We start from the raw sequence: 144,179 nt of genomic DNA, 5'->3' as shown, positions 1-144,179 counted from the left end.
GTTTGGGGTTGGGAGCCATGGGGCATAGTGTTTGGTTGGCGGTGAGGGACAGGGGGCATAGTTTTTGGTTGGGGGTGGGGGCCATGGGGCATAGTGTTTGGTTGGCGGTGAGAGACAGGGGGCATAGTGTTTGCTTGGGGGGTGAGGGACAGGGGGCATAGTGTTTGGTTGGAGGTGGGAGCCATGGGGCATAGTGTTTGGTTGGGGGTTAGGGGGGTGAGGGGGCCATGGGGCCATGGGGCATAGTGTTTGGTTGGGGGTGAGGGGGCCATGGAGCATAGTGTTTGGTTGGCGGTGAGGGACAGGGGGCATAGTGTTTGGTTGGGGGTGAGGGGGCCATGGGGCATAGTGTTTGGTCGGGGGTGAGGGGGCCATGGGGCATAGTGTTTGGTTGGGGGTGAGGGGGTCATGGGGCATAGTGTTTGGTTGGGGGTGATGGACAGGGGGCATAGTGTTTGCTTGGGGGGTGAGGGATAGGGGGCATAGTGTTTGGTTGGGGGTGGGGGCCATGGGGCATAGTGTTTGGTTGGGGTGGGAGCCATGGGGCATAGTGTTTGGTTGGCGGTGAGGGACAGGGGGCATAGTGTTTGGTTGGGGGTGAGGGGGCCATGGGGCATAGTGTTTGGTTGGGGGTGAGGGGGCCATGGGGCATAGTGTTTGGTTGGGGGTGAGGGGGCCATGGGGCATAGTGTTTGGTTGGGGGTGATGGACAGGGGGCATAGTGTTTGCTTGGGGGGTGAGGGATAGGGGGCATAGTGTTTGGTTGGGGGTGGGGGCCATGGGGCATAGTGTTTGGTTGGGCTGGGAGCCATGGGGCATAGTGTTTGGTTGGGGGTGAGGGGCCCATGGGGCATAGTGTTTGGTTGGGGGTGAGGGGGCCATGGGGCATAGTGTTTGGTTGGGGGTGAGGGGGCCATGGGGCATAGTGTTTGGTTGGGGATGGGAGCCATGGGGCATAGTGTTTGGTTGGGGGTGAGGGGACCATGGGGCATAGTGTTTGGTTGGGGATGGGAGCCATGGGGCATAGTGTTGCACTCCAAGAGTGAACTCAATAATAAAGCTAAAACAGGCACAGTTAGGAGATCTACATCCTTTGCTTTTTTGAGGAAACCTGACTCAAAGAAGGCCATACTCCTCTTGGGTAACCCAAACAGCAAACTATAGCAGTCCAAAATAACGGAATGTCCAATCAAGGGTCAATAAAATATATATAATTTAATTAAACAGACGATATACAACAACTAAATCGAAATAAATGATAGCAATGGAAAATGTGTAGTACAAAATGTAAGTTTGAAATGCAATAAAAATCGTTACCCCTCAAAAACATATCTTTTTCCATGTGTTTAATACAAATTGGGGGTTGAAAAAGCCTCCTGACATGTCCCGCCTACCGCCCCGCCCACTTTTACTTTTCGGCCCACTATAGCCCTCATGTAAGGTACTTTCGGCCCTCTGTCAAAATCAGTTGTGCACCCCTGGTCTAATATATGGTTGCACTGTGGAACTGGTCCTGGTCCCCTGTGTTGGAACATATATGTTTGGCAATACAGTCTCTGCGGTTTTATTCTTCAGATCCTCCTGTATTTTTCTTGCTTTGGCTATGAACGGCCATACTGCGTCTACTATTAGTTGTGCTTGTGAGTTGTCTCAGGGGTGTTTATCATTATAATTTCTGTTGGTTTTGCCTCCAATTCTTCTTGTCTTTTCACTATGTCTGTTTTGGAGTTTCTTATGGCAAGCAATCTCTTATTTTCTACTGTTTTGGCTTGTGGTTCTGCAGTCATTGACACTAGGCCTGCTTTGTGTGCATTCAGTGTTTGCATTCGTGTGGTTGTCAGTAACCTTTCTTCATTCATTCCTTGCTGACCCTGTCTCTGGCTTTTCTGTTTGTTTGTTACCACAAGTGGGTGTGTATCATTGCTAATCACATCCATTTCAAGTTCATTCACTCCACCATCAGATCTTTTAGGGAATGGAATGACTATGTAAGGTCTGGGTGCTTTTGTGGGATTCATGCGTGCATTATTACGTGGGTGCACTGGAATTGGAATGCTTTGTGCTCCAATAAAAAATGCAGTTCTGATTGTTATTGACAGTAAAACAATGATGAATATGATACCTAAATACATTATGCCTCTGTATGTCAGGCGGCAGCATTTACTTACAGAGAAGCGTGGTCATCTCTCCCCCTGCGGGAGGACCAGATTGCTGCTCTGGGTCCCCATCTCGATCATTCACCAAATGTCAATGTTTAATTGGTTTCCTTTACACAATATTGTCTTTCGAACTCTGTGGTTAAGGGTCTCAGGTGTTCCACAAGTGTCCCCACTCTTGCCGGTGATGGATTGTCTCTTATTTCAGGATACAATTTATTTGCTAGACTATGGGAAAAATCAAATCAACTAACACCTCAGTAAGTCTTTTACTGTGCATGTTCAAAGTAAGTAAGATTCCGGTCCACTCCTCGGATTTGTTTCAGTCCTGAGGACATATTGTACGCTGGTCAGTATGAAGAAATAGGGACAAAATAACAACAAATGCAATAAGTGAAGTCCTTGACATTGCTTCCTTGATCTGTCCCTCGGCGGAAGGCTTTTAGAATCTCCTCAGATAGTTCTGTTGATGGTTCGAGAGCTCTATCTGTACCACGATTCCATGCAAGAGCATTCCCATCTGTGCAACATTAGCTGGATCTCTGATGAATGTGAGGACGTCATCATCGATCGGTCTCCCCACTAGCTCTGGAACATCAGTGACAAAACGAAAAAGGACATTGTGAGCTAACCTGCTGTCTTCTAGTGACAGGGACATCCGTCCTGTCTTGCTGAATTTTTCAGGATTGCATGCTTTCTCTTTAATCAAAACAATGTCTGCACTGTCCGGTCGCATGGAGCGTGACTAGGATCATTATTTTATTTAAAAGTTGCCTTAAATGTTCTGTATTTGCTGGATCTCGAAGAAACGTGGGTGTGTCTGTTGTTCTTCTGACAAGAGTTGAACAATCTTCGATTATACGAAAGAACAATGTGTTAATAAACTCATTTATTTCCGTCTGTGTTTGGGACATTTGGTTCCTTCTCACTGTACTCAGGAAGTAGGAGAAATTGTTCGGCAATGACATTAAGTAGTCTTCTTACTATCTTTTCGTTTTCAAGATCTTGAGAAAGTCAGTGACATTGGTGAGTCTCCCTACCAATGACTGGTATGATCTTAGCACTAGATCAAAATAGGTGACCACATCCTTGGCGATGTCGCTACGGCGGGACACCATAAGTGATTCCGAATAGGGTCTCGGTGTGGAATGAGTCGGGATACTTATCCTTTCCTTTAACAAGCCATTGAGCTTCTCACAGATCCCATTACCTTGCAGATGATACGCTGACAAGAACTTGTGCTTTATACCAAGCAGCAAGCTAATCTGTTCAAAAATTGCATTAACGAAGTGAGGGCCATTATCTGATGACTTCGCACACACCCCACCTGGGGAACACCTCTCTCACTAAAAATGTGGCCGCACAAGTAGAGTCTGGGTGTGTACATGGACCTGCCTCAATCCATCGAGAGAACAATTACACTACAACAATTAAGTATCTGTAACCATTACATACTTGAATCATGTCGACGTAACCAACATGCAAGTGTTGAAAAGGTCCATTTGGCCTTGGGATGACTCCTCTCATTACTTTTAATGTTTGCCCAGCCGTGAATTGCTGGAAGATTATACGGTTCACTATAAAGAATGCAAAGTGCTCAGCTAAATTCGGTATGAACCAGTCTTCAGCGAGCGTTGCTGCTAAATTCTCTTTTGTCATATGTGCTGGATAGTGTAATTGTTCCAGTGCTATTTTTAATAGAGCTACAGGCATTACTGGTTTACCAGTGCTGTCTTGTTGCCACAAGCTGTCAGAGGGGTTTAAAGAAAACCCTCAACATCTCCAAATATTCTTCTCTTCCTGTGGTGCTTCCCCTTGGAGTTTCATTAGCTGTGTTTGCCCCAAATGACTGTAACTTTCAGGTGCAGTTCGTGTAACCATCATTTGCTCGTTGGCATGGCTAACTTCCACTTCCATGATCGTTTCACTTTTGGATGCCATACGCTTGGCTTTCGTGTCTGCTGTTCGATTTCCGTGTGAGATAATATCTGTCCCCCTCGTGTGGGCGGTGCATTTCACGACTGCTATGCCCACTAGGAGCTGTAGTGCCTTGATCAGCCTGTCCAATAAGGCTGCATGCTGCACTGGAGTGCCGTCCGCTCGGAGGTAGCCCCTCCTTTTCCAGCGCACTAAGCCTGCGTGCACTGTTGACATCACATAGGCAGAGTCACTGTACACCGTTATTTCCTGGTCTGCGTGACTCTCAATGGCGAGTATCAACACCAATAATTCTGCAGCCTCAGCCTATGCTGAATAGTAAGATGGTATTTGCGCACTAATAAGCCGTCGAAATTCTCCATTTGCTGTGTGCTTCACCACAGAAACGCCAGTATATCTATGTCCGTCACTTTGATCGGTCCTCAAAGACCCGTCAATGAAGACGATCTCACCTTCTGCCAAGGCATTTTCTTTCACCCAGGGGATTTCATCATAGAATTCTTCATAGTTCGCACAGTCATGTATTGGCTCTCCTTCATTGACTGGCTCGGCTATGAACATAGCTGGGTTCACTATCTTGCATCGGACTACCTTAATCGATGAATTTGATATGATCACTTCATAAGCCGAAGCTCTCTGAGATGTCAATTTGCCCTTTGGTTTCTCTAGAATGGCAAATAGTGAGTGCCCGACGTACAATGTCATGGAGCATCCCATCACAATGGTTGTAGCCTTCTCTATGGTGAACGCTGTGGCAGCTAAACTTTGTTCGCAAGGAAAATTACCTCTCATTACTGGGTCCAAATTCCCACTGTAGTATGTCAGGGGCTTTTACTCCAACGTGTTTCTCTGTGTGAATACTGCTGTCATAACGCTGCCATTCGTGTGTGAGAACAGGTAAAATTCCTCTGCATAATTGGGGATCCCTAGAACTGCTGCTGTGCAAATAGCTCTTTTGAGTTCAGCAAACCCTTTTTCCATGGTCTCAGACAATTCAATCTTTTCTTTTGTCACTTGGGCCTTCTTTAGGGCCTGAAGTAAAGGCTTAGTGTAAGAGCTATAGTCGAAGACCCATGCCTTAACGTAGTTGCATAGGCCTAGAAAGCTCTGCATCTGTTTTATCGTGTGTGGCTTAGCCGTGTTCAGTATGGCTTCAGCCCTTTCTGGGGTCACTTTCTTTCCTTCATGTGAGATCAGCTGGCATATGTACAGCACTTCATGTTGACAATATTGTAACTTTTCCTTGTCAACCTTATAACCTTTCTCAGCCAGTATAGTCAACAGCTGAACAGAATCGTACCTGCATTGCTCTTCCGTGGTGCTGCAAATTAAGATGTCATCCACGTATTGCAGGACAACACTTTTTAGTGCAATATTGCTCAAGTCCATCTGCAGGTCTCTGTTAAAAATAGATGGAGACTCACAATACCCCTGGGGCAGACTCATGCTTTTCAGACGCATCTGTCTAAATGTAAATTACATCAGATCTTGTGAGTCACGGAGCAATGGGATTGAGAAAATGCATTTTTCAAGTCAATCACCATGAAATATTTTGCCTCAACGGGTATACTACATTGAATTGTAGAAGGGTTAGGGACTAGAGGGAACTCAGCCTCAACAATATCATTTATGAGCCTTAGATCTTGAATTAGCCTCCATGACCCTCCCTTTGATTTTTTGATCGGATAAACCGCGGTATTGCATGACGACTCTGACGTCACTAAGATGCCCTGCTCCATCATACCCAAAATTGTCTTAAAAATTCCTTCATCTGCCTCTCTGGACATGGGATAATGTCGTGCTCTTGGGAGAATTGCTCCTGGTTTCAGTTTAATTTTTACTTCTCCCATGCCTACGTCATAGTGGCCTGTGGTCCACACTGAGGCAGGCACCTGGGCCATGTCGTCATCAAAATATTCAAGACGGTTTCATGCCAACATCATTCTCTGAGGTACTTCTCTTGTGATAATTTTTAACCAAAAGGTGAGACTCACTTCCACCATTGTCTCTCCGATATCTGCTGTTCTTCCAACAGATCGTTCTCGGTGACGTCTGTCAATCGATATCCTTCTTCAATGGCAATTACTGCGCACCATTGTCAGCCTTCGTCATCATAACCGTCAATCAAGGCCACCCTCCCTTGTACTGCAGCTGTGTGTATAATCAAGGGAAATACTTGTCCCTTTTCCTCATCCATCAGTATTCTTAGCCTGAATAGGAATTCATCAGGGGTTCTCATGATTCTGTCTGCAAGGCCTGGCAATCCTGCTATAAGCACACGCATACCATATGCAAATATTTCTGGCTCTAATGGTATAGCCCTCATGGCTGTGTGTCCTGCCTACGCTCTAATCATTTCGCGTACATTTGAATAGTGCATTCCTGGAGTTGAACATATTATGCCCTCCTCCGTGAACGAGATTGTCATGTTTAACTTTGTCATTAAATCTGGACCCAAAATGTTTACTGGGGTCTGACGTGAATATAGTAAAGGCACATTCATTTCAGATTCTCCTATGGAGAATGGAAGTGCATTTGTGACTGGAAAACGACTTGGAGCACCTATAAAACTCTGATTATTTATGGCCTCGCCGGACAAGGAAAACTTGCCTTCACGTATGCACGAGCGTGTTGCACCCGTGTCAACTAGGAAGGAATATTCTTTATCCCCTATAAGGACATCCACCCTAGGTTCCCTGTGAGGGTCTGGTGTCACTGATAGGATAGAACACATCAGGGTTCCCAGTGAGCTGTCCTAGTCCATATACAAATTTGGCCCACTGTGTGCTGGTGAATTTCCACCATTCCCATTGTTACTTCCCATTCCAGGGTTCAGGGTTTGCCCTGTGCTCATCGTCTGCAATAGTTGCAACGGTGCCTGCTGGGATTGTCCCTGTGGAAAATTCCACATGCTTTGCGGTTGCACACCTTGTTGCGCTCCTGGTGCTTGTTGTTGCACTGTGTGATTCTGTGCACCACCCTGCTGTAGAACTGCAGGTGGATTTGCCATGCCTACTCCTGTCCCTTGGCTGTTCTGCATCATACCTTGGTTTCTGCATGTGCGAGCTAAGTGCCCTGTCATTCCACACAACCAACATACTGGCGGTGGTCGGATCATTTGCCCATTTGACATATCTTGATTACCATTTTGCATATTTTGAAAACCTCCTTGATTATTTTGGAAACCTCCCTGATTACTCTGCCATCCTCTTCCCCTAAATCCTCTTCCCCTGGGGTAAAACCCCATATTGCCCTGATTATTCTGTTGTGGATTAGTCACCTGCTGCATGCTCGATTCAGCTGTGCTAGTTATCATGGCTCCCTTAAGAGCATATTTTGACAATTTCTTCTGCACCAATTTCGCTTCCTCACCCTTACGTGCAGCTTCCTTTTTGCAATTCTTTTCTTGCAGTAATCTGCAATACTGTGCGATGGTCAGCTGTATTTCAGCCCAAGGCTTGGCCTCAATTCCGACCAAATTCTTGAGCTGTTTCTGTACCGGCTGCGGCTGCCCTTGGCAGAATATATGGTAGAACACAGGTATAGATTTAGTCCAAGATTCATGGGTCTCGAGTACCCATGCATCTTGAAAATTCTGTATGATTAACAGATCCTCAGATTCCTTCATTTTTCGTGTCATTATAGCTCCCATATCGGAGGTATCTGGGTATAGCACTCGTAGCGCTTTCCATACTGCGGCTCTACAATTGTTAAATGGAGCTCTGTCATGCACGGTATTATTTGTGGTTACCCCAGGGTAGCCTGCTCGTGCCCACAGATCGTCTGCTCTCTCACCGAGTATGGCAATTAGGAGACCTTTGATATCCCCTAACGTGTTCCCTCCTGTCATTTTTTCTAACTCATGTATCCACTTTCTGGCTGCCGATGTCAGCATTGGAAGCTTGTTTTTCAAATTTTCCCCTATAGCTAACGTGTTCCCTCCTGTCATTTTTTCTAACTCATGTATCCACTTTCCGGCTCCTGATGTCAGCATTGGAAGCTTGTTTTTCAAATTTTCTCGATCCATGTGTGGCCATGGAATATATTGTGGTCTTACTCCCCCTTTCTCGAGTAACGGAAATTGGGATGCATAGCCCTCTCTCTCTTCTCTCATTGTTCTCCTGTCTATTGCCGGGGTAATATTCCCGCATTGTCATCTGCCTGGTAGGGACCGAAGTCTGTCCACGTAGGGCGGTGAAGACACCCCCCTCTGACCGTGACATACTTCTTCATGTCGGTCAGACTGTGTGGCTGATTCTGATGCTCTTGGTGCAGACTTACTAGTGTCTGACCATCTTATTCCTTTCTCTCTTGGGAGTTGTATTTCACTCCGTCTCTCTTCCTCATTTTCCTTGTGCGCCTCTTTTTCTGATTCGGACATTGTCCCCAATTCGTGCAACTTCTTGTATCCTCTTGTTTCATACTTATTTCTATTCTAGCCAGGGTTAGTTCCCTATTCCCACTACTTCGGGTGACATCCTCAGTGTCTTAGAGCTGAGTGCTCTCCAGGCGCTCGTCTTTCCCCTCCCCTTGGGTGTTTGTTCTAACCCCATTTCATCATATATTCTATCAATCGTTTCTCCGATGCTTCTGGTGTCGAAGTAATCTTCCATAATTGCCCTAGACGTGCCTGGTACTGAATCGTATGCAGGAAAGAATTCCCAATCTACTACTGGATCTGGTTTTTAACCTTTCTCCCCAGATATTCCGACTGCGTGCTCTCTGTCTTCGCTTACGTTCTACATCGTCATCAAATTCCCTGTGTTTCCTCGCCGCTTTTCTGACTCTATCTTCTTCCTTTTTCTTTTCATTTCTACGTTCATCTGCCCTTCAAATTTCCTCATCTCTTTGTCTCTTTATTCTTTTCTCACGTATCCTTTGCTCTTCCTCTAACCTCTGCTGCGTCTGTCTGTCTTGATCATTGGCTGCTCTTGGGTAGCGATCGATTCTGGATTTCTTGCTCTTCGTGACATAGCTTTTCTCGCCTTTGTCTGTCTTTCTTATTTTTTCATCTCTTAGCTCCTTCTCTTTCCCTTTTCTCTGTACATCATCTATCCTCTCCTTTTGTTTCGCGTCATCAATGCCTTTGCCATCAAGTTTCAATAAAATTTGTACTTCCATCCATTCATTTTTTGCGAATGCTATCTCATCAGTTCTGTCTTCGTTTCCCTTCCATCTCTTCCCTTCTCTCTCTTTGTCGAGAGATGCGCTTGTCTGTGCTTGATCCCTTCTTTCGTCATCGCATCTCCCCTTGTCCCATGGGACTGTGGAGGTAATATCCTTATCCTTATCTTTCCCTTGATTTTCGTCACTACTTTGCGTAGGTGACTCGCATGCAGGGTTGCCATACCCCGTGGCTGCTTTAAGCTCCCTCAGCTGGTATAGTCCCTCGTCTTTACTTTCTTCAACGTTCATTTCGGACGGGGCGGGTGGCCTGGTAGGCATCTCACCCCTCTCTGTGCATATATTAAATATCCAATCTATTGGCGGCTCCTCTTCCTTTCCCTGTTCATACATTTTCCAAAGTTCTAGAACAGCGAGGCGTATGTCTAATTTTTTGCCCGAATATGTGGCATGAAAAAATGTCATCATATGTTGCAAGACAGCTTTAGATAAGGACCCACTCTGTGGCCATGGCATAAACATCTTGTGGGCAGTTCCTTTAACCCATACTATACTGTATTTCTTCAGTTTGCGTGCGCATTTTCGGCAACTGTTTGCATAAGTGTGTCAATGGAGTTATATCCTTCATGCTCAAATCTGTTCCCTTTCCTCTTATATAACACTTGTCAACACTTTCGCGTGGCTTAAACAGTTCCAACAATATGAGTGAGCACCAAACACTGCAAGTTCCAATCCCGAATTTTCACAAACTTTTATACCTTCTATTTTACTCAAAAAACATCAATTCATATGCGATATCTTAGCTATTAAATCACGTAAAATTTAAATCAGTTTTCTCAAGGAAATGTTTTGATGTATGATGTCACAACAAAAAACATGTAAGACAGATGCTTAACAGACTAGACGAACACCAGCTGGTCACAGGTATCTCTGCCTCTAATCATTACCCCTTCATGGAGTCTAAACGTACCCCTTTCACGACGTCTTTAACCGTTGTGGTAGTCTAATTATTCCCCTTTTAGCTGGGACTCTGGGTACATGTTTCTTCTAGCCGCTTTTATTAAAAGCATAGAATAAGGCGAATCCTCTCCCTTCTCGGATGTCTTCCCCGGTATCCTCTCTCTTCATGGGTGTCCTCCCCGGTAACCTTTTTTTACTGAATTATTCTCGAGTCATTATTCCCTTATGTATATATATATATATATATATATATACATTCTTCTCTACTTCCAACTATATTTTGTTTTTTCCCACCCCTGTCTGTTACCTTTTCCATTTACTTGTTCTAAGGCATGCACATTTTGTGAAAACATTCAATCTTTTTCACTCAGCGTTCGTATGGTTCCTCTCTTGACGCTCGGGATCACCGCCTTTGTTACCGCCTTCTTTGGATTTTCACCCACTCTTACACTACCACTGTCTACGGGGAGCTTCACGGTCTACTCAGCCAAATGGCAAAGGACTTGTGATATTGCCCAAGACCTAGAGTTACTTTATGTCGACGGTCAATGGGTGTCTTATTCTAATCAATAATCAATAATCGATAAACCATGAATTTCTGCTACCAAGTGTACTCCGGAGGACCCCGGCCCGCCCATATAGTCGAGGTTTGCTCCGGAAGTAGTTTTAGACAAGAAAGCTGCACCCTTGAGATGGATGGGGGTGCAGATGTATTACTCCAACACCAATCAATAAGGACAACTAAATGGTTTGGCAAAGGGAGTCCGTTTAATGACAAGTACAAAAAATGGGGAGTCATGGAAATCAGCAGTGATGCGATCGTCCTTCTCACTTCAACTCCAATGAACTTCATAAAAATCATAGTATTTATACTGATAAATCTTCATAATTGAGTATAGCACTCAAAAGTTAATATGCAATTCTATTGGTTAGGAAAAGGTAACTTTAATATAGGTACTATATCTGTATATGGTAACTGAGTGAGGGGATTGGGTAAACACTGTCAGTTGGGCATCTAAGCCCTTCCTTCAAAGATGACTACTGTAGACGTCACTAAAAGTATGACGTCCCATTGGTTCTACTAACTATAGGACCCTAGATTATTTGGTCCATCCATTGTGATTGGGTTGGCACCAACCTCATGCATAAATTTCCCCTTTGCTTAGCAGCACACAGAATGGTCGGCCAGGTGCAGGGTGCCCCCCAGTTACCCAGCCTTTCTCCAATTAAGGTTACAATCAATCATCGCTTCAGCAACTATGTGTCAATTATTTTACTGTGGTTGGCCTCGAAACTGCATTTTCTGTCTGGAAAAGTTCTGATATCTCTTCCTGGGCGGATGCCAAGCGTAGGTGTGAGCCTGTGCTTCTCCTCGCTTGGCTGGTCACGTGCTTTCCACACCGTGAATTTGTCTAGTTTCTTATTCAGCTTGCCACCTGCCTACGCCTCCTTATCTTGACCTTTCAGAGGCAGGATATTCTGTTCTTAAGTTTCAATTATATGTAGCTACTGTTCGTTCCTTCTATTGGTATGACCTTCGCTCTCCTGGCATGAGTTGCATCTACCAAGTTTCGATTGAGCCATCTCTTCTCGTTTTACTAGAATATGAACTTCTGCTCATTCGCCCTTTAGTAACCTGGGTTGATTCTACTTCGTTTGCGAAGTGGAATTACACTTATAATACTGTGCTTCGTTTTGAGGTAGATCACGTATAATGGCACGTGCCACACTATTCTTCTACTTAGCATTGCAAGCCGCATTGTTTCCTTAGCTTATTTGCGATTCCAAGCATATGTACAGGTGTTAGCTGGTTGAATATCTTCATCCTGTTTACAGCTTAAGCTTCTTTGTATTTCAACATCATTCTCCCCTTTTAGGTTCACAATACCCTTATTCATGGCGTTTCGTCTCTGGGTGTCATTCTCGGGTTGTCATTTCTTCTTCTTGTACGTCAGTCCGGGTCCTCGTGACCTCATCATTCATCTTCCATTAAGACCTTTTTGGTTTCTTCCGGGACTGTACTTAGGCAATCTTCATTTCGTCTCATTTGCTGGTAAGGTTTCCTTAATGGATACCTTACCATGGTTTTCTTGGTATCAGTACTTCAATAGGTGTTGCTCTTCTGATAGAGCCCTACTGCGACTCTCCGCTGATTTATCTGCTTATCATACGTCATATATTTGGGTGTGAATGTTCCTGGTGCTTCAAAATGGGCGACTGGAGTGCTTCATTTGGGACCTCCTCTATAGCCCTATACTCAGCGAACGCAGTGACACGCTCAGCTCTAGGCTTTACTCTTCCAGATAGCGGATATGACACACACACATGGGCAGGGACACCATGTTACTTTATACATATAAGGCCCAAGCAAAATGGGAAAGGAAGAAGCACCAACAGACTTGCCTGTGCATCGAGGCCTGAGGGGCTGGGCGGGGGGATGAATAGGAGAGCAAAGGAGTCCTGAGCAGAGCAAAGGAGTCCTGAGCAGAGCAGTAGCAGGAAAGAGACAGCCGGGGCCCAACTAAGCAGAACTTGTGAACCCCAGAAGGAGCTGTTTCATTTGAAGCACATTCTGCTCTAAACGTGAGTGAAGGGTGGGGGCTTGCTGAGTGCATTTAGACTGATGTTGTGTAGTAAAGTGTAGCATAGCTTCATGAGACATCAAGGTTGCACATGCTTTTAAACTAAAACCACCACTTGTTCTATTATTTATCGATTCAAACATGCTCTTTGCCAACATAGAAATCTTGTTCATAGGTGTGATGTTATGTTATATTGTATCTGCATTTACTTTAGCTTTTTAAATGAAAATAAAAGCCCTCAGAAGATAGGGGGTCATAATAAATACATTAACATGATAATTTCTGTGCCAAGTGTATATTTCAGAGTAATGTGTCAGAGTGGTATCTCTTTGAGTATAAGAACTTAACAATTCCCGGCTGTATATGTTTAATCATGTTGGTAAGCACACAAACCTAGGCAGACCTGTCTTTTAGCGCTGAGACACAGCCTAGGGTAAATGTCAACATGAAATACTCATACTCATAGGCAATCAAGTCAAGTCTATCCAGCTCTTTCTCCACTCTCTCACTCAATATAAACGGAATGCTCCTGGCTTTGTGTGTTCTAGACACTGCTCCTGTCTTCTTGGCAGGAAATACTCCTTTTCCATTTTCTCTTTTTATGCTTGATTTGGGCCATACAAATAAAACCGTCTCTTTCAGTCATGGGTCAAGTCGGATCTTGAGTGAAGCTTGGTCTCTCCAACCCAACACTTCTACATCTTTACTTTCAATGTAAACCTTTATTTTGGTCAATGCGTTGAAAAGTCAGAGTATGTGAATTCTTGTGACTTCAAATCCTCCAGGATTTCTTATATCTGCCTTAAGTAGATTTGCTTTGATACCTTTCTTACTTAGTTTGTCCCACTTGCTTTTTGAAATTATCGTCTAAGTAGAACATCTATCCACCATCATCTCGACCCGCATGCCTTATATTTGTATGATATGGCTCAGACATCGCAGCTCTGGATTTTCTTTCTGCTTATTATCCTAACTCCTTCTTCTGAAGATTCATCTTCTTAGATCATTGCAATCTTCTTCTTTCTGCACACCACAGCAAAATGTCCTCGAATGTCACAGATTGTACACTTGAGACCTTATGCAGGACATTGTTTAGAATGTGCATAATGCTGACTCTTCCACATCTGAAACATCTGTTTTTCTCTCCACTTGTGTGCCAGTTCCTTCTGATGCTACGTTCTTCATTCAAGATATGACTTTTATCTTTCTTTGAATCTTTTTCTTTCACACTTCTCTGACAATATTGACCTTCACACTATTATTCATGGTACCTTAACGCTCAGTCTTTGTTTGTAAAACTGCTTTCTTCTTGTCTTTGATTTCCTTTGAATATAACTGTGTGAATTCAATTTGTTCAACAATCACTATTGTCTCTGCTAGAGTGGGACCTGCGCACACCCATAGTCTCTTTTGTACAAGGGAGTTGTTCGTATGAATAATTATTTGATCTCTGATCAACTCTCCTGTCGTTATACGCAACCCAAACTTGCATGAGAGCAATAACGACTTTACTGCAGACACGTATTCTTCAGTAGACTCATCCATTTTCTGAATCCTGGAATAAAAATCGAACATGTTTATAGCTACATTATCTTACAGTTTTCACGTAGTTCCCTCAGTATTCTCTCCATTCTGACCTGGGGAACTGCAGGTGCCCCCGGATTGGGCAGCTCGTGGGTGTACTGTGATGCCCTGCATGATGCTGGCAATCCACTTTCTCTTCTTTCCTTTAGCACCAGGATGCCCCTGGGCCAAGGTTGCACTTATGAAATACTATAACATAACTTTACTTTATTGCTGCCAGATGTGTCAATGATTTGTTTTTACAACAGTCCATGTCAATATCGTTTGCATCATTTCATTTTTTAAAGAAGACTGCATCAATATTCTTCACTTTGTTTAAATGTTGCCATGACTATGTTTTCTATGTAGTCCTTCCAATCTTCCCGTTGCTTTACGTATGAGGGTCCTTTCCTCTAACACAGGTATGCCTACGAGCGCACCTGGGACTGTTTGTCTAGAACGTCTAACGGTCCTTATACTGTTCTTTAAACACCTTTACTACTTTCGTATTTCTACTTTTCATATCTTTTCAGTCATTAAAGACCTTACTTTTGTGATCCAGCTCCGCTCACCGTTCACTCCATTTCTCTGTGTGTGTTGACTTTCCTCTGTGTGCCAACTTCTCCACCATGTGAGTCAGTTGCCGGTGTCCCTTGTCGCCAAAATGTGGTATCTGGTTGTCAATCAAGAGCCATGAGAATAAAGGCATGCATGCCAACATTCAAACACACCTGAGAGGGAGATTTCATCAGAGAAATCGTGAGATGTACATTTTCCAATTGGAATACTTTCGGGTGAGAAATATTTTAGGCAGGAGAACATGAAAAATAGCAATATTTTTCACTGACAAGTCAGGAGTCTCCCGCCTAAATCTGAAGGGTTGGCAAGTAGGCAAAGTTATGTTTCAGTTCACTTATTCATTAAATGCAGTCACCGGTATGAAGAGGTCTGCTACCTGGTTTCCGTTCATACCTTCAACCTTTCCTCTCTTTCTACATTCTACCCCTCAAGTATAACCATTCCATTGGTGGTCCATTGGAATTTATTTATTTATTTGAACATTTGTAAAGCGCTCACAACCCATAGGCATCTAGGCGCTGGAACTTAAGACAATGGTTACAATTTTGTACTTCGTCAATACAGTTACAGCTTGGATGAAACATATATTCATTATTTACTCAGAGGCAGATAAACACATCAGTTACAGAAAAAAAGCTGATATACATAATATTAATCATAATATTGGGAGAGGTCTTAGCCATAGCCTATGAAGCTGACAGACTTAGTGCCTATTGTTGGGAATCTAGGCTGAATATTCAGGTTTTTCGACTTTTCCAGAAGGACCATAAGGCTGTATCATTTCTCAATTGTTTGGGGCGGGTGTTCCGCAGTTTAGCTGCTATTACAGGGAAACTCGAACCACCTGCTTTCTGTCTTCTGTATCTTGGAGTCACAATGAGATTGGTGTATGAAGAACATGTTGGTATATTGGACTGGGTTTTGGTGATCTGGTTGCTAAAGTAGGCTGGTGCGTTATTAGTGAGACATTTGTGTGTGAGAGTGAGGATTTTAAATTTTATCCTATCTTGGACTGGGAGCCAATGGATGTTTCGTCTGGTTGATGAGATGTGTTCATGCTTAGGTATATTCAGTGCAGCTCTGATGGCGTTGTTTTGTACTATTTGAAGTTTTTTGTATGTTTCTGTTGCTGTTACCCGCAAAGAGCGAGTTACAATTATCTATTCTAGAGAGGATCAGGGCTCTGGCTAAGGTAATGCTATTGCCCGTTGAAAGGAAGGGGCTACTAGCTCTTATTGGTTTGATGTATAGGCTGCAGATGAACAATGGCATTGACCAGTCTATTTAGGGTTTATTTCATTTGTGACAGTGATGGTGCTGCCATCAATGTTGAATGACTTGTATTGTTGATGGAGATTGCTTAACTTAGATTTATTTCCGATTAGAATTAGCTCGGTCTTGTCGTCATTGAGACATAATACATTTTGAGCTATCCAGGCCTGGATTGCGAGATAGATTTTATTGAGATGTTTTGTATCGGTGTCATAGCAGCCTGTGATGGGTATAAGTATTTGAGTATCATCCGCATAGTTTGTATAGGTGATACCCATTCTGTCAAGTTTGTCAAATAAAAGTTTGTGAAGGCATTATACACGGTAGGTGACACACAGAAGCCTTGCGTTATGCCACATGCCACCTGGACAGGGGGGGGCCGCTGAAGTGTCAGAGAAGACTCTCATGGTCCGGTTAGAGAGAAAGGATTCGATCCATTTGATGGCTTAAGGGGGGAAATGGACAGCAGGTTCTAAGTGTTGGCACAGGATTTTGTGATTGACCAAATCAAAGGCTGCAGAGAGGTCTAATAAAAGGAGGATACAAGGGTCTCCTTCGTCCTTGAATTGGTGCATTTGTGTTTTTAAATCCAGGACAGCCGTTTCTGTTCTGTGACCAGGTCTGAACCCAGATTGTCTCAGTCCAAAAAGCTTGTTAGGTTCCAAGAATTTCTGGATCTGCAGATAGGCTGCACGGTCGAGAATTTTTAATAGAAATAGAACTGTGGTGTTGGATTGGAAGGTTATGGGGATGTTGGGGTCCAATGTCTTTTTCTGTAATAGTGCTAGTACCCAGGCTTCTTTTAAGTCATTGGGTACTGTATTGGTGGCAAAAGAACTATTGATGAGGCTGGTTATGAAGGGTGCTAATTCGTTGGGGCATTCTTTTATCAAGGTTGCAGGACATGTGTCACCGTTGCATCTCAAAGGTTTTAGACTTTTAATGATATTGATGGTTTCTAGTGTGGACACAGGCATGAAGGTAAATTTCCTGGTCTTGTGTAGTTCTGTAGCGGGGGATATGGTTGGCTTGGTAGGGTCAAGGTTGAGTTTTTTTATTTTTTAGTTCCATTTTGTTTTGTAATAGAGAACATTTGTCTGCTAGGGCATTTTGTACATTAGAGCATGAGGGGGCTGGTGATTCCAGCTCACAGAGAATGGCCAATAATTCTCTGAAATTTGATTGGGCATTCTGGATCCTTTGGTTGTAAACTTTGCTTTTGGCTTTAAGGATTGCTGCCTTGTAGTTGTTGGATATTGTCTGGAAGAGGGCTTTGTTGTCAGGTGTTGGTGACTTTGCCCAATTACTTTTGGCAGACCTTTTGGTCGCACGCAGGGTTTGGAGGTCAGGGGTGAACCATGGGTTGATATGTGCTATAGGTTTTGCTTTTTTAGCCTTCACAGGGGCTACTTGTTCAATGGCCGCAATCATGGCTTTGTTATATTGACTGACCAGTGATGACGGGTTGTCATCCGGGTAGATCGTATCCAGTATGAGTGGTAGCATGTTGTCGCAATTAATCTTTTTCAGGCTTCTAGATGGTGCCATGGATGCTGGAGGTGTGTGTTTTAAGATTTTAGTAGTTAGGGTAGTCGAAACAATTATAGTGTTGTGGTCTGACCAGGGAGCCGAGGTGTTAGAAAGGATGTCAGAAAGTGTAAACCTTTGAGCTTTCATAGAATTGGCCAGGCGGCCTGCAGGGAAATCAAGAGGATCATTCATGCCAAGGTTGAAATCCTCTAAGATGATGGCTTTAGAGTGAGGTTTCATACTATAGGCCAGAAGAGAGGTGATGTCATCTTCAAAAGAGGAGGCAGGACCTGGAGTCCTATAGACAATATGGAGGCTGAGGGTGCAAGTATGTGTGAGTGATATTTTTAAGGTAATGACTTCACCGTAATTGAATGGGAGTTCAGCTGAAATTCTTATGTCAAGGGTGTTTTTGGCTATTAGGGCGACTCCACCTCCTTTAGCTGTTGTTCTATCTTTCCTGTAGATGGAGTAACCCTCTGGGATAGATAAGGATAAGTGGGGGCTTGAGTCTGTGTGGGGCCAAGTTTCTGTGACTGCTATAATGTCTAAATTATTAGTTTTGATTACTTCTGCGATGCCCAGGGCATGGGCTGTGATTGATCTGGCATTAATAAGGGCATGTAGGACCTCATCGATGTTAGCTAATTCCTTGGTATGTGAACTAGCATTCTTTGGGCATTTTGATCCATCGTCTGAAGTAGGTGGCATTTGCTTTGTTGGAACGTTATAACACATACCACTGTGCTGTTCCACCTGGAGCGTTCCAAGTGCCAGGTGGAGTTACCAATAAACGATCACAGACCCAAATAACCGGACAGACTCAAAGAATATGGCAAAATACTACTTTATTATCAGCTCAAATAAAGTTGGTGAATAAACAAATCGCAGCTCATTCTCATCTACATTTCGATTACAGAAAGGCTTTATACCTCGATATACGTCAGCTATGACGTCATCCTACGTGGCAAACAGAAAAAAACCTAGCAAAACGAGGGATTGGTTAAGGGAACATAAATAGCTATACTTTATTTAGTAACATAATTGGTTGCTCCCTATCAGGTAGGCATGCCTTGAACTACCTCTTACGTATAATTCAGATTAATAGCAGAATAACAACAACGGATTGGCTTCTGCAAAAATGGCCCTCATTACAAGTTTGCCGGACTGGCAAACTATGAGTTGTGCTCGCGGGTGCCTTTCTACCCGCCAGCACAGCATGCTGCATGCATCAGCACCATTCACGAATGGTGCCGGTGCATGTGGCTTCCCCATTCCCATTGAGCCATATGTGGTTCAAATAGGAATGGGGAACTCTTTTTTCTGGCACCCTGGAATGGGCAATTACCGGGTCTGCGGGATTGTAATACCCCGGTAATTGCCCATTCCAGGGTGCTGGGAAAAATAATGACTCTGGCGGCAGCTGTGTCTGTTTTACAGGCACGGCTTTCCGCCAGGGTCGTAATGAGGCCCAATGTATGGTACACTGCTATATAGGCCCTCATGATTGGTTGGCATTCTCTGCCAACCTTAGACATTCGGCTCATTAACAGCACGTAAGCAAAATGAAATCCAGGTGTGGGGAACAACATCAGATCAGATCACTGCCCACTTGGTGAATTAGCCTAGCATCTCTCATCAATTTGGGTCTAAGCCCAGGCTGCTTCTCTGTAGTTGACCTTGCTGACTGTTCTCTTCCTTGGGGATGTTAACAGAGTGTAGGTACATTGTTATCTTCAGTTTGAGCTCCATGAATAGGCCTTGTTTTAGTGTGTTGCACCGCGTGTGAGGAGAGCACGATTCTGTCAATTTTCTACCTTTTATTAAGCGCTATTTAATTCAATTAAGATGGATGCTATTACTCCTCAATACTTGGCATGTGCAAATGTTTTCTCCTTTACTTATATATGTCATGCGTATGTAGCTTATCCTCCTTGACTCCCCTTATGTCTTGCAGTTGGCTCTTGATGTGGCATCCTTGATCCCAAGCCAAACAGATATTATTTGTTCTTTGTACAAAGCTGTTTTTCTAGTGCCTGTCTGCTCTGCAGTTCTGGTCTCTCCATTCAAGGCGTATTGCTTATTTATACAGAGTCGACGTCCATCTTTCCATCATGGCTGCTTTTATCCTGCAGCAAGCTTCTATATGTCTCATCTGCCTTGCGTTTCTGCATATATACATTTTCTGATTTACCTCTTACTTAACTTCTTAGGGTATATGATTTCTTTGCATTTGCATACATGTTTTTCTTATCACTTCAGTTACATATTCATTCTTTAAGTATTCGTATATCATTTCAGTGTGTCCTAGTGTCTTCTTTTCATGACGTTACTTTACTCTGGTCTGATTTTACTTATAACTCTTCTATGTTCAGTGGTGTATGCAGACATTTGTCTACCATGTCAATGTGAGGGTACATTTGTTACGGTTGTCTGAGTGCATAATGTCCTTCATATTTTCGATGTGGGATTGGGATGATATCTGGTGTCTCACACAGTGCTCTCTTGCTGTTCTTCCATTATGACAAAGATGAGCGGGTGGGCACTAGAGATGGTGTGTACATCTGCCTCTCTACATTCCCCCTCTAGGCGAGCCTTCGACCACCTCCTCAATCTTCATGCTTTGGTTTCTTCAGAATCCATATATTTGTCACCCCCCTCAGCTCACCTGCATTTTTTATGTGCTTATCCACACTCCAGGTCATATGGCAACACTCCGCAGTTGGCTGACAGAACACCCAACCTCCTACATCTTATTATCCTTAAGGTAATAAAACATTGGTGCCAGAAGACTTCCTTTCAGATACTCATGGGTCTTGCTTTCAGTCTGTATGTGCTTGCCAGTCTCGGCATTCACATTGATTATTATCTTCTTCCCAATAGTTAGCGTTCTTTGCTGTCGTCTTGCATTGTCCTATGATTTTTCTTACAAGACAGAATCCTAGCATTACTAACACTGGTATTGCCCCAAGCAGTTTAAAAGCATTCGCCAACCAGGTTGGTACCCACGAAAACATGGACGAGAACCAGTCATCTTCTTCAGTCTTGTCTACTTATTCCTCCATCTTCGTATGCAGGGTCGACAGCATAGTTATTGCCTGTGTCAGGGTTCCATTTTCTCAATAATGGGCAGGTTTGTGTGTGCAACAGGAAGGCCCAATCTTGGTGCACACGCCGCCTTCCAGTGCTGTACATGAGTCCAACATATGTTCTGAAGGGTCATGAATCTGATAGCCCTCAATTCTTCTCAAATCGCATTTAAACTCAGCTGGAATGTCACCATAGCCTACTATTGAATTTGCTGAGAAATATTTTTCTTTCTTCAGCTGAAGGAGGTTAAGCAAAGGCTTCTTTCTCTTGTGTGAATCCATCTTTGGAAAGTCTTCAATATGGAGATCACTTTGGGAAATCACCAATAGAGGAACATGTATGACCACTAGAGAGCATGTTCCTACCCAATGTTTAGTTTAGGCAGCTGCATATAAGCTCTGGATCCACAGGCCCAATAATGGTCCATTAGCACAGCAGTTTCACCATTAATTTCCTGGAAAGTCAATTATCTGCTTGTATTCCTTGTTTTCTCCAACTTTAGTCAAACCCTTATTCCTGAAGCACACTGTGTCATTCGACATCATCAGTATGGATACATGTTCTGCTTTATTTTGACCCCTGTTAATAACTTTGCATACTTGGCTCAAGACTTCAAACATTCATCATTCACTATTTACACTACCTGCACTGGTGCTGTCATCAATAAGTATGCACTATAGGCTAACATTCCGTCTTCCCATCCTGGGCTGGCTGCTACTTGTCCATATACTAATAACTGAGATCTTTCCGAGCATACTGGTAATCCTGGTGTTTCCCATGCGTCTGCACAACCCAGTCTCTTTTGTTTGACAATCCTTATCTGATCTCTAGTCATACCGCTGAGGGAATACATGAGCATTCTACTTAAACATGCTGGTTCTTTTTCCATTTGCTGCATTTTTATGTATTCATCTTCCTATGGCAATGTCTTGTTCGACCTTCATTTTAGGGTTGCCCATTTTCCTTCAAATTGTCCCCTTGTTGTACATGCTGCTAGATGGCTGAGGCACTTTGCAGCATGCATAGGTATTTCTCTTGCAATACATGTTCTGGCTGTGATCATGGCATAAGGGACGAGAGAACACACGTAGCAGCTTTCATCTGACGTTCTCCTCCCCCCTCCTTCATGTGCTGATACCACAAGTTATTCTTTAAATGGGCTGAATTATTAAGATATGTATTTATATCCTCGTGATATTCTCCAGCATCTTTCTTGAGTTGGGTAATTTGTTTACAGATATCAGGGAAAATACTATTTGTACTTTCGCTAGGGGTAACAGGAGATGTCTCTTTGCTCAATACTTCACCTGCATTGTTAATCATTATTTGACAAAATGCCACGATAATAAGGAAGAAAAGACATATCATTGCACAAAATGAGGCTACAAGAAGTATTTCAAAGAAACTTATCAATTTTGCTGGCATTGACTCTCTTATACCCTGGAAAACTACCATTCTTTAATTAGGCGTGTCATTTTTGTCACGCTTATAAATCACAATTTTTCAAATCAGAAATTGTAAAATGATTGCAATGATGATCCTGAAAATAATAGGACTCTTTTTAAGATTTCCAAAAATGTTTATAACATCAATATTTTGTATTACTAAAGGTGGGTAAGACAGCAGTATGTAAGTGAAAACAGCATACAAGAATGTGTTCAATGTTATTGTTATAGGTAACAAAGTGTCATGTTCTCTTCTTCTTTGTATTTGATCACCAGCAAATTGTCTCTTGTGCCTATCAAGAATAGTTCTGGAACTGCTGCGAAAGTTATTTGTTCTTTCCCCTTAGACTTGGGAATTTCTTTAATGTTCAAAGTGTCTTTATTTTGATAAGTCTTGATTTTGGCTCTTGGTAGCTGATCTCGTCATCATCCCTTTGACTTCTTCTCTTGCTTCACCATCAGCGGGTACAGGAGGGGACAGGGTCTCTCCTTCATATGGCTTTATGTTATTGTAGCCATGCTCTTCTTCCGACAAGTATTACTGCAGTGGGAGTGACCCCCTCTACTAGTTACGGTACTTCCAAGTGGGGCTTGTTCCAGCTACTTATGAAACTTTTACAAGCACTTTGTCCACTGGATACAAACTAGGCTGGTTTAGCAAGGCACTAGGATCAACTTTTTGGCTGTCTTCTTCAATGTTCTTTGACCCTTCCCTCCGATTTTTGATCTGTTTAGAAATAAAAGCAACGCTAGCGGACATATTTGTCAAATAATCATGCTCCTCCCCTAATGTTTTTGCTACACTGTGGGAATCAGTTTCTATTTGAGTGGGATGAGCAATGAGCTATAAGTACTCTCATGCGGTGTCCAGTCACCAACTGATGGGGAGTCAAGTGGTGATTTGAGCCAGGCTGATTTCTAAGTGCAAATAATGCAAGTGGTATGCAATTAAGCCATCCCTTCTTCAAAGTTATCTTGATCTTTGCTATCCTTTCTTTAAGGAGTCAATTTAATCTCTTGCATATACCATTCGCCTGCGGGTGATAGCAGATGAAAACGTATGCTTTATACCTAATAAAAGAGTGAACTGTTCAAATAGCTCATTTACAAAATGCATCCCTTTATCAGACCGCAAGACTTAGTACACACCCCATCTAGGAAACACTGCACATACGAGAAACTTGTCGGCACATGTGGTGTTGGGGTGTGTACATGGACCTGTCTCAATACATCTGGAAAAGGGGCACACTACTAACAAATACCTTTAACAGTTGCATGTTTGTAACATATCCACATAACCTATATGTAGATGCAGAAAAGGACCAGTAGATCTATGGATTGCTCCTCTCACTGTTCTCAAAGTCTACCCTGCTGTGAACTTCTGGTCTGGCATACAATGCAGTTCACGATAAACTGTGCCACGTGCTCTAATACATTTGGTGAGAATCAGTCATCTGCAAATGTGGCAGCAAGACTCACTCTAGTTATGTGCGCGTGGTACTAAAGCTGCTCCAGTGCCACCTTCAATAATGCTAGAGGCATAACTGTGGTTCCACTGCTATCCTGTCTCTATAGCCTCAGTCGGGGACAAAGAACACCCCTGTCTCTTCCATAAGTCCTGCTCTTCTTGAGGTGCTCGACCTTGTAACTCAATTATCTGTACAATGGATAACATAATAACACCTTCCTTTTCCATCACACATCTTCCGACATTTGCTTAACATTTTCTACTTCAAATCAGAAATGTTTGGGAAGTATGCTGCCCTTTTGGCTTCAACATCTGCGGCTTTGTTACTGTGAGAAATCATGTCTGTCCTCTTAGTATGGGTTGCGCACTTCATCACTGCGATAGCCAGTGGGAGCTTTAGTGCCTTAGTGAGTTTACCCAATAGAGACGCATGTTGCACTGGTGTTCCGTCTGTGCGGAGGAAGCCCCTCCTTTTCCAGCGTGAGAATCCTGTGTGTACGGTTTGTTAAATAAAAAAATAATAATACTTCTATTTTACTTTGAATAATCTCAAGAAACCACGAAGCACTAGGACTGAGTGTTGATTTTAAAAATGCTCAGAGAGAGTGGCTTATTTTAACAGCTGCTGCTTTACTCAGTGTGGTGTAAAGACACCATCCGAGCCCTCTCTCTCGTCTCTGCTCCCCGTCCATTCATAAAGGGGGTATATATACAATTTACAACATAGATTACATTACAACAGCCATTGCCTTAGTGCTAAAATTGAACCTGCAGCCTGAGTCTTACATTTCCTTCTATAGCTGCTCCTGGCTAATTTACGTAGGTGCTCTCAATGCAGGCTCAACACCTGTGACCTAGCAAGGACAATCTGTGTTTTTGCAGGCTAAGGCTATTTAAAACATATTTACAGTTAACTGTTTCAGAAGAGAATTTATTTTAAACACTTGTAAAGCCTACAATTTTAATAAATATTGCTAACAGGTTGACGTCAAATAGGCAGAGTCAGAGTACACTGTCACTTCCTCATCCTTATAAGCACCACTAATTCTGCAGCCTGTGCTGAACAATGTGAAGGTAGTCTCGCACTTGTCGCTACTTCAAATTCAACACTTCTGTTTAGCTTCACTACTGCCATTACTGTGTGCCTTTCTCCTGTCATTTGTTCAATTGATTATTTAGGCAAAATGACCCTTGGAGGGGGGCCTTACCAGCCGGGTAATGCCCCCGGGGCTCGGTTAAAGCCCTCGCTTCGCTCAGGCTTCTAACTATGGCCCCGGGGCATTACCCGACCGCTGATGCCCCCCCTCCAAGGCTCATATTGCCTAAATAATCAATTCAGGGAAGCGTCATCAATCGCTGCCCATTACCAAAACACAATTTCTTAACCAATTTAAAAAGCAATTATGCTCTTTTTATTCCTTCGTTTATAGTCCTGTCAATTCTTGCTGTCCTGCTGTTCTATTATTAACATTCGAAGAATCTTCTTTTATTTCTTATTTTTTCTCAACTTGTATCCCTCTCTGATTGAAATAAATCACTTGATTATAGAATCCGATAACCAGCTGGATTATTACTATCATTTTTTGCCTCCTAGTTTAAACACGATAACAGTTTTACACTGACATATTTATAACCCCGAACAAATGTGCACTTTTTATTTTCTGCGATCACCTTCCAGTACTTTCTCTAGAAAACGTATCTCATCTCAAGTTTACCCCATTTTGGAGTTTGGCACACATTCTTCATCTCGGTCTTGCCTCAGGAATCCCTAAAATGACCCCACTCAGAGTTTAATGCATGCCCTTCCACCCCCTGAGATCCAGGAATCAATGTATCTCTCTCTTAACCCAAATCTCTTAACCCAAATCCCGTTACTTTATATATTTACACTCCCCTTTATTTACCACTTTCTTTTTTTTACTTCAATTTTTATTGGCATGTTGCATAACTTTTAACAATGACAATTGGTACAGCCCTCTTACTGAACACGGCACCTTCAACTTTTTCCCCCTCCTTACCCTCCCCCTTCCTTCCCCCCTCCCATCATCAAGTCTAATAAATTGAGGATTCCAGGGCCTCGTAAAGTTAGGACTCGCCTTTAGGAGATATGTTGCTTAGTGTTCACTGTCATCTCTCTGGTGCTTTGGTCTTTGCGTAGTGGTGTTTTTCAGGCAGTCACTTAACTAGTTTACCCTTTGCTGGGTTAACACTCCCCTCCCTCTTGTAGTTCCCTCCTTCCTTCCCTCTCTACCCTGGCCCCCCCGCAGCCTCCCCCCTTTTCTCTTTCGGTCCTATAATAGTTCCCAGGCTTTAATGTACTTCCCATCCCCATGATTGCCTCACCCCCTCCCAGGCTGTTCGGAACGGACCCTGATCATCGTTGACCACTGCCGTAAATTTGTCCATAAGAAACATTTGTTTTAGTTTGTTCTGTCACTCCTTTTTGCTTTTTGCTTGGGTTTACCAGGCTTTTCCATATTTGTGCCAAGGCAACCCTCCCATCATTAGCATCATTTCCCACATCCTGGGGGTACCTATACACATCAGAATCCCTTGGTGGGAGGTCTAGCAGGACAGTTAGTGGGTCATGTGCAAGTAGTTCCCCTGTGACCTCTTCCATCCTTCCCCTCATGTCCACCCAGTATCTTTGTAACTGTGGACAGTGCCACCACATGTGACCCCTTGTACCCACCTGGCCACATCCCCTCTGGCACATCAGTGAGACCCCCGCAAACATCTTTTACAATCTTAGCGTGTCTTGTGCCATCCCTGTAATACTTTTAGATTGTGTTCCGTGTCTGCCGTGAATAGGTTTCCATGGAAGGCTATTTTAGTGACCTTCTTCCATACCTCCTCAGTTAGGACCTCCCCCGCCAGTTCATTCCAATAGTGATGGAACACTCTCCTTTCTGCGAGGTCGTTAGTGTTCAGTATTTTATACAGTTTAGACACCATGCCTCTCCTAGAGACTGTTGAATCTAATGCTTTCTCGAAAGGGGTTAACGTTCTCGCTAGATTTTGCTCCCATTTTTGGTCACATAGAATGCCCTTCAGCCAGAGATATTCAAATATGGAATTCATTCCAGGGCCCAGGGCCTCTACCACATCCTCACATGGCAAAAAATCGCCATCCCTGAACAGTTGGCTCACCCTCTCCATGCCTTTGTCTGACCAGTACAGCGTGTTTCTGAATCCCATCAATTTCCCAGCCTGATTACCGGGCCCCACAGGCATACCAATGGGGAGGGCCATATTGTGAGGTGGTAGGTATGTTTCCCCTTCCTCCGAATAGACCAGAGTACCCCAAGGGTCAGGTGGTGTAACAGTCTACTCGGGATGGTTTTACGCGGTGCCCATAGAAGGTCCCGCACTTAGAGAGGATGTGTGTCCATATCCTCCAGGTAGGTCCAATGTGTATTTTTACCGTCTTTCATGTGCTCGAGGAGTACCTGCAAGTGGGCTGCCCAGAAATAGAGGCAAAAGTCAAGTAAACCAAAGCCACCTTCCTCCCTCGGGAGAGTAAAGGTTGTTCTCCTAGTCCTCAGAGTGTTCCCCTAAGAGATAAAGGCTTGGACTGCTTTCTGAAGCTCACTAAAGATCTGGTCTTGGACCCTTGAGGGGAGGGACGTGAAGAAATAGAGAAGTCTCGGCAGGATTTTCATCTTCACCGCTGTCATGTGTCCATACCACGACAGGATCATGTTGGCCCATCGCTTTATATCCTTCTTGACCTCCGCCACTATGGGGCATAGTTGGCCGATGTAGTTTTCCTGAGGTCCCCAGTAAAAAGGGGTCTAGTGTTGGGTCCTAGGTCCTGATAGGGAGCAGCATGGATTTTGATTTATACATTTTTAGCCCCGAGAATTTCCCAAAGGTTTCTATTAAAGAGAGAAGGGGGAGAGGGGTTGATTGGTGAGGCCGCACCAGGTATCCCAGGATATCGTCTGCAAATAGCGAGAGCTTGAATTCCACATCGCCCCTCTCTATACCCCTAATACCGGGTGTATTCTTACGGCTATGGCAAAGCGTTCCATTGCAAAGGCATATATTAATGGGGAAAGGGGGCACTCCTGTCTTGTACCCCTCAAGAGATTAAATGGGGCCGAGAGCTCTCCATTCACCTGGACCTTTGCTGTGGGGGCCCAATACATAGCTGCTATCCACTGTCTCATATGTTCTCTAAATCTCATCTTTCGGATGAGTAGCATCATGTATCGCCATTCGACTCTGTCAAAAGCTTTCTCTGAATCTATTAAGAGCAAGCTTGCATCGAGATCCGACATTTGTGCGTAGTTGATTACATCTATTGTCTTCTGGATATCATCCAAGCCTTGTTACCCCCTTATGAGCCCTACCTGATCCACATGGACTAATGATGGCACAATTCCCTCCATCCTTTTACCGATTACCTTCGCCAGTATTTTAACATCCGTATTTAGTAATGCGATAAGTCTGTAGTAGGAACATTCAGTGTGGTCTTTCCTTTCCTTAGGAATTACCACTATGATTGCCCCCATCATTGTTTGGGGTAGGATGTCACCCTTCAGGACCGCGTTGAGTACCTTAGCAAGGTGGGGAGCTAATGCGGAGTGGAACATCTTATAATATCTTATAAAATTTCACATAAAAACCATCTTCCCCTGGAGAGGTGCCTTCTTTTATTCCCTTGATAGCCAGAACTATCTCTTCCCCCGTTATCGGGGTTTCTAAATTCTAGGCTACTACTCTCTCTGGTTTAGGACCCGGTATTGATTTAAGGAAGTCCTCTACCTGCGCATCCTCATCTTCAATTTCCGACTCATATAATTTCTCGTAGTACCTCCGAAAGGCTATTCCCATGCTCGTGGTATCATAACTCAGCTTCCACGTCGCTGTTTTCGTAGCTCTCACCATCTTACTTTTCTGGGCTTCCCTAAGTATCCACGCTAGAATTTTATCTGCTCGGTCCCCCTTTTCAAAATATTTTTGTTTAAGCAGCTGCAGACTCCTCTCCATTTTATTTAACAGACGTTCTTTCAGCTGCATCCTATATTGCTCAAGGGCTATCACCTGGTCAGGAGAGATGTGACATTCCAGGGGATGGCCCGGTTGTAGTTCTGCTATTTTCTCACGTAGGGTTTTTTCCTGTGCCCCCTTTTCCCTTTTTTTCTGGGCATCCGTTTTAATGAGGACCCCCCGTATCATTGCTTTAAATGCGTCCCACAAGGTGTGCGGGTTAACCTCCCCATTATCGTTCAAGGTGAAATACTACACTATATTCTCTAGGACCATTTCTGCTGTCACCTTGTCCTTAAGCAAGGCATTGTTAAACCTCCATCTCCCCTTTCTTTGTCAGTCCCACCCCCCCAATACGTTAATTCTCACCAGGTTATGATCGTACCAGGGAACCAGGTCTACCCTGTGGTCTGTTACATATGGGAGCAGGGAGTTATCTATCAGGATGTACTCGATTCTGGAAAAAGACTTGTGTATCTTTGAATAGTATGTAAATGGCAGGTCACCCGTGATCGTGTTCGGGAGCATGTCCTCTAGGTCCAACTGCTGGTTAACCCTGCAGAAGATTTGTGAGGTGGGGTCAGCGGGTAACTGGGGTGCATAGGGCATTATCTTCTTTCTATTTCTCGAGGGATCCAGGACCATATTGAAGTCCTCTCCCACCAACAAAGTACCATATGTGAAGAGTCAGAGCTTGTCCCTCACCTTCTCCCAAAATTGTACCTGGGCTTTGTTTGGCCAGTACATTTGTACATTTGCAGTCTCACAAACAATTGATAGCGAATTGGTCTTTCATTGATATTGTTTAGTTTTGATAAAGATATTTGGGTGCTGCTTGGTGGTGACCAGTAACACTCAGACTGCCGAGTGTGACACAATTAGTATAAAGCAAAAGTTTCTGGTCACCTTCTAGCGCACCTAAAGTTAAAACTAGCTAAAGGTTAAATGATGTCCCAAAAGTCCTATTCGTTTTATCATGAGGTTTAATTCCAAAGTGATCCTCCAAATGTTATTCTTAAATAATAGTGCCCTCAACACGTCTTTCACCAAATCTATTGCCTGTAGACCACCGCCAGGATCAATGGGGTTCCCTGGAGTGAGCCCTTGGCGAATAGGTATCGTCCTCTGGGTCTTTGAGTGTGGCCTCTATTTTGAAATCTATGTCCCTCGCTAGCAAGATTGCCACTCCTCTCTTTTTGGATTTGTGCGAGGCGTGTAAGACCTCCCCTATCGCTCCCCCTGTTAAATTAGGTTCTTTTTTTCTAGCCCAATGTGTCTCCTGCAGAAAGAGAAAGTCCAATCTCACCCTTCGAAACTCTCTACATATTAGGGATCTCTTAGTGGTGGTGTTCAACCCTCTGACATTCAGTGAGCCCAATTCCAGCACAGGAAACTGATCACCCATTATTGTGGTCACTGTTTCTTTTATTCGTTTTCCCCAGTGCGCCAGCCTGTCCTGTTTCCCATTGCCGTCGGTCCTCCTGAGAGCGACTTCGATTACCCGGAATCCTCTGTAAACGGTTGGGTCAGGCCCACCCTCTCCGCTTCCTCTCCTTCCGAAAGCCTCCCTGAATGGAGATGAAACTCCTCCCTCCCCCCCCAGCCACCCTCCTCCGTGCAGAGCCTGCCCCCAACTGCCCTCCCTTCCTACCTACAACTCTGTCAACCGTAACTCTCCCTTTCCCCCTCCGCCCTTGCCCGGCATCCAGCCAGTTAGTTCGACCATTCCTGGTGCTTGGTCGGACCACCAACGGGCTCACCCAAACTGGATCACCCTTACTTGCTTTTGTTGTGGAGTGTTGTCATGTCTTATTCCCGTTTCCCGGATCCCCTGTCCAGGCCCAGTCCTGATTCCCCTCATCCTTCAGGGCTCCCTCGTCCTCTTTCCCTTTTCCGGGGGGAGTGTTCAGTTTTTACATTTTTCTTGATCCTGGGATTTTCCTCCTGTCTCTCAGCCTCTCTAGTCCGCTTGCTCCTGCTGCCACTTCCTCTGTGGGCCTCCTCTGTGCGTCTGGGTCCTCTATGTAGTCTTGGATCGCTCCTTTAATGTCCTCCTCCATGATCAGTGTTGTTCTCTGCCCCATGTATTCAAATGACAGGGAGAATGTGTACCTCCATCTGTATCTTACCCCGTTTTCCCTCAGGCATTCGGTCAGGGGACGACATAGTCTCTGTTTTGCCAGTGTATACGCTGAGAGGTCTTGGAAGATTGTTATCCTTGCATTGTTGTATGCGATGTCCCAAGCTCTTCTGGCTTCCTCTAGCACCTTGTTTTTTTTCTGTGTAATAGTGAAAGCGGGCCAAGATGGAACGCGGGGTGCTCTATATATCATGGGTTCTGTAGTTGCTTTGTTCCCAAAGAGGAGGCAGATCACTTCTCTCACGACTCTACATATGTCTCTTTCTGTCTCCCCTTCCACTTCAGGGACACCAACAAATCGGAGGTTATTCTTCCTCTCCCTGTTCTCAAAATCATCTATTTACCGGGCTCTTTCCTCATCCCTCTTCTCTATAGCTGCCAGCCTCATGTCCGTCTGTGTTTCCTGGATGGTGGACCTCAAATTAATTGGTCTCGAGCAGGAGCAGCATGTTTTCTACTTTGTCCACCCTTTGGTCCATTTTCTCCAGTTTTTGGGCAATGTCTGACCACATGTCCCTTATTTCCTGCAACACTGAGGCAAAGCCTTTTTCCATCACTGAGGCGGTTTTCATTGTGTCCTTGGGCCGGTCCATCTCTCCTCCTTGGTCCAGACTGACCTGGCTCTTTGTTGCTTCTTGGAATTGGTATTCTTGCAGGGCTTTCTTCCAGCTCATGTGGTCTACCTGTGTGCTGTGGAAGCGCGATGGTCACTGCCCAAGTGGTTCTATCATGCTCTTCCTAGGCTCAGTGTTGGTTGCATTAGAAAATGTTTACTGATTTCAGTCTTTGGGGTATTTATTCCTCAGGTTGCTAGCTCTTTTAATGGGGCCTCCCTGGGCGGACACACGCCCCGGACGTGGTCTCGGGGGCCTCCACCCAGTGTGGGCTATCGCTTCTTGGGCCCCTTCTTTGCTTGGGCCTGGAGATTTGGGTTTGGCTTCCCTTTCCAAATCGGGGTCGCCGCCTGCGTTCCTCTGGCCTCCCTGGCCACCCGTGGAATTGTCCTCCCATGGTGACGTTAAGTTTGCTGAGGGTGCGTTATGTGTGCCGGTACTCATCGAGGGCAGGAGGGCTGCCCCCCCGGAAGGTTGCCACTGTGTGCTGGTGGGCCCGCTTGTTATAGGTTGCTTTGCTGGACTAGTCTTCTACTGAGAGCTAGATCTGTCTTAGTGAGGCGGGCCCACACCCCTACTTCGGCACCCGGAGGCCTACTCCTTGTGTGAGGGCGATAGGAGTCATTCCAGGTGCAGTTTCGTGTGTTCAAACTCCTGGTCTCTTCTGACACCTCACTGGCTCCTGTGTGGTGCTTGCAGGCTGAGAACGGGATCGTCCGTTCTCCCCTCTGACATGGGCTCTCGCCGCCTGGGGACCTCCACCTCCGGCTTTCCCTGCACGTCAGGGACATAAAACTATAGATTTCTCATGCAAACCTTTGGTGGGCACACACCCCAGAGCCGGGTCCGGGGGCCACCACCAAGTGCTGTCCCGGGGTCGGAGGCTTCCTGCCTCTGTTGATTCCTTTTGGGTCTTCAGTCTGTTCGTCAGGAAGCTTCTTCCTCAGTGGCCAGGGTCTTCGTTCCTATTTGCCACGTCGGTTCTCCTTCCCAGCGGTTGGCGGGGTGTCTAGGGTGGCTATGGGATACGGGTGAACCCTCTCGCTCCCTCGGTTGCTGTCCCTGTTTTAGGGGCGTCGGCTCGTCCTGCTGTCGCTTGCCCTTGGAGGGTCTCCTTTTGAGTCCTCTTGATCTCCCCTTGTGTGAGGTCTGTCCTGGGGAGGTAACCCCAGTGGCAGAATTGGGGTACTGTGGGCCCCTTTAGTTTGTCCTGCCTGGGCGGGCACCCGCCCCAAACCTATGTCCGGGGGCCACCACCCAAGCCAATCCGGGGTTTAAGAGGTCCCTCGTCAGGGCAGGACCTCACAGAGCCCTGTGAGAGATCCAGGGCCCCTACCCCCAGTTTGGTCTCTCGTCCTGGTCAATTTCATGTTAGAAGAGCCTCCCCCCTTTTTGGCCCTATTCCGTGGTACATGTATGTCCTCGTGGGGTGCGTTGGGGTCTGCTAATGTCCCCAGCAGTGTCGTCTTGCACTCTGTGAATCTGGGGCTTGTGGCATCCCCCGAGGGCCCTCTCCCCCGAGGGCAGGGGGGTGTGGCGGTGGGGAGCGCGTCCCCCCTGTGGGTATGTGAGCAGCCTTTGTGTCTCCCTTGTGGGCCAGGGACTGCAGGTGCACTTTCAGGTGCAGTAATTTCATTGGCCTCCCTCTTTTGGTCTTCTCTCTGGGGTGGGGCGGTGTCTCTCCATAGCTTTCCTCCCTTCGTGAGTCGCCTCGGTCCCTCTTGTCTAACTTCCACACTTAGCAGGTGGGGGAGACCCACTTTCTCTTATTGTGTCTGTTTGCGGTGAAGAAGCAGCGCTGCTCCGCAATACGCAGTGCTTTTCCCTGGCTCTGGGCGCCGATATTGGGTGGTTGGATGCCCATGATCTGCCCTCTGGCCTAGGGCTTCTGGTCCTTCCCGGTGGGCTACCTGCACCCCTGTTCTCCCCAAGAGGGACCTACTCCTTCTTGTTCTGTGGGGGGGTTCCCTCGGGGGTTCTCACCCTGACTGCACTACTTCCTCCTGCAAAGCCTTCAGTGGAAGCATGTGTGCCATGAGCTCACCACTTTGGTTTGCTAACAGCCCCGTGGGCTGCCAAGGATCTACTGCTCCTCCTCTTCCCAGGCAGCGTCTCCCTTCCAGCTTTAGCTGAATTCGTTCCTCACGCAGCCTCCCGCCTTGTCATACACGGGGATGGAGAAGGCCCGTTCTCAGGTGTATGGGGGTCTTTGTTCTTGGGATTTTCTACCCACGTGTGCCGTCCCTCGTGTCCAACCAAGTGTCTGTTCTCTATACTCCCCGGGAGGGGGGCGTTTTGGGGGTGGCTCAGGTCTCTTTTCGCCAGGCCCGGCGGGTACTCAGCGTTCAGGCAGCCATGTGCTGTACGCCCCCTGGTGGCCTTCTATTTGCCACTTTCAATGCTCTACTTGCAAACGTTGCTCAACTAGAGTCCCTCAGTATCATCTCTTCACCAATCGACCACTTCGCCTCTATCCACGCGGCACATGCAGGGGCCGGACAGGAATTTCGTCAAAGGGGCATCTGCCGACCTATTGTTCTTCACACATGTGTCTTTTCTCCGCTCTCCACAGGAAACTGCAATCATCTGGCTAATGGTGGAAAACGTCAGAAATCCAAGAGTGTGGATCTGGGCCCAGGGGACTGGATCAGAACCATCGCACTGCTACCAAAATGTGCAGTCACACCTGGAGCGTTCCAAGTGCCTGATGAAATTACAATAAACCATCTCAGACCCAAATAGCCAGGCAGACTCAAAGAATATGGCAAAATACTACTTTCAGCTCAAATAAAGTAGGGAAAATTGGTGAACAAACAGATTGCAGCTCACTCACTGTCATCCTATGTGACAAATAGTAAAAACACAGCGAAAGGAGGGATTGGTTAAGGGAACATATATACCTATACTTTATTTAAAAGTTAGTAGCATAATTGGCTGCTTCCTATCAGTTAGGCCGACTTGAACTATGTCTTACTACGCATAATACAGATTAATAGCAGAATAACAGAAACAGATTGGCTTCTGCAACAATGTATGGTACACTGCTACATAGGCCCTCATGATTGGTTGGCATTCTCTACCAACCTGGGAAATTCTGCTTGTTAGCAGCACGTAAGCAAAACTAAACTCAGGTCTGGAGAACAACGTCAGACCACTGCCAACTTGGTCAATTAGCCTATCATCTCTCATCAGTTAGGCCCTAAGCCAAGGCTTCTTCTCTTTAGTTGACCTTGCTGACTGTTCTCTTCCTTGGGACCTTTAAGGGAGTGTAAGTACATCTCCATCTTCAGTTGGAGCTTCATGAATATGCCTTGTTTTCGGGTCTTGCACCACATGTGAGGAGACCACAATTTTGTCCATTTCGACTTTTTATTTAGTACTATTGAATTCAATTAAGCTGGGTGCCGTTACTCCTCTTGGCCACTGGAGGCTTGGTAGCTTCGTCTTGCATATGCTTTCTGCATCTTTAATTGTTTATTATTTTGCATTTGCAAATGTTTTCTCCACTACTTAATCTAAGAGAAATATGTCATGCGCATTTAGCTTATCCTCTTTGACTCCCTTTGTGTCTTGCAGTTGCCTCTTGATGTGGCATCCTTGATCACAAGCCAACAGATTTTTTTTGCTCTGCGCACAAAGCTGTTTTTCCAGTGCCTTTCAGCTCTGCGTTACTGGTCTCTCCCTTCAAGGCTTCTTGCTTATTATTTATACAGAGTCGACGTCCATCTTTCCATCATGGCCACTTTTCTGGTGTTATATTTTCTCCTAGGCGCTTTAAGGTGAGACGAGCCCTATTGAACTATAATAGACCAGGGGGTGCCCTGAATGTCCCCAAAAAATCATAATATTGTATGCAATTTAGACATTTACACACAGTGCGCGTAACTAAGCTAATGCCATTTTTGTAAATATTAGTAAAGATAGATATGCAGTGGGTAGTGCGTTACACACAGGCCGTGAGCCTGAAGGGAAATGTGGATAGGCCCAAGCGCTGATGAGAAAGGACTACGCCGCCGACTTCCACAAAAACCCTTCTTTGTTTTAAGATTGTTGCCATTATGTTTGTTCTAAAAAGAATGTGCACTGCAAGGCCGCAAGACAGAACTGGGCGCCTTGGTGTACGTGTTATCACAAACCGACCGGAGCAGGCCTCCAACCCACACCTAGCTCACTACAAGTTATAGCCCCTACAACTGCCCCAGTTCCGAGGCCTCTGAATTCCAAATATACCAGTTGAGCACAGACCACCGACCATAAACCAATGAAGCATAAAAATCTGAGAGCGTGTTCATCCCACCTTTATTTTATAATGACATGGTTTATAGTGCGAGGTACAGACAGGGATGAATTACAGTCCAAAAGCGAGGGTGTAAGTCTTGGAAGCTGATGACGCGATCGGAAATGAGTGAAGTATGCTTGGGTTGGTGTGACCTTAAGACTCCTCCTGTGCCAGTCTTCGAGCCTGCCAGCTGTACTGTATAATGATAGAGTAGCATTGTATACAAATGTAGCTAATTGCTTTTTCGGCCTTGCTTCCTTGGAGACGATGAGCCCAGCAGAACCCACGTGGTGGAAGACGGACGGACTAGGCTGGGATGTCATGATGCCTACCTCCAAGGAGCCAGGTCCGACCCAGCAACCCCAGAGGCAGGCATCATTTCCCTCAGGGGAGTGCCAGCGGGCCCAAGCTGGGGCCCTTTGGATGCAGTCCTGGCGCCTTAGGCGCCAGGCTCATGTTGGACCTCTGTCCTGGCGCCTTAGGCGCCAGGCTCATAAAGCTAGACATGTGTTCAAGTGTTTTAATGTGCACTTACCTGATGCAGACCACCCTGCCACATCCAGGCCCTCTTGAGGCCTGAATAGGAACTAGTTTACCTGTGGGACTACTTTCCACCCGGGTGTGGTCGGGGAAGGATACATACCTGATCGGAGGAAGGATACACACTTGGAACTTCTTCCAAAGCTATTTAAACCACACCCGATCAACAACTCACGCTTCGCGTTGTTCTGCTCCTCGCAGCTCGACGCTCACCGTGTCAGCTCCTGCATCTGGACTTCAGCCACGCCTGTCAGCATCCTGGGTCACCTGCAAAGGGAGACAAGAGACCTACTAGCTAATCTGCACCACGGACACATCACCGATGATCCTGAAAGGGAAGACATCATTTTTAAAAGCATTTCGTTACGAACGGTGCAGCGCTGCATTTCACTCACCTTTCCTGGGTTCCTCCATCTTCAGCAGCGATCATCCGGATACACAGCCACTTCCCAGAGCCTAGAGAAAAAGACAAGAATAAGAGGTGAGAGAAGGAAGGGAATAGGAAAAGCTCAGTTTCCTTCTAAGACTTACCTGTTGGGTCATTCCCATTTCATTTCGGGTCTTGCTGCTTCCAAGCATTTTCCGGACCCCGGCCCCTATGGGGAAAAAAGACAAAGACATTAGATGAGCGAATGCAAAAACATTACCTGAGCGCTCATCTAGGACTTACCAGATCTTTACTGGAACTGCACGTTTCACTTCGGGTCGGCGCCATATCTCCGGCATTCCGAACCCCGGCCCCTATGGGGAAAAGACATCAACATTAGCGCTTTGTTGCAAGAAGTCTCCAAAGGAACCTTCATTCATCACCTGAAAAAAGACAATGAACATTATTATTTAAAGCTTGAACTTTTGAACTTGCAACAGAACTTTTACAGCACCTTACCAGTATCATCAAGCTTACCTGAACTCCCATCCAACCTCAATCCAGTGAAGTAACTGGGTTCTACGCGCCCCTGCGTCAGAAGCAGGATGGAGAGCTCGTCCTTTCAGACCCTAAGGTGAGACTTCACGGGGAATCGTGGAAAGGTATTGTGGAGGGTTGGAAGAGAGTGGGAGGCTTGAGCATAACTCAGTCAGTAGGTAATACTCCCTTTTCATGCACAGGGGAATATTCCTGCGAGCCGGAGAAGCCAGAGTAGAGGGCCCTTCCTGTCCATCTTCAGAATCCTGAGCTTCACCATTGAAGAAGCATCAGCACTCGAAGCCAGACCTGCGCCTCCGTGGGAATCAGGTGAGCGTTACAGAACGCAAAGCCAACCCACAATTTCCCACCCGGGCGCTATGGAGACTTCCGAGACTGACCAGCTGGCCCAGCTTTTGGGGGAATTACGGGCAGAGGTGCACTCAGCCCGCCAGGAGACTAACGCTCTCAAAAGAGAACTGATCTTATCTAAGGAAAGAACTGATGACCTAGCCAAAAGGTTATTACAGGCCCAGGCAGGGCACACTCCTTTACCTAATTCCGGAGACATTTCCACATCAATGGGTTTGAGTAACCCGGTACAAATTAATCTACCTGGACACATGCCTTTGGCCCCGCCTGAATGTTTTGCGGGGGTTCCCAAGAAATATGCCGTCTTTATGAACCAATGTCGTTTACACTTTCTATGCAGACCCGGAGCCTTCCCTAACGACCAGACCAAGGTAACCTTTATACTATCTTACCTCAGTGGCAGTGCTGCCGATTGGTCTATTCCATTGGTAAATCAGGATGATCCCATTCTCCAGAATTTTCAGGACTTCCAGGCCAGCATGGAAAGATTGTTCGCTCGACACTCTCAAGGACAGGCCCTTGATAACGAACTGCTATCCTTACGACAAGGTAATCAGGATCTTCTGTCCTACATAGCCACCTTTAACAGACTGGTTGTGGAAACTGGATGGCCAGAAAGCAAAAGGATCACATTGTTTCATCGAGGCCTGCGCGGAGAGCTTAAGGATGTTCTAGCTCAGATAGTAAACCCACCCCAGGTCTGCGCAGACTACATTGAGTTGGTGGTTCAACTTGATCACAGACTTCAAAATAGAAAAGCAGATCGGTTCAAGTATGAAAACCGAGCACCGATCAAAACCCACGCTACCTCCAAGAGTACCGACATATCTGAACCTATGCAAATCGGTGGTGTTAAAGGACCATTAACGCAGAAAGAACGAGAGAGAAGGCGGCAAATGCAACTTTGTCTGTATTGCGGGACTTCCGGTCACTTTCTTCGAAATTGTCCAGTTAAACCACTTAAGAAGGTGGTTGGAGCTACTGATAACGAATTAGTGACACATGATTCGGGAAACGACCTAGCCCGGCAAGCGTAGGGGTCCACTTGCCGAGCTTGAAAACTAACTCTTTGACCTCGCATTTCGTCATGCCAATGGTGCTCGTGGACCCAAAACAGCCTCAGCAGTTGCATGCTATAAAAGCATACATCGACAGTGGAGCTATTGGAAATTACATAGACCGTGAATTGGCTTCCAGGATTAAGCTTCCTCTCCGCCCGAAAGTAACCCAAGATGTCATTACTACAGTAGATGGAACCGAAATAGCCTCAGGGCCTGTAACGCATTCCACTGTTGAAGTGACACTGGTGGGTCAGGATGGACATCGGGAAGCAATCGTGTTTGATGTGATCAAGGCCCCACAATTTCAAGTAATTCTTGGAATTCCTTGGTTAGAAACACATAATCCCAGAATTGACTGGCGAGCAAAGAAGATAAGTTTTCCTGATTGTGAACCAACTTGTTATCCAAGAAATCCAGCTACGGGTCTAGCCACAGCAACTTCCACCCCTGAACAGCTACCGTCAGAATACCAAGAATTCCAAGACGTTTTTCAGAAAGAACAGGCTAACACGTTACCTCCACATCGGTCTTATGATTGCCAGATCGATCTGGTACCCAATGCTCAACTACCTTGTAGTAGGATTTATGCTCTTACGGAACCTGAGAACCTGCATTTGCGTCAGTATTTAGATCAGTACCTAGCCAATGGTTTTATTCGCCCGTCCAAGTCTCCTGTCTCTTCAGCTCTGTTCTTTGTGCCAAAAAAAGAAGGCGACCTTAGAACGTGTATAGACTATCGCGCCCTAAATCAAATAACGATTAAGAATCGTTATCCTCTGCCCTTGATCCCTGAGCTTATCGACCAGGTGAAAGACGCTTGTGTGTACACCAAGTTAGTCTCTGAGGAGCTTATCACCTGGTGCGCATAAAAGAAGGCGACGAATGGAAGACTGAATTCCGCACCAAATTTGGGCTCTTCGAATATCAGGTGATGCCCTTCGGTTTGTGTAATGCACCTGCCGCATTTCAGTACTTTATGAATGATGTTCTTCGGGAACTTATCGATGTCTGTGTCATTGTTTACATTGACGACATCCTGGTGTACTCTTTTTCAGAATCTGATCACAGAAAACATGTTAGGGCAGTTCTTGAGAAACTGCGCCAGCACAGACTATTTGCAAAACTCGAAAAATGCGTTTTTCATACCACAGAAGTTGAGTTTCTCGGATTCATCCTGACACCTCAAGGAGTCCGAATGGACTCGCGAAAGGTGGACGCCATCCTCAAATGGCCATCTCCAAGCTCGGTGAAGGGAGTTCAGAGCATGCTCGGCTTTGCCAATTTCTATCGAAGATTCATCCCGGAATTTTCCCGAACAGTCCAACCCATCACCGCTCTCCTAAAGAAAAACAAACGCTTCGAATGGACTCTTGAGGCCGAACAAGCCTTCCAGGACCTGAAAACCAAATTCACCTTTGCACCTGTATTGAAGCACCCGCACCCAGATCTCCCGTACATAGTGGAAACCGAATCTTCCAGTTCGGCCATGGGAGCTGTCCTGTCGCAAAGAGACCCAAAAACTAACCAACTACACCTAGTGGCCTTTTGGTCCAGAAAATGTTCTCCTCCGAAATCAACTACGCAATTACCGATAAAGAGTTACTGGCCATCAAATCTGCTTTCAAGGCTTGGCGTCACTACCTTCTCGGGGCAAGACACACCATCACCGTAATTACGGACCACAGAAACTTACAGCATTTAAAGACGGCCAAAGCTCAATCTTCACGACAACTCCGATGGGCTCTATTCTTTGCGGAATTTGATTTTGTAATTACCTATCACCCTGGCTGCAAGAATGGAAAAGCAGACGCCTTCCGGATTGGCATGGAAGAACCTAATTCGAGCTTAGAACCAGTGCCCATCATACCTGAGCAAAGAATCTTAGGCTTAACTTCATTGCAATCTATTGAGGATATCCAAACGCAAGTAAAACAACTTCTAGACTCTTCAACCTTACTGGAATGGAGTCAAAAGGGTCCTCATTACACCGTTAAGGATGACTTACCCTACTTCCAGGAGCGGTTGTTTCTGCCAAGTAAAGAATTGCAAGAACTTGTTATTGCCCATCATCATGAATCTTTAATGGAAGGACACCCTGGTATCGCTAAAACGGAGGAAAAAATCAAACGCCACTTCTGGTGGCCTTCTTGGAGAAAAGACATAAAGTCTTTTGTACTGTCTTGTGAAATTTGCGCCCAAAACAAGGCTCAAAAGAAAAGGCCAGCCGGCCTACTTCAACCCTTGGATATTCCACCGGCACCATGGCACACCCTGTCAATGGACTTTATAACAGATCTGCCTCCTTGTGCTGGTTACAACACAATCCTTGTAATTGTGGACCTATTCTCCAAAATGGCCCACTTTATCCCTTTAAGGGGTTTGCCTTCAGCTTCCACCTTGGCCAAGGAATTCCTGGAGAATATAGTTTGCATACATGGTTTCCCTTCCATTTTAGTCTCGGATCGTGGAAGTCAATTTATCTCACATTCTTGGAAGAAGTGTTGCCAACTAGCACAAATAGATGTGCGGTTATCCACCAGCCACCACCCCCAGACCGACGGACAAACCGAGAGAACCAATGAGACTCTCGAGCAATATCTTCGGTGCATGTTACACCATTCCGAGTTAAATTGGAAAGACATCCTTTGGATCGCAGAATATGCATACAACAATTCAGTGCATTCTGGAACCGGACAAACCCCCTTTTATACTTTGTATGGTCACCATCCTCGGACCTCTGACCTAGATCCACCTCTGACCCTGGAAATGCCCGCAGTAAATCACCTGCATTCCACAATAACCCGAGCCTTCAAAGAAGCTGCAACTCATTTACAGCAAGCCAAGAAAAAGTATAAAGAAAACGCTGATTTGCACCGAAGTAAAACTCCTCCTTACCAAGTAGGAGACCAGGTATGGCTAGCAACTAAACATTTACCCCTCAAGGGCCCGCGAACCTTCAATCCCAGATTCATAGGACCTTATCCCATCAAAGCTATAATCAACCCAGTGGCCTTTAAACTGGATCTACCGTCCAACATGCGTATTCATCCAGTTTTTCATGCATCACTTTTGAAGCCAGTACAACCAGGAACCCGATTGTCCAAGCCTCCAGATCCAGTTCAAATTGAAGGGGAATTAGAATTCGAAGTTAAAGACATTTTAGACTCCAAGGTGGTAAAGTCGAAAATCTTCTATCTTGTTGACTGGAAGGGATATGGACCTCAGGAGAGATCGTGGGAGCCTAGTAACCATGTCCACGCACCTCGATTAGTACAAAGGTTTCACCGGAGATTTCCGAACAAGCCCAAACCCCCGGAGGGAAGAACCTTGGGAGGGGCCTTGAGGGGCGGTACTGTCATGATGCCTACCTCCAAGGAGTCAGGTCCGACCCAGCAACCCCAGAGGCAGGCATCATTTCCCCCAGGGGAGTGACAGCGGGCCCAAGCTGGGGCCCTTTGGACGCAGTCCTGGCGCCTTAGGCGCCAGCCTCATGTTGGACCTCTGTCCTGGCGCCTTAGGCGCCAGGCTCATAAAGCTAGACATGTGTTCAAGTGTTTTAATGTGCACTTACCTGATGCAGACCATGCTGCCACATCCAGGCCCTCTTGAGGCCTGAATAGGAACTACTTACCTTTGGGACTACTTTCCACCCGGGTGTGGTCGGGGAAGGATACATACCTGATCGGAGGAAGGATACACACTTGGAACTTCTTCCAAAGCTATTTAAACCACACCCAATCAGCAACTCACGCTTTGCGTTGTTCTGCTCCTCGCAGCTGGACGCTCACCGTGTCAGCTCCTGCATCTGGACTTCAGCCACGCCTGTCAGCATCCTGGGTCACCTGCAAAGGGAGACAAGAGACCTACCAGCTAATCTGCACCACAGAGACATCACCGACGATCCTGAAAGGGAAGACATCATTTTTAAAAGCATTTCGTTACGATCGCTGCAGCGCTGCATTTCACTCACCTTTCCTGGGTTCCTCCATCTTCAGCAGCGATCATCCGGATACACAGCCACTTCCCAGAGCCTAGAGAAAAAGACAAGAATAAGAGGTGAGAGAAGGAAGGGAATAGGAAAAGCTCAGTTTCCTTCTAAGACCTACCTGTTGGATCATTCCCATTTCATTTCGGGTCTTGCTGCTTCCAAGCATTTTCCGGACCCCGGCCCCTATGGGGAAAAAAGACAAAGACATTAGATGAGCGAATGCAAAAACATTACCTGAGCGCTCATCTAGGACTTACCAGATCTTTAATGGAACTGCACGTTTCACTTCGGGTCGGCGCCATATCTCCGGCATTCCGAACCCCGGCCCCTATGGGGAAAAGACATCAACATTAGCGCTTTGTTGCAAGAAGTCTCCAAAGGAACCTTCATTCATCACCTGAAAAAAGACAGTGAACATTATTATCATTATTATTTAAAGCTTGAACTTTTGAACTTGCAACAGAACTTTTACAGCACCTTACCAGTATCATCAAGCTTACCTGAACTCCCATCCAACCTCAATCCAGTGAAGTAACTGGGTTCAACGCGCCCCTGCGTCAGAAGCAGGATGGAGAGCTCGTCCTTTCAGACCCTAAGGTGAGACTTCACGGGGAATCGTGGAAGGGTATCGTGGAGGGTTGGAAGAGAGTGGGAGGCTTGAGCATAACTCAGTCAGTAGGTAATACTCCCTTTTCACGCGCAGGGGAATATTCCTGCGAGCCGGAGAAGCCAGAGTAGAGGGCCCTTCCTGTCCATCTTCAGAGTCCTGCGCTTCACCATTGAAGAAGAATCAGCACTCGAAGCCAGACTTGCGCCTCCGTGGGAATCAGGTGAGCTTTACATGGGATCAATGACCTGGCATCCTCTATGGAGCAGTCTGACCATGTTTAGGGTCGCACCAACCAGACACACAGGTTCTCACTGTATACAATGACATCACCTATGATGCTGTGTCTCCTCATAAGCTTCTGTTTGTACTCTTTCTGTCAGAACGTTCTGTGGCAGTCAAGTCTTTGTTGGAGCTTTTCCTTTTTGTATGGAAATAAACACTTGTTATACTTGCAAGAGTTTCTTGGGCCTTTTTCCCTAGTGGGTTGTATTTTTTCTGGTGTGAGCATTTAGGGGCATGCCTTCATTTCGTGACCCCAACATGATCCCAGTTCCCGCTTGCCTGCGGTGGCTTCCAGCCCACTTCTGTGGAGGGGCCACAACCATCTACAGCAGCCAGTCCTGAAAAACACGTATTCTAGAATGGTTTTATAGAAGCCATCTTTGCAGAATTCCTTACTGCTCGTTTGAGCGGGCGCAGCTCTGAGGAGAGTGCAGGCTGGTATTGGGACCCCGTGATGGAGGAGGTTGGGTGAACACGCGCATGTCAGTATACCATTGCAAGTGATAACAAGTAGGGGACAGGTGTATGGGAAAGTGTGAAGGTTGTGAGCACGTGGAGTACAGGGTAATGGATGAGGAGTGGTTGTAGTCTGCTGTGTTTGCATTATTATTGAATTTTTTAAGGACATCATGGAAAGGATAACAGCCTCCCCAAGTGGGGGGAAAAGGTGGAACAACTTATATTGTGTAACAGAGGAAAAAGGAAACAAGTGGGAGCCCCGCATAATTATTGGGCTTGGGAATATTAGCTGTTTTTATTTTAACTTGTTATTTTAGCTTGTTTTGTTTGTGTTTTTACTGTGTAGGGTGGAGGCTCGAGGAGGGGCGATGTGTAAATAGTAGTGTGTTTTGAGTGTGTGGAGTGTGAGAAGAAAAAGGGGGAGAAGGTATGTTTTGTTTTTTTGACAGGGAGGAGAGAATGGAGGACTCACTTTTTTGACGGGCGGTGGCAGCGTGCTCGATGTAAATCAAAGGCGTAAAGGCAGTAAGGCGTAAGAGCCATTATAACGGGAGGAGAAACACTCGAGTATATATATAAGGCTCTGCCATTATATCATGACAGAATTGAGAAGTATCACAAGCAATCGGTGGTGGAGACAAGAGGGGTGGATGCCCCGCTCATGGCCATAGCAGGGCTCCCATAATAAGAGCATTTTAGAACACACGTCCATATTTCTGACAGCCAAATATAAGGGGAAACAGTTGCACGAGAGGATAGAAATATTAGAACTCTGGAAAATGTTCTAAGATGCTGAAGATTCTGGGGAAGGAGGAGTGCAAAATGATAGCTGGGGTGACTGTCCAGTAAAGGAGGGTGGGGCACCAGAAGAACGCGGGTGAATATATCTATTGACAACCCACCCCGCAGTGGGTTATACCAACCCGATTTATGAGTCCACCACGGCGACAGCGCCACTACCCCCATATGTATCCCCTCCGGATGTCCCAGTGCATGCTGATGTCAATAAAAGAGTCCTAGAAGTGGCACTGGCACAAACAGAATTGACTAGATTGCGGGAAGCAATGAGTGAAGTGAAGACAGACAAACCGGCAGAACAAGGATTAGAAGGGTGGAAAACAGGAGACTTTTTGTTCAGAATAGATAGCACAGCCATAAAGAATGTGTATATAGAGAAGGACGGAGAAGGGGGTGTGCAAGCAGACAGCTTAGGCTATGAGCAATTAAGGTCTTGCAGGGACAGAGAGTAAGGCGTGTGGGTTCGGGAATGATGAGGAAGAGGAGGCAGAGCAAGCACCTGAACAAACTCCCCAGATGGAAAGTTTGTGGGATGGTAGGTTAAGGAGCAGATTTGGGCCGATGGCAGTAGCAAGGAATAAAGGAAGTGGAAAAACGATTGACGGGTGTAGGGTGAAGATGCAGAGGTCCCTTATATATAAAGGGCCCAGCAGGCCGCAATATGTACCATGATGCAGTATGTACCATGGCCGCAGATGGATACAAATAATTTGATAAAGGTGCTCCAGCCCCACACGGCGGGTGTGGGCAAGTGAATCTACACATTTGAAAAACAGATAGCCGGGGTACCCCTAGTGGTCGACGACATGAAAAGCTTATTGGTAATATCTGTTGGCGACCACACTGGGGAGATGTGGGTAAAAGCAGGATACCTGGGAGTGAATTTGGGGAATGATGCACATGATGGAGCATTGCTCAACAAGATTCGGGCACAGGTATGGGACGCGCTGTGGCAAGTGTTCCCTGACACACTTGACCTACAATCGATAATGCAATGCACTATGGGCGATGATGAAGACTCCTCTCAGTTTATTCTTAAAGTCCAGGAGATATGGAGAGCAGAGACGGGTGACTTGTGGGACCGATCAATACCCTTTTCTACTTTATTGTTAAAAAGGGTCAGCCAAAAGAGGCGCAAAAAGCACTAGACAAAATCGTGGGCATTGTGGCAAAGGGGTGGGCCGAAATACAGAGCATAATAATACACCATTGTAAGAGGATAAAAGAGCGTGATAAGGAAACAGCCCAGAGGTGGCAAGCAGAGGAAGTGAAACTAGTACAAAACAAATGAGCTAAAATTGTTATAGAGGCGTCAGTGACCACGCCAGTGCAGAGGGAGATGTCAGGAAAAGCCCAAGACTTTGCAAATGCGAGAAAAGCTGCAGTTTGGATGGAAGGAGGGCAAGGACAGTGGGGTGGGGGTCCAAAGTACCCTGGCCCACAGTGGCAACAAGGAAGACAGCAGCGAGGAAGAGGTGGGTTCCCAGGACCAAAAGGAGGGGGTTTTAGAGGAATGGGGCCAACACAATGTTGGAACTGTGGGAAGTGGGGGCCTTTTTCAAGAGAATGTAGGAGCAGACCAGGGATGAGGCATAACTATGGCCTATCCCCCCAGCTGCCCCCACAAGGACCGATGCCCAGAATGACTTCTATACCCTACCAGGTACACAAGGCCTAGACCCAGTTACCCCGGCAGATACTTGGTCCACCAGCACAACAGCATCAGACAGTAGAACAGCACACACCTCATCACACCTTCCAGCAGGGAAGTGACACAGCCCCGTTCAATGGAGCACCAAATGGTACTGTCAACCCCTTTCGATGCGCAGCTGTGGTTGGTGGGAAACATCTTTTTGTTTCCCAGGACAAGCACATATCCTGACTAGGATAGCCCACAGAGAAATCTTGTGTGTCCGGTCCTGTCAATGACCCTCAACCCTGAAGAGGAACCCTTGGTGAAGGCAGGGATAGGAAACAAGCAATTTCCTTTTTTGATTGATTCTGGTACAGCGCAATTATGCATCAGTGAGGGGGACTTCCCACTATCAGGCAAAACTCTTGACACGCAGGGCTTCTCTGGGCTATTTCTACGGTTCTGTACACTAAAGAGCTAGATGTAAAGGTGGTGGGAAGGTGGTGCATGCTCCCTTATTGTATTCTGAAAGCTCTCCTGCCCACCTGTTGGGCTGGGACCTACTCAGCAAGTTGAACATGAAGATCTCATTCACAGATCACAGCATTTCTTTTCACAATGCCAGGAATGTGCGCAATAAGAGCAATCACAGACATGTTTATAAACAGAATAACAGTACTGGTGGAGGCGGTACCACAAATTGGCAACCGGTACCGCAAATTGGCAACTGTTGGAGTGCCAACAGATTTGATCTTTCGTCCTGTGGTGTCCCCAAAGTTGGTGGCAGGCACAATACTGTCCCTGGGTTGTTGGCATCATCGAAGAGAGTAGTTGTACTGGGCACACTGGGTTTGAGTGGCACACAGTACTTTGCATTAACCCCACTGTACCCCACTGTACCTCTGAAGGAGGCCACTGTACCTTTGAAGAAGGTGACAGATGCAGAATTGTTTGAAAATAATGAAGGTGATGGGGATACTAGAGATTTGTATCCCCTGCAAAATTATTATGTAGTATCGAAAAGTGCAATGCCCCCTTCTGGCCATTGTGGCCCCACCCCCCTTCATTAAAGCAGACTTAATGCATGTACCTTGGGGGTCATGGACCACCAATCCACACAATGTCAGGCTTTTACAGGAAGTGACCCCAGTACACAGAACACAAAATGTCGGGGTGGTGCCATCCCGGGTGAAGCAGCACCCACTAGAGCAGAGGAGGGAATTAGGCACAAAATACAGATCAAGGTATGCCCTCCACATCCCTGTGTAACACAACTATCTACCCTATCAAAAAATCTACAGGGGGCATTTGGAGGATGATCCAGGATTTATGCACCCTAAAGGATGTGGTACAGAAGGAATTTCCTGGGTCCCTAACCATGCCACTATTTTATGCAGTATCCCCAAAGAGGCGACTCACTTCAGTGGTTCATCTAAAAAATGTCTTCTTTTTGATACCCTTGCAACTCGATTCACATTCGAACATAATCCTTTGCCACAGGGGTATTGCGAGAGTCCAAGCATTACTAACAGAATATTGCACGCAGACCTAGGAAACATTCAAGTATCCAGTACGTGGATGATTTGCTTGTATGTAGTGTGAGAAACATACGGGTGTTCTCCCAAGTGGAGCACAGGAATCCCTCATCCAGGTGCCCAGGACACAGCCATCACTGTTGGATCCAGTTCCTGGGGGTGGACCAGTGGGGAGGATCACCTGGGTAGGGGAGCCCAGCGTTATGCTTGGGGGATGCCCCAGGTGAGGTGCGGTACTCTACCATGGAAGAAGAGAAGGATATCTTATTTGGTTATTCCACTGCTACCTCCCTTCTGCCCAAAGAAGCTTCTGTAACAAAATCCTGCCATCCAGACCACTCCGATAGACCAGCTAGGAACCCTGTTACCCTTGAGAACCACATCTCCCAGAATCCTAATCATTCTTCTTCCTATCCCTTTGATTATTATTTATTTCCGCACTGCCAACCAGCTCAGACAAAATACTTCAATTGCTACAATCCCTCTTGTTTATTTTACGGTCCCAACTATTCCCGTTTGCCCTGCAAAGCCTACCATTCTTGTCCCTTTGATTGTCACTTTCTGAACTCCAGTCGAAAGTGACCCTCAATTGCAATTCCCACCATCCCCTATGATCTCTTCACAACCCCAGTCATTCTCGTCCATTTTACAAACATTCCCTGTCCCATCCCGTAGGATACTCTGACATTCCAGCACCCCTTTTTCTGACACGAACACCTTTACACACCCAAGACAATGAACTAACACTTTTATGAACTGTGATCAAAACCGGACTATTGTTAAACCTGTTTATTTGACATGTCCCAACCCAAGGGTCAGGCAAAGTCAAGCAATTAACTTAAATAAAACACACCTGACAGCCCTTCCTTTTCCCCACAAGGATAAAAGGTGAAGCAAGAGAGTACAGGACGAGCAAGGCAAGCACGGCAGACAGCACGATGAGACGGCTAACACGCGGAAGTTCAAGAGAAGGAGAAAAGCGGCAGGAATCGAGAGGGTGGCGAGGAGAGACGTGACCTTGCCCTTTTCATCCCAGGCCCGCAGAGCCTTCATGGAAGAGAACCTAAGACAATAAACAATAGCACAAGTGTCCTGCAACAGATGTCAGCGGTACATGGCGCAAACCTATGCCGATAAGCAGGATCGAGAGAAGCTCCCGTGCCAGTGGTACCGGCCTTGACTCCAGAAAGGCAACAGCCAAGCAGTTCAACACAGCCCGTGAGTCAAGGGGAAAACCAATAAGAACCAGGCTGCGATGAGTGAGAATCGCAAAGTGGCAAATTTTGAACCAAAGCTGATGAACTTTGAATGAACTGTTAAAAGTGCAAAGGGGAGACCAGTGGCAGAGGGAAAACGGCACCACTTGGGTGCTAACTTGAGAGGCTCTGGTGGAGCCCCATATGGGAGAAACTACAAGCACCAGAAGGCCGCAGGAGGGCTGGCGAAATAGGTCAACGTGGTCATACAGAACGTCAAGCAAAATCAAGACTTTGCTCTACAAGGACTGTAAAAGAAAGGTAAGTGAATCCCAACGATATTGGATACATGAGAATGTGAAGTAAAGAGGGGTCTGAGCCCAACCGAGGGAGATTCAGGGGTGAAGCTATCACCCAAGAAAAAGACATTGGAGATCATTATAAGTTTCCCAGTCCGGGAACTACGGTACTGGTAAGCTTGCCGGTCCTGTAGTTACCGGACCAGCAAACTATGAGTTCTGCTCGCGGGTGCCACTATGGCTGCCAGGTCTGACCTGGCAGCCGTACCGGCACCTGTGAGCAGAGCATGTCGGATGCACCGGCACCATTCTTAATGGTGCCGGTGCATCCAACTCTGCAGTCCCATTGAACCCTATGGGGCTCAATTGGAATGGGGAGCATTCCATTCTGGCACCTGTGAAAGCGCAATTACCTGGTCCAACAGGGCCGTAATGACCCGGTAATTGCCCATTCATGTGTGCGGGAAAAAATTGCAAGTTTGGTGGTAGCCTGCCGGTTTTACCGGGAAGGCTACCGCCAAACCTTTAATGAGGCCCATTGAGAAATTGAGGGAGGAGAAATCCCGCAAGAGACAAGAGGGATCCGAGCCCGACCGAGGGAGATCCAGGGGTAAAGCCATCACCCAAGAAGATAAAAAGAGAAGAGGGGTCATAGCCCGACAGAGGGAGATCAAGGGGTGAAGCTATCAACCAAAGTTGATTGATAAAGGAACTGTGATATATTTTGGAATACGATTGAGAAGGGTCAGCACCCAGAAGAGGTGGACCCAGGGGTGAAACCATCACCCTACACGAAACCGTGACCGTGATAAACAATTCACAAGGGTCAGCGCCCAGAAGAGGGGGACCCAGCGGTGATCCTGTCAACCAGCGAACATTGGAAACAAACTTTCATTTGTAAAAGGAACTTTTGTTTTTGTTATTTGAACACATCATGCCCCGAAGGCAAGAGACTTTTTAAGGAAACAAGACTTGACCATTGACGGTCCTGAGACCTGCCATTGGAACTTTTGTCTACTGCTGGAGCAGCCCGAGACTGTACTGTACTCCAAGCTTCCATCTTTCCCCATGCTCGAAACATGGGGAAGGGAGACCCAGACTACTGCACCCTGACATATTATTTAAAAACACTTCTTCCTTCTCTTGAGAACGATCCCACACCCCTTTTTATTTTAGTTGTGATGTTTGGCAATAGGTTCCTTCGTATAGGCCCTTTTTATTTTGACACAACAACACTAGGACTGCCTTATTTTTCATTTCATGGTTGACGATTCCTCCCTTCTTAGATTTAGGTCTAGATTAGGCGTTTTTTCCAACCTGCATACATCATTCATTGTTCAATAAACACCCTTGAACTGTGATCACTTATGTCTGTCTTACTTGTTGTCACCATGAGATTCTCATAGTAGTGACAGTGAACAGCACTGCCAGGGAAACACCATGACACTCCTGAGACTACTGGCCCCTAAGGGGTACAAGATTGACAAAGCAAAACTGCATTCCAGACCAAACTCTGTACACGCCACCTCCTGAACCACCACAGTGAAAGATATCCAGACATTTTTAGGGTTGTGTAACTACTGCAGAGCATGGATTTTAGACTATGCAGCATTTACCAGGCCGCTCCTGCAGGCCCTCAAGGAAGCACAAAAAAGTGATAACAAAGTCGAGTGGACAGCAGACATGATCAAAAAGTTCAATGATTTAAAGGAAGTGTTATCTACAGTCCCGGTGCTTGCCACCCCAGAATACACACAGGAATTTTACATATTCTCACCTTTGGTCAATTTATGACTGCGATATTGACTCAGAAAAATACCATGGGCCACAAATCATTGGCCTTCTACAGCGGCACTCAGAATCAGGGATGCAAGGGCAATTCGCATGCAAACAAGCACTGGCTGCAGCACCGTTCACGATTGAAAAAAGTTACACAATTGTGATGGGGTGCACCTTCACTTTGTTTTTGGAGCATTCAGTGTTCACCATTCTAGAGAGATCAAAATCTCCCCTGACCACACAGAGAGCCTCGGCATATGAAATTATCCTCTCAAGCCCAAACATCCATATTGTACGATGCAAAACAGTGCCCCTTTTGTTACAGAAATGGGTACCGAAGAGGATTTAGCAAGCCATGACTGTGTCACGTATGAAGGGGATGAAGATAACATCCCTAAGGCAAGGGACAAAGGAAGAAATGGTAACACAGTGCAAACCTTCTATAGTTCAATTTCAAGTAACCTCTTATGTGGATTAACCGTTGAAATTGCTAAGATTTAAGGTGCAGGGGAGAAGAAATTGGTCCTGGCACATGGACCAAATATAGACAGAAAACAAATAACTTCTAAAAATTTGGGTGCATTAAAAGTAAAACTTCAATAGACTATGGCCCTCATTACGACCCTGGCGGAAAGCGAAAAACGATGGCGGAAATGCAATACCGCCATCGAATAGCGCTCGGTGCGACTATGACCCGTCACCGTAAAGTACGATGCCATTAGCGACACCGTAGTGAACGCCAACGCTAACTGCACCAAGTACGCGCGCGCGCGCCATGCCAAACCGTAATTAGCACCATGGCGCAAGGGTACGCGAATTCCGACCCTAGCGGACATGTACCTAACGCCATCAAGCACGGCGGAAAGTACCATTCCGCCATGGTGAGAAGTACGGCATCGCGAATCAACCGTAAACGGCCCCACTGAGTGCCTGTACACCGCTCCCTGGCCACATAGTACAACTCCCCGTAGGTGCAACGAAGTCACAATGCAACCAGTGAAATGTACAAGTCGCCCATGCATGCCAACGAACAAAAGAACCACAAGAGGGGCCAATGGGAGCTGCAGGGCACAGATGGCACGAATACAGAAGCTATACCAATGGACATGACCCCAGTCTCCCACCAAGAAACGCACGCAAACACAGGCACCTGTGACCATGCAACATTCCGATAATCCCATCATTCCACCAATCCACCTGGCTGACCGGCATCTGTTAAACAAAACCTAATCCCCGCCCCTGAGCATGACATCATCCAAACAGTCATATTGGCAGCCCTCACCCCTGACCTCACTGGGCTTCGTAGGCAAACGCGCCCAGCACAGTACCACGCAACTATACTCCGAAGCTGGAACCCAATGCAGATCTCCTCACAATTCATCGCTCCCCAAATAGGAATATGCCACATCACTTGCAAAGAAGAACGCTACACGGCCCATATCAGAATAGAAATTTAATGCACAACAAATTCACCAAGCCCATACAGCCATTAGGCCATGAACTCCAAAACACATTTCACCATTGTGGGCTGCATCCGCAACAAATGACCAGCTACTTCTTGTGTGACGCCCTGTTCCTTCATGGGCTACATTCTCGTACGAAAAGGCAACATGGAAGCGCCTAGAACCGCAGGGCCGTCCCAATAGGGAGGCACTAGTCCAGCTGAAAGGCCGAAATGTTGCTCCGAGCCACTAGTACTGCGTAAGGGCATGTGGCCCATTGGCGATCGTCCCATAAGATCGTAATGCTGCTCCACTGATTAACACGAAGCAGCAGGTGTCGGGAGTAAAACCCATCTGCAGGAGTGGCATACAGATGGCAGTGGCAAAAGGGGAGGAGATACCTGTCAACCAAAAGAAAAGAAAAAGAAAAGAATGGCCATCAGAACTACATTCGAACAACTCACTACAATGATCACACTAGATCCACAGCCATATGCATGCTAGCCCACTCCAAAGGATCATCACCACCCCAAAACCACTTGCGACTCATAACTATCCATATCGAGGTGAAAACACCATCACAAACGAGTGTACCTGTGCATGCGTCTGTGAAAACAGAATCCATCAGATGGGATTGGTAACGTGCATGGACACAAGTGTCCGAAGGCGCGTCGAGACAGGGAGGGCTCAACAAGGCCAGATAGACGATGGTCACACTATGGCAGCCCTGCATCACATAGCGCAGGGGAGGCGGACAGATTCCAAGAAGCCCTGTACATGGCAAACACCGTATCAAATTATCTGCCCATGCATCCATTCATCATTCCCTCATCCCGTAATGAGAACGCCTGTTACCATACTCACATAACATGTGAGAATTCCATTGAGTCTGTGCGTTATGCAGCCTGCAAAATCCACTGTGCCCCAGCCCGTAATTCCAGTGTTGTGAAGTAACATGTATTTGGGAACGTCCGGCCTCATCATCCACTTCGCTATTGCGCATCCCAAACTATTCATATCAATCATTGCATCCTCGCCATGGCCCCTGTCCCAAGGACACTGAACAATAGAACGTTATATTTGCAGTCAGACCTGTGGGCATCTCCTCGCCGCTAGCCGAAGACCGAAAGCGCCGCCCTTCGAATTCCTCATTTGCAACATCACGTCGAAAAGGCATCTGTGGCCGCTTGAAATCACAAATTAATCCATCTAGTGCGGCTGTGTGTGAAAATGGCAACTGCCTTCACCCACAAATGGGACGCCCCGCCCGTCGGTGCAACTCGGTACAGTGATGCATGAGGGCCCACCGTTACTCGAGTACTACGTTCCACTGACCCTTCACAAGTCTGTTCGTGACTGCAAAGAATGCATGTGAAACAATGGGACCATAGCCGAATGAACATATCAACCAATGTTACACGGCCATCGGGTACTAATACATGATTGTAATAGCAAGATGCCTTTCCTCGAATTGCAGCGTTGTGTGCGGGACGTGCTCGCCCAAAGGGGAGAGCAGCTTGCACAGGTGGAATGAATCACCACAGGTGGAGGCCATACAGCCTGAAAACACATAAATTGCACGCCCAGTCTCCTCCCACAACCACTCCGAAATGCTACCGGCAGGACTCGCGATGTTGGCCCTGGGGGACCTGATAGCACTGCAAGTACTCCAACTCCAAGAAGAAGACGAACACCAACTACAACCGGCCGCACGGAGGAGACGCAGGAGGAGGAGGAGGGCAAGGCAGGGCCAGCAAGGGCCGCCAGCACAGCCACTACCACCACGCAGGCAGCCCGCAATCCCACGCCTCCGAGCACATCCGTTCAAACTCACTGATGAGCAGATCCACACCCTCTACCGTTTGGACCGGGACACCATAGCCGCCATTGTGGACATGACACAGGCTGACCTTGTCAGCATGATAGATAGCCCAACCGCCATCCCACCCCTACTGAAGGTGGTGTCTGTACTCCACTTCCTGGCCACAGGCACCTACCAGCACACAGTCGGACAGTTGCATGGCATTTCTCAGCCACTGTTCTCACGGACACTATTGCAAGTGCTCGATGCCCTCCTGCAGCACGCAGACGACTACATCTCTCTACCACGCTCGGAGCAGGAAATTACCAACACAAAAGTGGGATTCCATGCACTTGCCGGCATACCGGGTTGCATTGGTGCCATCGACTGCACCCATGTGGAATTGGTCGTCCCACATGCCATGGAGGCCCAGTACCGCAACCGAAAACAATTTCATTCACTGAATGTACAAATGGTGTGTGACTCCAACAGGATCATTACACATTGTTGTGCCCGATTCCCTGGATCAACCCATGATTCCATGGTCTTGAGGAACTCTACAATACCACGCTACATGGAGCGACACGCAGGGAACAGATCCTGGCTACTCGGTGAGTCTCATTTCATGCATGATGATGTGGGGTATGTGATGCGGCAATGACCTGGCAGGAAGGGGGGGGTGCGTACGTAGCAATGGCATTCCACATAATTTGTTTATCGTCCACATACAGGTGATGCCGGATATCCACTGAAGAGATGGCTCCTCACACCAGTCCGGAACCCACGGGACCAGCATGAGGAGGACTACAACCATGCCCACTCACGTACCCGTGTAGTCATTGAACAGGCATTCGGCCTACTGAAGACCCGTTTCCGGTGCCTCAGCAGGTCTGGCGGGGCACTCCTGTACCGCCATGAGAAGGTTGCAAAGATGGTGATGGCATGTGTCATGCTCCACAACATGTGCGTACGTAGAAATGTGCCCATGCCCCCTGACGCAGAACTGCAAGCACCTGAAGATGGTCATGATGAGGGTGGGGATGTGGCAGCACCTCAAGGAGTCTGCGAGGCACAGGAGGGCCGTGAAATTCGTCAGCATCTCATAGATGCATGCTTCTAGCACTCACGCCTGGTGGCTGATACATGGACACGGGACTCGTGGCACTGTGTGTGTCTGGTACATGCACAATATGGACTGTACGCCTATGATGGCCTAGTACACAAAGATCATTGTCCACACATCTCATTGTTTGATCGTGCATTGTTTATGGCATATGTGATATCATGTTGAACACCCTATCGACCCGCCACCCAAGTGAGCCCAACACACCCCCTCCACCCTCCTACCTCCCCCCCGAACACCAGTGTCCAAAGATGCTCATTGTCAGTGGGCAGTCGCTATTGCAAGCCCCCTCTGCGGGTATCAGGGGCACCCCTGCCTGTGGAGCGCAGGTTCCTCCCAGATCTACGTTGGGGGCTGCCCTGGACGGAACTTGCAACGGATGATGTCTCTGCCTGCTCACGTCCATGCATGTCCCTAAGGGTTTGTGAGAGCTCAGTGAGCACATGGCGCACTGCGGCAAGTTCGGCACATACGTCTTTGGACGTCGCATGCAGTTCCCCCCTCAGGCTCTCGGTGCTTCTCTCCATTTGGACTCTCAGGCTCTCGGTGCTACTCTCCATTTGGACTCTCAGGCTCTCGGTGCTACTCTCCATTTGGACTCTCAGGCTCTCGGTGCTACTCTCGATTTGTGCCCTAAGTGTCTCAGTTGATGTTTCTATGTCTGCCTTAGTGCCCCCACATCCATCGGCATGGTCCTTGAGGAGCGTGGCCAGTTGCTGCTGTTGCACGATTAACTGGTCGAGGGACTGTTGCCTCTGCTGGGCCATGGCCATTTGCGGTGGTGTCACAGAGGGGCTGTTCGCCTCATGTTGCCCTGCCACAGGGCTTGTGGGGGATGGCCAGTCGTCGTCTTGTGGGTGCCCCTGCGTGGTATCCTCATGGTGTACGGGATGGAACAGACAGGGGGATTGGGACAGGTCATGGATGGATCTGACTTCGACATCCCCGTCTTCTGTGTCGGAGCATGCTGCCATTAATGGGGTGTCACCTATGGTGCTGCTGCCACCAGAGGCAGTACCTTCTGTGGCATCCATTGGGGGGACCTGTGGTGGTGCTGTTGTGGGCATGCTGGCTGCTGGGGTGCCTGTTGATGTTCCCTCCTGTGTGCTGCCACTTGATATGTGCTGCTGCCGTGTCTTGATCCGTGCAGCTGAGGTGGAGGGTGTTTGGCCGTCGGTCTTGGCCCTCTTTGCAGGTGTGCTGGTAGGGGTGTCCTGGAGCTCGTCGTTTGGATCGGACCCTGTGGTGGAGTAAAGGAGGGCGAGCGTTATTAATGGGTCTGTGGGAATTGGAATGGCAATGTATCACATGCATTGGGGTGGTACCTGAGGGTGATTTGGGTCGGGGCCTTGGAGGTGCTTTCATTTGTGTGTGGAGTGAGGGTGCAGTTGTTTGGCAGCCTGCAGTTAGGGTGTGCCTGCTGCACGTGTAGTGGGTGTTTTAGGGGTTTTTAATTATTTATGTATTTATTGTGGTTTTAAAGTGCGCTATCAGGCCAATGTGTGTGGACGTTCTCCTGGCCATGTGTTTCTGTTGCACTATGTGGGCACGTGGTACTTCACATGATTGTACATTGTGGTTTTGGCATTGTTTTATTTGGGCCACCTACCTGATTCTCCGGATGTCTGCACTCCTTTCTCCATCCCTCCGACTCCCTCTATGCTCTCCATTCCAATGGTGGAGGCACAGATTTCTTCCCAGGGGGTCAGCTTGATGGGTGATTCCGACCCTCCCCCGGTGGCTGTGGCAATGTTGCGGTTGGCAGAAAGTATGCTACGGACGCGTATCCGCAGGTCGTCCCACCGCTTCCTGCATTGCTGTGGGTTGCGGGGTGCGGTCCCCACCGCACTTACCCGCTGTGCCACCAGGGCCCATATGGCCTTCTTGTTCGCAAGTGCCGTTCTGGTCATTTGCGTGGAGAAGACGGCGGCGGCATTCTCCTGGAGGGTCTCTGTTAGCACGGTGAGTTCCTCACGGGAGAAGTGGACCTGCCGCTTGCGGTCGCACGCTTTCTTCGCTACTTTTCCCATTTTTCTTGGTTTCACTAGGGTGGATGACGGGTTGGGATGTGTCTCAGGGTGGTGTTTTTAGTGGTTGTGTGTGTTTTGTGGTTTTATAGGTGTACGGGGTGTTGTTTCCCGTTCCGGGCCCATGTTTTTACTTCCGTTTCCGTATATTTACGGTCGCCGTACTTTCCGGTTGGCGCTCACTGCGGTGTCCGCTAAGATGGGTGGCGGTATTGCACCTAGGGCGCCGTACGGCGGCGGTGTGGGCCGTTTTGGGGTCATTTCCGCCATCGCGGACTTTGCACTTCCGCCATGGCGTGGTGCTCGTGCCCGATGGGTCGGAATGGCCCGCACTTTGCTCCATCGTGCAATGGCGGAAACGCTATTTACGCTGTGGCGGTCCGGTCAGTCGCTTTCCGCCAGGGTCGTAATGAGGGCCTATGTAACTATTTGTTAGATTTAGAATGAATTCAATGACAAACAATGTTTTCTCAGATGATCATTCAATATAAATTCATATATAGACATAAGAATAAGTGTTTTTTACAAAAACATAAACCTTTATTCATGTTGTGAACCATCAAAGTCATTAAGAACAAAAACGACCTTCTATCAGTATTTGTGAAAATTATTGCTGTAAGATATATCTAGTAGGCAGTAGACCATAAATACTATCAAAGTGTAAATGTAAATAACAGATTACACAACAAAAATGACGTAGCTATGATAATACATATATTCCAGAAATTATGCATTGAGCCTTATCTGGATATGTACATTAAAGGCAAGGGACAGACCATTGGAGGAAGGGGACGTTCTTTTCATTGACGGGTCAACAACAATTGACAGAGAAATGGGTCAGAGGCATATGGTGCTGCAGTGGTGCACCACAAGGGAGGTTAATATGAGACATTAGTTATGTAGAGATTGCTGAGGCATTGCTTGGCCCAAGCAGCAGAGCTCATAGTGCTCATTGAAGCATTGTGGGCATTGCAGGGGTGTCACTTGACTATTTATTCCAACTCGGCATACGCCACTACAACAGTGCATGCGGGTCTGTCGCGGTGGCAAAGGAGGGGCTTCCAGAGCGGATGGTTCCCCAGTAGAACATGACACGCTGCTAGATACATTTATATCTTTATTGTCCTAACTCTCTGTAGTCACGTTCGTTAAGTGCACCACCCACACTAATAACACAGACAAAATGTATTTCGGAATCGTTGCCACAGAAGCGTCAGCCAAAATGGAGGCTTATCTCCTGGTGCCCATACCTGCCGAGTACGCTGTGACCACGCCTCCAAATAATCAGCAGAATACCCCATACACAGCAGTGCCATTTGCACAGCTTATTGAATTACAAGGCAAAGCACCAAATGAAGAGAAGGAACTATGGGTAAAAAGAGGGGGCACGCAATCTCTGACTGACTTGTTATGGAGACAAGAGTCTACTGGTAAAGAAGTAATGCCTCATGAGCTGTTAACGATAGCCCTTGACCAAATCAACCACCCCTCCCACAGATCAAAGAAACACATTGCAGTTGACATACAGGAGTACTGGTTTGTGCCCAATATTCAGGAGCCCATCACTAACATGATCATACACTGCACTGTGTGTAAAAGTGTCAACACAGGCATGATGCTACAAATTATGGGGCACTCTGCCCCGCCCTACTGGGCCATTCCGCTAGCTGCACATAGATTACGCAGACATGGGGGAGAGGTGCAATGGGTCTGGTATTTGATTGTTGTTGTCTGCCCTTTTTCACTGTGGGTTGAGGCAGTTCCTTGTGTACACCCGGATGCTAAATGTGCAGCTACATTTCTTATCCATGAGGTCTTCCCCCGATGGGGTGTGTGTAATGTGCTATGGTCTGATAATGCACACATCTTTTCAATGAGCTCTTTAAAGAGTTCACAGTACTGCTTGTCATTAAGCAACAGATGTGTGCAATTTATCACCCCAGGCCAACAGCGTTGTGGAGAGGATCAAAAGGCTTCTCAAGAGCAAACTATCTTAGCTTTGAACCATGTTAAAGAAGAACTGAGTACATTGCTTACCTTTGGCCCCCTTCAGTTTACGCACACAACCCAGCAAGGACCAGCATTTATCATCCCATGAGGTGTTCACTGGTCGGCGCATGAGCACGCCTATATCCCATTTCAGGAGGGCATTAGCTACCCATAGGGCGGCAGTGGTTTAAGGTGAAGAATTTAAAGGGTATCTGACAACCCTAACACGTGCAATTAAATATGTCACCCGACAGATTGCACTGCCCAGACCAGACGACTCACCAACCACTGCAGACATGACAGCGACAGATTCCTCGCCTGCCCAACCGCTGCTGCCTGGAGAAATTATCTATGTGAGTAGTTTTGTTCAAAAGTCGAATAATCCCAGATTTCATGGCCCATATGAAGTCGTGTTTTCGATTCCCCTCACAGTGAAGGCAAAGGAACTTTGCTGTTGGATTCACCTTTCAGATGCCCAAACACTCAATCACATTGACACTGCTCATTTATCTAAGTAAAAACTATACGGCCAAATTGTACAATTCATTTCGGTCCTGATCCTATTTGTGCACACGCACAGCTGATCGAACATATATATTTTATAAGATTTCTCTATTTATTTTCTCTCCTTTTCTCTTTGGACTCTCTCTCTCTCGCTCTCTCCTTTTTTGTTTTTATTCTTTCCCCCACCCTATTTTTTGCGTGCATTCTTGTTTCCCTTTTAGGTGCGAAGACGATGGAACCAGCAACTTCAAATACTTCAGTGTATATTAAGAAAGGTGTTAGCTATGACATTGTTCCTAGATGTTCATATTCATATATGTGTGGCATGCACACTCAGCTGCATGGCGGAGAGCCTCCTAGGATATGAACAAGAACTCCTGGCTAAGGTCAAATCAACCTGCGCACAAATATGGGCAGAGCATATTACAAAGTTGCCATGGATTGCTGAAATGGAAAAATCAGTGAAAGAGGACAGAGAAGAAACATATGAACTTTGCATCCATAGTGAAGGATCTAATTTTATCAGCTCTAACGAACATTGCAACAAGTAATCCTGATTACAGACCTGAAAAGAGACACAGTGGCAGTGATGGATTACTATTGGGTGGTCTACAGCCAACAAGTGTACTTGCACTTCCCACTACCATCGAGGGTCTACTGTTCGCTGGCAACACTGCATTCGGCACTATTAGTAATCCCAGAAGAACAACTGCAAGGGGGGCCAATACCCAATACTGAATGACCTTTTCTTCCATGGGTGAAGAACAGAACCCATTACAAATACCAGGGTTTTGCATCCTACCCAGAAGACGGCAATATGAGAAGCTACGGAGGAAGCTGAAACATTCTTTGCTTCACTATTGCTACCCGGTGTGCAAGCAGAGGCTAATACAAAATTGCTGCATATTTTTCGCCGGGAACTGGTCCAGTTGGAAAATGACACCGAGCATGGGTCCAACGTCATAAAGGTTGAGCTGCATGCCCTGAGACTGATGACAATGCAGAATTGCTACTTCCTCATTATGTGGACAGCAATGGAAGGAGGCTTGTGATGAAAAATTGGTGATTCCGCTGCACGTTCATACTTTCAGAATATGCAGAGAACGGGTAATTATCTCACATAATTGCAGCTGTACATGGTCTAAGAGTTCACATGAAAAAAGAAGGAGGAATTAAATAAAATGACTGGTTTGATGTTGCATTCGATTGGGCCCCGTCCTAGTTGGGCGCCAACGTGAAGATGCTGGTGCCTGTCATCGTGTTCATCTTGGTCATCTTCTGTACCTGTCAAATGGGCCTCCAGTGTTGTGGTAAAGCAGTGCCTAATAGCGCAAATGATGATGGTATTAATTGGGGCTTCAAAGGTAGCTTTTAACACAAAAGATAGTGAAATACAGACAGACTACCCCATCCCTTGCATGATCCCCATCGCCTATGGAGATGAAGTAGACTGGTTGTATCATACCATTATTGCTCCACCCATGACCATGAGAATTATAAGGAAGTATGAGTGGAACTGACAGGCGATGGGGGATGGGATGTATTTATATGCCATGCACTCCTGAAGAGTATGCACGGTCAGGGGAGAGCTTACGGTCAGTGTGTAAGGCCTGGATACCAGAAAATGGGACCCCACCATATGAGAAAGCTGTGGAGAAGGGAGAATGATAGCATGCAGGGGGGAATTTGTTACTGTAGAAGTAAGGGTGGAATGTTGCGAAGGGAGCAAGGCCATCCCACCCCCTAAGCACTTTAAGGCGAGTCGAGCCCCATTGAATGAAATATAATAGACCAGGTGGTAGGGGGCACCCTAAAAGTCCCCACACGATCATAATGTTGTATACGATTTAGACATTTAGACATGGTGCACGTAACCAAGCTAATGCCATTTTTGTAGATATTAGTAACCATAGCTAAAGCACAGGGCCTGAATGGCCATGCAGTGGGTAGTGCGTTATACACAGGCCATGAGCCTGAAGGGGAAATCGGGATAGGTCCAAGCGCTGATTTGATAGGCCCACACTGCTCACTTCCACAGAAACCCTTCTTTGTTTTAAGATTGTTGCCAATATGTATGTTCTAAGAAGAATGTGCCCTGCAAGGTCACAAGACAGAACTGGGGGCCTTGGTGTATGTGTCATCACAAACTGGCCTAAGCAGGACTCCCTCCCCCACCTAGCTAACTGCCCCAGTTTCACGACCCCTGAATTACAAAGATACCAGTTGACCACAGACCACCATCCATAAACCAATCGACCATAAAAATCTGGGAGCATGGTCATCCCACCTTTATTTTATAATGACATGGTTTGTAGTGCAAGGTACAGGGAGGGATACATTACAGTTCAAAAGCGAGGGTGAAAGCCTATGAAACTGATGACGCGATCGAGAATGAGTGAGTATGCTTGGGTTGGTGTGACCTCAAGACTCCCCCTGTACCAATCTTCAAGCCTGCCAGGTGCACTGTATAATGATCGAGTAGAATTGTTCACAAATGTAGCTAATTGTTTCTTCGGCCTTGGTTCCTTAGAAATGATGATCCCAGCAGAACCCACGTGATGGAAGATGGAAGGACTGGGCTGGGATCAATCACCTGGCATGCCCTATGGAGCAGGCCGACCATGTATAGGGCTGCACCAACCAGCCACGCAGGTTTCCACTGTATACAATTACGTCACCTATGATGCTCTATCTCCTCATAAGCTTCTGTTTGTACTCCTTTTGGCAGAACGTTCAGTGGCAGCAGAGTTCTTTGTTGGCGCTTTTCCTTTTTGTATGGAAATAAACACTTGAAATACTTGCAAGAGTTTCTTTGGCTTTTTTCCCTAGTGGGTTGTATTTTTTCTGGTGTTAGCGTTTAGGAGCGTGCCTTCACAAGCTTCTATGTGTCTCATCTACCTTGTGTTTCTGCATATATATATTTGCTGATTCTCTTCTTACTTATCTTCTTAGTGTATATGGTTTCATCGCATTTGCATACATGTTTCTCTTATCACTTCAGTTACATCTTCATTCTTTAAGTATTTGTATATCGTTTCAGCGCGTCCCAGTGGCTTCTCTTCATGATGTCACTTTACTCTGGTCTGATGATTTAACTATAGCTCTTCTATGTTCAGTGGTGTATGCAGACATCCTTCTACCACGTCAGTGTGAGGGTGCATTTGATATGGTTGTCTGAGTGCATATCGTCTCTCATATCTTCGATGCAGTATTTGGACGATAACTGCTGTCACACATAGTGCTCTCTTGCTGTTCTTCCAGTATGACAGAGGTGAGGGGGCGGGCACTAGAGATGATGTGCACATCTGCCTCTCTACACCACACAAACAGATACTGCATTGCCAACTGGTAATGTGCTTTTAGGAGCACTTTTATCATGGTGTTTTATAAAACACCACTTATCATGCTGGGATTTGAAGTCTTAATTTGCACATTATAATGATGGCCTATAATTCTAAAAAAACGCTGTTGATTAAAAAGCCATGACTCCATAAAGGTGCTCCTGATGACATGTGGCAATTTAGAAACTCTGTGTGTAACATAGCATGTAACATTCCCGGAATCTCAAATTTAGGAGTGTTTATATCTGCCATTTAGTGAAACCAAGACCTTCACCAACCATCCAGGAACATCCTGCTACCCAATGAAAGCAACTAACCATAGCTTGATCACTACCCAACTAACTAAGAATTAAGGTCAGGTCGTTCACCTCCCACAATCGACCGATAACCCAACTGCCAACCGTCTCTCTAACGCTTAACATCCCAACACCACTGCACTAAGACCCTCCACCCACAGGAAAGAGAGATACAAAACCCAAACCCAGGGAAACCCCCAGGAAACTACCTGCACCCTATAACAACCCAAGCCCAGAATCCCCCAAATATCTCAAAATTCACTCATACGCAGACACACCCAGGTCCAACTTGGTCCTTCCTCTCCACTATCTCTATCTCTACCTGTGGTGTTCCCCAGGGGTCTAACCCCTCTCCCTGGATGTTCAACCAATACCTGGCATTTCTTGCCCACCACATTGCTGCTCTGTGCCAACTTTCAGTGCTATGCGGATGACACACAGCTCATTTTCAGGCTACGTTCAGCCACCTCTTCTCCTTCTCTCATCTCCGACTGTCTGCTATACAGGAGTGATGTGCCGCCAGTGATCTCTGCCTTAATGCCAATAAGACTGAGATTCTCCTCTTAGGCAAACTTGCTCCCTCCTTTGCTGTTACTCTCCGGCCGGCCTCTCTTTGCCCTCTTCCTGCTCCCACCTGCGAGGCTAAAAGTACTCTCCTTCTCTCCTCACATCTCTGACATCTCTAAGAAGTCACACTACCAGCTGCACGTCCTCAGGGGTATTCTTCCTTTTATCTCCTTCCCCCAGAAGCTCACTGTCTCCAGAGCTCTGGTTCTCTCTAGGCTGGACTACTGCAACAGCCTCTTTCTAAATCTGCTTGCTTCTAATCTCTGCTGTCTGCAACTCATCCAGAACAGGACGTCGAGATTTGTCCTTGACCTCAAGCCCAGGGATCGTATCTCTCCAGGACTGAAATCTCTACACTGTCTCCCAGTGGCTGCGAGGATTACGTTCAAAATCATCTGAACTGTCCACAAGGCCTGCTGGGGCCTGGGGCCTCAATACCTTCAACTCTCTCTTCCTAAATATCTTCCTTCTCGAGCTCTTCGCTCACCTGCCTCCAACTCCCTGAGGGTCAGTCGCTTCTACAAGCAATGGGTTGATGGTAGATCTCTGTATTTGTCTGGGGCCTCCCTCTGGAAAAGCAAACCTGCCTCCCTGAAACTTGAGAACCATCTCTGGTTCATGAAGCACCTCAAAACCTTCCTCTTTGCTTCTGCTTTCTCTCCTCCTCTCCCCTGCTGAGCTCCTGGCTGAACCTGAAACTGCACTGGTCACCTGGCCACCCTCTGCTCTCAGCCCCAGGTCCTGTCCCCTGCCAGTTGCACACCTGCACTGCCTCCCCGGCAACCCCTGCACTTGGGGACTGTTTTCTGTATCCCTACAGTCCCCTACCAGCATTTGACACCTTATGTCTGCGGTTACCCTTGTACTTGCCACCAGCTGCCCAGACTTTTTACTTATTGCTTTTATTTATTCTATTTATTCTTTACTGTCGATCCTATGTACTGCACTGTCCCCTCCCCCTCATCCCCTGCACTTCCCCCCTTCCCCATCCCCTGCACTTGCGCGATCTCAATGACACCTGGCCTAGTAAGATCATTGCCTATCTCTTACCTTTGTTCCCCCTCCCTTTCGTCGCGCCTTAAAACACTTTGTATAAGCGCATTATAAATGCCATATCATCATATCTACAACAGCAGCCCACTATATAACAACTACCCCACAACTAGACCGGATTATAACTATGCACAAAAGAAGAGAGGCTACGTAGTTCTCTGTGCAATCACAAGGCAAAAGGACAAGACTCAACACCATCCAAATCACAAGAGATCCTACAGGTGGTGGACTACAGCCCCTGTAACCCAAACCAAAATGGAAAAAAATTAAATCCAAGCCCTGCGACCACCTAGGGCCACGAGATGCCCCGACACAGAACAGGTCACCACCAAAGAAACACGGAAAAAGGAACAATCCCAATGTAGCCACTCCCTCTTCCAGTAGAAACTGCCACGAATTCAGAACACACCCCTACAAACACCACGACCAACAGAACAAACGTCATGAGAAGAGAAAAATCACTATATCTAACACTGAACCTCGCAGCTGCATCCACACTGCAACACCCCAATGCCACTGGCAGTTCTAGGCAGGAAGAAAACCTATTGGAACCTTGCAGGGAAAGAAGAGAAGATCAGAGAAGAGAAAGGAATGAAATTAACTACCTCACTCCCTATAACACAAAAATAGGGCAGCGTCAACAACTACATCAAAATATAGAAGATGAAGAAGCAGAAGATTTCTCAAACACTGCTATCAATCTAACAGAACAATTCAACGATAAAGCAGAGCCCACAGAGTTCCAATCAATTTGTGTAAACAAAATAGAAGCAACCCAACAGAACTACTGCAAGACAAAACAGACAAAAAATTAAAAGAAACGTAACACTGTCAAAAAGATCCAGTGTAACCTAATCAACGCAAGATCAATGTCCAAACATTCCACAGAGATTTTTGACCTCCTGTGCGATGGAGGTATTGATATCCTATTCATAACTGAATCTTGGCTAGACAAAAACTACAAAATCACACTCCACAACTGCCTCCCTGACAATGTCAAGTGCTCATGGACAAACAGAAAAACCAAAAGAGGAGGATGACTCACAGTAACATACAAGGAACACCTGAAAATTGAAACAGATGAACCACTAAGCATCGAAAACTGTGAATCCCTAATCATTCACCTAAAAGCAAACCCCAAAACAAATTTGTTCTAGTTTACAGACCACCAACATATGATGTGACCTTTGTGGACGCCTTCACAGAAGCCATTACCAACCTAGCCATCGAGCAGGAACACCTGATAATCCTGGGAGACTTCAAATCTGGTTTGAAGAAGAAACCGTTAACTCACAAAAATCACTAGCAAAACAATTGAAGGCAATGAAACTACATCAGCTAGTCAGAGGACCAACTCACACGGCGGGTCATACACTAGACGCAATCTTCGCCAACAAAAAACTCATCACCACGGCACCACCAATACAGATCCTCTGGAGTGACCACGTTATTATCCTTTTCGTTATCACACTACCCAGGACAACAGCCAAACAACCGGACAAACTGACCACCATCATGAAAAGAAACTGGATTACCATCAAAGTTAGCAACCTAATAGAACAACTGGAAATCAACAAACCACTGACAATGGCTCTGGACGAAACTGACCTCGACAAAAAAACAGAACTATTGCAGAAGTGGATCGCCAAAACAATCAACAACATCTCCAGGGAAAAACCTTTCACCCATGACACAAAAGAGCAACAGCAAAATGGTTTAACCCGCTTCTCAGTGACATGAGAAGACAAAACAAGATGCTTGAACTAGAGTGGATGAAAAAATACAACCAGGCAAAGAAATTACAATTCCAACGACAAATCTGCTCATACAAAAAGGAAATCCACAAGGCCACATAGAAATTGTACCACAACCGAATCTCCAAAGCTGCCAACACCCAAAAAGAACTGTTTAATATCATAAATGAAATGAGAAACCTCCCTGGCTGCAACAACACACCCATGACCTCACTGAAACTATGCAAGGACCTTGCAGATTACTTCAAGAACAAAATCAGCACCATCCACCAAATCATAAAAAGCAGACCAATACACCACAACACACAACCAACCTTGCCAGCTGAAGATTGTCAGAACAAACTACAAAACGTTCCCCAAATATCACCAGAGACATTCGTCAAGCTTCTAAGAAACAGCAATAAAGTCGGCTCCCACATGGATCCCTGTCCCCCAGACATACACAAATCAATCCTCACGCAAGGAGCACCCATGGAATACTACAGAAACCTTTTCAACCAGTCACTATTAACAGGGAAAGTACCGCAATCATTCAAACCGGCATACATCAAGCAGCTCCTCAAAGGCACAGCAGGCAGCGTGGAAGACCTCGACAACTACAGACCCATCTCAAAAATCCCCTATCCAGCAATACTGATCTAAATCTACGTAAATAGAACAATACAAGATTACATAGAAGAACACCTTCTGCTGGACCAGGCCCAAGAAGGCTTCAGACAGATGAGAGGAACAGAAACAGCACTGCTCTCAATCTGGGATGACCTGAAGGCTAATGCAGACTCAGACACAAGCGCAGCTCTAATACCTCTGGTTCTCTAAGCAGCATTTGACACAGTCAACCAGATTGGAAGAACTAGGAATCACTGACCTAGCCTTATTCTGGATTCAATCGTTCCTAAAAGATAGAACAGAAACCATCTGGATCAAACCCTTCAAATCCACCCCAAGGGAATCCACCTATGGAGTACCACAAGGACCCTCCCTATCTCCGCTGCTCTTCAACATAGACCTGGCTCCACTAATCAAGCTCATTAAAAGACATGGCCTCACATGCTACAACTACGCTGATGACACACAGATCATCTACAAAGTACAAAACACACAAAAAGAAAACACAAACCTGCAAGAATGCCTACAAGAACTCTACGGATGGATGAACACAAACAACCTCAAACACAACCCGGGCCAAAGAGAAATAATGGTAAAATCCAAAAACAGCCACTACATCCCATTGTCAACAGAACTAGGAACAGCACCAACACCATCAACAACAGTAAAGAACCTTGACATACTGATGGATAACAAACTAACACTTGAGCCACAAGGAAATGCTATAATCAATAAATGCTTCTTCCTCCTGCACACAGTAAAAAGGATCCTACCGTTCCTCTCCTTCACCCACAAAACACTCACCATCATCGCATTCATCATGACCTGAGTAGACTACACCGACAGCCTATGCCTAGGAATGTCAGAACGCCTATTAAAGAAACTTCAGCGTATCCAAAACACAGCGGCCAGAGTCTACATCGCTACATATAAAACAGCCAATAAGGATCAAAACAATGTGTATAATGCATAGAGCAATCCCTGGCTGAGGAGCAGAGGTCCTAAAAAAGAAAATAACCATCTACTTTCCAGCAAGACCACTCAGATCAAGCTATGACATTCGCCTAGAACCAAAACCATACAATAAAAGAACATTCGGAGGAGCATCTTTCTCACACCTGGCTCCTGAAACATGGAATTCCCTACCAAAAAACATACGCAATACAAGGGATCATCTGGAATTCAGAAAACAACTAAAAACTTGGCTCTTCACCCAAGAATCAGAAGGGAATGAGTAGGAATCATACATTCTGGCAGAAATAGGAAGGCCATGGAGGAACCTACAATCCATTGCCTAACCATCCCCAACTGGTGGGCGTAGGGAGGACATTTTGGACCTCTCATGCACAGACACCACCAAGTTTACAGAGGAATACCACAGTAGACAACCGCAGTAGACAGGGACCCCCCTCTAGAAGTCAAGGGAGAAACCCATAACCTGCCTAAACGTCTCTTACCCTAGGGTGGGAGGAAACACACCTCCACGACCCATGTCCACATACGGCTAGCCTAATACAGAAGATAATTACCACACTGCAACGTACCCGCCGACTAGGATGCCAAACAATACCAATGCACACAGGATGGTCAGATGCCGACCACAGAAACCAAAGCAAAGAGGTAAGAAAATAAAACTTGCTAACCCAATACTAAAACCTAATTTTTCTGCAAACTCTTCTCCTACAGAAACTCAGACAACCACATCTCTGCACAGCAAACCGGGCACACTGAAACAACATACAAACAACACATAACCATGCACAAAAGCACATTGGAATCGCTCAGATTTGAATATCGCAACTACGCTTAGCAAACTGTACAAACCGAACTGAAGCTGCCTACAGAACATCATATCTCACTTTCCTATTCCCACTGCACCCTACTAACCGCTCGCACAGCCTCCCTGTGTCACACTGTCCTTTTTCAGATCGGCCAGAACACCAGGGGACCACTCCGGTGGTGATAGTGCGCGGCATAAGTAACCTTTAACATTAACATGCAGATCACAAGTCGGTAAAATGAGTACCATTAGATTGGGCAAAATAAGAACACCTATTTCAGCACTGCTCTGTTTCGTAACATTTGAAACATAAATGTACAACCGTATCATACATGTTGAGGGCTTTGTATCCATCACCTGGGGATCTGAATAGGCCCTGTGCTGTTGCCGTAGTAATCCATCAGCCGTATGTGTACAACGCGCCCCTCCCTCCTCCCAGTCTGGCGCACAGCGTTTCAGACTCACTATGTCACATCTCTTCTCCCCTGTTTGACAGGACCGGCATTTCATTATCAGGCTAAGGAGCGGCCACATACGGTAATCAGCAGACACGTGGCAATGTAGGTCATCCTGCCAAAACCCATTCTTCCACTTAGCTTCCTCTCACTGCCACCAAGGGGAGAAATACTGCACCGGAAAAAGACCAGGTTATCCCCACACCGCTCTCCATGCATGTCTGCACTGACCTAAATTATCTGCACAGGCTGTTCGTAAGCTCTGAACATTATGTTAATTGAGTACCACGATACCGTGTGCAAGACAGCTGGCAATGGGGGACTCCCGCATCGAACATGTGTTTTTGTTAATGACATTTATCTGGAAAAAATACCAAAAATTCGGCTTTCTCAGTATATACTATATAAACAGTACTTATATTTCCTTACAATTCTTTATATACAATTTCAGATTACCTCTATCTTGTTTTTATTACTTTGTATAGCCAGTTGATATTGCATTATCCAACTCTCCTCTTCCTTGTACCAGTTCTAAGAAATTAAGGATGTCTCTCTTCCCCCAAGAGTATTCCACAATAACCTAAAACAAACCCTTGCTTTCCTGCCTCTCGACCCACTGGGGTATAAGATGGGCATCACCTTACCACACATTTAAGAGTAAGGGGACACTGGGTTTGCAGTATCCTGATTCAACATTATGTATTAATAGGGATAATGTTCCAATTACTTACTGGCAATCTTCATTAATCATAGCTCTGCGTTTCCTCATCACAGTACTTACTTGCAGGGGTATCAACCTCCCCTGCTAGGAACACATTTTCTAATCTTGCTTCCGATTACTTACCAGTAATCTTCATTACTCTTAGTCCTACTCTTTCTCGTCACAGTACTGATGCCTCCCCCACATCCGCCTGAGGTGTGGATGGTCCCATGATCCGACTTAAAATTGGATGAACTGGGGTTTGTGGGTAAGTAAGGGGGTATCATACCTCATAGGAAAGAAAATGAAGTTCCTGTGTGGTAGGCAGGGCCTCATAGGTAAGTACTGGGATGAGGAAGAGTGACGTAGAGGTAATGCTAATTCCCCTCCCCTCTTCCTGGGAGTATAATACTCCCAATTTCTCAGCATGCAATAGTTTTCATTTCAATTATCACCAAGGTGCCAAGAGCCATTCCATCCCTTTCGGGAGGGAGAGGTGGACTGTAAGCACTGTGATGAGGAAGAGCAGAACTAACAGTAATGAAGATTATCATTATGAATCAAATCATTAGCTTCATGTCCCTCTTCCTCGTCCTCGTCCCAGTCGTTACTTGTAAAGTATACCAACATCTTTGGAATGGGTTGAGAAATCAATTCTGACCAGAACATATGCTCTACACACACCCACAAACTATTTTGAGGCATACCCAGCAACACTTTTCACTAAATTCTTGCACTGAGCACGACACTTCCAAAGGACCTCAAACCTTTACTGTGCAAATTCAGATGATAACGTCTTGTGAACGTGTTCCGGTCTTCCATAGTAGATGCCCTACAGACGTCCTGCAAGGGCACACCTCAGGCCTCCTCCCATGATGCTGACATTCCCTGGGGGATTTTCCTCATTACTCCCTTCGGCAGTGAAAGTGCTGATTCTTCATGGGCAAGCTAAATCACTTTTCGTATCTATTGACTGAACCATAGCCTTCCTATTAGGATTAGTTCCCCCAAAAGTGATGAACAGACTATATGATTTTCGGCAGGAACTGTCGCGTTCAAGTACATACGCACTGAACGTCATACGTCCTACGAATACAAACATGCCACCTTGAGATGCCAAGTTTTGAAAAAAGGAGGCAAGCAGTATTTCTTATGCTAAACGAAACTTGTTCACCGCTTCTGTCCCAAAAACTGGGTCACATCTCAAAAAACGCGCCTCGTCCTGTATTATCGAATTCAGAGGCGCTCATTACAAGGCTCTGATCTCGCCAGCCTTCTTGCCAATGTGACAGACACCAGAAATATTGCTTTCCATGTAAACAATGTTAAGCTAATGCTACCAATATGCTCAAAAGGACTCTCCTGCAGAGCGCGTAATACCAATGGCAAGTCCCATTGTGGAAGCCCTGTCATCTGATCTAGTCTGCAATTTACAAGATCATTTAGCAATTTATTGATCAGTCTTTCATTCCAAAATTCCAAAATTCTGTTTCGCAAGATTCCCTGACAGCATGGATGGCAGCCCATTGTGCTCCTAAGGTAGAAATAGCCAATACTATTTTAAACCTGTCACTCAAGTACTGCATAATATCTGCCGTTGAATACTGTAGCGCCTGAAACCCTTTCTTCTTGCACCATTCAGAGAAGTTTGTCCAGTGTCTGTCATGAACTTTTAATGTCACTGGCCTCTCTGAGCTAATTATCAAGTCAATCCCTGTCGCCTCAACCCCTTTCAATCTCCAAGCCCCCCAACACGGACCATGTATATTATGTCTCCTGGGTTCAGAATTAATGGATATGGAGAATCAGTGTTATTGTCAACTTCATTATTAGAGGGAACCAGGATCTACCTGGCCAAAGGGACAACAGGAGAATCACTTCTGCCGCTGAATCCCTCATCTTAACCACTACCCTCTGAAAGAATGGAATCAACGGTAATGCATTCAGGAGACCTCTGGCCACGATATTCATGGCATCTATCCCCCAAACTCGCTGGCAAAGGAACCTGGAGCAGAAACTGGAGCAGAACCTCTGCAGCTTTGCATTGTGAAAGGGAAGCAATACATTCCACACAGAACATCTCCTGACGTATAAGGCTGATGGAAAAACTCTGCATAGACGATGCGCTGTTGTGTACTTCACCCCTGAAATGAACCACATTCACTGGCAATTTATGAGCCTCCGCCCAAGCCCTTAAGGAATTTATCAACTTCTCCAGCCCCTGGACCTGATCCCCTCCCTGCATGCGTATTTAAGCAAAGGCAGAGGTGTTGTCTCTCCTTATAACTACAGCCTTCCCCGGAGAATAGGAACATAATCCTATAGAGCCATATGAGAAAAAATATGTTTGTAGCTAACAAAGCCTTCCCTTGGCGACAGCTCTGTTGGTTATTAAAGAAGCTTTTTTATGCTACTTGTTTCTAAAGAAAAAATGGTGGGTTGTCAGCATGAGTAGTTCCCATAGAATTGTGTGGCTGCTACACAAAAAATGTACTACAATTTATGGATATGAGAAATTGTCACTCAAATGCGCCAACCCAATAAAGTTTTGTAAAGTATACGTTGGTGAGTCAAAATGAAACATCCATTTGATTCATAGTGCAGCTGAAAAAGTTGTTTTTGTTATTTCCTTTTTCAATAAATCTTTGTGTTAATATCACACCAATTCAATTTCTTCTCACAAAAATTATGCTTCTTTTCTCATCAAAAACAACGTATTTCCTTTCTCTGTGTTAATGTCACACAAATGTTGTTGTCTTTCTCATATTTCTTTTCACATCACAATGAACACATTTCCTCTCTCTTTTGTTGTCTTTCTCATATTTCTTTTCACATCACAATGAACAAATTTCCTCTCTCAACACATGTTTCCCCATTGCAAGTTACAATGGTTCATCAGGAGAATAGAGGTAGTGTCTGCCTGCAAGAAGTATATAAAAAAAGAAAGAGAAAAGAAGAACAGATGTGCAATTATTCTAAAGATTAACTTAAAAAAGAAAAGAATAGAAATGTATTCTCTATTGAATAGACTCACCCAATTTAATTATTTCTGATTAGATTTTTGTCCAATAGATAGTTTTTTGTTGCCTAATAATAATCCTGTTTGCCATGCCTCTTCAAAATGGCAAAACTTAATTTGTTAAGTAGTTCAATTAAGTGCAACTGCATGGAAGAGAAAAAAGAAAAAGAGAAAAATTCCCTAATTTTTAAAAGTTGAGAGTATAAACATTTTTAAAGTTTGGAGAAAAATTGGGTCATTAAATTTTAGAGATTTTCTTAGATGCAAGCTTACCTAGGTCCAAAATGTCCTGAAAAGGTCTCAGATGGTAGAACTCGTCGTGATAAGCAATCAATGACTTCCTGGGCTGGTTTCGCAAAGTAATACGATCTAATCTCGCTATTTAAGGCATTTGTGGAGCGGCATGATGTCATCATGTCACGCGCAACGTTGCTTAGCGTGATGCGATGACGTCATTGCGTTAACGCATCTCTAACGCTCCCGGCGGCCATTTTAAAGCATGATCATTGCTGACACGGGAAGCTAAAAGAGTGTCGGCCATATAAAATGATGATGGCCTACGTTTTAAACAGCATTACCCAGCTGGTTAACATTTTAAATTCCAATTAACCAGGAGATTATTTTGTTTCATATATTAAATTGATACGCATCTTATTATTATTTTTAGCAATATTGGTAGGTGAATCTCGCTATTAAAGGCATTCGCGGTGCGGCGTGACGTCATCACGTCACACGCAACGTTGCTCAGCGTGACGTGATGACATCATCTCTAACGTTCCTGGCTGCCATTTTAGAGCATGATCAGTGCTAACGCCGGAAGCTAAAAGAGTGTCGGCCATGCAGAATGATGATGGCCTACGTTTTAAATAACATTACCCAGTTGGTTAACATTTTTAATTCCAAATAGCCAGGAGATTATTTTGGTTCATATATTAAATTGATATGGACCTTATTCTTGTTTTTAGCAATATTGCTAGGTGAATAAGTTCCAGAGTTAGTTTGAAAGTGAATTTGTAAAGGGCTTGTATTTATTTTTTACTTATTACTAATCTCTTAGAGCATAATTTTTGCAATATTGTTCTTAATTGTGAAAGGTATTTAATTAAGTCATCAAAGAAAAGAAAATGATATGTGAAAGGAAAAGAGATAGAACAAGGAAGTCAGGATTGCAGCAAGGTAAGATAATACTTGTTGCAGTTCAAACAAATCAACTTTCTATTTTAGTCTGATGAATGGTGTCCAGAAATAAATCACATATTTACTACATTGTGATTTTACAAATATTGCTAAATGCGTTCAGAGAAATAATAGACTTTTCTTTTTTTGCTAAAATTGCATATAGGTAACCAAATTTATAACCAATTATACATTTCTGAATCGCAGTTCAAACCTGATACGCAAGTGTCCATGATACAAATCCATTTGCTTTCATGTTTACGTAGCAATTCTTCTTTACTGCCCCCTGTAAAGACGCCGGAGGGGGGTGTCTGTACTTCTGCTCTCTATACGGTAGAGGAGAGGCACATAGAACCCCAGCCAAGATTCTCTATTATTGGTGCGTGGTCGAGCAATCAAGGCCTAGCTTCTCAGGAGGTGATGCAGGCTGGTTCTTAAGTACAATGTAGTCGCCAAGCCCCCACAAAGGAATGTCCACACACTGTATTAGTTAAAACACATTCTTTATATAATTAATATTCAAGGTTATGTACACTATCACAATAACTCACTTTGTGCTCAGAAAATCAACAATGGTAAATATATACAGTTCTAACGTGGTACCACAATTATTAACAGATCACATAAAAGTGCATCAACTGTACTCAGGTTAAATGTCGCACAGATCAAATTAATAAGGAAACCAACAATGGAAAATAGGAGGAAAGCAGTTGGTTGGAACAATTGGCAGAATACTGGCCCCGATACCTAGACACAGTTCTGTGTGGAGATCCCCCCACGTGGGCAACCTATAAAGCAAAGAGGTATCACAAGCCCACTCCATGTATTGTTCTATGAGTCTTATTTCCTTCTACAATAGTTCTACAGCCCCAATGTACCTGGAATTATAGCATTCGTCGACAAGAAATCGACGGCCCTTCTTGAGTGCCCTCCCTTTAAGGCAGGAGTCACGGATCATCGAACATCTGACAGAGAACAGGGTGAACTACGACAGTGAAGTGGCAGCTTCGTTCCTAGTGGTGCTCGTCGACGATGGAGCGTTGGCATCCTGCAAGGAAGAGGCGTGCGGGGCACCTCAGTATCGATAGTTCTGGACCGCAAAGAGTTTGAAACTGTGGCCCAGCAAGGGCGTCGAGTCGTCGGTGTCTCTGTGGTCTTTGGGTGGCGGGAAACCCACCGGTGGATGCTCCTTGGCACGTCGACGGTCAGGCCTTCTCCAGCAGGATACAGCAGCGACGATGCGGACGAGAGCATCCTTGGATCAAACACGAGCACGGCAGCTCCGGTCGGCGATGGCGGTCGTCGACAGTGGCAGACAACAGTCCGGGTGCTTCTCTTTGTAATTCCGCGGCAGTCCCCGTCTCGGGTCGGCAGCCTGTCGAAGGTCTGTCTACCAGGGAGCTTTGGCAAAGATCTGCTGATGCACGATGGTCCCTCGTAGCTCGGGAAGAGGGCGCCTTACCAGGTCCTCTCTGGGTCAGTCCTTGTAGACACAGCAGCTTTCAGATTGTGAAGGAGAGCAACAGCAATTCTTCTCGTCCAGCAGGGCTTCAAGGTCAAGCTTCAGTTACTCCAGTTACTCGTCGTAGTGGACTTCAGTTTCTAAACACGATTCCTAGCAGTGAGAGGTCCCCAGATATACTGTTGATCTCCCATTCATTCCGCTGGGTCACACTCAAGCATCCAATCACGACTAAGGGCATTCATGCAAGCAGGCAGCCAATCAGGCACACAGTGCATTCAGGCCATTCACTTCTCTCCAGACACTCACAACAAGTTATGTGTATTGGGACAAGTACCCAGCCATTCAACACTCCACACTGCATTCATACCGGTTTCGGGCAGGGCTGTCTCAGGCATTGTGTCAACCACCAGATACTAGACACCCACAACATAGAATGCGTATTCGTCACACACTCCATTCACCCAGGTCCCACCCACAGGCGTACCCACGACATACGGTTGTTGAGAAGGCTCCAGCCAGTCTGGTCGGCACTTCCCCACACTATCATATATGGAACTTCCACCCAACAGCCAGTCAGGGGGAAGGGAAAGAGGCAGGGCATCCCAGGACTTCCGGAAGATCAAGGTAACAGGTGATGGAAGGCAAGAGGCCACAGGGGCCATCTTGTCTCCATCAGGAATCTACTGATTCCAATGACAGGGCCCGGGCATCCCAAAATGGAGGACGCTCAGGGCATCAGTCACTTCAGCACAGAGCTGCCACCAGCCCGTACCCTGCTCTGTGGGTCACACACAGGTGCCCAAAAACATACACTAGGGGCACAGGGTTGCACCCCTACCCATGGGTGCCATAAGGGTATCCCATGGGTCTGTTCACCAAACCAAAAGAGAGAGCTGCACTGCCAGGAGTCCCACATGAACTCCTGTGCGGAAAACACGACAGAACACACAATAAAAGGCAGTAAAGGACAAGGATACGGAGGCACTGTCCCTCCGATGCATCTACAGCATTACACTCCCCTCTAGGGGGTGAAGGTATTTTCTCCAAACCGAAGTTCTTAAGTTTTGAAATTTCAAATGATGGATGATCTGTGATGATATGAACAGATATGGGGGATCTCAAGTCTTTATTTCGAATGGCTCTAATGTGTTCAAAGATTCATACCTTCAATTTTCTAATGGTGCTGCCAATATACAGTTTACCACAAATGCATTCAATTCCATATATGACAAAAGTCGAGTTACAATTTATCAATTGATTAATTTGTTTAATTTTGCCATTTGCTAGGTGGATTTCCTTTTTTCCTTGATAGACATTAACACAGAGAAAGGAAATACGTTTTTTTTATGAGAAAAGAAGCATAGTTTTTGTGAGAAGAAATTGAATTTGTGTGATATTAACACAAAGATTTATTGAAAAAGGAAATAAAACAAAAACATTGTTTTCAGCTGCACTATGAATCAAATGGATGTTTATTTTTGACTCACCAACGCATACTTCACAAAACTTTGGCGCATTTGAGTGACAATTTATCATATCCATAACCTGTAGAGCCATACCTGTCCCTGCCAGTTCTTTCCAATTGAAGGAATGAGATGCTTCCTGTGTTTCCCACACCTCCTGATGAGAGCGCTCTTCCACAGTAACTCTGCAACCCTGTTTACTGGCATTGGTGGTAACTATGATCGGCCAAGGTTGGGACAGAGGAAATCCCCTCAACGAATTATCCATCTGCAGCCACCATTGTAACTGTATCTTGAAATCCTTCGGAACACCACCATCCAGTGCTTGTGCTGATTAGACAGTAGGGGTCTCGTGTGCAACCTTGCCCATGGAACCAAGAAGACACAGGAGACCATTCAACCCTGAATCTGTAGGAAATACCTCACTGAAAGCTGCTGTGAGTCCATCAAGGTCTGAACGAGACTCTGTACACCGAACAATCTTGATTCTGGTAATATTACCATTCCCCCTGGCTTTCCAGTACATGGCACCTATAAAGGCTAGATCCTGTCATGGGTGTAGGTGCAACAACTTATTGTTCAGGTTGAATCCCATTCATTTCAGTATCCTACAAGTGACCTCCACATGACCTCCACATTCTTCAGAACCTCCTTCTGTGAAGAAGCACCTGGAAGCCAATCATCTAAAGGTCTGGCTTCCCTGTGCATGCAGCAACACTACCACATGGCCCAATGCCTTTGTGAACATTCTTTTTTTTTTTTAATTTCTTTTTAATTTGATCGGCTGAATAATCAACCTTACAAAATTATTCACAAAAGTTATTCACGTTGCAGTAATCATTCATCAATATTAACAGGAAAGTTAATTTGAGGTCATATAAACAATTAAAATTTCACATAATTCGGAGCATTCTCAGCGGCGTCTTTAGCCCAAATGGAAGAGCCTGGAATTGAAAATGCTGACCGCCTTCTGTGAACCTCAAACACCTCTGGTGAGCCCACCAAATTGGCACATGATAATAGGCGTCCTTTAAATCCAGGGCAGCATTAAAGATCCCCCTTTCTGTTCATCAAGATCACCTCCTGTAGACTCTCCATTTTGAACTTCTGAATGCAAACATATATGTTCAGTCGTTTCAGACCCAGTTTCAGTTTCAGACCCAGTATCAACCTGAATTCTTCTGATGGCTTTGGCACGAAAGGAACAATGGACTAAAATCCTATTCCCTCTAGTTTCCTTGGTTATCCTGATCATCCTCTTCTTCCGGAGTTTCCAGTGTTCTTAATTTCCATACTTTTGGACTGGGTAGAAGAGTCATGATTGTCCCGATGTCGGGAGGAGAAAACTCATTTTGTAACCCTGTTTTACTACACGTTTACTCATACATCTGAAGTACCGAAGCCTTGCCCACACCAGTCTACGACCAGGGCTTCTTAGTCTGAACTGGTGCAGGAGCTTTCCCTTTCCTTAGGCTCGATTTCCCCAATGGTCCTTTGCCCCAATTTCTCAGAGCACCCCTATTTGCTGGCTGGTTTTGCTGTATCTTTTTGCAGTTTCAAAATGCGATATTGGTTTAGGGTCTTGTCTCTTGCATAAGTTCGGTGCATGTTTGTCAGCTGGTAAAGTTTTATGGGCCTTCCCCTCCAGGTCCTCTCCATACAGCATCTTTCCTTCAAAGGAGCTTGGTCTATCCTTTCAAATCCTGCAGCCCAGGTGTCAGAATCTGCTCCTCACTCCATTGCCTGTACCAATATATTATTCAACCTTAATGCCCTCTTTGCCGTGTGGGAGGCATAAGTAGATTCTCTTTTTTAGACTATAGGACTCCTTTTGGTCCACGTGTTCCCATACTGCCTCTTCTGTAGCTAATTAAGATATCCCCACCAGACTTGGAAGAATGGTGTCAATTGCCACTGACCTCTCATATTTCAGGGTAAAATCTTGGAACACAGTTTCTCTCAGGTTCCTTCTATTCCGTCATTATGTCTAATGTTTTGTAAAAGAGGTAACTCAGACTTAAGGGTATGCTCGAACTGTGGAGGAGCGGGTATCTCTAGACTTTCTAAACCTACTGCAAGCCCCTGATGTCCCATATATTCTGAGACTTGCAACAGCACCCTACCATTTACCTCTTTGTCAGGATATTTTCCTTTAGGGCCTTCTTCACCTGGGTCTGTGTCCTCTGTAGAGAATAAGGACAAAGATGAGGAGGAAGACGTTGACAAAGGGAAATAATCTCTTTTAGCATTCTTTTAACTTCTCTTATTGATTTTTTAAAATATGCATTACACTTTTTCCCGAAATGTCCTCCTCTTTTATGCTGTTTTCTCCTCTCCGGAGAGTGTAAGGAAGGCATGGTATCAAACAGTGAAGACAAGCACAAGTGACCACAGTTCAAAGGTGTTTATTGAACTTCACTGGGTCGATTGAACGCCTATCTAACCACAAATGTATTAATGGGAGCAAGCTACGACCATCAAATGATAATAACGCAGTTCTAGTGGAGCCGTATCAAAATAAAAGGGACTATACCAATAAACCTATTGCCAATCCTTACTTCTAAATACAAATGGTGTGGGACAACGATGTATGCAAAAAGAAAGAAAAGTTTTTAGGAAACAATATGTCAGAATAGTTGAGCAGTTGGCTTCCCTTTCCCATGTTTTCAGCACTGGACAAGGTGGCACACTCGAGCTTTGCACACAATCTGGTTTCTCTGCCACGAGGATGTAGTTCAAAACATAGGTATCTGGGCCTTCTGCGTACAAGTCGCTTTCCCAATAAAAGTCTCTTATTGCAGAGTACCTGGCATAACAAACAAGTAACAACGTTCCTTTCTCATCAGGATTCTCACATACACACGATCTCAGGTTAACTGTTCACCATAGGTCTCCCTCAGTCGGGCTCGGGCCCCCTTAAACACAAGTTCACAATTGGTCGCTCTCGGACCACGGCGCTCCCTCGATCGAGCTCGGACCTTATAATCTCATTTTATTTGCTTTCTGTTTGTTATAAAAATTCAAAGACTTTCAACTGTGCGATGGAATTTTCTTAAACCATTGCAGGACTACTTCGATTCACTTCATCTATACATTTTACTTTATTGCTTTTATATCTGCCACTTCTTGTCTTCGATTCACTTCATCTATACATTTTACTTTATTGCTTTTATATCTGCCACTTCTTGTCTTGTCTGGGTGCATAATACAGAGACCTTCGATTGAACACACCCGTGGTGCCTCATAACTCTGTTATTTTGTCTTGTACCTTCTCTGATTCATATTAAAGTTCAAATATCCATCGGCAATTGAGCTTTACTCACGCCTTTCCTCACACACGTTAATATTCTTTGCTCTCGCTGTGTTGATCTCTCTGGCGCTGCTTTGATCCTGGAGCCATGGACGGTACCATATCAGCTGCTGCTCCTCCCAGACTTGGCCAGTCATGCAGGAGAGCCCCGGGTATCTCCGACACACAATGCAGGAATTTTCAGTCCGGTTTCCTGGCCTTACGCCTTTTAATCTGAATTTTTCTGGAAAGTAAGGGTTTCTCGCCAGAAAGGTCAAGGGTATCTCCCTTGTTGATCTCCCTTCTCTGTTTGCCGCCTTTCTCCCCTCATTCAGCTACCATCTCGAAAACGCTGTTCCTTGGTGTGCTTTGCTTTGCTCAGTGTGCCCTCATGCTCCGCCTTTTATCCACGTGAGGAAGCTTAATAGAAGTCAGGTGTGAGTTGTTAACAGTAATTGCCTGACTTTGCCTGACCATAGTAGAGGGACATGTCAGGTACAATGCTCGAGTATGTGTCTCCCAGAGTGGGCTGTCGGTGTGAAACTGTTCGCGAACTGAGCAGCGGGTTACAGGTCCCAGGTATCCTACCTCGTAAATTGGAGTAAAGGTGTTATAGGGGGGATACCACATCTCACCCGTGGGCATCCCACTCCCAATTCCCAAGATCCCTCCACCCAGGTGACCTCCTGCACTGGTCCGACCCCAGGGTCTTGATCCAAAGACGATGGCCATGCCCTGGCTACCTGAGCACAGGATCCAGGAGAAAAAGAAGTGAGAGTACCCTTGGGTTTCTCACAAGAGGAGAAATTGGAAGATGTATCCTCCTCCAAGTGCTTTTGTTTCTCTTTCCTCTTTGCATATATCGTAGTACTGCAAGATCAGAGTAACTTGTGAGTTCATAGAACACTGACATGCTGGGAGGGAAACAGTCTTTCTGTTTTCCCGGAAAGTTCCTTTGCGAGTTGTCAACGCCCGGAAAGATCAGGATTCTCAAACCTGTAGGGATTTTCTCCTGCTCAATGTATACAGTTCTGGAGACACGTTATTCTTCACCCAATTGTGAACTGCAATTAACTATTTGAAGGTGTTGGGCACAGTTAGCACAACTGACCAAACTACAACCAAGACATTGATTAACCTAGTGAAATTTCAGATGATTAGCATCACTAACTAGCACTCACATCACTAACTAGGTATTTTTCTTTTTCTCTCCCATCCCCGACTTCCCCTGTCCCGTTTCATCCTGTGTTCTACAAACATGTTTATGCATATGTTGGCTTTTTAAAAAAAATGTATTTCCAATTGAAACAACTAAAATGGAAATTCAATTGAAAAAAAAAATCAATGGTGATTGCCCATGTTGTGGAAATAACAAATGGGCATTACATTTGAACCGTCTTAGACCAAGTTTTGAGCCCTGATGAGTACCTCATAGAGGTGGAAACATGCGTCGGCTTTGTGTTTCAAATGAGCAATAAGCCTTCGAACTGTTGATGATAATGGTGCTTTGTGTATATACTCCGGTTAGTAGAGATTCTGAATTCCAATAGTCCAGCGGTCTAAATGAGTAACTAAAAGTTTGAGACAAGGGTATTGTTCATTTTGTTTGTGCGTTAAGGAGCGCATGGAGTATAGCTACATTTCAGTATTTTGATGTTGTTTGGCCCTGGGCTTAGACCAATTGTGTTGATCCATGCTAGCACCCTCCATCTAAGTTAAGTGTTGTAACAAACATAATTAGCTGACTTAGAATATTTGGGAGGTAGCTCGACTCGATAGCAGCCCACGCAATTTACTTTCAACCTATAAACAGTACAGGCGTTTGTATCGGAAGCCTATGTTCTTATCTGCAGGAATAACAAGTAGAATTGATGCAATGCCACTGTACAGAAGGTCTAATAGTTCAGCAATGGTGTTCGCTGTCTACACATTTTTACACGTGGTTAAAAATGGCAGCCCATTTGAAACCAGGAACATAGTAATGATTTTATATTTCCATTTAACCACTTTGAAGTTGTTGCTGTGTATAAGGTTACAGCAACTGGAAACATGTGTATACACATGACATGCTGCTATTGAAAACTATGGACATTTTAAACTCAACTAGGTTTTATGACATTGTTAATCAAGCTGGGTTATATTTTTGTGTTTCAGCCCAATCTTATCCTTTTGATGTATGTGCTGAGATATCTTTACTGCTTTATGTTTTATTTGGATTTGTTGTATTTTGTATACTTTTATGGCACAAAGCCAAAATAAAGTGCTTTTACTTCCCTAAATGACATCTCTATAAGGACATTGTATGAAATCTCGGGCACCTGATTGAGGATGAAATCACATCCAACATGTTATATCGGCAGAACTGAAATGGTTAACTGCACCACGCAATACTAGAACGTGTTCATTGCAATCATTCACGGTACACACCTTGCAGATATTACAACCTTCCAAACTCGATTAGGTATGGAAGGTCACAGAGGTGCAAAGCCACATCTGGAGAACATCAGATCTGCCAAGGGGGCCATCTATGACATTGCCAAGTTTCTTTTATTGATCGCTACCATTGGCAATACACACACAGCCATTGAAAAACCTTTCACGAGGGCATTTGCTTAGTACATCTGGAAAGGCTACATCAGTTAAACATCCATCTGATGTGCAATGCACACCTCCAGGTTAGCATCTTGTCCAGATGCTTCCCAGAATGATGGCATGATGCTGGAATATTGGAATTCAGTTAGCCATCAAGGCACATGAAGGAACAAATCCAAAAAGAGGTACAACATGTTGCCACATGATCCATACCCAAACACGGAGGGACCCATTTGCTTTCTTAAGCAATGCTTTATGAGTCTGCACCAGGCATATGCCAAGTCCAACTCACTATGTTAAGCTATAGCCCAGGTGATGAGATGACAAAACACCATGCACAGCCAATCCACACTGTTTGGCAAAGTCCCACAACTATGGCTATTTCCCCCGCCAAGACCACAATTAATAGTTAAACCCTGACTAGTCCCCTGGCTACCGCTGACAGTGGCTCCACCATGCCTACGTGTACCACCAACTGTCCCTCCCATACAGACACCACCTGCTCAAAAACGATCTATCCTCACACCACTAAGTACCACCACGGAAGTGATATGTGTAGCATCCATATGCTTCCCTTTCACTGACATGCTTGCGTACATGCTACTGCCTCACCTAACTCTAGATTAGGAGATGGCCCTGTGGCATCAACTTCTGTTTCTAATGTGACAGACGTTTTTTGAATTCGCCAGACGTTCATTGAACTGCAGGTATTCGGGTGATGGGTGTAGAAATGTGTGGAACTGGTAATGTGCCTGTGTGAGTAACTTCTGTGAGGATCTATGATGCTGTATTTCACTGCGGAAGTTGGTTGGCCAAAACCCTAACTAGTGAGCATATCTCCCATCCATCCCCTCACTCCCATCCTCTTTATTCTACCACCCACTGGACACCCACAATCCTTTCTTCTCTGATCTTGACCTCTTACTCGGAAATGCTCCCAGATGATGTACAGCCATCATAGCAGGAAACCACAACCTCCCCAATATGTCTAATACCAAACAATTCTAACTTCACTACACTCGGACAACTCACTAGTCAATCTACATAACCTTCCACCCCACACCCAAGGCAACACTTGCAATAGCTTATTCCTATCCTCCACCCCAATCTTCTCTGCTCTCACAGCTGACTCTTCCCCCTCTGACCACCCTCTCATTCCCTTCACCATCTTTATTCCTCCCAAACTCTCACATCCCCATACATCATCTATCACCAAATGTAAATACAAGCCCAACTCCATGGTGCATTACGATGGGCAAGTCAACATTTCACTCCAAGCTCTCCCTACTCCACTTGCTCATGCCATTGATCACTTCTTTAATACATTCAGGTATGCACTGTCTATCCCTTTCAGTGATCACTACTGTGCCCTCGTGTGCACCCCTTCCCACCTACATACTCAAACATAATATCCCCAGCCACCCAGCTGCTGAAGACAAACATGCGTTGCTGCTTACGCCACTGGTGCAAAGACCGAACCCCACTCTCCTGACGACCTACAAAAACCTTCTTCTTACCCTGAGCAAAGCTCTTGACACAGCCAAATCACCCTATTACATTAATCATGCTTCTCCTCTCACATCCTTGCAAACTATTAAAGACCATCAAGACCATGCTGTCTACCCCTAAGAACATCTCTGTTCCCTCCTCTCTATCCCTGCTGATGATGCTGCATGCTACCTCTCCACTAAAATCACCAAAATATCAGACATTTACTTTTATTTCCCCCCAATTCTTTCTTCCCATCTTCCCAACAGTGCCATCTCTTTCCTGCCTCGCCCACACTGTTCCCACCGAAAGTATACCCATCCTTCATTCTCGCAACCCATCCGGCACCCCAACTGACTCCTCTGCACCATGAAATGTTAAGGAATTTGCATGTGTTACCTCTGCTCATCCCTCTGCTTTATTCAATCTCTCTCTCCACTGATATCTTCACAGCCTGTTGCAAAACAGTCCCAGACATTATTCTCCTAAAGAAAATGCTGACCCCAGAAATCTGTCATTCTACATTCTTCACCACCCCTCTACCTTCTTCTCTTTTTACCTTAATGTAACAAGCGCCTAGATACCCGAGGGTTTTGTGCGATGTAACAAATGCAAAAATAAATAAAATAAATAAATACCTGTTTCTCGCCTTCTCTACCACTCTAAACTCCTTCAAAGGTTGGTCTTCAACTTCGTAGTCAACTATCTCAAGGTGAAATCATTTGATGACCCCCTCCACTCTGGATTCTGTTCCACCCTGAGACTGCTCTCATCTATTTATTTATTTATTACATTTGTAGAGTGCACAAAAACCCAAAAGCGTCAAGGCGCTTTGAACATAGAGGCATGGTTGTAGTTACGTTCCAGTCAGGTATGCGCATGAAGTTCCAAGTCAGTTCAGTTCAGTTAAACAGACATTTTTGAGTTTTTTCTGAAGATAGTCAGAGAGTTCTCCGTTCTGAGGTGGGGCATGAAGGGAGTTCCAAAGGGCGGTGGCTTGGCCGGGGAAGCTGGTTTTTCTGAACTTAGGTGTGTGCGGGAGGTTGGCGTAAGCAGTTCTGGTGGGTCTGGAGGAAGTCGGTTTGGTGATACACTCTGAGAGGTATTGGGGCAGTGTTATTGATGCAGCAATGGGTCAAGGTAAGAATTTTTAAGGATATGCAGTCTTTCACTGGCAGCCAATGGGCGTCTCGCCAACCTTGAGAGATGATGTCTGATTTTCCTTAGGCCCAGGGCGGCGTGAAGGGCGTTATTTTGAACAGTTTGTAGCTTTAGCAGGTTACATTTAGAGGTACCAGCGAGGAGAGAGTTGCAATTATCCAACTTGGAGCAGATGGTGGTTCGTACTATGTTGATGCAGTTGTCGTTGGAGAGAGTTAAGGGCAGCTGCAGTTGATGAGTTTGGCGCTATATGCTGATGCAGAGGCAATAGAATTCTCTTGCTTGGAGAGGGAGAGAGTGGAGTCCAGGTGTGGCCACTGGGTTTTGACCACTAGGTTTGCTAGGTGGGCCTGGTTGCCGACAAGAAGGAGCTCTGTTTTCTCATCATTCAATCAAAGCCCATGCGTGGCCATCCAGGATTGGACAGATTCATAGATGCAGTTAATTTTGGCAGTGGCTTGATATGATATGGTATGAAATGGCATTTATAACGCGCCTATACACAAGTGTTTCAAGGCGCGACAAGGCAAGGGAGGGGGAACAGAGGGAAGATAGAGACAGCGATCTTACTAGGCCAGGTGACATTCAGATCGCGCAAGTGCAGGGGAAGGGGGAAAGTGACGGGGGCAAAGGGGTGGGGGCAGTGCAGTACATAGGATCAACAGTAAAAAATAAATAGAATAAATGAAACAATAGGTAAAAGTGCAGGCAGATTTTGGCAAGTGCAGAGGTGAGCGCAGACATCAAGTGTCAGGATCTGGTGGGGACTGTAGGGATACAGAAACAGCCCCCAAGTGCAGGGGTTGCCTGGGAGGCAGTGCAGGTGTGCAGCTGGTGGGTAAGGGACCTGGGCCCGAGATCAGAGGGTAGCCAGGTGACCAGTGTAGTTTCAGTCATGAGTTCAGCAGGGGGGAGGAAGAGAGAAAGCAGAAGCAAAGAGGAAGGTCTTGAGGTGCTTCCGGAACCAGAGATGGTTCTCCTCAAGTTTCAGGGAGGCAGGGAGGCTGTTCCAGAGCGAGGCCCGAGCCGCAGAAAGAGAACTACCCCCAACTCGTTGATTGGAGAAGCGACTGACCCTGCGGGAGTTGGAGGCGGATGAGCGAAGAGCTCAAGAAGGAAGATATTTAGGAAGATAGAGTTGAAGGTATTAAGGTCCCAGGACCCAGAAGGCCTTGTGGACAGAGCTCTGGAGACAGTGAGCTTCTGGGGGAAGGAGAGGAAAGGAAGAATACCTCTGAGGAGGTGCAGCTGGTAGTGAGACTTCTTAGAGACGTCAGAGATGTGAGGAGAGAAGGAGAGTGTGGAGTCGAAGATGACCCCGAGGTTTTTAGCTTCCCTCGTGGGAGAAGGAAGATGTTCACGAGAGGCTGGCCGGAGAGCTATAGGAAAGAAGGGAGCAGGTGTGCCGATTAGGAGAATTCCAGTCTAAGGCAGAGATCATTGACGGCAAAGCACTCCTGGATAGCAGACAGACAGTCAGAAATGAGAGAAGGAGAAGAGGTGGCGGAATGGAGCCTGAAAATAAGCTATAAATTGGGCAGAGAGCTGCAAGAAGTGGGCAAGAAGTGCCAGGTATGGGTTGACCAGGGAGAGAGGTTGGACCCCTGGGGAATGCCACAGGTAGAGATAGAAATAGAGGAGAGGAAGGACCCAAGTTGGACCTGGGAGGGTCGATCGGAGAGGAAAGAGGTCAGCCAAGCCATGGCCTGTTCATGATATCCAGGTTATCACAGAGACGGTTGAGCAGGATGGCATGATTAACTGTGTCAAAGGCAGAGGAGAGATCAAGTGGGATGAGGATACAGGGGTATTGGAGTCCAGGTTTGAGAGCAGGTCTTCACGGATGTTCAGGACAGCCGTTTCCGTACTTTTGGCAGCTTTGAATCTGGACTGATGGTCATGGAGACAACCAACTAATTCAGTGTGAAGAATAAGCTTGGAGACAGCCACAAGGGAGTGCTTCAGGGGGAAGGGAAAACTCCAGTGGCGAAGGACTGGTTGCAGAAGTTGGCCAAAGCAGGAGCCAGGGTGTCAATGTGGTCCTTGAATGTTTTAGAGGAAGAGGGGAGAACCTGTTTTGACGAGACTTTCATAGATCGGACTTGTCTAGAAACCTTGTCTGGGGAGAACAGGGGAAAGGCAGAGAAGGAGGGAGGAGGGGTGGCCACAGAAGGGCCCGAGGAAGAGCAGGGAGTTGAGGGTGGAAGAGGAGAGGAAGGGAGAGGGGACAGGATGTCCTGAGTTTTAGAGCTGAAATGAGAAGCCAGGGCCATGCAAAGGACCTGGGAGGGGACAGGAGAGGTAGAGACTGCAGCAGGATTTGCCAGCTCCTTGCAGATTTTAAAGAGTTTGGCCGAGTTGTTGGATGCTGTAGAGACGCAGGCTTGGATGGAGGCTCTCTTCTTGGTGCAGATAGAGAGCCGGTATTGCCTTTGGAGCAGGTGGCAGGCCAATTTGTCAGAGGATGTACAGGCAGGGCTGTCAGAAGATGTAGTGAGGCCCGGGGCAAAACATTTGGTGAGGCCCCCTTACAATTTTTTGCACTCGGCCAGCGGCGGCACATCTGCAAACAGGAGTCTCGAGAAATCTAACCTTGAGTTTGTGTGCAGGATCCCAAATATGGTTTATTACTACAACTCCAAATCAACTACAGCAAATTTAGATTTCTCTACTGATGAAAGATTCATGCCAGACTAACATTTTTATCATATGAATAAATATATATAAGATGGCATAAGCTCTCCACTGCGCCACCTCCAATTCTCTGAGGGTCAGTCACTTTTCCAAGCAAAGAGTTGAGGGCAGATCTTTCTTCGGCTGGGGCCTCCCTCTGGAAACAGCCTCCCTGCCTCGCTGAAACTTGAGGAGTACCATCTCCAGTTCCGGAAGCACCTCAAGACCTGTCTCTTTGCTTCTGCTTTCTCTCTTCCTCTCCCTTGCTGATCACCTGCCTGATCCATACACTGGTCACCTGGTCAAGCTCTGAATTCTGGGCCCAGGTCCCTGCCTGTCCTGTTGCAATCCTGCACTGCCGCTTGGCTCCCCTGCACTTGTGGTCTGTATCTGTATCCCTACAGTCCCTCTCTTGCTCTTATTCTCCACCCGTTTGGCTGCACTTATGAGTACCCACACTTGCCACCCGTTGGCTTCACTCTTGTTTCTCCTTTGTTACTGCACTTCTGCATCCTATCCCACCCTCGGCACTTCTCCCCCCCCCTGCTCTTGCGTGATCTGAATGACACAGGGCCTAGTAAGGTCTGTGTTTGTCCTACTCCTTTGTTTCCCCCTCCTTGCCTTGTTGCGCCTAGAAACACTTGTGTACAGACACGTTATAAATGCCATATCATATCATTAAGGAGCACCCTGCCCCAGTGTGCGCATTAAAACACACATCATACATAGTGACAAATGATGTACAGTGGAGGCTGGTACATTTCTGAACTTAAGAGGCTTAAATGTTTGTGCCAATTAGGCAGGATCAACAGAGCACAGTGAGGGAGCCCAAACCAAACAAGGGTTGCTTGAGGGGGGTTCTCACTCCCAAGAAAATGTTTGAAACATTGGGTTAAAAATTATGCATTTTACAGCACTTTCTTTGCAAAATTGGGTAGAAATCCATACAGTTTGCAATTGGTTTTGTATTGAAGCACATGGAAATTCCCAATAGTTGCAAATCACAAATTGTGCATAGGAACATTTTCCAATACATTTCATGCCGCCTTTCCATGCGAGATATGCTAGTATAAAAATATATTCATGCTGGTTGTTCTAATTATGTCGATGCAGGCTGCATCAATATATGCCATTATTACCATGTACGGACTCCCAGCCAGTAAAAATGCCATGCCACAGAAAGTATATCCAGGCTGACTGTGTACCATAAGTGCTATTACTGGCTAGATTGGCCTACATTCAATGTGGGCCAATTTAGCCAAGTAGTATGTTTGCTTTACCCTTGATGCATAGTCCTGTGCATCAAGGGTAAAGCATAAAGAGCACTGGCAATGCTAACAGTTTGGGCATTCGTGTAGGCATGGGAAAGGCACTTCTGTATTGGTATTAGCTGGTCATTGATAGTGCCAGTGCAAAATAGTTTGAGTACCTGAGCAGCTAATAGCAGTGCCTGGTAAATGCCTAATACTTATACACAAGCCAAAACTGTTGGCTTTGCCAATGCTTTTTAAAAAAAGAACTTCAGTGAAAGGCACACAGGGTGTTTTCAAATTGAGTGGCCAAAGGCAGACCTGACATTTTTATTACACCAGTTACGTGTTTACAACTCCAGTGAAGTCATGAATTCTCAGAAGACTCCGTTGAGGAAACACTTGCAGGCACATTGAGAGCAACGTTTGATGGCAAGGCATGTTTAAAGCTTGCTCAAAGAGTTCCAGTGAGAAGGTGTTTTGGGTGGGCAGGAACTGGGTGAGAATTGCCATAGGGATTAGCATGGCCATGAGGAGTCATTTCACTGTTGGCAACTGCATTCATATGCATACATATTTAGGTAATTGAAATCGTGATGTGGGGTTAGCACTTGCATGCTAGGCGAGTGATTAGAAGGGAAGTGGGGACAGGAGATATCTCATTCTCACAGCAGTCCTTAAGTGTGACGTTTCAGAAATGAAGGCAAGAGGCTTGTAACATTGAAACTTTACCAGAATAGTCTCATTCGAAATGTGGAAAGATGTTAGGTGCCCCCACACAAGGAAGTTTGCCCCTTTCTCACAGCCTCGGGCGTTAGTTAGCGCCTCTCCCAACATTTGAAGTGTTAGTCCCCTTTCCCCCCTGACATTTTAGCCTAGGTGCACCTCTGATGCCATGAACCCACCCCTTAATGAAGTGGCCCCCAGGGCGGCTACATTTAGGGGTGGTGCTGAACACACACTCACAAAAAAAAGACTTTCACCCATGCATTCATCCACCAGTTACACAACTCCATACATGCATGTATACATAAAACCAAACACAGCATTGACACAAACACCAACATGGGCACATCCATTCATACATATATACATACTGATTTAATTGAAATACACATACACTTTTAATTTAAAATAAAAAACCCTTACCTTACCTCCATGCACCCTTAAAAAGCATCCACACAGCCGACACGTAGACATGCTGCCTGACAAGAGAGAACTCCTCTCCCATCAGTCAGCATAATCACGCTGAGCAACGTGAACACACTGACCGACAAGAGAGAACTCCTCTCCCATCAGTCAGCGTGATCACGCTGAGCAACGTGAACACACTGACTGACTGACAAGAGAGAACTCCTCTCCAATCAGTCAGTGTGATCACACTGACAACATGAACACACTGACTGACAGGAGAGGAGCCCTCTCCTGTCAGTCAGCGTGGTCATGCTGAGCAACGTGAACACACTGACTGACAAGAGAGAACTCCTCTCCCATCAGTCACTGACTGACGAGAGAGAACTCCTCTCCCATCAGTCAGTGTGGTCACGCTAAGCAACGTGAACACACTGACTGACAAGAGAGAACTCCTCTCCCATCAGTCAGCGTGATCACGGTGACAGCGTGAACACACTGACTGACAAGAGAGTACTCCTCCCCTGTCAGTCAGCGTGGTCATGCTGAGCAACGTGAACACACTGACTGACAAGAGAGAACTCCTCTCCCATCAGTCAGCATGATCACGCTGACAACATGAACACACTGACTGACAGGAGAGGCGACCTCTCCTGTCAGTCAGTGTGGTCATGCTGAGCAATGTGAACACACTGACTGACAAGAGAGAACTCCTCTCCCATCAGTCAGTGTGATCACGCTGACAACATGAACACACTGATTGACAAGAGAGAACTCCTCTCCTGTCAGTCAGTGTGGTCATGTTGAGCAACGTGAACACACTGACTGACAAGAGGGACCTCCTCTGCCATCAGTCAGCGTGGTCAAGCTGAGCAACATGAACAGACTGACTGACAGGAGATGAGTCCTCTCCTGTCAGTCAGCGTGGTCATGCTGAGCAACGTGAACACACTGACTGACAAGAGAGACCTCCTCTCCTGTCAGTCAGCGTGATCACGCTGACAACATGAACACACTGACTGACAGGAGAGGAGTCCTCTCCTGTCAGTCAGCGTGGTCATGCTGAGCAACGTGAACACACTGACTGACAGGAGAGGAGTCCTCTCCTGTCAGTCAGCGTGGTCATGCTGAGCAACGTGAACACACTGACTGACAAGAGAGAATTCCTCTCCCATCAGTCACTGACTGACAAGAGAGAACTCCTCTCCCATCAGTCAGTGTGGTCATGCTGAGCAACGTGAACACACTGACTGACAAGAGAGAACTCCTCTCCTGTCAGTCAGTATGCTCACTTCTGAGCCCTGTCGTCTCCCATTATTTTGCTGTTTGTTGCGGAGCCAAACGGCTTCACAACAAACAGCAAAATCATTGCAGCGGCAGCACAGTCCCCCGTGTGAATAAAGGACACGGGAGACGGTGCTGCCTTCCACTTAGGAGAGGGGGCCGCGAGGCCCCCAGCAAGCGCGAGGCCCGGGGCACTTTGCCCCCCCTGCACCCCCCTTGTGACGGCCCTGTGTACAGGAAGCACACCATTTCCACTTAGCCACCCTGCACATGCGTTTAAGGGTGACGAGGTCTGAGTCGTACCAGGAGTGTCACTTGGATTTGGGCTTCAAGCAGATCCTCATGACAGGGGCAAGAACATCAAGAGTATCAGATATAGCAGAGAGGAGCATAGAAAGGGCTGTGTCAGGGTGTGAGTCGGCGAAAGCCTCAACTGACACACGCTTCATGAGTTGATAACCGAGAAGGTAGATGGTAATGCTGGAGTTGGCTTGGCCTGAGGGGTGGAGAGAGTGAGCTGGGAGGAAAGGAGAAAGTGATCACTCCAGGAGAGAGGAGTGGTGAGAGGGATAGAGTGGGGAAGGTCTGAAGAGATCAGAACATCCAGAGTGTGCCCTACAAAGTCAGTCGGGCCGGAGGGGAGAATAGAAAGAGATAGAGAGTCACAGAGGTTGCAAAAGAGTCCAGAGGAAGAAAGTCTCTAAGAAGGAGGAGTTGAGTGGTCGAGACCAAGAGGGAAGAGGAGAGGTCCGCCCATTCAGAGAGGAAGGGGGAGATCTGACCAGGTGGCTGACAGATGGTAGCCACATTAAGGGAATGGCTAGGAGAGAGAGAGCTTGCAGACGAGGCATTCGAAAGAGGAGTAGGCCTGCTTAGGAATGACAGAGGCAGGAATCCACTCCAGAGGGGGTGTATCAGAGCTACACCCCCTCTGGAGCGATTGGACCTGGGTACGGAGAGGATCTTGTAGCCATCAGGAAGGGGAGTGTCAAAGCTCGTGACAGAGCTGGCCAAGAACCATGACATTGAGGTCCTCACCCGTGCCACTCCTACCTTACTAATCGCTGCTGGTTGATGGCTGACCACTGGCTTCCCCTGCTGACTCCTGCAGACACTAGCTGGAGCCGCCTCTGAAGGAGCCGCCCTTTGCCTAGTGGCCCTTAGCCACAAGGGCTACACAGGCAGAGGGCTGCCCTGTGAGGGTCTATAAAGTGAAGCAATGTGGCCAATAGGGGGAGGTGGGTGGGATGGGAGGCGGGAGGATGGAGAGGAAGGGAGAAAAAAGTGGATGAGGGTCAGGCAAGCGAGCGAGGATGCCGGGGGGGCTCAAAAAAATCTTTTATTTCCGATTGGGAGTCAAGGCCCAGGAGGGTCAAAGGCGCACACTCACATTGGGGAATGCCAGGCAAAGTAGCGTGCTGACGGTAGTGCCGGCAACTAGGCCAGGCACCAAGATTACAATAGGCCAATAGGCGGAGGGGGGCGGGCTGGGAGGCGGGAGGCGGGAGGTGAAGGTAGAAGGAAAAGCAGAAGAGGGTCAGGGAAGAGAGCAAGGACGCCAGAGCCATGCCGGGCTCAAAAAAATCTTTTTTTCCAATCGGGAGTCAAGGTCCAGGAGGATCAAAGGCACATACTCACCTGGGGAACGCCAGGCAAAGTGGTGTGCTGACGGTGGTGCCGGCAACGAGGCCAGGCACCAAGATAATAATGGGTGAATAGGGGGAGGTGGGCAGGCTCGGAGGCAGGAGGAGGTAGGGGAAGGGAGAAGGAAAAGCGGAAGAGGGTCGGGAAGCGAGCGAAGACACCAGGGCCAGGGGGAGTGCTAAAAATATATATATATATATTTTTTTTTCCAATTGGGAGTCAAGTTCAAGGAGGGTCAAAGGGACACACTCACCTGGGGAACGCCAGGAAAAGTGATGGATCCTGGAGATGGGTTGAGTATCTGGCCGTCGTCGGCTTAGTATATTTTGAGCAGGTCGAGGAGGTCAAAGTGGGACTTAGTTAAAATGTTGTAGAGGGTGGCGGAGGTGCATGAGCCTTGGGTAACCCCACGGTTGATGGCGGTAGGGGTAGAGGAGAGGGTGCCAGTAGAGACATGTGAGTTGCGGTCGGACAAGAAAGATGAGATCCATTGGCAGACTCCAGGGTAGAATAGGGCAGCAGTGAAGAGGTGGTTGCAGAGTATGAAGCGGTCAACCAAGTCAAAGGCCGCAGACAGGTCTAGTAGAATGAGGAGAGAGAGGTTGCCAGAGTCACACAAAGGATCTAGTTGTTTTTTTAAGTCCAGGAGGGCGCACTTAGTGCCGTTACCAGGGCAGAATCTGGATTGGCGGGGGTTGGGGAGGTTGTATTTTTCTAGGTGATCTTGGACCTGTATATAGGCGGCGCATTCTATTATTTTCCATAGGAATGAGATGGTATGCCTGTAGTTAGCAGGGATGGCAGGGCCCAAGGAGGGTTTTTTCAGGATGGGGGTAATCCAGGCTTTTTTGATGGAGGATGTGATGGAACAGGAGTCGAATGAGGCATCGAGGATGGCAGTGATGAGAGGGATCAGGGGCTCGGCACATTCTTTGATGAGTGTAGCTGGGCAGATGTCTGATCTGCATATGGAGGGCTTGAGGCTGTTGAGGAGCGAAGCAACCTCTTGGGCAGTGACGTGGCTGAATTTGAAGAGAGGGGTTCTGCATTGGTGTGTAGGTGGGGAGAAGGGGCTGAGGTGGGCGAGTTGAGGGAGGAGCATTTGTGCTGGATTTTGGCTGGAAGGAGGGAGATTTTGTCCAAGAGGGCTTGCTGTATGCTATTTCACCAGGTGTCATCTTTTGAGACAGAGGAGGGGGGAAGGGAAGGGAACTCCAGCTCTCTGAGGAAACAGAATAGTTCACGAGAGTCGGATTTCGTCTTTGCAATTCTAAAGGAGTAGGCAGATGCTTTGGCGAGGTGGATGGCCTTCTTATAGGGTTTGGCATTGGTTGCATATCTGGTCTTGTTCTCAGTGGAGAACCAGGCACATTCTCTAGCCCGCTTTTGGAGCAGAGGGCAGAGAGCTCAGGGGTGTATCAGGTATTGGTAGGAGAGGAGGGAGCATTTTTTAAGGGTGCAGAGGTGTCCATAGCCGTTGCGAGGGTAGTGTTGTACAGGGTAACAAGTTTGTCAGTGTTGTCGCCAGCAGTGATGATGGGAGGAGGGTTTAGAAGCTGGTGAGGTTACAGGTGCAGCTCCTTGTACATGAGTGGTGGCTGGAGGGGGTCACAGGGGAGCGGGTTGCCGGGTGGGGATGGAGAAGAGTATGAGGAGGTGATCTGTCCAGGCACAGGGGGTGTTGGAGATGAGGGAGGGATGGCAGTTATGGTCGTGCAGCCAATCCAGGGTGTGACCGAGGTTGTGTGTGAGATTGAGGATCGTTTGAGAAAAGTTGAGGGAGTCCACACTGGAGGAGAGGGATGTGTTCTCTTTGTCAGATGGGTTCCCATAGCCACGTTGAAGTCGCCTAGGGCGAGGGTCTTGGAATAAGATTGTGCAAGAGGAGGTGTGAGAGGTCGTCCTCGAAGGAGGAGGTGGAGCCTGGTGGACGGTAAATCAGGTGAATGTTGATGGTGCTGGTGGCAGACAAAGGGAGCTTGGTGGCTAGGGATTGACAGTTGGTGAAGGGGGTGGTGTGTCGCGGATGTAGAGAGTGCCTTTGAAGATAAGTGCGACTCCACCATCGTTTTAGGAGACACAGTCATTGTGGAGGATGGCAAAACCGGTTGGGGGTGGTGATGGAGAGGAAGGGGCATGCAACTTCATGGAGCCAGGTATAGTTGAGGGCCAGGAGGCTGAGGTTGTGGGAGATATTGAGGTCATTAATGTTAGTGGCTAGGGCGATGGCAGAGCATGCGTTGATTAGGGCACAGAAGAGGAGGTGGTTGTTGGGGGGGAGCCAGGTGGGCGGAGGGTTGGGTGGGTGAGGTGAGGTGTTGGGGGCCACTGGGGAGTTGTGCACATAGGCAGGCATTGCAGGAGGCTGGAGTAAGTGGGTGCGCAATTGGGGCGGAGGGTTGGGTGGGTGATGTGGTGAAGTGTTGGGGGCCAGTGGGGAGTCGTGTACGCAGGTGGGAATTTTGTGAGGCTGGCGTAGGTGGGTGCGCTATGGGCGATCGTGGGGGGAGGGTGCAGCTGGAGAGGAGTAGGGTGCGGTCAAGAAGCGAGCGCAATGCAGAGAACAGTTTAGCATCTGCGGTGGTGGTGAGAAGAGTGGATGAGAGAGTGGTGGAGGGGGCAGGTAGGGGGTGGGGAATGGTGGGTGAATGAGGGAAGTGCAGTATAGGCGGATGAAGAGTAGCAAGCCAGTGCGCATGGGCTTACCTTCGCCTTTGGGCAGATAGTATGCCGGTAGGAACACCAGGGCTGGCCAGGGGCCTGCAGTCCTTAGGGTAGATAGGGCGGGCATTGCAGGAGGCTGGAGGGTGGCTGTTGTAGTCATGACGATTAAGGGTGTGACATGCACCTTTGGCCACAAATACCTGTGGTGCACAGCACTGAGCCCTTAGCCTGCGCTGGCTTCACCGCAGAGGGCATTGCAGGCAGGTTTTATGGCAAGAGCAACGTTGAGCGTAGGTGTGTAGGGTGTGTGCCATAGTCATAGCGAGCATCAATCGGCAACATAACCTGCGGACCTGCGGCACACAACAATGCGGCTTTAGCCTGTGCAGGCTTCGTCGCAGAGGGCTCGACAGGCAGGTTTTAAGGCAAGAGTGGCATTGATGCGTAGGGTGTGTGGTGTATTTAGTTGATACAATTAACTTACACATTTTGCCTTAGTGTCCTAAAATTATACAAATCTCTAAAAACGACACATTTACACTATAATACAGTACAATTATTAAGCTTTTTGCACATGGTACTTCTTAAGCCCGATTCCTTCATTCCCATGCCACATCATACTCGATGATCATATAATACAAAGCTCCACGTTTGCCCATTATAAAGAATCGCCCATGTGGATGTTAACAAGGTTTGCTTACTCTGAGACACATGTACAGAAATAGGGAGAGACTCAGTATCTAGGTAAAATGCCCAGCTGAATGAATGGAGTTGTAATCGTGCATGAAAGGACCTAGTGATACCATATAGAGAGAGCACGCATTAGGGCACTCCGTTAAGAAATATTTGGATGTCTCTTGGTTGGTTATGATTTTACAGATTCTACAGAATCTTTTTTCTGTCGAAACTTTCATCCTTGCATCACACACTGCTAATACAACTTTAAACGAAAGTTACATACATCTGGGTCTGGACAGAGCAATAGATAGCGTTCGGGTTTCATAAAACGATGGACTACCTGTGCTACGTTATCGTAACTCTTTAGTGTGGAAAGATGCTCATAATTACTCTTCTCTTAGTGAAACCAAGACAGAGCAACAGTCAAAAACGGCGAACCAGCCAATGGTATTACACAGTTCAATGAAGAGCTTAACGTGGGGGGGACGGGGACATAGCATTCCCAATCTGTCTTGGATCGTAACTCAAACCTAATTTGGACAGCACAGGGCAACTGGGGGCAGCTGTGTTTTCAATGACCTAAGTCCTAGTTCAAGCCGCACATACTCAATCGATGTGGATTTAGGTAACTTGAAGACGCCTCTCTAAAAGCCTGGCTCTACCCCATCTAGCCATTTTAGATTTCTCATGGCTAAGGCCTCCAGCCCATAGGGGAGCGTTGGAAATAGCCTCTGTTTATGAAGGGCCAATACACCTTTTAAGGAGAAACCCGAGTGTTCAAGTGCACATCTCCTTGACATGCATGTAATTTGTCTTGCCCTTCTCAACTTATCTTCTAGTATGGTCACGTACCCTGGAACCACAGACATTTCGAGTCCTAAGTATTTATAGATATCAGTGTCCTCGACTGTTCCGACATTTGTCATTAGCTTAATTCTATTGATGTATTTTGTGGTGACCAGAATTACCTTGGTTTTAAGTTTATTGCAAATTGGTTTTCTCTTGCATAAGATCCCAACTCATTCAGCATTCTCTTTAAGCCTGATAGCACATGGTCGAACATTGCTAAGTCATCAGCATATAGCATCCCTCCAATAGGTGTAGTCCCAATCTTTGGCAGGCAGCCGCCTTTAGTCATCAGCCTACCCAACACGTCTGCCACATAGATATTAAACTACAAAGGGGCTAACATGCAGCCCTGTTGATCCCCCCTAATGATTTACATCTCCTTAGACAGGCTACCATTATCACCCAACCGAATCGGGGCGGTTGTATCTACATGGAGGGCCACAATCACTTCAAGAAGCCAACTCAGGTATCCCCACTTAATCATTTTCCTCCAGAGGATTTTACGATCTACCTGATCAAAAGCTAATCTAAAATCAACAAAGGCGATGTACACAGAACTACTGGGGGAAGCCCTTGCCTGAGATATTATCGTGTCTAACGCTCTAATACTATGAACTGTGCCTAATGCAGGGCGAAAGCCCATCTGGAAGGGGTGCAGGATATTGCCTTACTTAACCCAAATCTGTAAGTGCTCCAGAACGTAGAAGGCAGACACCTTGCCAGCAACATCAACCGTTGACAGCAGACGATCATTTTCGGGGAAACTGGAATGGTCCTAGTCTCACATACTTTTACAAACATAATCTCCGACATCCCCCTTCAATGTAGCTGCCGATGACCAGTTTGGCCCCAGCACCCTGGGGTTTTTGAGTTTCATCAGATGGCCACAGATATTTCTGGAATTGAGCTTGATGGGCTAATCCAGTGCCAAAGGATTACTTAACTCAGGATAGTCCTCTGGGTCAAACTTTTTGTCCTTAATAAACTTTACCCAGGACCCTTCCAAAAATCGGGTTCAAGATCTGTAGGTCAGTGGGTCTCTTTAGCGAGAACAATATCGTCCACATGCTTCTTGTATTACCACTGCATAGTGACTCAAGCAAAACCTCGCCAGTGACCAATTTTCCCTTACTTTTTTCACCTACCCACCCAATTACTGTATCGGCTTTTTAATTTAGAAGTTTCACGCATCCTAGTAAGTGCAGCGGAGTCAGATTTAATTAGGGATCGCAATTTTTTCCTGAGCGCTCTTTTGGCTATTTTAATTTCCGGATCATAACAGTGAATGGGTAATTTACCAGACCCTCTTATTACCTTGCCCTACTTTGTCCGAGTTCTACATGCAATAACCAACAAACAGTGCTCAAATTAATGTTCTATCCTGCCCACCTTGTAGCCTCATGCCAGAGGGTCATTGCATTTGCTCTCAGCCAGTGGCTCCATAGCTAATACAAACGTCAGTGATAAAAGGGGCCTTATTTAGAGCCCCTTCCAGCTGTATAAACTCTGTGTTATCTAAAGAACTGGGTGCCCTGTAGTTCACCAGTATCCAGTGTGGTTAGTCAGAATCATGAGTTGGACAAGCAAACATAATTTTCGAAAGGTTTTTATTTTCTCTTCTGATTCAAAAAACTAACTCTGTGATAGTAATCTCGACTCTATACAAATGAAGTTAAAAAGTGGAGTGGCGTATGCTTCATTCTTCTTCATTCTGGGTTCTTTACCAGCTTTCTCCCCAATCTGAGGTTCTTCCAGTTTCTTTGGTACATTTCTCCTTCTTCCACCGCACTGGGGCCCCTTCCTCTGGTTTTGCCACCTGCCTCCTATTCCTCTGAAGCCATGACCGGTGCTCCCTGGCAGGGCTATGTAGACCTACTGCCTCTGATCTCGCTTTGGATCCGCTTACGCGACTCCTCAACTGGACTCTGCAGTGGCGGTCATCTCCTTCTGGTTCCCAGTAACTTGATGTGGGATCTTGTGGGCTGTTCCTCCTCTGGGCCCCTCCTAGGCTCGCTGAAGCACTCCGTTCTTGCTCGGGTTGCCACACCTGACTGCTCTATATTCTCCCCTGCTAGGCCCCATTGGACTCTCTCAGTGCAGACCTCCTGGTGCGACACCACGTCTGGCGTTCTGTCTTTCAGCGTCTCTCTCCTCAGTTTGCACTGTAGCACAATTAAAGTCAGTTCTCTGTGTGGATACTCCTTCCTCATTGGTACCTTGCTTGATGTGACTTCAGGATTCATGTTTTTCCCTCGTTCTGCTGTTTTCCCTGTAGAGGATAAAATGAAGGTTCAGTCAGAAGTCGAGCCAGCCATTGTTAAAGAGTTTTCCCACATCTTAGTCTCTGCATGCCCCATTAAAGAGTTAGCCTCTGGGTAAAAGGGATGGCGACTTAAGTCTCTCTCCCCAATCGAGTGTTAAGCAAAGCTGGCTCACCTCTCTAGTCCCAAAGAGGCTCCCACTTGGGAAGAGGTGACAAAGTCCTCTGAATCGTCACACCAGTTAGTACATTTTGGTCCAAACCCAGACTTCAGAATTAACAATTTAGTTTGATGCCTGTGAATCTGGTCTGTGAGTTTTGTGCACATTTTAACATTGCGGTTTGTAAGGAACTCATGGTGGCAACAAGTAAGACAGACACAAGTGATTGCAGTTCAAGGGAGTTAATTGAACAATGAATGCTGTATGCATGTTGAAAAAACGGCTAATCTAGACCTAAATCTAAGATGGGAGCAAGCGTCAACCATCAAATGAAAAATAAGGCAGTCCTAGTGGTGACATGACAAATAAAAAGGCCTATACTAAAAAACCTATTACCAAACCTTACAACTAATACAAAAAGGGGTGTGGGATAGTTCTCAAGAAAAGAAAGAAGTGTTCTAAAAAAGACATCAGGATGCACTAGCATGGGCCTCTCTTCCCAAAGGTTTGAGCATGGGGTAAGGTGAGATCGGGGAGCACAGCACACTCTCGAGCTTTCCAAGCACAAGATGACAGTTCAATTTTCAGCTATCAGGGCCGTCGATTGCCAAGTCTCGTTTAACTTGAAAGTCTCTTGCCTTCGGGGAGCTGATGTCTTCAAAATAATAAAACAAAAGTTCCTTCAACAAATGGTTGTTTCTTGGTTTTGGTTAGGATGTAGATTCTCCACCCTTGGGTCCCCCTCTTCTGGGCGCTGACCCTTCACTTTGTATTTCACAATTTATACAACAGTTCCTTTATCAATCAACTTTGGATGATAGCTTCACCCCTGCATCACCACTGGTCGGGCTCAGACACCTCTTCTCTTTAGGCACTTGGGTGATGGCTTCACCACTGGATCTCCCTCGGTCAGGCTCGGACCCCTCTTCTCTTTAGGTACTTGGGTGATGGCCTCACCCCTCTCGTCAGCATCCCTCAGTTGGGTTCACAATGACTTTTCCTTCTTCAAAAATCTTAATGTCTTTTTAAACAGTTCCAACGGACATCCCTCAGCTGGGTTCACTTCTGTCAACACACTTTTTCTTGGGACTTTAGACATTGCCCCTCTTGGGATTCACTTCCCTTGTTTTCTCTCACTGCGGAATTCACTTCTCTTTCTCTTGCACAGTTTGTAGATCAAAGTCTTTCGATTGTACTGGGATTTTGCTTGACCCTTAGTATGACCACTTTTACCTATTTCTATGGCTCTCCTATGGCGTTCTGGTTTCTGTAGTTTTGCTCAGATGGGGATCGACCAGAGACTCTTGAGTTAGCACCCACGTGGTGCCAGTTTCCCTCTGCAGCTGGTCTCCTCTTAACACTTTTACAATTCTTTCACAGTTCATTGAACTTTGTTCAAACTTGCCACTTTGCTATTCTCAATTAACACATCCTGGTTCTTATTGATTCTCCCGTCGACTCACCAGCTGTGATGAACTGCTTGGCTTTTCTCTTCTTAGGAGTCAAGGTTGGTACCACGGTCGTGGGAGCTTCCCTCACTCCTGCTTATTGGCGTAGGCTTTTCCCGTGTACCGTTGACATCTGCTGCAAGACACTTGTGCTATTGTTCGCGGTCCTAGGCATTCTTCCTCGAAGGTTCCGCGGGCAAGGTCACTTCTCTCCTCGTCACCCTCTCGATTCCTGCCAGCTTTACTGTTAGTCTGTTGTCCTTTGTGTTGTGCAAAAGTGTTCATGTTGGAAAAGGGGAGACAGTGGTTTTGAACGTCCTACCTGAGAGGATGGGGAAAAGGTGTTAGCGGAAGGGGGATACCGTGCCTCACCCGTCAGTGTCCCACTGCCACTCCTCAAGGACCCCCATCCAGTTGATCCTCCCTCACTGGTCCACCCCCAGGTACTGGATCCAATAGCGGTGGCTGTGTCCTGGCCACCTGGATGACAGATCCTCGAGGTTTAGACAGGGAGACAGCTTCAGGTTTCTCACAGGTTGCACAAAGCAATTGGCTTAAAAAAAGCTACACTCCTCAGTGTATTCAACTGACTAGAGTATCAGTGTAACCATCTAGTGTGTGCCAAACCCTGCACTTTATTAAAGAGATAATTTAGCAGGCATGTCAGCTAACAACTCTCCAAATGTTTTTTTATAATGCACAGTTGCAAAGACTGCAGGGGGGTGTCTGTACTCCTGCTCTGTATATGGCAGAGAAGAGGCACAGAGGACCCCAGCCAAGATTCTCTATAGGGTTGCGCAGGTCGAGCAAGCAAGGCCTAGCTTCTCAGGAGGTGATGCAGGCTGGTTCTTAAGTACATTGTAGTTCCCAAGTGCCCACAAAGGAATGTCCACACACTGTATTAGTTAAAACACAGTCTTTATATAATTAAGGTTCAAGATTATATACACAATCACAATAACTCAGGTTGTGCTCAGTTAATCTACAATGGCAAATATATACAGTTCTAAGTGGTGCCACAATTATTATTAGATTTCATTAAAGTGCATCAACTGCACTCTGGTCAAATGTCACACAAATCAATTAATAAAGGTAACCAACAATAGACATAGGAGGAAAAGCAGTTGGTTAGAACATATGGCAGAACACTGGCCCCTGTTCTGTGGGGGTCTAGTTGTGTGGATAACGTGAGCGCCGTGACTGCGTCATGACGCTCACGTGCTCCTTTAATAAAAGGGGCTCTGCTGGCGCTGCGAGGGCAGAGCAGCAGAGCCCCAGGAAGTGGCAACTCGTGTCTGTGTTTCCTTGTGTGTGGGCCTGCCACGTGGACGTGGCCTCTTGTGTATCGCGGCCCGAGTGCCATCGGAGCCGCGGCTGTGGCAACTGGGGGTGACACCCTCGCACCGTGAGTCTTGTACCCGGTGACACCGGGCGCCGTAGGGTGCTCCCCTACGCAAGGTTCGCTGGCTGATACCCGGCACACCTCTCGTGTCGGGTGATCCCGACACCATCAGTGGGATGCCCCGGAGACCGGAGGCAGCCCACAACACTGGCGATGAAGTCGCGCCTGCCGTTTGGTGTTTGTGGCGGGCGGGAGAAACGAACCGCGCACACGGCCGCAGTCGCCGGCTGTGTGGAAGAGCCAGCGTAGTCTGCCGAGGCTGGACCTGCAGTACCCCGTGTCGCGGCGTTGGCCACGTGTGGAAGAAGCGGTGGGTGGACCTGGTGCCCACGTGCCCCCTGTGTCTTCGGGAGACTCCGGCACCCGTCCCCTGGCCCGGGCGGTGCGCTGCATGAAGGCGCGTGAGAGGTGAGGCGGAGCAAAGAGGCCACGTGTGCGGTCGCGTTCGGCGGCCGGGGCCCATGAATGCACATCTGACAGTGGGCACCCGGTGCCGAGGCCCTTCACCTCCATCCCTGAAAGGGGAGTTTCCATCTGCGGCGCAGGCCACCGAACAATGAACTGCCAGTAAAACGGCGTGTCGGGGCCCCGGCCCAGAACAAAGGAGGGGGGCGTGCCCTCCACTCGGAAGGACTGCCTAACAAAGGAAAAGGGGCGGGGCCATCTCTCCGTCTCTCGTGTAGAGGGAGGGAAGCAGACTCCTACACCCAGGCCGCCGCAGGGAAGAGCCTGGTTATGCTGAAAAGGGAGGCCCATCAACGGCCGGGCCCAAGAAAGAAAATACACCTTGGTTATCAGAAGGGGCCTAAAGATTCACAAGGCGGCCCAGCAAAAGGGAAAAATAGGACAGTATCTCCTCCTGCTGTCTGGAGTGGTGTCAGACCCGAGGGTTGCGGCTCCACTTGGAGTGCTTGTGCACCCCTGGGCAGGAAGAACGGCAGCCACCTATCAGCACCGGTGACTGCAGTTGGCATTCCCAGCGGCTGTCAGCATGTCGGACGACTAGGGAGTATGTTGGGGTCAGCTGGCACCAATACCCCATTTTGATATCCTGGGGGCGCCTGCAAGTCTGGGGTCCCGGTGGGCGGTCTGGGTGGAGAACCTGGAGCTATACTTCGCTGCGGTGGAGATCAAGGATGCAGCTAAGCACCCGACGCTCCTGTACTCCGCCGGACTGGCTGTTCAGAGGTTGTTTAAGACACTAAGGCCAGCGGATGAGTCCTACGGCGCTGCCATCACGGCCCTGAAAGGGTATTTCCGACCCATGGTCAACCGGGACTACGAACGGTTCAGAATGAGGTGTGCCAGTCAGAAAGAAGGGGAGAGCCTCGATGCATTCCACGGCAAGTTGCGTGGCATTGCACTGTCCTGCGATCTGGGAAACTTCGAGGAAGACGAGGTCAGAGCGCAGATCATCTACAGCTGCAGCTCCACCAAACTGCGCAAGCAGGTTCTGAGGGACCCAGCGCTGACCCTCGATCGAATACTGGAGCTTGGCCGGGCCCAGGAACTGGCAGAGGTGCGGGCCTCGGCCATGGATTCCTCTAGACACCACCTAAAGATGGAGGTCCCCACGCAGCGAGTGAAGGTTGAGGAGGTGGCGGCTGTCGGCAGGTGGCCAGGAGTAAGAGTGATGAGGAGGGGAGACTGGCCGAAGAGAGACCCCAATGCCACAATATGTCATCAGTGTGGGTGGGATCTGCCACACCCGCAGGACTGCCCGGCGATGGGACAAATCTGTGGAAGGTGAGGGAAAGGAGACCATTTTGCACGAGTGTGTCTCGCTCCAGCCCCAGCCGGCATGGCAGGGGCATCCGGGGGGAGTGAGGTGAAGGGGAGAAGGACCCCCAAGGTGGCGGTGGTCCAGGTGGCGGAGAGTCCCCAAGAAGAGGGGGAGGAGTACGAAGAGAATATATTCTTCTTGTCCTGCAGCGGCGCCGGGGGCCAGTTTGATCCCGGGATTTTCTGAGGTGAAGGACCCCGTCATAGGGCCCCATGGTGTGGGGACTGGAATGCACCTGTTTGTTTTGCGGTGTCAAAAACATGTTTGGGTTTGAGTAGCAGTTAAGTGGTGCGCGGACTGGAATGCACCAAATGTTTGTGGTGGGTTTTGTTTGATTTTTGTTTGGTTATAATAAAGGAGGGATGTTGTGTGGGGGTCAAGTTGTGTGGGTAACGTGAGCGCCGTGACTGTGTCATGACGCTCACGTGCTCCTTTAATAAAAGGGGCTCTGCTGGCGCTGCGAGGGCAGAGCAGCAGAGCCCCAGGAAGTGGCAACTCGTGTCTGTGTTTCCTTGTGTGTGGGCCTGCCACGTGGACGTGGCCTCTTGTGTACTGCAGCCCTAGTGCCCTAGGAGCCGCGGCTGTGGCAACTGGGGGTGACACCCTCGCAGCGTGTGTCTTGTGCCCAGTGACACCGGGCGCCGTAGGGTGCTCCCCTACGCAAGGTTCGCCGGCTGATACCCGGCACACCTCTCGTGTCAGGTGATCCCGACACCATCGGTGGGCTGCCCCAGAGACTGGACAACAGCCCCTACCACTAGACACAGTTCTGTGTGGAAATCCCCTCACCTGGGCAACCTGTAAAATAAAGATATACTACAAGGCCAGTCCATATATTGTTCAATCCGTCTTATTTCCTTCTAAAATGTTTCTACCACCCCAATGTACCTGAAATAGCAGATTACCTCGAGGAGGCTTCGATGGATCCTTCTTGAGTGACTCCCTTTAAAGCAGGAGCCACGGATCATTGATGGGCCTCGAAGAAAGTGAACTTGGCGTTGATGATCCTCGATGGAAAGTTCGGTAGCGTCGAGGCAGCAGCTTCGGTCCAGGTGATGCTCATCGACGATGAGTCGAAGACGTCCTGCAAGGATGAGGCGTGCAGGGCACCTCAATGTCCATAGTTCGGGACTGCAAAGAGTCTATGAAGAACTTTGGCCCAGCAAGGGCAACGAGTAGTCTGGTGTCTCTGTGGTCTTCGGCTGGCAGGAAACCCACCAGTGGATTCTCCTCGGCGCATCAGCGACCTCAACTTTCTCCGGCAGGACAAAGCGGTCCGCTGTGTGATCGTGAGATTCCTTTGATTCAAATGTCTTAATCAATGGAGCGTTGCGGCTCCAGTCGTCGACAGCACAGCGTCAAGCAGTCCCTGCTTCTGGGCAACACGGCTTCAATGGGCCTCTGTTACGCCCACCTGGTCTCTGCGGGGGTGTTGGGGCATGGTTGGAGCCCTCCTTGGACTTGACTCCCCTGGATCAGCCTCTTTCCTATGCTGCTGTAGTGTGGGCTGCTCTGGTTGCTGACACTGCCCCTGTTTTCTTGTGAGGATGAGCTCTCTGTCCTGCTTCTCATCAGCAGGGGTGCCGTTGATGGACCTAGTTGCTTCACTGGTCCGTGTGCATGGCGGTCCAGACCAGCTGTGACTGAACAACCTTGAAGGTAAGTGTTCATAACAATGATTATTCTCCGTGTCCTTTTACAATGTCTTTTTCCAATGATTATTGTCCGTATCCTTTTGCAATGCCTTTTTTCAATGATTATTGTCCGTAACCCTAGTAATGTCTCTTCTCTCCCCAATAGGTGTGAAGATGGCCATGCAGAGTTGCGGTGTGTGGTGTTGGAAGTGAGCCAGAATGGTGCCACAGGGGGTTGCGCAATCCCCACTTAGAAGGTAAGTAGGGTTTCAAGGTTGTACGCAAGGTTTATATGTTGCACGACCAAGCGTAAGGTATTTATACAGTTTCTAACCTTGTGTGCTCCTTTTCTCTTGCAGGGATGGCCTGGCGGCGGCCGTTGGGGAGCGACAACTCGAAGACCTGCCGACGATTGCTGGATGGATGGATCCATGAGGATGCTGGGCAAGAAGAAGGCTCCTGCATAGCTAGAATCTCGGAACAGGTGAGAATGCACTCCGACTCAGATGACAAGGGGAATCAGGTAAGATGTGATGCGCAGCAGGCAATGGTATTGCAGAGACAGGTAAGACGCGTGTCCGGCAATGGAGTTGCTGGAGTCAGGTAAGCTGCGCGTTGAGCGATGATATTGCAGGAGGCAGGTAAGATGCGTGCTGAAGATGCAGTGTTGGAATCAGGTAAGCTGTGCTTCAAGCGATGGTGTGGCTGGAGTCAGGTAGGTGCGTGCTGAAGAAGAAGTTCAGGAACCAGATGAGGTGCGTGCTGAGATGATGAGCTGGAAACAGGTAAGGGTGCTTCAGGCAGCGGTAAGCGTTACGCTGCAGAAAGCAGACTAACGCAAAGCGCTTGCATGCTGGTGGGGCTGGCTTAAATAGCCTGGCCCAGCCACTCCCCTTAGCCCCGCCTTGTTGCTCCACCTTGCCCCTCCCACAGACTTCTACATGTGCCCTCCAATGTTTCTTAATGGCCACGCCCGGCCTGGATGCACATGTCCCAGACACAAAGTGTGCAGAGCACACATGGGACTGGGCCCATTTGGACCCTTTGGGTGATAAAGGTAGTGGACCTTGGCTAGTGGCCATGACAACCTCCAGCGGTTATAGCAAACCTGCGAACCCTGATCAATGACGGTGGACAGAATGTCCGGTGCTTCTCTTCCTTCTCCTCGGCGGTCCCTGTCTCTGGTCGGCAGCCTGTCGAGGGTCTGACTTCCAGGGAGCTTCGGCAAAGGTTAGCGGTGCTTGATGGTCCCTCAGAGCTCAGGTTGAGGGGACCTAACCAGGACCTCTCTCGGATCAGTCCTCAATGAACTCGACAGCTTTCAGATCGGGTCGAAGCAAATGCAGTAGCAAATCTTCTTCTTCCAGCTGGGCTTCAAGTATAAGCTTCAAGTATCAACTTCAGGTTCTGAACGAACTCTAGCAGTGAGAGCCCCTCAGATATACTGTTCTGTCTCTCATTCGTTCTGCTGGGTTACACTCAGGCAACCAATCACTCAAAAGGGCATTCAGGCAGTCAAGCAGCCAATCAGGCATACAGTGTATTCAGACCATTCTCCTCCCTCTCAGACACTCACAACAAGGAATGTGGATTGGGGCAAGTACCCAGCCATTCAGCACTACACACTGCATTCATACCAGTTTCGGGCAGGGCTATCTCAGTCATTGTGTTTCATACCAGAAAACCAGACATCCACAACAAGAAGTGCATATTGGTCACACACTCCATTCAGCCGGTTCAACCCACAGGGTGTACCCACAACATGCAGTCACTGGCAAGGCTCCAGCCAATCTGGCCTGGACTTCCCCACAATACCATATATGTAACTTCCTCCGAACAGCCAGTCAGGGGGAAGGGACAGAGTCAGGGCTCCCCAGGTCTTTGGGAAAACAAGGTAACAGGCAATAGAAAGCAAGAGGACACAGGGGCCATCTTGTATCCTATCAGGAATCAACTTATTCCATGGCAGGGTCTGGGTATCCCCAAAATGGAGGATACTCAGAGCACCTGTCAAATTCAGCATGGAGCTTCCACCAGCTCTGTGGGCCACACACAGGTGCCCAAAAACATACGCTAGGGGCACACGGTTGTTCCCCCACCCATGAATGCCATAAGGGTATCCCATGGGTCTGTACACCAAACCAAAAAGAGGAAGAGCTGCACTCCCAGGAGTCCCACGTGGACACATGGGCAGAAAACAATACGTAACATAATTGAAAAAGGACTGCAGAACAAGGACAGGAAGGCCCTGTCCCTCCAATGCATTTCCAGCATCACAGTCGCCCCGCCCAGACTGAGGTTAGTATGCCTAATCTCCCACGAGATAGACACCCTCATCCAGATGGTCAACATACCTTCTGGAAAGGCCATCTGCATTATCATGACTCTTCCCTGGCCTCTGCTCTATGGTGAAGTCTAGCCCTTGCAGGCTAATGGACCATATGAGCAGTTTCGGGTTCTCACCTTTCATCTGCATTAGCCACTTCAAGGGCTTAAGATCTGTTTGGACCTTGAAGGTAGACCCCGTAAGGTAGGGCCTAAAATGCCTAAGGCTCCAAACTATGCTGAAACATTCCTTTTCAACAGTAGCCCACCTAATTTCTCTACCCTTGAATTGTCTACTGATGAATATGATTGGATGTTCCCTCCCTTTGTCATCTAACTGGGACAGGTCAGCTCCAATTCTGGTGTCGCAGGCATCCGTCTGGACGATAAAGGGTTTGCTGTGGTCAGGCGCACACAACACAGGTTCCCTATACAGACTTTCTTTTAAGCCAACAAAGGCCCTCTGACAGTCTTCAGTCCAATTAACCTTCCTAGGTTGTTTGTATTAAGTCAGAGTTGTCAGAGCTGCAGCTATGGTTCCATAGTCTGCCATGAAATTGCGATAATACCCAGTGAGGCCCAAAAAGGCTCTCACCTGGGTTTGAGTAGTGGGAGTCTCCCAGTCATGTACATCCTATACTTTACTGGGGAGAGGTTAGATTTGACCACATCCTACCTCATGACCAAAAAACGTGACTTTCCCCTGGGCTATCTGGCACTTGATGGCCTTGATAGTGAGGTTACCCCTTTTCAAAGCCTGCAACAGCTTATCCAGATGTGTCAAATGCTCTTCCCAGGTGGAACTTTAGATGGCAATGTCGTCTAAGTAGGCCACACAAAAGGCCTCCAGCCCACTGAGCGCATCATTGACCAATCTCTGGAAGATGGCAGGGGCATTCTTCAACCCAAAAGGCCTGACCCTAAACTGGTAGAGTCCCTCAGGTGTTGAGAACGCTGTCTTTTCCTTGCCATGGTCCGTCAGAGCTATTTGGCAATCGCCTGAGGTAAGGTCAAAGGTGCTCACACATTTGACAGCACCTAAGGGGTCCACTAGCTCATCAGCCCTAGGCATTGAGTGCGCGTCAGTTTTGGTGACATCATTGACTCCTCGCTAGTCCACACAGAACCTCCAATCCTTGGTACCCATCTGGGAACTTGCCTTGGGGACAAGGACCACTGGACTGGACCAGGGACTGGTTGAGGGTTCAATAACACCCAGATCCGACATCTTGGCGACCTCAGCTTGGATGTGGTTATTAACTGTATCTGACATACGGTAGCACCTGCTTTTGACAGGCACACTGTCACCAGTGTCAATTTCTTGCCTACACCACGCTGTAAGGCCTGGTGTCAGTCAGAACAGAGAGGCATACTCCTGGAGCAAAGCACTGCAGGGCCTCTGCTGCTCTGTTGTCAGATCTGAAGAGAGATGTACCCCCTCCACTGAGCCATCCTGAGGGTTGCTATGCAGCAAACCAGGAAGGGGCTCACTCTTCCTGCTCTGATGCGAGTAAGAGACACAAGACTTCTGCTCGCCTATGGTAAGGCTTGAGCCTGTTGACGTGGAATACTTGAGGGGCTACCCCAGAGACTCCCATGTCAACCAGATAATTGACTTTGCCCATCTTGGAGATTATCCTGAAAGGTCAAGTCCATTTGTCTGCCAAAGCTTGAGGATTGGTAGGCTCCATCACAAGGTTTTACTGGCCTGGAGTACAATCCACTTGCGAGGCTTTAAGGTCATGCCAGTACTTATTCAATTCCTGGCTGGCTGTAAAGTTTAAAGGCACCATGCAAAGTACGTTTCCAAACTTGTTTATTTAGGATTAACTCCAGTGACAGCAGGCACCACCTCGGAAGGCAGGACCCAACTGAACCATTCAGAACTTCACAAGTAAACACTCTAATCAAAACACTCTAAGAATTCTAATGGAATATCACAAAGAACACATGAACAGAACATTTGACTATGTAAGTTCCATACTCATAGCTCATAGGTTTGTTGGTGTAAGTGCATTCCATGTTTACCTAATAAATTTATTACATGTAAACACAACACACCTTCCCCCTTTCAATACTTGGTTCACTCTAGCACATAATCTCTCAACCAAAGAGGTTTATCTCTCTTTCTTTCTGTGCTAGTACCAGTCATTATGTCCTGTTGACCACTCCTTTTTACTTCCCCAGAATGTTGCACCAATTCATTATCATTCCCATCATCAACTTCCTCACAATTTTCTCCATCCTCCACTGCTTGACCATTGTTGTTGCATTTAACTAGTTTCGACATGGACCAGCACTCCCCACCTTCCATTATAACCACATTCTTTCTCACCACCGCTATTTTCTTAGGGCCAACAAATTTACTCTCAATACATTTAGGAGAGACCCTGGGGATTTTTACATACACCATCTCACCTTCCTTCCATACCACACTTCTAGGTTTCTTTCTTAAATCAAATCTTTCTTTGTATGCATTTTGAGCTTCCTCGATCAATGTAACAATTTTTTCCCTGTTAATATTAACACTCTTGGCCAAGTCAAGCCAACCTGGAAACAGTTTTGTAGCCGGCTGCCTGCCCTTGAGAGACATAAATGGTGAAACTTTAGTTACAATGTGAGGCGTCGTGCAGTAATTCCAAACCATTTCTCTCAACACTTTCTGCCATTCTAGACCTGCCGCCATTGCCAACTGCAGCCCCCCTTTTATAAACCTGTTAGCTCTCTCTACCAACCCATTGGCCCTGGGTTGATAGAGTGCTGTTCTATAATGCCTTATGCCAAACTTTTTGAAAAATTCCGTCATTTTGTCGGAACAAAATTGAACACCATTGTCTGAAATTAATTCCGTGGGGAAACCTTCTCTGTAAAATGTCTCTTCAAAAAATGTTATCATTTGTGCCGTGGTTGCCTCACCAATAGCCTTCCACTCTATCCACTTTGAGTGATAGTCTACTAACACAATCAAATATTTAAGGTTCTCTCCTAAATTCTGTATTGGGCCCATCAAGTCCACAGCCACCTTTTTCCAGGGTTCACCCGGAACACAAACCGGTCTTATAGGTGCTTCCCTCACCACTTTACTTTTATCACTCCTCTCACACTCTCTACAATTTCTTACACAGCTCTCTATTTCGCTGTCAACTGCTGGCCACCAATATGATTCTCTGATATATCTTTTGGTTCCTCCCATGCCTAGATGACCCTGATGAGCTATACCCACCAGCTTGGCTCTAACATTACTAGGTGGAATCACCTTAGTGCCCTTCCTGAGCTTCATGCCATCTTCTGATAAATTTAGCTCATCCTTTATACAATGGAAACACTCAAATTGTTTCCCTACCTCGTTTTTGTGGGGCCAACCTGCTCTAGTCCACTCCTTGACTTGACTTAATATGACATCCTCATTATCAGCAATTTCCCACTCCTCTTTGCTAATGGCATTGTATTCAACCTCAGCAATGCTCACTCCCTGCTCCATTGGTGCTTCCTCAAGATCCTTTCCTTCAACCGGTAGTCTAGATAAACAGTCCGCTACCACATTATCTCTACCAGCTATGTACATCATAGTGAAGTCATAAGCTAGTAATTCAATCATCCATCTCGAAATTCTGGGTGATCCTTTTGCCCACTCTACACTACCCAGGAGTTGAACTAATGGTTTGTGATCAGTTTTTATCGTGAACTTCTGACCCCATAAATAAAACTTGAAATGGGCTACAGCCCACGAGACCGCTAATGCCTCCCTCTCAATTACGGAGTAGTTTCCTTCCGCTCCCTTCAACGGCCTTGAGGCAAATGCAACTATGTGTTCCGTCTTACCCGAATCCAATTGAGATAACGCTGCGCCTAACCCCATGTTGCTAGCATCAACTGATAACACGGTTCTCCTTCCCGACACAAAACCTCCCAAAGAGGGTGCCTGTACTATGCACTCTTTTATTTTCCTGAAGGCTTCCTGGCATTCACCCGACCACTCAAACTTAACATTCTTCCTTAGCAATTCTCTTAATGGAGTGGATATGGTGGCAAAACCATTGACAAATTTGTGATAGTACTCCGCCAGCCCCATGAATGAACGTAACTGATCTTTATCACGTGGCTGGGGAGCACTGCTGATGCTATCAATGAGAGATTTCTTTGGAGCAATTCCATCACCAGAAATTCTATGTCCCAAATAATCTACTTCTCTAACAGCTATTCTGCATTTTTTCCTTTGCACAGTTAAACCAGATTCTTTAAGTCTCGTTAAAACAGCCCTCAAAACTTCATTATGTTCTTCTTCATCTTTGGCAAACACTAGTATGTCATCTTGGAACACTGTCACATTTCTTAACCCCCTTAGTACTTCCTCCATCACGCTTTGAAAGACAGAGGCTGCAGAGGCTAAACCGAAAGGCATGCGATTGTACTTGAACACTCCCTCCGGAGTGATAAATGCTGTGAGATGCCGGCACTCTTTGGACAACGGAACTTGATGATATGCCGCTGACAGGTCTATAATGGAGAATACTTTCGGTTCCCCCAGGGTAGAAAGGGTCTCTGATATGTTAGGAAGGGGATGTCTCTCCACAATTATGTTCCGATTAAGACTGCGCAAATCCACACAAAGTCTCAGATTTCCATTTGCTTTGGCTACCAGTACAACCGGCGACAACCATTCCGTCGCTGTTATGGGCTCAATCACTCCCTTTTTCACCAAGTCATCCAATTCAACACGAAGCTTGCTTCTCATCTTCAATGGTACTTGCTTGACCTTGTGTATTACTGGTTGTGCATTACTCTTTAATTTGATATGGTGTTCAAAGTTTACGAGTTTTCCCAATTTCTCAGAGAACACTTCAGGAAACTCTCTAGTCCAGGAGTCTCCTTCTACTTCAGCAATGGATATAGGCTGAGAGGCATTCGCTTGTATCATCATACCCAGGTTCTTTTGTTCCTCCCATCCCAGAAGAGAGGCACCTTTATTCGCCACAAGAATTTTTGCTTGGCATTCTTTTCCTTTGTAGCTGACCGATGCAGAAAATTCCCCCAGGATTTCTATTGTGGATTCTCCATATCCACATGCTCTGATATTAGTGGATTTAATTTCCTCTTCGCTCTTCTTCAATATTTTTATCAGAGTGTCTTTGGATATTATAGACCACGGAGAACAAGTGTCCACTTTCATAACTAAACTGCGGCCATCGATAAGAAAAGTATCTGCCGGTCCACTTGCCTCGCCGGAAATGGCTGAAATTTCAAATATAAACTTGGCGCTGGGCTCCTGGTTGATTGACACTTCTTGAATGTTATAATCTCTCCTAACCGATTCTTCGACACTGGCTCTGTTCTCCATTCTAGGCTCAATGCAATTTATGGATGCAGCTTTACATACATTTGCAAAATGTCCTCTATTCTTGCACTTAAAACACTCAGCGAACTTTGCAGGGCACGACGGAAAATTGGCACCATGTCTGGGATTACCACATCTGGTACAAGCATTTCTCACAGTCCAATTTCCTTTCTTTCCGCTGATGACATTTGACCTTTTCCTCTGATCTATAGTACATACTGACATGTTGGTCATGTTTTGTTTGTCCCCCTTTAGTTCTTTCACATATAATGATGTTCGTTCGATGCTCCTGGCTAATTCGAGTGCCTCATCCAGTTTCATGTCTTTAGCCAATAGCTTCTCTTGAATTCTTGCATTGTTGGTACACCTGAGTAGTTGATCCCTGATCAGGGAATCCGTTAGATTCTCAAATTCACATGAGTAACTCAATGACCTTAAGCAGGCTACATATGATTCCACCGACTCTGACTGTTCCTGTACTCGCTGGAAGAATTTGTGCCTTTCAAAACTGATATTTTTCTTGGGCTCAAAGTGGTCTTTTAATTTTTTTAGAGCTGCTGCATATTCATCAGCCTCTTCAGCCTCATGTATATTTTCTCCAGACAGTCCATCAAATATTCTGCGTCCTTCTGTGCCCAAATTGTGAATCAACAGAGCCTTTTTCCGAGCTGAAGAAAATCTATCACCACCCATTGCCACTAGATAGTTTTCGAATGTATCCTTCCACTTATCCCACCTGAGGGGTGGGTGGCCAGGCTCATTGAGAAATGAAATGGGTGGAGGAATTGACGTTGCCATGGTGATGTGGAAGCTGTGAGGCAGTGAACCTTTGATTAATTTGCACAGTTGTTCAAATGTACCACTTTGTCCACAGTATAGTCTTTTGTTTTTTTTTTCTTATTTGTGCAACACTTCTGTGTTTGGTTTAACACACGTGCTGGAATGGCTATTGTACACCTCCCTTCTTTTTTTTTTTTTTTTTTTTTCAAATGGAGACCGGAGTTTCTGAGTAAGAATGCTTCGTTTCTTATGCAGAATGTCACAATGGGGACCGGGGCTCTTTTTCTTCCAGCGTATTATTACGCATGCATAGAACGTCAGATCAGCTGAGCCGCCTACTCTGGCTCGCGAGTGGGGGCGTGACTATTGCGTGCAGCCGCGAGCGTCAGGGAAGTAGCTCGCGAAGCCCGCTGCGCAGCTTGGATGCACGCGGCTCCTCGCGGCCTCCCCGCGACGCTCGCGAGTCTCGCTGTGCCAGCTGACTGCACGCGGCACTCGCAGCGCTCGCGAGTCCCGCTGTGGCAGCTGATTGCACGCGGCTTTCCCCAAAATTAATCACTTGCCTGGCATTGGCCTCCTCCTCGCATCGATCGCGTGCAGGTCCCCCGCGGCTCTCTTCTGCCCACAAGACGGCACAGTTGGTGTCGGAAACAAGGCACCGCCGTCGATCTGCCTCACCTCTTCCTTTCTCCGCCGTCGGTCCGTCTCACCTGCTGTCACTAGCGGCGGAGAGTACACGGCAACCCAGGCGCCGCTCACGGTCCTCTGTATGAATCCTCGTCGCCAATGTAAAGTTTAAAGGCACCATGCAAAGTACGTTTCCAAACTTGTTTATTTAGGATTAACTCCAGTGACAGCAGGCACCACCTCGGAAGGCAGGACCCAACTGAACCATTCAGAACTTCACAAGTAAACACTCTAATCAAAACACTCTAAGAATTCTAATGGAATATCACAAAGAACACATGAACAGAACATTTGACTATGTAAGTTCCATACTCATAGCTCATAGGTTTGTTGGTGTAAGTGCATTCCATGTTTACCTAATAAATTTATTACATGTAAACACAACACTGGCCTTGAGATTTGCTGTTGCTTGACCCATCATCTGTGTCATCCTCCCTCTGAGGCATAACACATAGTACCCCACTTGATTGGCAGGACCTGGAGGGGTGGCTTCCAAACCTTCTCTGATCAAGGCGAAGTGTCCCCTCACGGGATGTCCAAAGAGTAACTCAAAGAGGCTGAAACCAACATCCTCTTGAGGTACCTATCTGTAGGTGAACAGCGAGCATAACAGGAGGAGATCCCATTTCCTCTTTAGGGGCTCTTGCAAAGCACCTAGCATGCCCTTGAGAGTTTTATTAAATCTCTCAACCAGACAAGTGGTCCATTGGACCATTGGAGAACTTGTAGGTTACCCTGCACTCTTTCCACATGGTTTTCATGTAACTAGATATGAAGTTGGATCCTCTGTCAGAGACAACCTCCTTAGGGAATCCAACATGGGTGAAAATGCCCAGGAGAGCCCTGGCAACCACCTTGGCAGTAACAGTCAGAAGGGGTATAGCCTCAGGGTACCTGGTGGCATGATCAACCAAGACCAGGATGAACCGATGTCCACCTGAAGTGGGAGGGTCAAGGAGACCGATGATGCCGATGCCCACCCTTGCAAATGGTGTGCCAACTACTGGCAATGGCTGCAGTAGGGCAATGCCACTGCCTCAGTCTTGCATAACAATTGACAAGTTGGGCAGGTCCTGTAGTGGGACTACACTCCTACTCCCATCTGGGGCTGGTAGAAATCATCAGAGAGCCTCTGCTTAGTCTTCTTGGTACCAAGATGACCAGCTAAGGGCACCTCATGCGCCAACTGCAGCAGAAAGGGCCTGTAAACCTGGAGTACCACCAACCTCTTGAGGGCACCTGGTTCAGGCTTAGTGGGCTCACTAACAAGGAGCTCACCCTCCCAATATATCCAGAATGTCCTAGGCACTTCTCCTTGTGCCAGGGACAGGGCCTGTTTCCTCAGACCCTCGAGAGAGTGGCACTCTCTCTGACCCTTACAGATGTCCACCCGGGAGGGTCCCCCTTTAGCCAGCAGGCATTGAAGGTCGGGTGGTCCTCTGGGTTGAACACCTCTCCCGCAGGAGGGTCTTCTGCCTCTTCTCCCTCAGGAGTTGAGTTTGGGTTTTCCACTGGACCCAGCACGTCCGGAGCATGGATGCCAATGGGTGCTGTAGGAACAGCAGGAAGACAAGGAGCCCCCTTCACAGAGGGGGCCTTCTTGTTCTTCCATCTTCTTGCCTTAGGCCGCGCCTTTGGCTCGGGTACCTGACTCACAGCCAGACCCGGGGTCACCTGTGACCTAGTGACTGCAGCAGCAGTCATAGGGAGACCATCAGAGATCAATCCCGACTCTGCTAGATCATTTCCTAACTGAATGTTAGCAGGGACATTGTCCTGAACCAGGACAGGAAGCTTTGCTGTCTTGTCTCCAATCATGAGTGTGACTAAGGCTACAGGTGATAATTTGGGAGGCCCACCAGTTAACCTGGTGGTTCTCAGAGGAGCACCTACATAGTCCTATGGCTTGAGCAGGGTCCTGGCCACTACTGTCATGCTTACCCCAGTGTCTCTCAAACCAGTAGAAGGCTGGTCATTCAAGAGGACACTTCTCAAAAACCTACAGGTGTTCTATGCGATTGTCGCCAGTACTTCTGTGTACTGATCCCAGGCCCCAAGGACACTAGAGAAATCTCTACAGGAGCACCGAATGTGATCCCTGTTGAAGAGGAGAGGACAGTGGCCTCCACCTCAGGCATGGGGTATGGGTAGCTCAGGCTGGCAGCCTGCACTCCAAGTGCCTTTACTTTAGTTTTGGGGTCACCCTTCTTGTGATCCAGAGCCCCACAGTCCCAACAACTGCCAGGAATGCGGGGTACGGTACTAGAACCACTGTGAGCCTGCTTTGCAGCAGGTGGACCAATACTCTTATTGCCACCCTCATAGGACTTATCCCCACTAGATATTTGGGTCTTAGGAGAGGAAGGTTTTGGTTTACCCAACTGTGGTTGCTTTTGGAACTCCTCAGCTTTCTGAGAGGTCTTCCTTTCTTTGTCCTTGTCCTCCCCAATGGAGTCCTTAGGGGACACCCGGTGGGAGACGCACTTGTCAGCCAGCCTGGCCAGCTTGAAGGGATCCAAAATGTTCTGGTCAGCAACATACTGACGCAGCTCTGGTGAACAGGCTTCATAAAAAATGCTCAAAAAACAAAAGGTGGGATAATTCAACAAAAATGTTCACCTTGTATCCATCAATCCACCCCACCATGTTCAAATGGGAAGCACATATGGGAAGCACTCACCCAGTCAATCCAAGACACAGTCTCTCTTTTCTTAAAATACCTGAACCTTTTAAGGTATTGGGTAGGTGTAAGCAGACTTCATGCACTCATACTGACCCCTTTCTTCCACACTCAGTTTCAGAATATAGTCATACCCAGTCTGAGGCCCTCTGCTTAATAAACACTTAGCCAAATCTCTTTGATCCCCATCATGAATTGCACAAGCCTTTTCAAACACTTCAATCCATTGGAGGATATCAGAACCCTCCACATACACACCAACCAAATCTTTCATAAACTTGGTGGCTGGGGACCTGCCCTTCTCAACTGGTTTAGCTTAAGTCTACACTCTAGCTTTCTCTAGCTGGATTCTCTGGTGCTCAGTATCCCTATCTTTGAGCACTTCCTGTTGTGCTAACTCCTCCTTCTTCAACTCGGCTTCTGTTTCCAACTCTTTGTATCGAAAGGCTAACTGTTCCCGTTGTAGCTCCAATGTTAAAATTTCAATCTTCAGGGCTTCCCCCTGAAGAGCAGTGATGGGGTTCTGCACAGAGGCTGTAGGAATGGTGGCATTCTCATAATCAGTTTCTACAACACCCCCAGGGGTAGGGCCCTCATTGGTTACACCCCCACCCATTTCAAAAGCTTGACAATCAATCTGGTAGTCCACCAGGGCAGCTATCAGCTCAGCCCTAGACTTATCCACAAAGTCTAATTCCCTGGCTTCACAAGCACTCTGGAGAGCCTCTAAGCTCATCCGGGTCAATTTACCATTGGCAATAGATTCCATTGCTTGTTATGTAGTTATCTTGTACACAACTCAACCTCAATTTAGTGTAGATATTTTGAAAGTGGCAAGGTTATGCACAGGAGGCGTCCGTGGATCCTTCTTGAGTGACTCCCTTTTAAGCAGGAGCCATGGATCGTCAATGGGCCTCGAAGAAAGTGAACTTGGTGTTGATGATCCTCAATGGAAAGTTCGGTGGCATCAAGGCAGAAGCTTCGGTCTTGGTGGTTGTCGTCAATGACGAGTCAAAGACGTCTTGCAAGGATGAGGCGTGCAGGGAACCTCAATGTCGATAGTTCGGGACCGCAAAGAGTCTATGAAGAACTTTGGCCCAGCAAGGGCGTTGAGTCGTCCGTGTCTCTGCGGTCTTCGGCTGGCGGGAAACCCACCAGCGGATTCTCCTCTGCGCGTCCGCGGCCTCGACTTTATCTGGCGGGACAAAGCGGTCGGCGGTGCGGTCGAGAGATTCCTACAATTCGACTGTCTTAGTCAATGGAGCTTTGCGGCTCCGGTCGTAGATGGCACGGCACCAAGCAGTCCCCGCTTCTGGGAAACACAGCTTCGATGGGCCTCCAGCAGGTATAGCAAACTTGGGGACCCTGGTCGATGATGGTGGACGGAATGTCCGCTGCTTCTCTCCATTCTCTTCGGCGGTCCCCGTCTCCGGTCAGCAGCCTGTCGAGGGTCTGACTTCTAGGGAGCTTCGGCAAAGGTTAGAGGTGCTCGATGGTCCCTCGGAGCACGGGAAGAGGGTGCCTAACCAGGTCCTCTCTCAGACCAGTCCTCGATGAACTCGACAGCTTTTGGATGGGGTCGGAGCAAATGCAGCAGCAAATCTTCTTCTTCCAGCTGGGCTTCAAGGATAAGCTTCAAGTATCAACTTCAGATTCTGAATGAACTCTAGCAGTGAGAGCCCCGCAGATATACTGTTCTGTCTCTCATTCGTTCTGCTGGGTTACACTCAGGTAACCAATCACTCAGAAGGGCATTCAGGCAGTCAGGCAACCAATCAGGCATACAGTGCATTCAGACCATTCTCCTCCCTCTCAGACACTCACAACAAGGAATGTGGATTGGGATAAGTACCCAGCCAGTCAGCACTACACACTGCATTCATACCAGTTTCGGGCAAGGCTGCCTCAGTCATTGTGTTTCATACCAGAAAGCAGACATCCACAACAAGAAGTGCATATTGGTCTTACTTTCACCCAGGACCCACCCACAGGGTATATCCACACCATACGGTCACTGGGAAGGCTCCAGCCAGTCTGGCCTGGACTTCCTCACAATACCATACATGGAACTTCCACCCAACAGCCTGTCAGGGGGAAGGGACAGAGTCAGGGCTTCCCAGGTCTTTGAGGAAACAAGGTAACGGGGAATAGAAAGTAAGAGGCCACAGGGGCCATCTTGTTTCCTATCAGTAATCAACTGATTCCAATGGCAGGGCTTGGGTATCCCCAAAATGGAGGATACTCAGAGCACCTGTCAAATTCAGCATGGAGCTGCCACCAGCCCATACCCTGCTCTGTTGGCCACACACAGGTTCCCAAAAACATACACTAGGGGAACAGGCTTATACCCTAACCATGGGTGCAATAAGGGTATCCATGGGTCTGTACACCAAACCAAAATTAGGAAGAGCTGCATTGCCAGGAGTCCCACATGGACTCCTGGGCAGAAAACAATACAGAACACACATGAAAAAGGACTACAGGACAAGGACAGGGAGGCCCTGTCCCTCCAATGCATTTCCAGCATCACAACAGTCAATCCATATGAGCCCAGAGATTTTAGTGATACAAAGAACATGATACCTATAACACCTGCCCCAATGCTATTTGGCCATTAAGAGCCTCAAACAGCCCTTGCTCCATCCCACTAAAGTCTACTTTATCCAAGGACCTCGTATAATATTATTATTATTATTATTTATTGGGCGTGGACCCAGCTTCGAGAAGCAACGGTGCACTTTACAGAGGTATATTTCAATACATAAATATAACAGAGCACTTTACAGAGGTGTACAACATTACAGATGTATTACAGAGCGTTTTTCAGTGGTTACAACAGAACAGATATACAGCGGAGGGTAGGATACAGAGGGTACAGTGGAGGGGTGCAACTGTACCGGGTGGTGGGGGGTGAGAGGGATGGTTGGCATCTAGCGAATCAGGTGGCGCGAGCGATGACGTGATGACCTAGGTGTTGAGGAGGAGAGACTCCCCTGCTCCCCAGGATCCTACACTTCAGCCTTGTAGGATTTCTGACAGTGTTCATTCAGAGATTATTTCCTTCTTTTTGTGCCTGCAGTAGTGTTCTTTACCAGAGGAATCGTTAAGCTTCCCAATATGTTTCCTAGCTGCCTTCAGTCTCAGTTTCCTTGCCAGCAGCCTCTCCACCTTATTGCTCTTGCTATATTTTTTATAATTTGCCTCTTGACTTCATTCTCTTTATCTAAAAGGAGTTCCCCCAATTAAACACCCTCAAACAGAAGCAGGCGATAGACTTTCTGAGATCACTTGTATTACTTTACATAGCCTTTCCAAGTCATTCAGCCCTTTTACCAAGGATCAGTGAAGTAACTCTGCAGTTCTACCTTGCACCAACATCAGGTCTGTGCCTTGCAAGCCTCCCATGTGACTACCCAAGAGGTCTCATCCCGGGTATTCTTTAATTGTATGCTTAATATCATCACAAATTTCCAGGTCCTTGAGCAACCCGTCACTGAATTTCTAGGCGTGGTGGTATGTAGGGGCCTTTTTCAGCATTCCCAGAGTTATAATTACGAATATGTGATATTATAGGGGATTCTGCCCTTTTCTTGGCATTCTGGTCGGGGCCCGCAAAGTTGGGCTTTGCATTATATACCCCAGTCTTGCATATGTTTTTGGATTTTGGAAAAATGTGTATAATTTCTTGAAGACATATGAGGCACTTTCCAAATGTAAGGAAGAGACAGATCAATTTATTCTTTTGTTAAACTATTAGGACATATCTCACCTGGCAAACATCTATTACCCTACCAATCAAGGGTTTGGTTCAGTATATGTTTACTTCTCCATCTATCAGGGAGTCTCCTTTAGTAAAGCACAATATTCCTGGCAGTAAATGACTATCAAACTCTCTTGTCCTTCATTAGGGCCCAAGGAAGGCCCTGGTGAGCCAGAAAACAACAGAAGCTCTAAGACCCTACAGATACTAGGGTGGCTATACTCAGCATTGGGGAGACCCAGAGAATGCTCAAAGACCACACTGAAGGACAGAAGGAATACCCAAGGGGGCAGAGTGACCTAGTGAAAGGGTTCTGGGACCACATCAGGAAGACTTATCCTAACCAATGATAAAGTTAAGGGAAGTACAAACTTTTGTGAGAAACCTGACAGTGTTCCCCCGCCTACTCCCCCGGGATCTTCCATTCAGTGGAGGGTCACAGGGATTGGGAGAAAAATACCCAAGGGCAAGACATGGTATTCCCCCTTTCCCAATTGTACACCAATGCACTCTCCCCCATCCTTAATAGGGTATTTCCAATCACAATTTATAATTCAAGAGCATTTCCTCACTGGAAGGTAAGACGTTCTTGATTTAACTAATGGCTTGGTTGTGGTGTAGCATGGGTTTCTGATTTCTGGAATTAAGCAGTAATAATGGTGTGTTTTGCTTTGTTGTAATTTTTTCTATAGGACTCTATTTTTGTGTGCACTTAATATAGGATATGATCAGTAATTACTACAATTTAAGAGGTAAAAGGATCTTTTTTTTTTTACTGCAACCTAATTGGGTTTTGGATACTCAACCTAACGTATGAAGATAAGGAGCTTTGTCCCTCATTAGCCCCTTGTGTGGTGGGGTTTACAATGTTTGCGCGGAATTGAGGACATTAGTTTATGTAAACTTTCTATTTTTTCTAACAGAAGACTGGTTTAGCTAAAATGTGGACTTTGGGCTGTATGAGAAGTAAGTACTTCAATATGCATTTATTCTTCCAGGGATGGAGTTGGATTTAAATGCCAAAGAGTAAAACAGGATAGTAATGCTTTGTAACTGGTGATACTATACACCATATGTACCACAACAAGAGAAAGACCTGAATACATTGAGTTTTTCGTTTGATATTTTAGGTTGATATTGGGTATGGTCTTGTTGATGGACACACTGATTTGGTGATGTGAATGTGTTGGTTTGTTCTTTAGGCATTCAAATAGCACTACTGGCAATTTTGATGGCTTATTTGTTATTTTATTTTAGTATTTGTATAGCGCGCTGCAACCCGTGGGCATAGAGGCGCTGAGAAGAATACGTATGCAGACTTGCTTGGGGGTTACAAGATAGCGGCCCATTACAATTAATAAAACATGACATTGATGTATGAACAAATTATAATGGGTACTAATATGTGCCTTTGTATATGCTCTTCTCCCCTTTCCTTGAAAAGCACTGCTGTGACTTGTGTTTGATCCTTGTGTGCTTACTATTATGGATGTAACAGGATATATGGAATTCTTTGTTTTCTAATATGGTGGTAATATGTCATGTATATTAATTCTTTGATGTAATAATTTGAGTCTAAGGAATTATACCACTTGTATTCATTGTGCATGATTGCAACCCTGAAGACGACCTAATATTTAAGGTCGAAATATGTGTTGGCATCAATCAATTGAAAGAAAGAAAGTTGTGTTTTCAGTCTCTGAACATTGATTTTGTTTTGTACTTACTATGAATTATAGGGTTTAGCGCATCTAGTCACTATGTTCAATTTCTAGTGATATTTCCAATAACACCCCATCTCCCCCTCCGCATTTCCAATAATTACAGCGATGAAGAAGAGGTGATTAGGAGCAAAAAGGATTACCTATAGAAACAACATAGGGATTCAAAGTGAGGCATGCCATGTAACACCTTTGAATTTTCCCACTAATAGAGTCAGGCAAGGTCAGCCACTTTTCCCCAACTGTGCACACCTGACTCCACTTGACTCCACTAAGGACTATAAAAGGTGTGGTTCTGCACAGGTGAGTGAGAAAGCTGGAGATGCAGTGCGGAGTGAGGGAGCCAAGCAGCAGAAGGAAGTATTGAGGAAGACTGGGAGAACCTGGAGAAGAACGGAGTGCCTAGACGCTGACCCGGTATGCCATAGGGGGTACAGCGTGGCTAGGAAGCCCTGTCTCCAAGGAGCCAGAGTGAGGTTCTCGACTGCAAGCTGCCGGCCATGTTTAGGGAACTGCTTGTTCTCTTGGGAGGTGTGCCAGTCCCAAAGGCGTCAGAGGGGCAGGTGGTGAGACCCTGACCTCGACCCAAGCAACTAGTAAAAGACTGCTTGCCAGTGCTGCCCTTACCGGGAGTTTCATTTGTATTTGTATTTGTATTTGTGTTATTTGTAGTGCGCACCTTTCCCCGGGGCATCTGGGCGCCTGTTTAAGAAGGCATTTACAAGTTACTGAAATATAAACAATATACATTTTTACACATATTTACATAAAGTTCAGTACATAGTATAGTGAGCAACGGTCTGAATCTAAGTATACATTATAAACAGTCTATAAACAGTGAGCAGTCGGTAAGGTGATAAACAGCTGTAAAAGGATTATAGCGAGGCGCCTTGGGCATCCCGTTCATGTAGCCACAGTTTGGTTTTAGCTTTGAAAGAATGGATATATGGAGCATTTCTAAGAGCATTGGGTAGGGTATTCCACAGCTTAGCAGCAAGGACTGGGAAGCTCGAGCCTCTGGCTGTCTGTAGCTTGAAACTGGGAATAGTCAGTGTGTGAGCCTGAGCAGATCTCAGGGGTCTGGTTGCTGTATGTTGTGTAAAGCGTGTGGATAGATAGGCAAGGGCTGCGTTGTTCAGGGCCTTGTGGGTTAGAATGAGTGCTTTGAGGGCTATGCGATGAATGATGGGTAACCAATGCAAGTTGCGTCTAGTGTTGGAGATGTGAGAACGCATGGGTACGTTGAGAGCTGCCCTTATGGCTTTATTCTGCGTGACCTGGAGTTTATCAAGGTTTCTTTGACTGGTCCCTAAGTAGAGGGCATTGCAATAGTTGATTTTGGACATGATGAGGGTTCAGGCGAGAATCAGGCAATTCCCCGTTGTCAAAAGGGGCGACATGCTGTAATCAGTTTACAGGTATAGGATGACGCTGAGACAACTGCGTTGGTTTGTCGATTGAGGGACAGAGTGGAGTCTGGGTATATTCCAAGTGTTTTTGTGACGTTAGAAACTTTGATATCGTTCCCGTCAATAATGAAGGATTTGTATTTGGGGTCAAGTTTAGTGAGTTTGGGTTGAGCCTAGAATGATTAACTCAGTTTTTTCATCATTAAGGCAGAGCCCATGATGTGCCATCCAGGCCTGGATGACAGTGTAGACTGAATTGAGTGATTTGGCATTGGTTTCATAGTCGCCAGTGATAGGGATAAGTATCTGGGTGTCGTCCACATAATTAGTGTAGGAGACAACCAGATAGTCAAGTATATCAAAGAGCGGTTTTGTAAACACGTTGTAAAGTGTGGGAGATACACACGATCCTTGTGGGACTCCGCATGGGACGTGGGCTGGAGATCTTCATGAGACTGGAAGTGAGAAACTCAGTAATGTGCGGGTGGCTGGAGCGAAATTGAAACGCTGTTGCAAGTGGCATGAAAGTAAAGAAAGTTTAAAGGAAAGCGTATTGCAAGTATTGCAAAAGGAAAGAAGACAGAAAGGAAGCTAGGTTTAATGCACTAGAGGCGTTAAAAGGAGAAATTAACTTTAAAAGTGAATGGCGCTAGAGACACAGGAACAAGAAAAGAAGGGAATTGTAAGGCAAAAAAACACAGAAGGGTGCGAACGACCCAAAAGCAAGGAAAGGGTGCAAATGACCCAAAAGCAAGGAAATGGTGAAAGTGATGCAAAAGCAAGGAAAGGGTGCAAGTGACCCGCAAGCAAAAGAGGGTGCAAGTGACCCGAAAGCAAAAAGGAAAGATGCAAGTGTGCACAAAAAAGTGAGAAGCGTGCAAGAGGCACAGTAAAGTGAAAAGGAGCAAGAAAAAGGCATGGCGGAAGAAAGTATAAAGACATGGAACATGTGAAAAGGGGTGCAGGAAACCCCAACACAGGAAAGTTAAGAGACTTGTGAAAGTAGGAGAAAAGCAGAGGGGTTCTTCATCTGAGTGGTCACGCTAAGGAGAAGGAAAGAGCCTGGCGTTCTTGAAAGTCTCTGATACTGCCCCTGAAAGAATTGTGATTAACAAAGGGTCCAAGCTGAACTTTTGTATTACATAAAAGGGGCCTAAGCTTGAGGAAGGGAACCGTGAGAGACCTACAGAGTTATTGGAAGCTGAACTTTTGTTAGTTAATTCAAAGGGGCCTAAGCTTGGGGAAGGGAACCCTGAGAGGCCCAATAAAGTTGAATACTTATTTTGAAACAGAGAGGCATATGCTTGCGGAAAGGAACCCTGCAAAGCCTATGAGGAACTGTGTTGTATTCTGAATGAAACCTGGAAGAATTAAAGCTTGGGGAAGGGAATCCCAGGTAACCAGAGACCTTGAACATTGTTTGAAAATATTGCAACCGTGTGGAGAAGGTTTCATGAACAACCCTTTGTGATTGTATTAATTTTTCATGACATTGGCAGAACTACACCTTGTGTGAAAACCACCTGAAACAATCCTTGAGTTATATTACTTTTTGGAACCACTATTTTTCTTTTAATAAGACATCCTACCACATTTTGTCAAAGCATAGGTTTAGACACAGACTTATTTTTGTTTTGGACTTGCAGACTTCGACGGCCCTTAGAAACATCCGTTGAGGAAACAATCCCTTTAGAGTTAAGGCGGCCAGTTAGGTATTACACCAACCCCGGAACATTATTAAATAAAGGTTTTCAAACTGTTACCTTTGAGTCTTTGTCTCTCTTGATACCATGCCTGTCTCACACGTTGCAGATACTAGTGGCATGCAGAGACCTTGGCAGGAGAGTCAACCAATGCTCTGGATCAAAGTGAGATCAGCCAAAAAGAATTGTGAACAACCAAGTGAAGGTGGTCTGGGACCCATACCAGGAAGGCATACATCAAGTAATGATAAAGGGGAATACAAACGTTGCATATACAGAAGATACTCACAGACCTTGGCAGGGGAGTAAGCCAAGGCTGTGGCTTGAAGAAAGACCCGACTGGAAGAGTAGCCAAGTAAAGGGCGTCTGGGACCCACACTGGGGAAACACACCACAACCAGTAATAAAGAGGACACACACTTTTCATATAGAATTGACACGCAGAGACCTCGGCAGGTGAGTAAACCAAGGCTGGCGGTGGAAGAGGAGTCACAGACTCTGAACCTAAGAACGTTGAGCAGGAGAGTGGGCCAAGAAGGGGGTACTGAGAAAAGGAGCAAGGACCCTCCACACAGCTTGGGACAGAAAACCAAGCTATTATTTAACATCACGGTATCTAGGAGTTTGGTCGGCCCACCAAGGGGCTGGGATCCTCAAGACAGCTTGGAAAACGTGTCCCCGCTGTTCCTCCTTGTTGCAGGGCCTGGGAGTCAGGACTGCTAAGTAAATATAAAGACTCATCCTGAATGTTACAGATAAAGAGAGATTCTTGGATAAAGTGGAAAGATTCAGGTGAAAGGGAATCAACCCTTTAGGGCTGATTCATGGAATTACGTGCGCCGAAAAACGGGCTTTGTGCGCCATTCTGCTTGCAAATCCCCATTTGTGAACAGGGATTTGCGGACAGAATGGCGCACACAGCCCGTTTTTCGGCGCACATAATTCCATGAATCAGTCCCTTTGAGTTGTGTGGAAATTTTGTTTACTTTTCTACACCTTTTAGGAACTTTTGGTTTTGAGCTACAAATTGGGGCTGCAGGTTGGCAGTCAAAGAGATATTACCCTTTTCACCTTTTGTTGTGTTTAGCTTGTGAGAGATAGGTTAGGAATTGGACACAGAACAGCAAACTTTACTTCGGACATTCTGCCACAGAGAGTTTCAATAGCTGGTTTTGTTGAGGCAGGGAAACCCCTCTTAGAGTTATTTAATGCAGTTTTATGTGTATGGCCTTCTATTATGACGTCAATTATGTTACAATTTGGTCTGACACTCATGGGCAGTGGCACGATAAAGAGGGTAAATAGCAGGGGGGAAAGAGGGCACCGGTGTCGGATGCCTCTGGTTAGTTTTATCTGTGGAGAGTAATGGCCATTGACCCTCAACTTGGACCTGTGGTGGCTCAGTGTAGCTTTGGTCCAGGTTAAGAAGTTGGGCCCAAGGCCTATCTTTTCCATAGTTTTGCAAAGGACTTGACAGGCACTGATAGGTACTCAGAACCATTTTCTTGATCATTTATGGCCAAGTGGTACTATTATGGCAGTGCCTGGCAAATGCTTATCCTATGCCTACACAAAAGTAAAATCAATTGACTTTGCTAGTGATTACTTTTTTAAGTTGCTTGCTTGCTCTGTACAGCTGTGCATCTGGACTCTTGGTGTCTCTCTGGTCGAGCAAGATGGTCTGATGGAAGGCAGGCATTCATGAGAACATCCTCCTTGTTATTGAAACAGCACTGAGCAGACTTACAAAGTTTTTTTTGTTGCAAAAAAAGTCTCGTTTGTGTCTGTGCAAACGACATCCGAGTCACAAAAGAAAAAAGTTCATGAAAATGATCTCACTTTGTGTGTGTGTGCAGATTGCACCAGCATATGTGTGCACTGCAGAATGGGTTGGTATGGGGTGCACTGCCGTTGACACCAAGCGTGCATATGCCAAATGGGTGTAGATGTAGACACACCTACAAAAGTAGCAAAATCTTCTGCACCTCTTCTTCATAGTCGCAATTTGCTCCCGATCCAACCTATTGTTGGCCTTATTTGGGACCCAGGGAAATCTGCAGGGACAAATATAACTTTAAAATACATTTGTGTCTGAACATGTTCTAATTACCTTACTGTTTGACACCACTTTCACTAAAGAGTGTATTAGTACATGTTTTTCACTTTTTATGCCCCATGTACAATTTGCCTCTGGGAATGTGCTCCTTCTTCGTGAATCACACGTGCTCTTTATCTACAGCAGGCACAAATTGCAACATGGGGTTATTTCACATGCAGTTTGCATGTTGTTGTTGACGCAATGTGCGATAGTGAGTTATACTGCATGTGTCTATTGTTGGAGATTTGATCACGTCATGTATGGCCTGCCAAGGATCGGGTCAGGGCCTTATATGGGAAATGGAAGAATCTGCGGGAATTCACAACAGCTTGATCCTGGATAAAGACTAATCCCTACTACCCAGTGGTGCCATGCCTTTGGCATTCCAGGATGTGCCATCCAGGTATCCTTGCCTGACATCCTGAGAAGTAGGCACAATTTACTTGCCAATGGAGCAGTAAGGGTGTTGGATCTCTAGCAATTGAGCCATCTGATTTAAACGTTGATCCCTCGGAAAATGATGTTTCCAGCGCCATTTTTTTTTAACTTTAAACAAAAAAAGCCTATTTTACAGTTAAAGCTAATTTAGTCCAGTGCAACGACTCGAGGTGCCACGGTCAACACCTGACACCAAACAGGAAGCGCGTATTTGCCACGTTTTTCAGAAGAGCCAAGAAACTGATATTGCTTTTGTTAAACTATAGAAATGTCAAGAACGGTGCAATGTCTGGATCCTCTCCAGGCGCATCCTCTGGGGTCACTCATCACAAGTACTTGAGGGACTAGGCTTGGCCCCTATGCATTTTAGTGATGTTTGAGGCATTCAACGAGATCCACAGCATAATGCCTTGTTATGGTAGGGGGGAGGATTGAAAAAAATGGGTGCATGCCATCAATTTGTCTTCTTCTTAAGCAGCTGTAAGTTAAGCGCCAAATGCGGCAATCGCTCAACAATTCAATGAAGTAATGAGTAATTATATACTGTACCAATCTCCCAGTGGCACAACATATGCACACTAGAATTAATAACCCTTGGCATGCTGTCAGACTCTGTCTGACATGCTAGCATAGCAAGCATTATTTAACAGCCTGAATAAAATATGATAGTGTTCCCAAGTCTCAGGATGACTGTCTTCTGGGGTGATGAAGCTCCGGTTGGGTGCCCGGTGCTGTGCCAGCAAATGCGTTAGGGCAGTGTTCCCACCCTGACAGTTCCCTTTCCAAGCTATTACCCAATCAGTGTGGAGTTTAGGAATATATGCCTGGCTAGATTTGTATACGGTATTAAGGGCACAGTTTGCATTTGAGTTGCCGCTCGACCAGGTCTCCAGCCATTTTTGTTCAGCCAAACGAAATAGTTCGTCACTTGAAACATTTTAATTAATCGGCATTCGTACAATCCTTTTCCCACAGAACTGATATGCTCACAGCAATCTCCTCGAAACCCATCTGCTCGAATTTATTTTTTACCGCATGTTACCTAAAATAATGAGGGAGGAGACCCCTCTGCAACCCCACTCCCCTCCTACCTAAACCCAATCCCCATCTATATTTTGTGGTAAAACGCTTAAAAATGAGCTGCGGGCAAATCGGCCTGCAAGGAAATGGGGTATTTCCAACTGATACTTAATCACCATATTCGAGTTTTTTCAAGAAGACTGCAGTTGATGAGAACTCTTAACGCTCTGCCCATTGAACTTTTGTAATATCCTGCAAAAGAATGATGCATCAAAGATCATTAGCAGTGTATATATAGGACCAAAGTGAGACGTCAATGGCCAGGAAATCCAACTCCAAAACAGAGCTCTAAGGCACAATCTACGTGCTTTAGGACGATCCCAGTAATGGGACGGTGAATACTTTATTAAAGTCAAATGGGCCAGACAGACTTATGAAAACCGGTTACGGAGCCACAAGTTCACTCAACACCGAATGGAAGGTGAACAAATACTTCAGATAATCAATAAAAAATTCATGTAATGTTTTTTGTCTTTTATCAATGATCTGTTAGCCCCTCAAGAAGACCTACAATGCAACCCTGTACATGAAGACGCATGGGGCAGCCCATAAAAACCCTGTATAAATGACCAAAACCCGAAATTGCACTACTAGCCCCTAATTTTGATTGGCCCCTCAAGCTCGATGTGTCGGACGTGGAACTTTTAATAAGGAAGGCCTCAAATTCAGGTGTTCCTGGCCCTAATGGGCTGAGTAACATCATTTTTAAGAGTGATGGCCAACTCTGGGCTAGCATTTAAAGCCCAAAACATATTGGCATTAAAAATCTTACCAGGCACGTGGAAACAAGCTATAATAATTCCAATATATAAAAAGGGAGACAGAACAAATCCCCTCAGTTACTGGCCTATCGACTTACTAGATCCAGAGAGCAATCTTTTTGCCTCCCTAATCCTGCAGAGACTAGAAGAGTGGGAAGATTCTACCAACAGGCTTGACAGATTACAAACGGGTTCCCGAAAAGGAATGAGCACCACAGGTATTGGTTTCATTATGAATTACCCCCAGGAGCAAGCATGGTGAAGGACGGGCTTTCAATTTTTGCTGCCGTAGTAGACTTCTCACAGGCGTTCGACACTGTTAACAGATTGAGGCTGTGGTAAGAAATTCCAGGACTGGAATCTGCTGGACTACTTTCTGGCATCGTGAGGGATCGACAATAAGGGTGAGGTTAGACAGGCATGGGAGCCTATTGGAAGAATTCCTACGCAAAGGGGACTCTGCCAGGGATGTGTCCTGGCTCCCTGCCTGTTCAATTTATACTTCTCTGGCCTAGGAGCCCGTCTGTCATCTGTTGCCTTCACCCCTCCGCCCCTTGAAAGTTGGTGACTTAACAGTCCCCTCGGTGCCATATGCTGACGATGTTAGTCTCACCGATCGTACCCAAATAGATCTGCAATGCCTTATAGTAACTACATTGGGCTACGCCCAGAAACGAGTTGGTGATGAATGATAAGAAAGCAAACAACATTCGATTCACTGGCAATGCAAAGCAACCATATGCCTTTACTTGGTCAGTTGAGAGAACGACTATTAGTCAGGTTGCCCACATGAGGTACTTGGGTTGCGACCTGGATACACAATCAAGTAGGGCTCATGATGCCCCAGTTTAGGGTGATTGATAATAGATTCTGTAATTTTACATTACTGACTCTTACTGACTATTATAAGCTCAAAATGGTTCCACCCCTGCTATGTGGTCAAGAGACGAACTGTGTGACAAGGGAAATAGATTGGGATCATTTGGAGTGCCTCGTTTGGAAGAAGGCTCTGAATCTTCTGAATTTTGTACTGATGTACGAAATAGGGGTTGGTACTGGTGGAAAGCTCTCACCCTATACAGAAATCTATTGGCACCCGAGGGGGTCCCCTGTAATAGACCTGTACCTTGCAACGAATGGCAAAAGAAAAGCCGGACCAGTAGCCATTTCTATAGCCTTTGCTGACACTGTGCTAAATACTATTAACCAAAGTGCTGAGACCATATTGACTAATCCAGCTTCGATGGAGACTGGACTAACACAGTAAGGTGCGCACTTATGAACTATATAATAGTGTGTTTAGAGGTGATAAACCTCTAGCACAGTGTCTACTTATCTGTCAAAGCTTCTAACCCTTATTGAAGCATCCAGTGTCTCGGGTTCAGGCGGAATATTCTCCCTGCTGGTGAGATTTGCCATGTTCGCTCGGGAAAGGATTCGGCTTACGGCCATTGTACACTTTGCGATGATAGTTGCCTGAAATCTAGAGAACACCGTGTATGCGAATGCGCCGTTTGGCAGGATTGTAGGAGAACGATTTCGGGTGGTTTTGTTCATACAGATGAGTGGTTGACAGCTAGTGAATTTTGGGACAGAGTTACGAGCATCCATTAGATAAGTTTGTCAATACCACTTAATTTAACATGCAGGGGTATAGTCTCACCAGCCAGTCAGTTCACCAGAGATTCTGGTATAGCGTCCAACTGTGGCAGGACTGCCATTCATTTCCTCCCCTGTTGCTGCTAATCACTGACATTTTAAGGCCCGTCCAGAGTACTGCCCCACATGGTGATGTGTCAAACACTTTTCTTTGTCCTGCTATGCCATGTTATTGTGTCTTTATAGCATGCCTTCTGCCATTTGTACAGCTACCGGATCTGCAAACGAGGTAGGGCACGTGATGCATATGCAGAGGGAGAATGGCAATGCGTGCAGATCTGAAAGGGTTAGGTGCATTTTAGGGATTCCTATCATGCAATGTTCCAGTTGTCATCTTATGGCCAGGCAGTACCATGATGGTAGTGCCTGGTAAATGCCTATCCCATGGCTATAGAAAAGCCAAAGCTGTTGCCTTTACCAATGGTTGTATTCAATTGACCAGGTGATTATTGGCAAGGACAAAGTGTGTTAAGTTTAGGTTCTGGGTATGGGCTTGCCCAAATGATTGAATTTCTGTTTTGCTCAATCACTGCTGTTTATAAATAGTTATTCATTAAGAGAGAAGGATACAGTAACAATTTATAATGAACATTGAAGCGTCACCTGTCATAGCGGGATTGGTTTCCTGAACCATGCATGTTGGAAATTGCATGTTTACCTACTAACATGCCGTTCTATTGTAATGCCAATCACAATATGTTTAGGCCGTGTGTGTAATTGTGTGTTTTGTATAAATGAAAACTCACAGATAAACTAGTAAACATGTGTGCCAAATAGTATCTTTTTCAAATTTTCATGCATTCAGATCAACGTATTCTGGTTATTGTTTGATATTTCTGACGGGGATGATCTAATGCCATTTCGTTTTAATTATTCCAGCCAATATCTAATCTACCCACAATGCAACACGAGCCAGTGAAAATTGCAAACCAGAGGTCAAGTCCCTCCCTGCTCCGCCCTGTCCCTAACCTACCTTCCTCCCCACCGCACCCGCCATCCCACTCCATAATTTTTAGATGTAGGAAGGGCACTCTTTCCTTTCTTCAAGTTCCACCTTTGATATTAGCATTGGAGCATGCAGTGACACCACACTTTCCCCCAAGAGGGGTCCCTCTACCACCATGTGACCGGCAAATATTTGTGAGAGGCATGTTCCGGGTGGATAGCTCATGAGTAAAGTGCAGGTCTCTGACATGATGACAGTAGGCACTTTGCAAATTCAAGTCTTGCATTGTTCGTTAATCATGACACCTGGTATTATAGTGCTTAGAGGGAGGAATCATGCACAAAGTTCTGTGTGAGAGCACACATTGTTACTATGAATGCATCATCAACCTGCACACAAACATCCCCAGTGATTTTACCAGTAAACAGGGCAGCATGCTCTGGCCCGTTTAATACACTCCACAAATGCACTCCTCCATACTGTAAAACCATCTCTTGTGCACTCATTTGATGCTATTCCATTGTTTTGTGGAGAACACATGTGCACAGTGCGCGCTATAGTTTTGATGGTCACTCGGATGTTCAGCCAAATGGTATGGACGCTCCCTTGAGACTGAAATTGGTGGGTCTCACATTTGTCATATTAACTGGTGAGATTCGAGAAAAATATAAAAATTCTTTTCAATGACAAGTCATTGAATAGAATTTTGATATTTTTTTTTTTGGGAACGATAGCCAGTGATTTCATTGCCGAAAAATCACCACACACATTTTTCAGGGCAGAATATTCATCACCAAGAAATTCACCTACAATAAATAATTTTCGAAAAATGGCACAGATAGTAAATATGTGAAACGGGCTTATGTTTGCTAGGACTGTGTGTTTAGTGTATTGGTCAATGGGTCCTATGGGGTGTTTGTTTCCGCAGCATTTTGTGGCTGCTCTGAATTTAAAAATGTTAAAAATTCAAAAATGAAGTATTTGGGGATAATAGGGGGAAAAATACGTGGCATTCTTGGAACTTCTTCATATTTGCGATTAAAGCATGCTTAAAGGGCAATCAGTGCCTCAAGGGCCAGCACAGAATGATCTTGTGGGATAGTTTAGACTAAAGCTGGTAGTTTAGGGCAAAGTTACTGATAAAAATGTTCTTTAAAATGCTCTGTTTGTCATCTGAGAATGCTTTAGACAAGCGACACCTAAACCGTGGTCCTGCATAGACACAGAAGGCTTCCACAACTCAGACACTAAAGTGCATTGGACATTAAAAATACACAGAATGAAAATGAGTTGGACTTAGAGTGAGTTCAATTCAGACCCATACGTATATGGACAATGGGCCTCATTACATGTTTGGTGGTATCCTGCCGGTAAATCTGGCGGGATACTACCAAACGGAATTACTGTTACCAGTACTTGGTCTGCCGAAATTACTGGCAGGTTCCAAGTGCTGGCAAGTGTAGTTACTCCCCATACCGGTGGCGGTAATACTGGCAGTTTTTGATGGTGGGGTGCCGGAATTACCCTAGCTCTGAGCTGGAGGTAATTCCAGGCACCCCACCACCGAACGCGGAGTATGCGGTGCGGAAACATGTTAATTCTGCACACTCGTAATGAGGCTCAATGTCTTAATTGTTATTGATCATATGATCGTGTTTGAAACACCACTGATTTCCTAATAAATGTGAATTCACTGAAATAAGTAAGAATTATGAGTACCAATCGACATTACTTGAAGCGATGCGCATTGGCATGCAATCTTATACATCAAATCTGTTTGCAGCACGTTTTACCAAAAATACCATGGAGAGTGACAAAGGCAGAGAAAATGGAGGAGAAAGGCCATGAGCACCTGCAAACATAACAACACTGAAAAGGGGTGGGAATCAGTCTAGAAAAGACAGCCGATGAAAGGAGGGAAAACTGGGGTAACTCAAAAATAGAATACAAGAATGCAGCACTATTTTCCCAAAGACCAGTTTGGTGAGGGGACTGGAGTATTACCTAAAAATAATAAGGGTCAAGATCAGAAAGTTACTATGGTGGAAGGGTGGAAAGGAGGCACATTTTTTGCAAGGTTCAGAGATAAAGCAAAGGATCACAGATCACTCCCAGGTTAGTTGACAGCGGAAAAGTAGAACATAAGAAATACATTTAGAGCTATTTACTGGAAAAACTACAGCGTTTTGATCTCAGAGCAATATCAATCTTTATAACATGTTATGAACTCTAATGTCGATATGTTTCTGGGTTAGCGTGGCTTGCGTGCAGCCAGAGAAGGTGGCTGCTGAATTAATTGTGAGCCAGCTGTCATCTTCACCAACAGCACTCTTATAAAACACTGTCATACTCATTTAATAATTATTAGTAGCAGAGTGAAGAGGACCTGGCAGAGCACCTGAATTTGTCCTATTTTGAAGGGGTATGCAACCTTTGTCTCTCTAGATGTTTTGAACTACGACTCCCATCAGCCCTAGCCAAAATAGATGATGGTGAGGCATTATAGGAGTTGTTGTCCAAAACCTATGGAGTTTTATGGGTTGCAACCCCGTCATATATTGGATGGTTAGTGCCTCATTGAAACGGAACTGCCACATTCTCTTGAAGAACCCTGGAGGGAAAATGGCAGTCAGGAGTGAGCGAGCATCTCCGTAATTTTAATGTAATTTAAAGTGGCCTTAGTGCCCTTGTGCGTTTTTACTGGACCTGCTTCATGTATCTCCCACTAACCTGCATAAATAGACGAGCGTCATTGCTTGAGGAGTGTGGAGTGACCGTTGTAGATCGATCCATACTAGTTTGTCATCTTGGCCGAGGCAGAGGCGTAGATGGGGTAGGGCCTGTGCCGGCCTGTGCCGGTAAGGCCCACCCATAATCTGTAAATGGCCACTGAGCAGCGCTGCCTGGGCACTGACGCGTGTTAATGTCGCTGCAGTGTTAATGTTAACTTCAGGCCCAACTAGGTAGACAATCCTGGCTATGCATCTGGCTCAGGAGAGTGAGGGCAGCTCAGGCCTTAAGTGAAACACCCAGGCTCCATCACAGCAAACATGTCTCACTCCAAGAAGTTAGCCTTGGGCAAGAAGGATGTTAAGAGCAAAAGAGTGGTGAGGAAGCACTATCCTGTTTCCAAATAAAGAACATTTCAAACTGTTTGAACATGACTTGTGTTGAGGAATTAATATTCGGTTCCATTTCTCTCCTCCTGGAGACACACATCCTACAGCTGAACATCCACATCTCCCTGAGCCCTGAAGGACAACAATAGCCACAGTATGCAAGAACTGGACTCTGCGCTGTTGAGGATCACCACACTTATTGTTCAATACCCTGCTGTAACAATAATTTGGTTGCCTCTTTGTGTTGAAACACGTTGATCTGTAGAAATTGTGTTTTCTTGCAATTGATAATGGCAACGCTAGGGAGGTTAACATTGTGAAGCCCTCTCGTGGCTACATTAACATGTTCCAACATAATGATTTCTTTAGCATTGTAATTGCCTTGTTTTGTATGAATTAAGATGTAGCATGACTGTGATATGACTGAAATAAATGAGTGCTGCATTTCTTTTGTTTTCCTTGCTCACTTTATGAAAAGATTGCAAAAATGTTGACTCTGAATTATAGGCTCAGAGGTGATTTTTCTTCATCTAATAGTGGAAGACATACCTCGTCCATACACTGTTGCTTTGGGCCTGATTTACAAAAATGTTTTAACATGGGAAAGTCCCATTGAATTTCTTTTGTAAATCAGGCTCTTTGTATTTCAGTTCTTGTATGTCAGTAGTGAGTTGGAAGTCAAGGGTGGAATAATGTGGTTGACCTAGGAATTCCACTCCCAAGCTCTCGTGTAGGGTTGGGTACATTGTCTTTTGATCCGAAATAGTGTACATGCGTAACGCTGCGAAGGCAAACTTGCATTTTTATTCAGTTTTCATTTATTGAATTTCTTTGGAGAGGCTTTCCCTTTTTCACATTGCACTCTGCATGTATTCTTAAGCTAGTATTGGGATATTTTTCTTTATACTTATGATTTGGGTCATCAGGTCTTATGGGACTGAGGTATATTGCCCCTCCATGGGGTTGTTAATGGAGAATCATATGCAATGGCCCTAAGTAGGAATCACATTAGCAGCGCGGGGTGGGAGGGGTTGTATTAAGGGACCAACCAGTCAATCAGGAAACTTGAAACGGGGGCTTGGTAAAGGCTGCATTCCGAGACTTTTCAGAAAAGTGAGGCCATCATCTTCCCAGCCAGGACAGCAGGTAAGTGCTCCTCACGCTAATGTTAAGGCCCTTGCTTCGCTTGGGCCTGTGACTCTGCCTTTGGGCATTACAGGACCTGGTAAAGGTCCTCCCTGTTGGGGTTTATTGCTTATTGTATTATGGATGAATGTGAATGGCATATTATAGAAGTAAGAAGGTCCTTCATTACTTTAAGACCTGTAGGAAAATCTGATTCAAAGAAAAGATGCAGAGATATGTGCTATTTCAAAAACAAACATGTAAGCTGCAGCCTGCACACAGCATTTGGAACACACATGTGCAAGCAAAATGCACAATATTTTCAAGTTTCCTCAAATCAGCATATAAAACACTCTGCAACTTTTATTAAAATCTAGAGTTGCTCAATCCGAGGTGAAAAAGCCCAGCATGCTAAAGTGACAGAGAAAAACAAATGTGTATTTTCTGCTGCCGTTGGGTCTATTTTCCTTTACAGAAATGAAGGGTTAGGATTAGGAAACCTACAGATGCTGAAAAATTAGGACCTTTGACAGAGGTTTGATAAGCCAATACAATGGATAAACTGGCATGTTGGGTGAAAAAGAAAACCAATCTGTATTTAAAAGCTGCAATTGTGAATGGGCCCAAATTAAATGAAGCCAGGACATAACTCTGACATCTGGTATTCTGTTCAATCCTGCAACCCCACCCGTAGAACAACAACAGAACTGATATGCATTGCCCTCTCAAGGAATCAGAGTTAATTTGAACCAGAGCTATAAAGATAATGACAATCTCTGTGTAGTTGACCTAACATCTTAAAACATTTATAGGAACTCAGCTCGACCAGTGGATTTGTTTTGCCCAATCTGCTCTTTCAATCTCCCAGGCCTTCTAGATGAAAATAATCTTGACACTTGGAAAAACAGAATATTGTAACAAAAATCTGCCAGACCCTCAAAACCCACAGGAACTTAAAACTACGAAAGACTGTACTACCGCCAGGCCTCTGAGGTCATGAATACCTTTGTCTCTGAGATAACAGAAAGATAACAGGTGTTCTGTAGCCAGGCAGAAAAACAAATGACTTCTATGGAACATTGTTTAAAGTGGAGGGAAAAGATGCCTTTTGAATGTTGCATTGGGATTCACTATTTGGCTCATAATTCTTGAACAAAATGTTGCAGAGAGATGATTCCTTATGTACAATGTTCTACTTGAAATGTCCTATTAGGTGGTCTAAAAACGAAATTCGCGTGAGGTCATTTTCATTTTCAAATTAGGTGAATTTGTATTTTATTGCACAAAAACAGCACAAGCCAGTGATATATATGTCTTAGCATCTGCAGTGACAAAACTGTTGCTTTGAGATGGAAAGATAATTTGGCAGAAAAGTATAAATAAGGTATATGACAAAATAAGCGAGTCAATTAATCATTGGTCCTATCATGATAATGACAATGTTTAATGGAAGAAATCTCTGAGATGACATCAAATGAAATGGGAGGGAAACTGTGTTTAGAAGTCACTCCCATCAGACTGCCTCCTTCATTAATATGCCCAATGATCGTGGAGGGGAATGTCAACTGTGATGTCACTTTTGGCACACTGTCCAATTACATACATTGATCAATTGGATTGGAGAAAGTATACAAACCTCAAAAGGGAGGTGTTTTGTTCTATAAAGGGTCAAACACCCACTCATTAGGGGACGGTTTCACTTTATCACTCACTGACTGATGGAGAGGAAGAAAGAGAATTGATAACAACAAGAAGGAGAAGGAATAGATTGCTCTCCTTTTGGACCCATTTTGGATTATCACCAGAGACCTGTAGGTGAGGCCTAGTAGAAGTGAAAGTCCCAGGTTTTCTGCAGTGGAAGTAAGAGCAGACAGGATGTGGAGGAGAGCTGATCCCATCTTGCTAACTGATGCCCACTTGTTCCTTGAACTAAACCTTAAGAGTGTGCCCACCTTCTTGTGATCTAGCCAAAAGAAATTCATATGTGAGTATGATCTAAAGGGAAAATAATTCTGAGAAGTGATTCAATAAAGGGATTTAGATTAAATCCTGGCCCTGTTATTTGTAAGGGATATAAGTGATTACACTGCAGCGTGAATTTACAAATTTTAATATGTCGAATTCCAAAAGCATTCTGCCATAATCGTGCCTTAGATTCCCCACATCCCCTTACCTGCTCACCCCCCCCACTTTGTTGTGTGCCGCCGACTCCTACGTCTCCATGCGACACCAGTTCCGTCACTTACATGAACTGCAGGGTCCTTTTTTTGTATATCTTTATTTCATAGAAAGCGGGGGACACCCCCACAAATCCCCAATCCCATTATAGCGAACAAGCGTGTGGGGGACATCCCCGCAAACCCCCACTTCCCTTGTTCCCTATAGTGGGAACATATGTCTGACATGGCAGTAACGGAGGTGAAAGCCCATGCTATTTCAAAGTTACATTTGAAAGGGGTTTGGACAATCACAGATATTGATAGTTGGAAGACGGAACTGTTAGAAAGAAGAACCTCAGTGGGTGTCGACATTTGGGCCCAAGAGGTCCATTAAATCAGTCCCTACACAGGTAATATGTGACTTCAACCGTCAAAGAAGAGAATTTCAGACTGATGTGCCTCTCTGCAGACCTATATTTCCATCTCCAATTGGTGAGTGAAGGGCAGGCTAGCCGGTAGGGATATTTAGATCAAACAGTGCCATGAAGCAGCCCATAACAATTCTGAAGAGCAGCTGAGCACCAAGCAAGTGTGTGACGACAGACTAGAATACATTTTGCAGCTGCAGGAAACACTGAAAGAAAATTAGGTTTCCATATTTCAACAGCAAAATTTCATGGATCAAACGAAAGCTAAAGTTAAGACAGCTTGTAATGAGACGCACCAAGTGGCACCATTTGTCTGTCTCCAGGACAATTATAACCATTGTATGGAGGCCCAAAATAAGCTATAAGGAAAACGTAATGACTAATCAGTGTATAATAATGCCTTGTTAGATATTATTGTGCCATTGAAACTACAAATAGCAGAATTACATCACGAAAATAGTAAATTAATTCTCAAAAAAGTTGAGTACCAAAATGAATGTGATCAAATTCATCATAATTTAATTGCTGCCAAAAAACAGAAAAATCAGCTTGCAGGTGTGCGATACCCTAGTCCAGGGGATACAGCAACGATACAAAAACTAAAGGAGGCGCATGAAATGCATCTGCAGAACAAATTGAAATAAATAGTGACTGACCTGAAATAGGCAGTCCAACAAAAAGAGTACTTTGAAAAGGAAATGCTGCACAGGCGAGAGAAAAGTCAAGAAAGGTCTAGTGCAATTCAAAATTGCCAGCACGAAAATGAATATTTACAGCATGAATTGCAGAATAAGAAGGACATGTTAATTTCCCATAGCAAAACGCTGGAAGCTAATTAGGCTAACGTGTGATTTAAGAGATCAGTTAGTCCAGTGTAAGAAGAAAATGATTATTGAAATGGAAAAAAATGAACATTTACAACAAGGGATCGTAAACTGGCACTACAATTACCCAGCAGACAACCATCATAAGTAAGTACTTTGGAGAGGGGGGATCATTCCCTTTTGCCAAAGGCCTTTTTCCACCCACCTAAAACTTCCTATAGGTAAGCTGAGAGCTGTTTAATATCCCATCTCCTAAATATTTCTGATCAACAAGGAGAGCATTCCTTATGTGATATAGATGAATTTACACCTTTACCAGCAAGAGGGGGTGGGTGGTTGCCCTGTTCAGCATGTCAGGAGGGGGCAGGAATGGGAAGGATGATAGAGCTGGACCTGAGGAAAAATAGAAAGGATTGAGAAATCATGAACTGCACAAAGTGATCCTACAGGGAAATCATCTAGCTCACTTGGCTGAGAAAGAAAGACAAGGAAGGACATTTTAAAAGTCTATTCCCATCAGGAAGACAGGGGGTATACTTCTAGGCCTTTGAGGAGAAGAGACAGCTTTTAATTTTAGCCCTCAGGGGATGAAACCCAATAATATCCCACTTCCAAAAATGGATCCTCGGAAAATATCCCAGAGAAAATAACAAAGGATGGAGCTTGTGTCCTGTGCATCTAGAAGGCATTCCTGAAATCAGAACAGTTATGATGGCCCAGATGACAATAGAGAATGGGGTTCCAGCAGTAGCTCTGACTCTGAGGGAGTGTGCACTCAGGTTCAGAGACACAAGAAGGGAAGGGCCCAAAATGATTTCATCAAAGACCCTATCAAACAAATCAAAGCCATCAAAATTGATATGACACCTTATCATAAAAATGCCAAATATTCTGTGTGGGAACATCTAGAGTCGTATGAGCAAATGATGTACACATTTGGAATAAGGAAATATTTTAATAATCTGGAGTTTTCCAAATGGACGTTCTCCCCTGTGTTTTCCAGCTTCTTTACAGGGCTCGGGGAACAAAACCACTATAAATAGTCTACTTATAAGGCAGCCATTTTAAAACATTTCTCTATGCATAAAAACCCACAAGAGGCCTGTAAAGCTGCATACAATATGGTGTGTAGCGGGAACCAATCTCAGAGAGAATATTCCCAAGAGTTGCTGCATACCTTCGCACAGACTTCTCGGTGGTTGAATATTAACAGTAGGAATTGATTACAACATTTTTCTTTGCACTCCCAAAATACATGTTCACCCAATTACTGATGGACTTTGATGATTTGCAAAGTCTTGAATGGCTGATTTCACAAGCTGCTAGGATGTATAAGGTATAAAAGCCTATAGAAAACGTAAACAATCCCAAAACTCCCAAACCATCTACAACACCTTCCACCGCAAAAGTGTTGGATGTGAAGAGAGCCCCTTCTTCGGATCTGTAGTAAGAGGGTACGCAGAATACTCCTCTTACTACCAAACAGATTGACTGACAGAGGCGGCCTTCTGCCCAGTCCCAATCAAGCGACACTCAACCACTTTTCCAAATTACCTGCCTTCTGATACTTGTATATATATAAGTCCATGATACATGAGTTCTATGCCCATTTTGGGCTACAGATATACTACAGTGGGGAGTAAAAATCAAGGGGCAGTTGCCCTGGGAAATCCTAATCAGAATTCTTGAGTAAACGAAAACCAACCCACCTCCTGCCCACTCCAAATCAACATTTTCAAAATACTGTTCCTGCTCCTCCTTGATTCCAGGACAATAGATCCCAGAATCAAGGGGAGTGACAGCCCAGAAATGAATGCTACAATGGTAATTTTGAACCATACCCAAGTTACTTTGCTATGAGGGATAGTTACCCTCCCAGGGAGCAACAAAGGTATGACCAAAAACATCCCTACTGTTTCAAGGGAGGAGAAAAGATCTCTCAACAGAAGCACCAGGCCAAGCATTTCACTGAGAACATTGGACAAATGTTAAGGAC

This window comes from Ambystoma mexicanum, chromosome 1p, assembly GCF_040938575.1.
Source record: "Ambystoma mexicanum isolate Mex_15411 chromosome 1p, UKY_AmexF1_1, whole genome shotgun sequence".
Taxonomy (NCBI): domain Eukaryota; kingdom Metazoa; phylum Chordata; class Amphibia; order Caudata; family Ambystomatidae; genus Ambystoma; species Ambystoma mexicanum.
The sequence above is the reverse complement of the archived record's forward strand: the minus strand, read 5'-3'. Positions refer to the sequence as shown.